This window comes from Chiloscyllium punctatum, unplaced genomic scaffold (assembly GCF_047496795.1).
Source record: "Chiloscyllium punctatum isolate Juve2018m unplaced genomic scaffold, sChiPun1.3 scaffold_127, whole genome shotgun sequence".
NCBI lineage: Eukaryota > Metazoa > Chordata > Chondrichthyes > Orectolobiformes > Hemiscylliidae > Chiloscyllium > Chiloscyllium punctatum.
This window is the reverse complement of record NW_027309861.1, coordinates 207025-350134: the sequence shown is the minus strand read 5'-3', so window position 1 is coordinate 350134 and position 143110 is coordinate 207025. Positions and strand designations below refer to the sequence as shown.

Sequence of the window (143110 nt, the reverse complement as noted above, 5' to 3'; positions counted from 1 at the left end):
TGGAGGGTTGGCATTGCATGGGGTTGGGGGAATGGCGTTGCACGGGGTTGGGGGGGAATGGCGTTGCACGGGGTTGGGGGGAATGGCATTGCGGGAACTGCGTTGGACGGGGTTGATGGGAACGGCGTTGCACAGGGTTGTGGGGAACGGCATTGCACTGGGTTGGGGGAATGGCATTGGGGGAACGGCGTTGGACAGGGTTGACGGGAACAGCGTTGCACACAGTTGGGGGTAACAGTGTTGCACAGGGTTGGTGGGACAGGGTTGGGGGGGACAGTGTTGCATGGGGTTAGGGGAACGGCGTTGTGGGGGGAACAGCATTGCACGGGGTTGGGGGGGGAACGGCGTTGCACAGGGTTGGGGGGATGTGGTTGGAGGGTACGGCGTTGCACGGGGTTGGAGGAACCGCTTTGCATGGGGTTGGGGGGACGGTGCTGCATGGGGTTGTGGGGAACGGGGTTGGGGGGAACGGCGTTGCACAGGGTTGTGGGGACGGTGTTGAATGGGTTTGGGAAATGGTTTTGAGAGGGAACGGTGTTGCACTGGGTTGGGGGAATGGCTTGGGACTGGTTTGGGGGGGGATCGGCATTGCACTGGGTGGGGGGGACGCGGTTGGGGGGACAGCTTTACCCTGGGTTAGGGGGAACGGCGTTGCACAGGGTTGGGGGGACGGGGTTCAGGGGGAACGGGGTTGGGGGGACAGCTTTACCCTGGGTTAGGGGGAATGGCATTGCACAGCGCTGGGGGACGGGGTTGGGGAGGGAACGGCATTGCACGGGTTGGGGGACGGGGTTGCACGAGATTGAGGGAACGGGATTGGGGGAGGGGCATTGCACAGGGTTGGGGACGGGGTTGGGTGGGGTTGCATGGGATTGGGCGGGGACGGGGTTGTGGGAATGGGTTTGCACAGGGTTGGGGGAAATGGCGTTGCACAGTGTTGGGGAACTGGTTTGGGTGGTACGGAGTTGGGGGAACAGGGTTGTGGCGAACGGCGTTGCACAGGGTTGTGCGAATGGGGTTGGGGGAACAGGGGTGGGGGAATGGGGTTGCACGGGTTTGGGCAGGGATGGGGCTGCATGGGGTTGGGCGGGGATGTCGTTGCACGGGGTTGGGGGTACGGCGTTGTGGGGGCGGGGTTGGGGGGATGGTGTCAGACGTGGTTGATGGGAGCAGCGTTGGACGCGGTTGGGGGTGGGTGGGGGGACAGGAGCCCCCTGTAAATTGATGTACATCCCACCCAGCCCCTCAGAGCCCCCTGTACACATTGACACATTCCCCCCACCTCAACCCCGCCAACCTCGGAGCCCCCTGGAAACACTGACACATTCCTCTGGTGTATTAATCCGTTCCTGAAAGTTTGTATAAACATCCCCACAACCATGCTAAATCAGCTTCTCTCAAGCTCCCACTCACAATGAAAGCTCTAGCCCCCCCTGCAAATGGGTGAAATGAACAATCCAAATGATACCCTTCCATTCCCTACATCAAAGCAGTGACTACTCTTCAAGCTGACAATCTGGGCCTCCAATCAATCTCTCTGTTCTAGGAATTCACTGAGCAAATATTAAAGAAATATCCATTATGAACCTGACAGACCACCTTTCAGGGATTCCCCCTGAGGGAGAATGTGTATAGTGGGTATCTCCTGAATTGTCCCAATGGCTGGAAGTGTTTCTCCATCGAGATCCTCTGATTCAGAGTCCAGAAACTGGGGTGTGTGGAAGGACAGGACTGTGTGAGCACATCTGACTGTGTCAGTCACAAAAATAAATGTCTCGGTTTGAGTCCTGTCATGGTCAGTGAGGATCAGTAATGGACGTCCGATTCCCTGTCTGGGAGAAAATCTTCCTGTTTTGCAAGATCAACATTTTAAATTGAATATTCCCACGTATCAGAACTACCTCCAGAGTCAGCGATGAACAACAGACCCTAATTTACACCCTGACATCAATGAGACATAGAAAAATAGTCTTTGCTGTTTCAATAGCACAATCACAGTACCACAGTCAAGCAAATGAGGGGATTGTTTCTCCCAAAAAAAAAACTTTAGCAACACAGACAGAACGATGCCATTTAGCCCCAGGAGCCTGACTGCAGCTTAATAACATTTTTTGTTCTGATTAAAAGTTTGTAGGCAGCACGGTGGCACAGTGGTTAGAACTGCTGCCTCTCAGCGCCAGAGACCAGGGTTCATTTCCCACCTCAGGCGACTGACTGGGTGGAGTTTGCACATTCTCCCTGTGTCTGCATGGGTTTCCTCCGGGTGCTCAGGTTTCTTCCCACAGTCACAAAGATGTGCAGGTTAGCTGAATTGGCCATGCTAAATTGGCTGTAGTGTTAGATGTAGGAGAATGGGTCTGGGTGGGTTGCGCTTCGACGGATCGGTGTGGACTTGTTGGGACGAAGGGCCTGTTTCCATACTGTAAATAATCTAATCTAATCAAATGGAAAACATTAACTCTGCTTGTCTCTCTCTACATTACCTGCCAGTCTGTTTCAAATTTCCAGCAGCCACAGCATTTGTGTTCATTTTAGTAGCATCATCGTTAACTTTTCAGCACTCACCCAGTTTCTGCAACATCTTTTGATCCACTTTGTATTGCAAACATTGCAAATTATTCTCTAAAATGTAGTCAGTGATTCCGTTCTTGAAGTGGAAATGATTCATTTCTCCTTATCTCAGTCACTCAGGCTGCTCTCCATTTCTGAGACTGTGACCCATTGTTCTAAATTCCTATCAGCAGAGACAGCTGCCAACATCAATCCTGCCAATCTCTTTGGTCATAATATCCAGTTCAATGAAAACACCTCTTATCACATGCAGTACAGGATCTCTGAATCTCACCCACTTAGTCAACAATCTCCAGAACCAGGAATAAGCCGGTGCCCCTCTGTTACAAACACTCTGATGGCAATGTGTGCTTCCTTCAGTGAGGAAAACAAATTTGCAACCATCTGTGACCGTCTGTGTGCCTGAGGTTCCAATAAGTGCATTGATGGAAATCACATTGGAAAACCAAATCCCTTTCCAGGTGTTCAAATCACTTCATGCAGAATTTACAGACAAAGGAAATCTGTGTTATCGGGAGCATAATCTTATTAGTGATAGTCTGTTGCACACAGCAACATGATCTTCTCACAAATACAAGCCATTGTTCTATGTTGAAATTGAAATGTGAAGCCAAAAAGGTCATGTAAACAATCTGCTGCTTGTCACTTTAATAAATGAACTTGCTGATAAGATAATGCTCAAAGTGTTATAAAGTTGAAGGTGTGTACTGTATCTTTAAGAGGGAGAGAACACTCTTCTGAACTGAGAGCTTATAACTACCTGTGTACCGTATATGACTGGCCAACAATCCCAGAGTGTACTGGGAAAGCAAACAAATGTAACATTTCGCTGTGAAATATAGACCTGAGTTGGTTGCTGTTTTGACAATAATTCAAATTTAATCTACCAGTTTAAATTATACCCCAAGATTCCAAAACCCAATCGAATTTGTATTTATTGTTTTGCCAGCATCAAGCCAATGAGATGATCTGTTGGGGGCAAATAAAATGCAGACATTTTAAAAATTGGTCAGAGAGTAACTGCTGTCTGGGAGAGGTAACATCTTGCTCGCCAATAAATTAGGAAAGTCTCTCAATCAAAGGGTACCTTTTCATATGAAACATACTCAGAATAAAAGAAGACGACATCCAGGGAGATCCTCAGACAGACGAAGAAAGACACAAAAGACAAGAGCCGCTATGTACTTTTGAAATTAAGTTGATGTAATTTTAATAAGTGTCTTATTGAAATAACATATTGTTATATAGCTGGAGGCAGATAATAAACAGTGAAGAGAAAGAGGGAGCTTAGATTTATAATTAGTTGTTTAATATTCACTTTTCAAGTTAAAAATAATTTGATGCTATTTTCTTTAAATAGTGGAATTTGTGAGTTTTCTGTCACTCAGACTTTAACAGATTACGTGGTGAGGTGAACTTTTCTGGGTGTTTGGTTTAATTAACAGAGGGGTTCACCGTCATGTTGTAACAAAAGAAACACAACAAAGTACAGCATAGGAACGGGCCATTCAGCCCATAATGTTGTGCTGAATGTGACACCAAATTAAACTCATCCTTTCTGCCTATCTTTGTTCCACATCCTTGCATATCCACATGCTTACCCAAAAATCCCTTCAACACCCCTCTCATATCTGCCTCCTATACCATCCCTGGCAGCATGTTCCAGATTCCTACCACTCTCTGAGGAAAACATATTAACCCTCACATCTCCTTTGAGCTCTCCCTCTTTCACCTTAAATGCATGTTCCATAGTAAAGATATTTCAGCTCTGGGTAGAATATTTTGACCGTTAACCCTGTGCATCTCATGACGCTGCGCTGACTGTCCCTAATTAGGTCATTCTTTCCCAAATGCGCATAAATCCTATCCATAAGAATTCTGTCCAAAGCTTCCCAACCACTGAGATGAGACTCACTGGGCTATAATTTCCTGGATTGTCCCTATTTCCCTTCTTGAAGAGAGGAACACCAGTCCTCTACGACCTTTCCAGTGGCTAGCGAGGACTCAAAAATCTTGGCCAGGGCCCCAAAAATCTCCTGTCTTGCCTCTCTCAATAACCTGGGGTAGCTACCATCGGGCCCTCGGGATTAATCCACTTTAATGCTCTTCAAGAAATCCAACGCTTTTTTCTCGACCTCAAAATTGCCCGAGCACATTAGCCTGCTCCACACAAATCTCAGTATCCTCTATATCTTTTTCCTGGGTGAATGCCGATGCAAAGTAATTATTTAGGATCTCGCCCACTTCCAGTGACTTCAAGCACAAGTTCCTTCCTTTAGACTTGACTGGCCTGACCTTCTTCCTGGTTCTGTGGAAGCTGTGGGAAGGGTTCAGAGGAGATTTACTGGGATATGGCCTGGTATGAAAGGAAGGTCTTACAAGGAAAGGCTGAGGGAATGGAGGCTGTTTTAGTTGGAGAGAAGGTGGTCGAGAGGTGACTTAATTGAGATGTATAAGATAATCAGAGGGTTAGATCGGGTAGCTATTTTTTCCGCGAATGGTGAAGGCTAACATGAGAGGACATTGTTTAAATTGAGGGCGGATAGATTAAGGACAGATATTAGGGGTACTTTCTTCACTCAGAGTGCAGTAGGCACGTGGAACGCCTGCCTGCAACAGTAGTAGAATCGCCGACGCAAAGGGCATTTAAATGGGCATTGGACATCCATATGGGTAATATTGGAAGGGTTTAGGTTAGATAGGCATCAGATTATTTTCACAGGTCGGTCCCACACTGAGGGTCAAAAGGCCTGTACTGTGCTGTAACGATCCATGTTCATATCCTCTTGTGGGTAATTATCTCCAGAACGATTTGGGATTCACTTTAACCCTACTTGTGAAGGACATGGCTCCTCCTTGCTCTGCTCATTCCCTGTTTGTGTTCCTTTGAGCTTTTGTTTTAAACATTTCTCACATGCCATGCCAATTCTAGCTTCCCAAAATTTGCATAGGCTTGTTTTTTTCTCCCTTCTGACTAAATTCCCAGCCTCCCTCGTTATCCAAGGCGCCCTTACATTGCCAGCCTTGTTTCTCCTCCCTCCTGAAACATGCTGGTCATGAACTCCGATCAGAAAGCCTTTAACTAACTCCCACGTGCCCAATGTGGCATTGTCTGATGACAGCTGCTCCCAATTAACACTGCCTAGCTCCTGTCTAATACTGACATCATTTTCAATCCCATAATTTAGAAACATCCCTCAGGGTCCTGTCCGTATCCTTATTCGTAGCTACCTTAAAAAAAACTTAAGTTGTGATCACTGTTTCCAAAATGGTCTCCCTCTAAAAGGTCAGTCACCTGGCCAGGCTCATTCTGAAAAATGAAACCCTGAAGTGTTGAGCAGCCAGTTCTGTGCTTCTCCCAACCAAATTTCTGGAATGGCCACAATATCGGATCTGAGTTTATCTACCTTAGCTACGTTGCTCCTTGTGTTGAAATTAACACACTTCAGCCCATTCGTACTATGGTGTTCATTTCTCTGTATTCCCTTTCTGATTGACTCGTTTACATCTTCCTTCCTTCCTTCTTCATCCCCGCCACCCCCCCCCCCCCCCCCCAACGTGCTGCCCTGCTACTGTGGTTCTCATGCCCTTGCCATTCTAGTTTAAACCCTCACGTGTAGCAGGAGCGATCTTCCCTGTGAGGATATCGTTTCCCCTCTAGTTCAGGTCACCCCTGCTCCAGAAGAGGATCCAAGATCCTGAAACTCTCCCCCTCTACCAGCTCTTCAGCCATGCATTCATCTCTGCTATCTTTCAATTCCTTATCTCACAAGCACACGGGACTGGTGGTAACGCAGTGATTACTACCCTCAAGGTCCTGCTTTTCAGTCGTTCCCTACTTCCTGTGCTTACTGCTCAGGATCTCATCCCTCTTTCTACCCGTGTCGTTGGTAGCAATGTGCACCATGACCTCTGGTCTCCCATTCTCCCAATTCAGAATTTCATGCAAATGCTCAGAGATGTCCTTGACCCAGGCACCAGGGATACAACACCCCATCCTGGAGTCTCGGACGCAGCCACAGTACCACCTGTATATGCCCCCAACTAGCGGCTCTCCTATTTTCGCTCCCTTGGATTTTGCCCGACCTTGTTCTACAGCAGAGTCAGTTATAGAGTCATAGAATCCTACAGCACAGAGAGAGGCCCCAGGAGCCAGACTGATCCCTGGCAACCATAATGTCCATCCGTGGCAACCCCATTTCCCTGCCCATGCCCCATATCCTTCTAATCCTTTCCTACCCATGTATTTGTCCAAATGCCTTTTAGATGTTGTTAATGTACCTGCCTCAGCCACTTCCACTGACAGCTCATTCCGTATGAGAATTAGCATCTGTGTAAGAAAGTTGCTGCTAACGTTCCCTTTTATTCTTTCCCCTCTAACCTTAAACTGATGCCCTCTAGTCCTCAATTCTTCAACCCTGGGAAAAAGACTGAATGCATTCACCCTATCCATGCTTCTCATGATCATATACATTTCTATAAGATCTTCCTTATGTCTCCTATGCTCTGAAGAAAAATGTCCAAGCTTGTCCAACCTCTCCCGATAACTCAGGCCATTGAGTTGTGGTGTTATAGACCTGGCTACCGCTGTGCTACTCCCCTGAGAAGCTATCCCCAACAATACACCAGCTCTCTCTTCTTAAACATCCGCATCCAACCCCATCTTTATCCCCTGTATGATCCTCAGTGTGTCCTGCTGTTGCTCCGACACGACCACGCAGACACCCAGCTATCTGATGGAACCTGGATGTTTGGACTGGACAAGATCAGGGGTGTATTTAAACGCAATGAATGGAATTCTGAAATAACATTTGTACTGAATGTAATGTAGAGCAGTGTGAAATGGAGGTGGATGACTTACGTGACTTGCTGTAAGGACACAGACAGGAGAATCTGAGGTGATCATAAGGATGTGGAGGTAGAATGTGGGAGACAAGCTGGGACTGTATTGGAGTAGTCACGGTGAGAGGGAAAAAATGCTGGATGCAGGGTTTCAGCAGCTGATGGACTGACACTGAGGTGAGCCATCGGAAACTGAGCAAGTGACCACCATCTAATAGGACAGAGAAACTGATCCATCAGCCTGAAACTGACTGACCACGTGGCTGACAGTGACTCCAACACAAGGGAATGGAAACATTGCTCAGAGCCTGTTTCTGTAACATTCAACACAACCAGGAAATGGAAAGTGAATAATGAGCTGAAAACAAGGCCACTGCTCTGTTAGAGTCAAAATCATTCAACGTTCAGTCACTGAATATTCTAACCTGCCGAAAGGATACTCCCAGAATCACAGCAGAAGGAGAAAACAAGCTTGGCAGAGACAGAATGAAGCCACCGCCTGCATCACAACAGCTCAGACCAAAGAGGCTGAATTCTCATCCAACTGACAAGCAATACAGATACTGTCAGAGTTACAGATCGAGTTCAGAATTATTCAGGAAACAGACTTACCAGATACACTGGTCGGTGGGGTGTGCCAGAAATCCATGAAATAGCTTTGTGATGTGCCATTTTTTCGTTGAGAAATGATTCTTTGTTTTCGCTAAGAAGAGCGGATGTGTAGTTCACTGATCACTAGATTTACAGACAAAGGAAACCTGACCAAGGACTCACAGGTCAATTACACTGTTAGTGACAGTCCATTGCATACAACAACAGCCTGTTACACAGAGAACAGAACAGATTCTAGTTTAACAGAGACACTCTCACAATGAACATCTGCTGCTTTAATAAAAATGTTACCTGTTTGAAGAAAAGGAACATATCACCAATACAGAGAGACTTTTAAACTGCCCAATGTAACTGAGGAGATTTTAACCAATTCAGTGATCACTTTTTCTATGTACTTTGAAGCTATTTTGAGCAGGGTATGTATCAGGGGTCGGTGTGGACTTGCTGGACCAAGGGCCTGTTTCCACACTGGAGGGATTCTATTCAATACAATTGTCAACCTGTCCCACAGCAGGATGGGTAAGGTCCAAGGGGACTCTGTACCGGACAGGGGTTGTGTCCCAAGCAGGATGGGTAAGGACCGAGCGGACTCTGTACCGGGAAATGGTCATGTCCCACAGCAGGATGGGCAAGGTCTTGGACAAGTCTGGACCGGGGATGGGTAATGTACGAGGGAAATCTGTACCGGGGAGGCATTGTGTCCCACGTTAGGGTGGGTGAGGCCGGACGGGAATCTGTACAGGGGAGCGTGTCCCCCACAGCAGGATGGGTAAGGCCCGAGGGGAGTCTGTACTGGGGAGGGGTTGTGTCCCATGGCAGGATGGGTAAGACCAGAGGGGAGTTTGTACCAGGGAGGGGTTGTGTCCCTCAGCAGGATGGGTAAGGCCCAAGGGGAGTCTGTACTGGGGAGGGGTTGTGTCCCACAGCAGGATGGGTAAGACCAGAGGGGAGTCCAACCCGTAGAGGGGTTGTGTCTCACAACAGGATGGGTAAGGCTCGAGGGGAGTCTGTACCGGGGAGTGGCTGTATCCCGCAGCAGGATAGGTAAGACCCAAGGGGGGTCTGTACTGGGGAGGGGTTGTGTCCCATGGCAGGATAGTTAAGGCCTGAGGGGAGTCTGTACCGGGGAGGGATTGTGTCCCTCAGCAGGATGTGTAAGGCCCGAGGGGAGTCTGTACCGGGGAGGGATTAAGGATGAGTAAGACCCAAGGGGACTCTGTACACATGTGGTTGTGTCCCTCAGCAGGATGGGTAAGGGGTCTGTGTCCCTCAGCAGAATGGTTAAGGGGTCTGTGTCCCACAGCAGGATGGGTAAGGGGTCTGTGTCCCACAGCAGGATGGGTAAGGGGTCTGTGTCCCACAGCAGGATTGGTAAGGCCTGAGGTGAGTTGTACCGTGGAGGGGTTGTATCCCAAGCAGGATGGGTAAGGCCCGAGGGCAGATTGCACCAGGGAGGGGTTGTACCCCACAGCAGGATGGTTAAGGCCAGTCAAGAGTCTGTACTGGGGAGGGGTTGTGCCTCACAGCAGGAAGGGTGAGGCCCGAGGGTACTCTGTACCAGGGAGGGTATGCGACCCAAAGCAGGACAGGTAAGGCTCAAGGGTAGACTGTACCGGGGAGGGGTTGTATCCCCCAGCCAGACGGTTAAGGCCCGAGAGGAGTCTGTACCTCAGACGGGATGTGACCCACAGCAGGATGGGCAAGGCCCGAAGGGAGTCTGTACCGGGGAGGGGTTCGGTCCCACAGCAGGATGGGTAAGGCTCGAGGGGAATCTGAACTGAGGAGGGGTGTCCCACAGAAGGGGGTAATGTCCGAGGGGAGTCTATGTTGGGGAAGGGTTGTGTCCCACAGCAGAATGGGTAAGGGCTGAGGAGTGACTGAGAGCAAAGATTTACTTAGAGAGCTGAGGGGCAACATTTTCCACAGAGGACGGTTCTGTGGCACATGGGAGAACCAAGAACAATTACAACATGGAAAAGACATTTGGGCAGGAACATGGAGGAGTGAAGGTTTGAAGGGCCATGGGCCAAACACGGAAATGCAACTCATTCAGTTCTGGAAACCTGGTAAGGTTTCAAATGTGTGAAGTGATTGGTGAGAGGGGAGGAAAGTACAGAGATAGGAACTGTTTTTGGCATTAGAATGATTGAAGACACTGATCCACAAGACAAGCCATAGATACAGTGTGGGAGAGGGAACACAGAATGGAACATTCCCAGACAGCATTCCCACCCGCTCGTGGAAAGCCTGCTTTCCCCTCTTTTGTACTGATGCTCACTAAGACAGCACAGGCTTGGATTGAAAACTGTGACACTCCCGATGTTGTCTTAGTACAACAAAACTTGAAGTAAAGGCGGTGACTGGACCTGGGGTGTGTCTGTATTGTGCTCCCCCTCCAGCACGGCAGCTATGTCATGTCCTGTTAGCTGATGTTTGGAGCCCTCTCATTGCTCTCTGTTCTGTGCACTGAGTGTGATCTTACCTCACTGCAGGATTTATTGAAGGCTCCAGATCTCACTGCCCTGTGTCTCTCTGGCTGACAAACCATCTTCAATGAGGGATGTATGAGACACCCAGCAGCTGGGATGTCTATTAGGTCAGGACCTTCCTGAGTACCTACAGACAGATAGACAGAATGGGAAATTAGACTGATGCAGTGAGGGCTACAAATGTCAAATGGCACTGACTCCCACAGAAATCTGGAACATCCCAGTCTCCATCGTCTATCTGGAGTGGAGAATTCTGTTTGCTCAGGATCTGGAGTAGCTGCAAGAGCGAGGGACATTGACAGATGCAGCAATTAGACCCACACAGTGAGGGATACCACATGGAGAGATACTAAGTGATATCACCAGAGTGCAAGATCAAACAATTGTGCAGGAAGAAAGGGTTTTGATTCATGTTGCACTGGGATGGGCAACCTGTGAGCAGGCAAAGTGATGGTCCAGTGGCATTAAGTGAGACAATTTATCCAGAAACTCAGCAAATGTTCACTGGACACAGGTACAAATCCCACCATTGCAAATCAGAAAATGAGAATTAAATGCTTCAAAGAAGATGTAATTAAAAACCTGTGAGTATTAAACAATTGTTGATGTTAAGAAAAATCCACCGTGTGCATTCATGTCTTTAGTGAAGTGATCTCAGGTGGGTCTATCCTCCGATTGTCCTGGACCCCGATAGCCCCGCCCTCCTGCTCATTGACCTTCTCAAGATGGCGGCTCTGAAGCCCGCGCTCCCTCTTCCCTCAAACAAATGGCGGCCTTGACCCTGGGCCGCTTTCCCGACAGAGACCATCATCTCCTTATCCGGGTCTGCAGGGTCTTTTTCGGATTTTTTTCACCTATATCCGCGTCTTGTGAATTCTCTCCGCTCCTTTCTCCCAGTGAATCTCCCACACGCCGCTCTCTGAAGCCGATCGTAACCGCACCCAGAGAAAGCTGTTCCATGACTCGCCGTGTCCTGGTTAATGTGACACTGCGCATGCCCTTCATAGAAACCAAACTGCGCGTGCGTCGGAGGTTGTCAGTGAGTTCATAGAGAATATTCATATCTGCACAGAATCACGGGGGAAATATTCGACATTAACAATTGCTCTGTCGAGTTACAGTCATTGAGATGGTTAATATGTAAATAGATTGTTCGGTCTAACTTTACCATACCGGCCAGGTATCTAAATTACCAATCGTTCTGGGAGTTTGCAAATAAGTTTGTTAGTCGAGTTGTGTAAATCGAATGGAAATATGTCCATTGTCAGATTTTCATCTTAATTATTTCTTTAAAAAAACACATTGGTTTATGAGAGGTGTTTAATGCTCTGCTATGCCGTGACAATGATCAATCCTGCAAAGCAGTTTGCCTTCTGACCAATCCTGAAGCGTTCACTCCCGAGAATGCATTGGCCCCGCTCCGTCAGGTAAGGGGTAGATGTAGGGGCATGGGTGGGATGCGCTTCGGCGGGGCGGTGTGGACTTGTTGGGCCGAAGGGCCTGTTTCCACACTGTAAGTAATCTAATCTAATCTAATCTCACTCACTCTGCTCGGTCCTCCAGTTCCGCCCCTTCCTTCCAAAAGCAGAGGTGATTCAGGTGCGACTCAGCAGTTAAGCAACAGAAACATTAAGGGACAAGGGAAGTTGGAGTCGATGCCTTGTGATGCAGGGAAAATATCCCGAATCTTGGACCGAGAGACCGGCGTTCAATTCACAGGTAGTGCAGGTGTGTGTAAAAACAACTTTGAACAGGTTCGTGAGGGAAAATAAGGGAAGTCAGGAACCGAGTAAAAACAATAGAAAACCCATACAATGTGGTGGTGTTCTCAATAGTCAGATGATTTTAGTCTTTACCAACTGTTTCAGAGTCCCAATACAGTCTGTACCACTCCTCCTTGTGCACATATACCACGATTGTGGGGTAAAGTGTTGTAGTGGGATATAAAGGTGCTTTTCTAGAACTCACTCGGTTTTGGAGTTTAAAATGGGTGAGAAAGAGTAGGGTTCTGTATGGAGTTACCTGTTCCCCTCCTGCTGCAGCATCTCATTACTGCCCTAACTCTACCTCGTACGTGTTTGGTAGAGATCACTGTCATTTCATAAACTCACAACACAAGATCCGTCACTCTGTTTAAGACAGCAGAAATCTCTTTTAACACTATAGTCATGACATACATGAACCTGTTGCAGTGCTTCAAACTCCATGACAGACTCGGTCTGGAACCTCCTCTATCCTTAAGACTTTATGCACTGCTTGCACTTATCCATTTCCCCTTTGCACGTTCCCTTTCCAACCCACCCCACCTGTATCATTCCACAGTTGGAGCTGTCAAGGGCAGAAGTCTGTGGAATAGCCTCCCTAACCTTCTCTATCTTCCTTTTAAGATGTATTTTAAAAACATTCTCTTTAATCAATGTTTTGATCATCCATGAAGCACCTTAGGAGATTTGCCATTGTGAAAGTTCCATACAATGCAAGTAGTTGTTGGTATTGCCATACATTAGGAGAAACAGGAATGATGCAGTCAAAATTCTAACAAGAAAGTCACCGATAGGTGCAATGTATAGGCCACCAAATAATTACATCACATTGGCATGGGCAATAAACAAATAAATAACTAATGCCTGTACAAATGGTACAGCTATTATCATAGGTGATTTTAATCTACATGTAGATTGGTCAAACCAGCTCAGTCAAGGTAGCCTTGAGGAGTTCACTAAGTGTATTCATGATAGTTTTATTGAACAGTATGAAATGGAACTGACAAGGGAGCAAGCTATCCAAGATCTGGCCCCTGTGCAATGAGGCAGGAATAATTAATGGATCCCCTGGGAAGAAGCGATCACCGTATGGTTGAATTAGAATACCGATGGAGAGTGTGAAGATAAAATCTAATAACTGAGTCCTGTGCTTGAACACCTGGAACTACAATTGAATGAGAGAGAATCTGGATAAAGTAGACTGTAAACAAAAAATTTATGGTGGGAAGTTGATGAGCAGTGGAAGATTTTCAAAGACATTTTACAAAGTGCTCAGCAAAGATATATTCCAGTGAAACGGAAGGACTGGATGAAAAGGTATACTCGGCAATGGGTATCTAAGGAAAGTGATCAAATTAGACCCGAAGAACATCAGACATAGGAGTGGAAGTAAGGCCATTTGGCCCATCAAGTCCACTCCGCCATTTAATCATGGCTGATGGGCATTTCAACTCCACTCACCCGCATTCTCCCCGTAGCCCTTAATTCCTTGTGACATCAAGAATATATCAATCTCTGCCTTGAAGACATTTAGCATCCCAGCATCCACTGCACTCCATGTCAATGAATTCCACAGGCCCACAACTCTCTGGCTGAAGAAATGTCTCCGCATTTCTGTTCTGAATTTACCCCCGCTAATTGTAAGGCTGTGCCCACCAGTCCTAATCTCCTCACCTAACGGAAACAATTTCCTAGCATCCACCCTTTCCAAAACATGTATTATCTTGAAAGTTTCTATTAGATCTCCCCTTAACCTTCTAAACTCCAATGAATATAATCCCAGGATCCTCAGCCTTTCCTCGTATGTTAGACCTCCCATTCCAGGGATCATCCATGTGAATCTCCGCTGGACATGCTCCAGTGCCAGTATGTCCTTCCTGAGGTATGGGGACCAAAACTGGACACAGTACGCCAAATGGCGCCTAACCAGAGCTTTGTAAAGTCTCAGTAGCGCATCGCTGCTTTTGTATTCCAACCCTCTTGAGATAAATGACAACATTGCATTCGCTTTCTTAATCATGGACTCAACCTGCATGTTTACCTTTAGAGAAGCCTCGACTAGCACTCCCAGATCCCTTTGTACTTTGGCTTTATGAATTTTCTCACCGTTTACAAGGTAGTCCATGCTTGTATTCTTTTTTCCAAAGTGCAAGACCTCGCATTTGCTCACATTGAATTTCATCAGCCATTTCCTGGACCACTCTCCCAAACTGTCTAGATCATTCTGCAGACTCCCCACTTCCTCAGTACTACCTGCCTGTCCACCTAACTTCGTATCATTGGCAAACTTCGCTAGAATGCCCCAAGTCCCTTCATCCGAATAATTATTATATAACATGACCACGCAGGTAACCATGCCTGGGATCCAATCAACGACATGTCCAGCAGTAACTTCAGTGCATTTGCTGAATGGGCAGACTGTTAAAGTGCAAGGAGTTATCGAAGCAGCTCAGTCCTCAGTCATACAGTCCCCTCAAGTTCAGACTGTTCAGATCTCTACTATATCTGAATGTGAGGACTCCCAGGAATCTGTGGATAGCATGACTGACTCTCAGAAACATAGAGAAATTCTATCGAGACGGCCTTCATTCAGGAAAATCCTGAATGAACTTTCTTCTGATCCCCCGGTATGCCAAGAAATTGATGAGGAAAAATCAGAAGAAGAGTCTGTCTCAACTGTTACTACAATGACGATGCAGACACCCATCTATCAGACTATCAGCAGTCAATACATTGCTATCACACAGCGGGGGAGTAATTCAGCTGGCCAACAATGGTTCAGATGGAGTGCAAGGACTGCAGACACTAACAATGACCAACGCAGCTACAGCCAAGGTTGGAGCAGCCATTGTACTGTATGCACAAGCCCTGATGGACAGCAAATCTTTGTTGAAAATGTGTTGCTGGAAAAGCGCAGCAGGTCAGGTAGCATCCAAGGAACAGGAGAATCGGCGTTTCGGGCATAAGCCCTTCTGTGCCAGGCAGCCAAGTGCTTGTACGAGGAGCTGCTGAAGATGTCCAAAACTATAAGATCCGTACAACTCCTAACTCCACTGCTGGCCAGGGAATGGTTATGGCATCTTCACCAGTCCTGCAAAGCCAGTCCCAGAATGCTGAAGAAACCACTCATAAATGTGAAATCTGCCTCATGAAAAACAGGGAAGCAGCTCGAGAGTGCCGTCGCAAGAAGAAAGAGTATGTGAAATGCTTGGAGAATCGGGTTGCTATTCTGGAAAATCAAATTGAAAGAGAAGGTGTACAAAGTGGCCAAAAACAGCGTGAAACTAGAACTGGGAAAACGTTAAAGGTCAACTGAAAGCCACAAAAGAGCTATAAAGAAAACTAATATAGAACATGAGAAAAATAAACTAGCACATACTATAAAGACAGAGAGCAAAAGTTTATATAAATATATATAATGAGAAAAGAGTGGCTAAATTAAATGTTGGTCCTTTGGAAAATGAGAAGAAGCATTTAGTTATGGGATATCACAGTGGAGGATGCTAATATCTTTCCAGTAACTAGCAAAGGGACAAAGGTCGGTGAGGATTTGGAAACTATCATTATTACGGAACAGCTAGTTTTAGACTGTTTGGAGGTAATTGAGCTAATGATAGAAAAGTCTTCTGACCCTGATGGAATGCCTCCCAGGGTACGAAAAGAGATGCCAGGAAAAATAGCAAATGCACTGGCAGTAATCTTCTAAAATTCACTGGACTCTGTGGCAGTCCCAGCAGATTGGAAAACAGCAAAAGTTACACCACTGTTTTAAAAAGGAGGTGGACAAAAAGTGGGGAATTATATACCAGTTAGTTTATTCTCTGTAGTGGGAAAGATGCTTGGGTCTATTATCAAGGAAGAAATAACAGAGAATTTCAATAGAAATTGTCCCATTGTACAGATGCAGTATGGGTTCATGAAGGGCAGGTCATGCTTGACCAATCTTTTGGAATTCTATGAAGACATTTCAAGCAAGGTGGACAACGGGGACCCAGTGGATGTGGTGTACCTGGATTTCCAAAAGACCATCAACAAGGTGCTGTGCAAGAAGCTGTTGCACAATATAAGGGTGCATGGCATTAGCGGTAGAGTATTAGCATGGATAGAAGATTGGTAAACTAATAGGAAGCAAACCGTTGGGGACAAATGAGTATTATTCTGGCTGACAATCATTGACAAGTCGTGTGCCTCAGGGATCAGTGTTGGGACTGCAATTATTTACAACTGATACAGATGATTTAGAGTTGGTACTACATGTAGGGTGTCAAAGTTTGCATGTGACACTAAGATGATTAGCAGGACAAAGTGAGCGGAGGACTGTGAAACTTTGCAGAGCAACGTAGATACATTGAGTGGGTAATGGTCTGTCAAATTAAGTAGAATGATTGTAAATATAAAATTTATACTCTTTTTTGTAGTAACATTTAAAAATAAAATAACTTGAATGTTTAAAAAGTTGCATCATTTGCTTTGCAGAGTGACCTGAGCATCCTTCTGCATGAAGGTTGGTCACCAGGTACAACAATCAGTTCAGAAAGCAAATGAAATTTTGTCCTTCGTTGCTGAAAGGAATGTGTTTAAAGGCAGAGGTTATGTTCCAGCTGTATTTGAGTGTTGGTGAGGCCACCCCTGGAGTACTGCATGTAGTTTTTGTCTTCTTACTTGAGAAAGGATGTACCGGCACTAGAAGTGGTGCAGAGGAGGTTAACTAGGTTGATTCCGGAGTTGAGGGGTTTAGTTTAAGAGAGACTGAGTAGATTGGGATTATATTCATCAGAATTCAGAAGAATGGAAAACATATAAAATAATGAATGGAATGGATAAAACAGAAGTAGAGAGATGTTTCGATTGGCAGGTAAAGCCAGGACAAGAGGGCATCACCTCAAAATTAGAGGCAGCAAATTTAAGACTGAATTGAGCTGGAACTTCTTGACCTCTATGGAATTCATTGCCCAGGGAAGTAGTTGATGCTAGTTCAGAAAACGTTTTTAAAGCTACGTTAGATTTTTAAAAACGTAATTAATTAATGAACACGGTGAGAACGTGGGTAAATGGTTCTGTGTCCACGAAATGATCAGCCATGATCTTATTGAATGGCAGAGCAGGCTCGAAGGGCAGGACGGCCTTCTACTGTTCCTACTTCTTACGTTATCTCTCCCTCATTCGTGACTTGGAGGTGTTGGATTGGGATGGACAAAAGTAAAATTCACAGAACACCAGGTTATTGGTCAACAATATTCTTTGGAAGCACTAGATTTGCTGGTTCTTCATCAGGTGGTTTTGAGATGGTGTTGTGTCATTTTTAACTCTTGTAATTCATGAACAGCAACAAAAGCCACGAAGCAATCCGCATGTTCCAGCCAACAATGGGCCCCGGGTGATTGATGTCAGAGGCGGACCAATGGAAAGGCAGAGACAGCGCTGGAGGACCTGCGAGGCAGTTGGTCCTCCGATCAATCAGGATGAATGAGGGGGCGGGACTAGACTATACCACGTGATCATCCTCGCAATCGGTTCGGGATGTGTGGACGGAGAGCCGTTGGTAAAGATAGAAATAAACAGCAGCAAGCGGGAGGGAAATAGTGTTGGTATGGGTTGAGAGGGTTCATAGTCATTTGGTGCACATCGGAAAATACAAATTTGAAACTTAGTCCCGTTTTTGCAGTAAACGGGACAATGCCTCATCTCGCGATTGACTCGAGTAAGCGCCACCATCTTTATTCGGGGCAACGATTAACTGGACTTGTGCAGCCGCCAGCTTTGTAGGGGGCAAAGTTCAGTGGGAGGCATGTGCAGCCTTCTCTGGTAGAGAGACAAAGGAAAGGATTTACACAGAGCATATTCACACACAGAGAAATGGATCTTTTTCTGGATTTGTTTTGTCATTCGTTGAAATGATTTGGATGTGAACAGAGGCGGTATAGTTAGTAAGTTTGCAGGTGACACCAAAATTGGAGGTATTGTGGACAGTGATAACGGGTATTTCAGAGTACAATGGGATATTGATCGGATGGAACAATGGGCTAGGAGTGGCAGATAGGGTTTAATTTAGATAAATGTGAGGTGCTGCATTTTAGAAAAGCAAATCAGAGCGGGACTCACACATTGAATTGTAAGGTCATGGAGAGTCTTGCTGAACAAAGAGACCTTGGAATGCAGGTTCATAGTTCCTTGAAAGTAGCGTCGCAGGTCGATAGGATAGCGAAAAAGGCATTTCGTATGCTTCCCATTATTGGTCAGAGCATTGAGTAAAGGAGCTGGACAGGACATTGGTTAGGTCACTTTTGGAATATTGTGTGCGGTTCTGGTCTCCCTCCTTTCAGAAGGAGGCACTGAAACTTGAAAGGTTTGAGAATTGATTTTCAAGGATGTTGCCAGCGTTGGAGGATTTGAGTTGCAGGGAGAGGCATGATAGGCTGGGGCCATTTTCGCTGCAGTGTTATAGGCTGAGGTGTGATGTTTTAGAGGCTTACAAAAATCGTGAGGGACATGGATACCGTAACTAGACAAGGGTTGGTGGAGCATAGAACTAGAGGATAGAGGTTTAGGGTGGGGGGTGGGGGGGAATTTAAAAGGAGCCTAAAGGGCAACTAAAATTGTAACATTTCAAAGGCATTTGAATAGGAAGTGTTCAGAGGGATGTTGGCCAAGTGCTGGCAAATGCGAATACGTTAGGTTAGAATACTTGGTTGGCACAGATGGGTTGGACTGAAGAGTCTGTTTCTGTGCTAGACATCTCTGACTTTGGGATCATAAAAGTGAACATTGCTCTGATTCATCTCTGGGCTCTTTGATGTCCACTTGTTTGTTAGCTTCCTTAGTCTCTCGTGTGTATTTTTGTTCTCTGTAGTATTTTACTATTACGTTCACAGACCTCTTTGTAAATGAATTGTCCACTGCTGCCCGACTCCTGACCATATGCTGCTCCATTATCAGGTTATTGTTTCCACAATATCTTAGACAGTCAAGAATTCTTTTTTCCAATAAGTGAGTGGATTTTCCTTCCATTTCTGACAGTCAAATTCTGCACCATTTTCATTCCCTATAATTCATATTGCTCTCCCTGAAACATCATGTGTATTTCACCTTCCACAGATACCAGTGATCAAGGCCAAAGCTCTCTTGCCTGTTGAGAAGGTGATGTTTGACTTATTTGTACTGCTGCAGTTTGTATGGTGAAGGTGCTCCCACAACGTGGTTGGGTAGGAGATATTACAGATTATTCACTCAGAGATAGTGAAGAGTAGAAGATATCTGTACAAATCAACACATTTTTAATTTCACAAAAATATTGAGAACTTTTGACATAAGACCACAGATGGAGAATATTATATCCGGTGACCAAAACCATTACCAAATAAGCAATTTTTCAGGAATGACTTCAAGGAAGAAAGCAGATCTTAGAGGGTAGGAATTCCAGACCATTTTGCCTTGGAATCTATAGAAACAGTCACACAGCTGAACCCAAAAATAAACACATCATTGAGAGTCTGAACTAAAATGAGTTGTTGAGATGTGAAAGGGTGTGTGGTGCAGGAAGATAGGAATGATTACAGCCAGGAATTAAGTCAAGGGTGTGAAAGTAAATTGCTGTTGCTTATAAATGGGAGCATTTTGATGGATCAGCAAGTACAAGTGAATACTTGGGCGGTAGAGTTCTCAATATTCTGAAGATTATAGGGAGGGTGATTGTGGGATGCTGGTCAGGAGTGGGTTTAGATAATGAAAGAGAGTTTCAGTAAATGAGCTGAGACTGTGGTGAGGTCAGGTGATATCAATGAAGTCGAAATAGTGGTCTTGGAGTGGGACTGTGCTGTTGCCCTCAGCTGTGGTATTCAGCTGTTTGTCAGTTTGTGAATCAAGTCTGTTACAAGCTCAGAAGCTGACTGGCCCTGGCAGAACCCAAACTGGGTGTCACTGAGCAGGTTATTGTGAGCATGTGCTTGACAGCACTATCGATGACAACTTCCAACACTTCACTGCTGAGGGAGTGTGGACTGATGGAGGGAAATTGGCTGGGTTGAATGTGTCCTGCGTTTTTGTGTTGAACAACACTACTGACATTTGGAAATGTTTCCCAGATGCCAGTGCTGGAGCACAACTTGTCTTGGTGGGCAGCAAGTTCTGGAGGAGAAAGTGAGGACTGCAGGTGCTGGAGATCAGAGCTGAAAATGTGTTGCTGGAAAAGAGCAGCAGGTCAGGAGGCATTCAGGAACTCATTCCTGAAGAAGGGCTCATGCCCAAAACATCGATTCTCCTCCTCCTTGGATGCTGCCTGACCTGCTGTGCTTTTCCAGCAACACATTTACAGCAAGTTCTGGAGCACAGCCATCAGTATTATTGCCACAATGCGGCAGGGCCCATAGCCTTTACACTACTTGTCAATTTCTTGATCTGATTTGAAATGAGTTTTCAACCAATTCAATTCACATCTGTGAAGTCAGGGACCAATAGAGAAGGCTCATCCACTTGGCACTGCTGGCTGAAGATTGCTGCAAATGCTGTTGTCTTATCTGTTGCATGAATGTGTGAGGCTCCTCCATTAGTAAGGGTAGGGATATTGTGATGCTTCCTGCAGTGAGTTGTTTAATTGTCCATCACCATTCCTGACTAGGTGTGGCAGAACTCAGATCTGATCCATTGGTTGTTTGATCACATAGTTCTATTTGGTGTTGCTTGCACTGTAGCTTCACCAGGTTGGCACCACATTTTTAGGTATGCCTGGTATTGCTCCTGGCATGCCCTGCGGAACTCTCCATTGAACCAGGGTTGATTCCCCTGACTTGATGTTAATGGTTGAGTGGGGGATATACCAGGCCATGAGATTTCAGATTGGGCTGGAGTACAGTTCTGCTGCTGCTGTTGGACCACAGTGAGACAGAAGTTGCAGGGTCAGGAGGGCTGATTGTGTGGTTGTATTTTCCAGTGCACGAGAAAATACAATGTGGTCCATCCAGTTTCATTTCTTTGTTGAGTCTGTGCAGTGACTAATACAATGAGTGATTTGGTGGGCCACTGTCAGGAATGCAACTTTAAAAAAAAAAGGATTTGTAATTTACACATGAAAGAAGTGAAACTATCATGGTATTCGAACAAATGAAAGACTGAACAGACAATCAAGGTATTTTTCAATGGATAATTTCAGTTACATCACACTGTAAATGTTTGCTACAAATTCCGTGCCTTAGAATTGTGCCCTCCACAATCACCTGATGAAGGAGCGGTGCTCTGAAAGCTAGTGTGCTTCCAAATAAACCTGATGGACTATAACCTGGTGTTGTGTGATTATTAATTGAGAATATTACAGCACTACTAACAGGGCTGCATGTAAACAAGCTCAGCCCAGTTAATCAATACATTCAGAAGGATTTCCTCCAAGTTTGATTACACAATATTAGGCAAAACCGTCAACTTCAACCTGCAATGTTGCTCTTAACAAAAACTTCAGGCTGACACAAAGCTCCCCAACCCACTGCAATGTGGTAACCGGGCCCGGCCCAGGAATTGGAACTGGGACATTTGTGGACTGTGATCTCAAAGGAAGGGAGCAAACACAATTCTGACAGGTTAGTCCTCAAAGATGAGTAGCAAGTTTGAGACAAGGCAGGTGGTATGCCTTCTTACACTTAGTAAAGTTGCATTTCTTATTTACAGTCGTGTTTTGCAAAGTATAAAAAACCAGTTTGTTTTCCGTGGTTAGGGAGTTTTATCCTCGTTGGTCACAGTTGCAGCCCCTCGCTCCCCAAGTCAAATCACAGGATCTATAACAAAAAAATAAACTGTACGTGCTGGAGATCTCAACCACAGAAACAAAGTGCTGGAGAAACTCAGCAGTTCTGAGGGTATCTGTGAAGTGAAAAAAAATGTTACATTTGAAGTTCACTGACTCTTCATCTGAACGGACAAAAGGTCATGAGACTTGGAGCTTACAATGTTTTATTCCCCTCAGAGATGCTGCTGGACCTGATGTTCTCCAGCACTGTGCTTTCTATAGTGAACTTTATTTACAAAACAGATTGGAAAAATACTAATCTCCAAAAGTGAAAGGTTCATTGTAAACATGAGCATAGTTTCTACACTTGAGTTACACAAGCACGTCTCGGTTTAAAAACAAGATTTAACTCACAATAATATTCCATCTCAAAATTAGCCAAGTTACACCAGTAATAAAGCTCCTCCACCCAATGAGGCACTTCAGCACAACATCCTGCAGTGTTACACACAGCCACCTTTACCAAAGAATGATCACATGTCACAAAATTGAAGGCCAAGAGCATGTCTCTTTAAAGGAGCTGAAGTCAAACTCAATTTTTGGAAGGATTTTTATTAAACCTGATCGAACATTTAAATCTCAGAGCATAATCTTTGCTTTTTTAAACAAAGTGTGTGGGAAACATCCCACATCTTGCTAAAGGTTCAGATCAGTCTGATACATAGAGCCAACGTTCAAGCAAACATCACACTTTCCATTCACTTCTACAAAGGGCTGACATCACATTTCTTCAGGATTTAAAGTATTTTATAAATTGTTTGTAAGCTCATTTGTCACGTGAAAGAACTGGATAATGAATGCCATTGTATTCAATAAGAGTGAAGCCTGTGACAGCAGATTTATCTTTGGAGGGTAGTGTATGTGCTTTCTAAGTTCTGGGAGCACTTTGGGAGACTGCTCCCAGATGGTGTTAGTGAGCATATCTGGAATGCACTGTTTAGATTTGGGAATCCTTGGGAGACAATCTGTGGTCTCACTAATACTTGGCTTGTGTTGTTGGTGTACAGTAAGCAATTCATAAAGTTACTTATGTATTGTTGTTGACTACCTGAATGGTATTCAAATCTGCCAGGTTGCCTTCAATAGTGTAAATGCATCTATTGTAAATGTTTTACAATATTCCAGACTGCCCAGTGCTTGGCAAATTCAGGGGGGACAAAAAATCACATTGAGTAATTTGAAATTAAGAATCCAAGAGGATGTAACCACTGAAGTATTCAATTCAAATAGTTAAATGGAGTGCTCACATTTAAAATACCTGTTATCCATTGGAATGGATGGACTGACAGAATTGGGACCAAATTCCTGGCTGGGGAGTGTGAAATGTGCTTTGATAAAGTCACCTGCATTTACCAACAATAATTTGGCAAGCTCGGAAATTTAAAAAACAATACGAGCTTCATTGCTGCTCCAGTCGGGTCACAAACTCTGTGAAAAAAATAACAATGTTCAGGTTTATTGCATACACTCTGAAACACGTGTTCCTTCTACAGATCCTGCAAGTTTCCCCAATGAGCATAGTCCATCCAAATGATGTTCCTAACTTTGGCCAACTCATTCATTTCCTCGCCTCTATAACCTGAAGAGTGACCAGAAGCAATTACTCCACAAATGTGGGAACATTACCGACGAGGATTTTTTCCTTCAGAATTGACTTCCATATATTCAGTGCCCAGAACAGATAAAAAGCTTGTTACCTTTTATAGAGCAATGATTCAGTGGGAGTAAAACGCCAACCTTTTCTTGCTTAACAATCACGCTACCTGAATTTTAAACGTGAACACTTCTTAATAGTTCACCAGATCCTAATATTTTGTGCGAACAAATCACATGATACATATTTATTCAGATAACAAAACAAGTTTGTTCATTGAAGAACCCAGAGGAAAAGGTCATGAAATAATGTGAGTTTGATATACCTCAATCATCATTTCAAGTGCATTCTCTGCATAAATTCTCCTTTTCCTCCTCGAAGTATTCAACTTCTTGAATAATTGTGAGAATGAAGTCGCAGTTGTACAACACAAAATCTGACCCTTCAGTCCAACTTGGCCATGCTGACCAGATATCCAAAATTAATCTCGTCCCATTTGTCAGCATTTGTTCCATATCCATCTTAAACCCTTTCTACTGATTATCAGTTTATTTTACTTTATCAGCACTTGAAATACTGACATTTTTTTCTCCCAACATTGGTTAAAGAAATCATAAGTTCATTCATCCAAGTTAATTTTGTAATCTTTCACAAAGAAACAAGTGAGAACATCATATAGCTGAGTGCAAAACAAAATACTGCAGCTGCGTGATATCTGGGAACACTGTAAAGGTGAGGCACTGATACTGCACAAGTTTGTCAGCACGGTTTCAATTACAAGAATAATTTAGACTTCACATAGTTAAGGTAAATGTGCGATATCTGAATTTCATGAATTGGTTCCTATTGCACTTTTGAGAAGATTAAACCAAGAATAATTTTTGTTGATCAAAGGAGAAAGTGATGACCAAAGAAGCTGGACATTAGAGTCGGAAAGTGTCATGCTGGAAAAGCACAGCAAGTCAGGCAGCATCCGAGAAGCAGGAGAGTTGATGTTTCGGTCATAAGCCCTTCATCAGGAATCATAGGCTTCAGAAAAATAACTGGCATAGACTTATGCCAATACATTTGTAGAAGGGTCAGATTAGAGACTAATTTCAGATTTGGTACCATTCAGTGCAACATTTCAGTATGATACTTACATATGTTCCTAAAAGAGAAGTTGTCTAAAATTACAAGCTCTAGAATGATTACTCGATTAAACCTGGAAATAAAGCTGGTGAACAAGAATGGCAAAGTGAAGTCCCATCAGTATCGCCTCGGGCAGTGTCAAGTAAGAATTTGACAACAGAGTTGCCACTTTGGTGAAACCTGCAGTCTGGCCAAAATGCAGCAAAAATCTGTTCAATTTCATCTGCAAACTATTGAATGCAAATCCTCCTTGCACACTAATGAGGCAGCATTTTGGGATGTCATTTTTAAAATATATTATTTTCAAAGTTCCTCACAATTAAGAGTGATCACTTGGTGCTGTCTGCATAACACAGTATGAAAAGGAACTAACAAAAAAAATTATAACCCCAATTCAGAGTCACTAATTCATTGATATTGCATGGGTCCAGCATTTGTAAGTAATCAGTTTTTAAAAATAAATACAGATACATTTACTAACTATATTGGAGAACAGTCAAATTTCTTACTGAACAGAGACAGGATTGGACAGAGTCTGCATGGATTTAAGAGAGGGGAATCGTACTTAGCACATTTACTGAAATAATCTACAGAGTCAAATATTAAAGAAAGAAATTGCAGGATATTTAGAAAAGCTTATCATTAAACATGGTAGACTGGGTTTTGTGAAAGAGAAACTATATTTGACAAATTTATGACAGTTCATTGAGGAGAGAACAAGCAGGACTGATAAAGGGCAATCCAATGATGCTCTGTATTTGGATTTTAAAAATGTAAATGATAAGGTGCTACATAAAAGTTAATTGCACAATTTAGGAGCTCATGGTATCAGCGTAATGTATTAGTATGGACTGAGGATTGGTTAACCACATTGGCTGTTGCTGAGTCCTCACTTGGAGTACTGTATACAATGTTAGCTCCCATATTTAATAATGAATAAACTAACATCGGAGACCATTCAAAAAAGATTCACTTAGCTGCTTTGAGGACGAAAGGGTTGGCCTATCAAGAATAGATAAGCAGAAGTGATCTGATGGAAACAAGATTCTGAGGAGCTTGACAAGGTAGATGTTGACTAGATCTTTTAGCACCAGTGAAGTCTCAAACCAGGGGACATTACATAAGGGAACATTCATTTTAGGAAAAGTAAAGATTTTTTTTCTCAGATAATGGCTAGAATTTTCTCGCCCAAAAACTTGTGAAAGTTAAATGTGGGAGGGGAATGGTTGGGTTACTCTTTGGAGGGTTGTTCTGGCTTGTTGGGCTGAAGGGCCTGTTTCCACATAGTAGGGAATCTGTGATTCTATCTCAAATTATTTTAAAAGAGGGCAGATATACTTTTGAAATATTGAGCAGTTGAGGGCTATGCGGATCAAGTATAAAAGAAGTGTTGAGGTCTGGGTTGGCCAAGCCATGATCTGATAGAATGGGGGAACAAGCTGAAGGGAATGAATGCCCTACGCCTGCTCCTTGAGGCTCCGTTTCATGTTTTTTTTGTTTTCAAAGAAGAGTGTGATACAATGTGCTAAAGAAGATGTTGTGAAAAGCAGTGAAAATGAGGTGTTTATGTACTGATTCAGATGGCATTGATTCATCAATCACAGCTATACAGTCATGAGTAGGAAAGCGATTCCCTCCATGAATAAAGGAAATCTACTGCAGAGCTTACACAAAGGGAATTCTGACCCTCAGTAAACTCTCCCATCACATTACCCAACATATCAGTTAAGCAGGACGCACTGCGCATGCTCTAGCCAACAAATGACCCGCGGGTGATTGATGTCAGTACTGGACCAATGAAAGGTCGGTGGGCGGATCTGGAGGACCTAGGGGAGGTTGGTCCTCCAACCAATCAAAGTGAATGAAGGGCGGAGCTAAACTAAACCATGTGATCACCCTCGCGCGCAGCGCAGAGTCGCTGTAATGAATGTTCGGGAAGTTATGGATACGGTAAGGATACGGTAAGGAAAGAAATAAACAGGGAAATGGGATAAAAACTGTGCTGCTATGAGCAGAGAGGTTTCACAAACAAATTGTGCACGACGGAAAACATAAATTTGAACGTCCCAGTCCCGTGTTTGCAGTAAATGGGGAATTGCCTCAGCGCGGCTGCAGGCCTGAGTGAGCGCCGCCATCTTTATTCGGGACAAAGATTCACTGGACACGCCATCTTTGTAGGGGGCAAGGTGCAGCCAGGCGCATGTGCAGCCTTTCTCTAGTACAGAGTCATTGGGATCATAGCAGCCAATACTGCTCTGATTCACCTCTGGGCTCCCTCATAACCACTTTGTCAATATCTAACTTCCTCCGTCTCGAACCATGGGTGTAGTTTTGATCTGTTTACTACTGTATTATTACTTTTATAGACCCTTTGTAAATGAGTTTTTCACTGCGGCCCAGCCCCTGACCATGGACTGCTCTATTATCAGATTACTTTTTTCTTGAATATATTTGACAGTCAAGAATTATTTTTTCCAAGAAGCAAGTGTATTTTCCTTCCATTTCTGAATATCAAATTCTGCACCATTTTCATTCCCTGTAATCCATTTTGCTCTCCCTGAAACATCAACTGTGTTTCTCCTTCCACAGATACCAGTGATTAATGCCAAAGCCCTGTTGCTTGTGGAGAGGGTGATGTTTGACTTTCTTGTACAGCTGCAGTTTGTGTGGTGAAGGTGCTCCTTACAATGTGGTTGGGTAAGTGGCATTATCGATTATTCACTCAGCAACAGTGATGATTTGAAAATAATGTCCAAATCAACAACAGTTTGTATTTTTATTATCATGCTTATAATTTCACAAAAATGCTATTGAGAACTTTAGACATTACGCCAGAGATGGAGATATTAGGTCAGGTGACCAAAAGCACTGCCAAAAAGCAGGTTTGAGGGATGTCTTAAAGGTGGAAAGCAGACCTGAGAGGTTTTGGCTGCGAATTTCAGACCATGCTGCTTCAGCAACTGTAGAAACAGCCACACAGGTGAAGTAATAAATTAACAAATGGTTGGGAGTCTCGAAGAAAATAGGTTGTCGAGGTCTCAAAGTGTGTGTGGTGCAGGGAGCTAGGGATTATCGCAGCCAGAAATTAAATCAAGTGTGAGAATTTTAAATTGAGGGATATTGGCCAGGTGAGACTAGATTGGGTTGGGGTATCTGGTCAGCATGGATGGGTTGGACCGAAGGGTCTGTTTCCATGCTGTACATCTCTATGGCTGTACGCTGTTGATTATAATTAGGAGCCTTTTGATAAATCAACAAGCAGAGATTTAGACTTTCTTGATATTACAGTGAGGTTGAATGTGGGAAGCTGGCCCTGAGTGTGTTTGGAAAATGAAGTCTGGAGATAACACACGATGGATGAGAGTTTTAGTAAATGAGCTGAGATGAGGGTGGAATCAGCTAGAATTAGTGATCTTGGAGTGGGACTGAGTTGTCACACTCACCTCGCCTCTGGGATTCAGCTGGTGGCCAGATTGTGAATCAGGGCGGTAACACAATCGGGAGCTGAGTGGCCCTGGTGGAGCCTAAAATGAGTGTCACTCAGCTGGCTGTTGCTGAGCAGCTGCTGCTTGGTAGCCCAGTTGATGACATCTTCCATCACTTTACTGCTGATCGAGTGTGGACTGATGGACGGAAATTGGCTGGGTTGGATTGCCCTGTGTTTTTGTGTTGAACATCCCTGGGCAATGTTCCACATTGTCGGTAGATGCCAGTGCTGGAGCGGTACTTGGCTTGGTGGGTGGTAAGTTCTGGAGCACAAGATATCAGTATTATTGCCAGAATATTTGCAGGGCCCGTAACCTTTGCACTACTTAACCATTTCTTGATGTTATTCAAACTGAATCGAACTGGCTGAAAACTCACATCTGTGATGTTAGAAACCACTGGAGAAGGCTGAGATGGATCATCCCACTTTGCACTTCTGGCTGAAGATTGCTGTAAATGCTGTCATCTTATCTGGTGCATGGGTGTGTGAGGCCCCTCCATCAGTAAGGGTGGGGATTTCTGTGATGCTTCCTCCAGTGAGTTGTTTAATTGTCCATCACCGTTCACAACTGGGTGTGGCAGAACTGCAGAGCTCCGATCTGTTCCACTGGATGTAGGATCACTTAGCTCTGTTGCTTGCTGCTGATGCTGTTTGAAATGCAGATAGTCCTGTTTGATAGCTTCAACAGGTTGGCACTTCATTTTTAGGTCTGCCTGGTGCTGCTCATGGCATGCCCTCCTTTCCTGTACATTGTGATGGGTGAGTGCAGGATTTACAAACCCATGAGATTACAGATTACAGCTCTGCTGCTGTTGATGTCCCACAGTGTCTCCGAGATACCCAGTTTGAGATCGTCCATCTCTTCGAAGTCTGTCCCATTTAGAACGGTGATAGTGCCACTCTACGCAATGGAGGTTTTTCTCAACTTTAAGGCAAGACTTTGTCTCCAAAAGGAATGTGTGATGGTCGCTCGTACTGATACTGTCATGGCTAGATGTATCTGCAGCTCGTCAATTCATAACAATGAGATCAAGTATGTTTTACGCTCTTGTTGGTTCCCTCACCACCCGCTGCAGACTCAGTTGAGCAGCTATACCCTTTAGGACCTGCAGCTCAGTCAGTAATTCTGTTGCAGAGCTAGTCTCGATTGTGGACATTAAAATCCTGTACCCAGAGTAAGTTTGACTGCATTTTATTGCCTCAGTGCTTCCTCCAAATGTTGTTCAACATGAAGCAGAAGTGATTCATCAGCCAAGGGAGGACGGGACGTGGTAATCAACAGGAGCCGTGAGACTTCCTGGTCTCTGGAGTCAATGCTGAGTGCTCCGAGGGCAAATCCTCCCTGTCTGTACACCACTGTGCCACCACCTCTGCCTGGTCTGTCCTGCCAGTGGGACAGGACATATCCAGAGATTTCAGGAGAAAGTAAAGACTGCAGATGCTGGAGATCAGAGTCAAGGGTCTGGTGCTGGAAAAGCGCAACAGGTCAGGCTGATGAAGGGCTTAGGCTCGAAACGTCGATTCTCCTTCTCCTCGGATGCTGCCTGACTGTTGTGCTTTTCCAGCACCACACTCTCGATATCTAGGGATAGTGATGGTGGTGTCTGGTCATTGTTTGTAAGGGATGATTCCGTGAGTATGACTATGTCAGGCTGTTCCTTGACTAGTCTGTGAGACAGCTCTCCACATTTTGGCACCAAAAACCTTATGTTCGTGAGTAGGATGTTGCACCATCGAGAGGGCTGATTCTGTGGTTGTAATTTCTGGTGCCTTGTTAGTTGCCAACTGGTCCATCCAGTTTCATTCCGGTGTTGAGACTTTGCAGTGATTATTTCAGTGAGTAGCTGGCTGGGCCGCTGTCAGGTTGGCAGGATTTGTTTCGCCATTGACAATGGTTTCATGGAGATCAGCAGATTCCTAATACGTTCTTTTTTTTTTCTTGAATTCAGATTCCACCGTCTGCCAATATGGGATTCGAACCAGGACTTCAGTCGTTTGTTTTAATATTCTGGATAAAACCGAAATACATCAGGTTTGATCACTCATTTTAAATATCACTAACCCTGGTTTTGTTTCTTTGTAAAACACTGTCCATCACCCTGTCTCCTCCATCCTCCCCTCCAACAATGAGTGAGGAGCACATGGAGTTTCTCTGTCACTAAGACTGAGATAATCCGATCTGCTGTTTCTCTCCCTCCCACTAGCCCACTGAGCCAAACTGCCTCACGTGGTGTTCCTGGTTTTTGTCCTAAACCTACATCTTTCTCCAGTGTCTTGTCAAGCCTTATCAGAGCTCACCTTGACCCTTTACCCTAATCTCACTAAACTCCCTTTCCAACTCTTTCCTCCGCTGCCGCCTCATCACTCCCCCTCGCCAATTCATAGATATTGTTCCTTGTTCTGTCTGTTGGTCTTTTCTGGTTATGTCCTTCTCTCCCATTCTGTGAAAAACTGATATTTGACCTCACTGTTGTTGGAAAATCCTGCTCCATCTCCATTCTCCCTTTCCTTTCTGAATTCCTTGCATTTGGTGTCCCTCAACGATCTATCTTTGGTCTCTCCTGTATCTCACGTACATAGTGCCGGGAGGTGATATCATCCAAAAACAGTGTTAGGTTTGACATGTACACTGACGATGCCCAGCTCTCCCTCCCCATCATCCCTCTCCATTTCTCCACTGTTACTCAGTTATCAAACTGCTTATCACATTCCCACTACTCAATTAGCTGCAATTTCCTCCAATGAAACATTGTCATGGTTAAACCCATTGCCTTACCTTTACCTTTCTGCTGAGCCCCTCCCTCCCACTGGGAACTCTCTGAGGCAGAACGACACTCTTCACAATATTGCTGTTATATCTGACCCCAAGATGACCTTCTGATCAGACATCCACACAATCGCAACACCAGGAAATCCAATCTCTTCAACGTTGCTTCTCTCCACCTCACCCCAGCTCCATTGCTACTGAAAACCCGTACCTGCGTCTGTGTCGCCTTAAACTTGAATCCAAAACAGAAGCCTTGATTCAGTGACTCAGAATCTGGTTTCAGACCCCCCTCTCAGTATTTACCCTCAGACACATTCCCTCTGTATTTATCCTGCCAAACCCCTTAAGAATCCCATCTGTCTCAATGAGATCACCTGTCTTTCTCCAAAATCCAGTGAGTAGAGTCCCAACCTTTTCAGCCTTTATTTAAATGATAATCCCTCCAAACCAGGGATCATCTCATTGAATCTTCCCTGAAATGCCTCCAATAAAGTGACACATTTCCTTATCTGAACGGACCAAAACTGCTCTCATTCCTGCAGATATGGTGGTCTCACCAGCACTTCCACACATTACTCTCAGGTAGAGACTCCAAACTCTAATACTGAAAAACTTTGAAACAAAACATTCAATTCCCCTTCCTGATTCCCTGGTGTAACTGTGTGGTAGCTTTCTGTGTTTCCTGAACAATTACCCCGGTCCCTTTGTGGTGCAGCTTTCTACAGTTTCCACCATTTAAATAGTACTTTGTTCTTTATTAACTCCTCCAAAATGAGCAACTTCCCATTTTCCCAAGTTACACCCCATCTGGCAACTTATTGCCCCCTTCTCCTGTGCATCTCTCTCTTTTTTCATAATCCTCTTAGACCTTTCCGGTTATGCCTTTTCTAGGAGATATCCCCCTTTCCCATTCTTCCAAACATTTACTGGGAACACTGGGCAGTGGGAAGGCAGTGGAAAGCAGGCAGAGTTGCTATCTTTCTAGGGATACGCTTTGGAGTGTTTGGGAGGATCTTCCTACCCATTGGTCAGGATGGAGATAACTTGCACATCTTTAGGCATTAGCCTTTCACCCCCATGTCTTATTGATGAGGCAGAGCGGCAGCACGGAATGAAAGAAAAGAAAGTAATTCTTGTTCCCCATATCTCACTGACGCTTGGATCATTTTCTCCAATGTGTCAAAGATTAGGGGGTTAGATAGGGTTGACAGTGAGAACCTTTTTCCACGTATGGAGTCAGCGATTACAAGGGGGCATAGCTTTAAATTAAGGGGGGGTAGATATAGGACTGATGTTAGGGGTAGGTTCTTCACTCAGCGAGTCGTAAGTTCATGGAATGCCCTGCCAGTAGCAGTAGTGGACTCTCCCTCTTTATGGGTATTTAAGCGGGCATTGGATAGGTATATGGAGGATAGTGGGTTAGTGTAGGTTAGGTGGGCTTTGATCGGCGCAACATCGAGGGCCGAAGGGCCTGTACTGCGCTGTATTCTTCTATGTTCTATGTTCTAACTGCTGTGTTCAGTCACATGAGCTCTCCAGTTGGAATCTCCTAGAAACCCACAGATGTCCCTCTGAGTTGACTGTTGATGCCCTCAAGGGTAATATGTACAGTAATCCTGGGCCATGAGGAGGGGATGGTGTGGGTTTCTAACTTGAACTGAGAGTGACAGCTTTTATAAACTTGTATTACAGGATATTACAGGTGGACATTCAGATGGTAATCTCAGTAAATATTCTGCTAAACTCTGATTGAATTACTCAGTATATCAGGATCTGGATATTCACATTGTGTGTGTTAGTATTGTGTTCCAGATCAATCCCATTTGCTGCTTAAAAATTCTCCTTTGAATCATCGCATTCTGTCAAAAGGTTTCCCCAAACCTTCAGTGAATCATGTAATCCTTTTATGATGACCTGATGTCTGTAAGGTTTATTATTCGAATGTGTAATTTTTGTATAAGGATTTCTCAGAGAGGGAGCAGAATATTCTTAAAGGGGAGAATAACCATTTTGAGGGGAGGCTGTTGTTTATTGGTATCAATGACATAGGAATAGAAGAGTTCACATTATTGGATCATTGGAATCTCTTGTGGGGTAGAATTGACGTCCATCAGAAGGATGGATTGTACTGGCACTGGAAGGGAACAGTTGCTAGTGCTATTCAGGAGGCATTAAACCAGTGAAGGAATGTGGGTAAACCTAGAGAGAGAGTGAGGGAAGAGCTCAGTCTGACACTGGTACAGTTCAGACGTCAAATAGTCAAGGCAGACAAGGGCAAGGCACAGAATGAGCAGTTACACTGCATTTATTTCAATGGAGGAGGCCCGATAGGTCGGGCAGAGGAGCTCAGGGTATGGTTTTGAACATCGCACTGGGATATTATAGCAATTACAGAGGCATGACTTAATGATGGATAGGACCAGCAGCTTAATGTTCCAGTGTATAGATGCTATAGCAAAGATAGAAAGGGTGCAACAGAGCAGGGGGAGAGGTATTTTTGATTAGGGATAGCATTACAACTCGGCTTCAAGAGGGTATTCCTGGGAGTACATCCAGGCAGGTTATACAGGTGGAACTGAGAAATAAGAAAGGGATGATCTCCTTATTGGGATGGTAATGTTGACCCCCTTCCCCAATAGTCAGCAGGGAGTTGAGAAGCAAATTTATTAAGAGATCACTTATCTGTAAGAACAGTATAGTTGTGTACAAGACTTGACCTTCTTTGTTATTCATTCACAGGATGAGGGTGTCACTGGCTGGGCCCAAAGGGCAGTAAAGAGTCAACTACATTGCTGTGGGTCTGGAGTCACATGTAGGCCAGACCAGGTAAGGATGGCAGATTCCTTCCCTGAAGGATATTAGCGAATCTGATGGGGGTTTTTTTTGCAATAATCAACAATGGATTCGTGGTCTTTAATAGATTCTTAATTCCAAATTTTTATTGAATTCACAGTCCACTGTCTGCCATGACGGGATCCAAACCCTGGGCCCCAGAACGTTATCTGGGTGTCTGGATTATCCATCTAGTGATAATCTCACTTGGCCATTTGGCAGGGTGAGTGACTGAGGTATCCGTGGGGCAGCACATCAGCACCAAAGATCCCATGGTCTCTGCGGAAGATAGAAAGGGCTGGGGAGGGAGATATATCCTTAGTGGTGGGGTCTGGCTGTAGGTAGCGGTCATAGCAGAGGTTACTGAAGATTAGTGGGTGGCAGGTGAGGAGTGGGGGATTATATTCTTATTGTGGTTGGAGGGGTGGGGGGAGAAGTCGGAGGTACAGGAAGTGGAGGATATGCGTTGGAGTGCATTGTTGATCAAGTGGGAGGGAAATGCGGTCTTTGAAAGAGGAAACCTTTCTGGGTTGTCCTGGAGTGGAATTGCTTCTTCTGGGAGCAGATATGGCAGAGGCAGCGGAATTGGGAGTACAGGATCACGTTTTTACAGGAATATACTCGAGGGTAATCAGGAGAGCAAAAAGGGGACTTGAAATATCTCTAGGAAATAGTTTAAGGAGAATCCAAAGAGATTCTACAAATATATTAAGGATAAAATAATAACCAGATAGAGAATAGGACCCCTTAAAGATCAACAAGGCCATCTATGAACAACAGGAGGTGGGAGAAATACTATGCTCTTCTATTCTGGAGAGTTTGGAGAAATAAATAGTGATAACTTGAAAAGTGTCTATATTACAGAGGAGGAAGTACTGGATGTCTTAAACAGTAGCAAGGTGGATAAATCCCTGGGACCTGATCAGGTGTATCCCAGAAATTTGTGGAAAGCTAGGAAGGTGATGGCAGTGTCCCTCCCTGAGGTATTTATATCATTGTTTGTGACAGGTGAGGTGCTGGAAGATGGGTGCCATTATTTGAAAAAGGTGGTAAGGAAAGGCCAGGGAACAAGAGAACAGTCAACCTGACGTCAGTGGTAGGTAAGTTGTTGGAAGGGATTCTGAGGAACAGGATTTACATGTATTTGGAAAGACGAGGATTGATTAGGGATAGTCAACATGGCTTTGTGTGTGGGAAATTCTCTCTCTCTAACTTGATTGAGTTTTTTTGAAGATGTGACAAAGATGATTGATGAAGGCAGACTGTGGGCGTTGTCTTTATGGACACTGAACGATGTTCCACAGAGCAGACTGGTTAGCAAGGTTAGATAACATGAAATGTTGGGGGAACGAGTCATTTTGGTACAAAACTGGCTTGTAGGTAGGAGGCAGAGGGTGGTGATGGAGGGTTGCTTTGCGGACTGGAGGCCTGTGAGCAGCATTGTCCTGCTGGAATGGATATTGGGTCCTTAAATAAATGACTTGGATGTGAATATATGAGATATGGTCAGTGGGTATACAGGAGACACCAAAATTGGAGGTGTAGTGGACAATGAAGAAGGTTAGTTCAGAATGCAACAGGCTCTTGACCAGATGGGCCATTGGAGCGAGGAATGGCAAACTGGGTTCAATTTAGACAAATGTAAGCTGTTGGATTTTGGAAAGGCAAATCAGAACAGGACTTGTACACTTAATGGTAAAGTCCTTGGGAATGTTGCTGAACATAGAGACCATGGAGTTCAGGTTCATTGTTCCTTGAAAGTAGAGTCGCAGGTAGGCAGACTAGTGAAGGTGGTGTTTGGTATGCTTATATTTATTGGTCAATGCATTGACTACAGAAGCTGGGACATCAAATTGTGGCTGGACAGGACATTGATTAAGCCATTTCAGGAATTATGTTTTAAGTTCGAAATTCCCTGTTCTGGAAAGGATGTTGTGAATCTTGAAAGAGTTCAGACAAGATTTACAAAGACTTTGCTAGGGTTGGAGGATGTGGGCTACAGGGAGAGGGTGAGTAGGCTAGGGGTAATTTCCCTGGAGAGTCAAAGACTGAGAGGTGACTTCATGGAGATTTATAAAATCATAAGGGGCATGGATAAGGTGAACAGCCAGGGTCTTTTCCCCCAGTTATGTGGGTTCAAAACAAGATCACATGGACTAAAGTTGAGAGGGCAAGGATTTAAAATGGATCTAAGGGGCAAAGTTTTCAAGCTGTGTGTGGTGTATGTGTGGAATGAGCTGCCAGATGAAGTAGTGGAGGCTGATACAATTACAACATTTGAAAGGCATCCGATTGGGTACGTGAATAGGAGGAGTTTCCAATGATACGGACCAATAGCTGGCAAATGGGGCTCCGTTTATTGAGGATTCCTCATTGTCATGGACAAATTGGACCAAAGGTTTGTTTCTGTGCTGTACATCTCTATGACACTAATAAATGAAAATAAGATATGTTCCTCTTTTGTGGAGAGCTAGCAGAAGCACAGATAATTGTCCTTGGAGCTGAGAAGGTTAAGCAGTGATTTTGACCAGGTGCAAATTTGTTTCTAGGATATCTAATCTGCAGAGAGAGGGGAATTGTTAACAATGTCACAATTTTAGTAACTATTTTCAGGTAATTGGCAAATAATGTGAATATGTGAACATTATTTTATTCAGAAAGTTCTGAGTATCTGGAAAAGTCTGAATGGCAGCTGGACACAGACTCAGCAGTTATTCATAAACAGATTTGGAATTTTGCTTTTTAAGGGAAGATTTGGGGGCTATGGGCAAATGGGAAGGGAATTGGGACAGATTTGCAGCATCTCCAGAGGGAGAGGGTACATCCCAAATGGGCTGAATAGCCCCAGCCCCTGTGCTCTGTGATATTGCCCCATTGACTGTGAATGTTGAAGCTCATCCCAGGGCAGAGAGAGGGAGGATCCCACCACCCACCTCGCAATGGGCCTCGATGATTGATGTCAGCGCAGGCCAATAGGGGGCAGAGAGCAGTACTGGAGGACCAGGTTGTACCAGTTTGTCCTCCAACCAATCGGAGTGAATGAGGGCATCCTCAAGGCTGGAACTAAAGAAAGGCACATATCACAGAGATCTGAGAAACTGGAGGACATGAGATAGGGAGCGTTCTGTGGCTGGTGAGGAATTATATAAATAAGGAAGAGTTGTGAGGCTAGATGAAGTGACAGTGATCGGGAGAGTTGAGGATGGAGGAATTTAGAGTTAATGAGGATTAGAGTCCTAATGTTATACAGCAAGGAAACAGGCCCTGTGGTCCAACCAGTCCATGCCGACCATAATTCCAAACTGAACTAATTGTACCTGCCTCCGCTTGGTCCACATCCATCCAAATATTTCCTATTTACGTACTTATCTGAATGTCTTTTAAATATTGTAATTGTATTCACAGCTACCACTTCCTCTGGAAGTTCATTCCACGTGTGTAATTTTTTTTTTAAAAAGCCCTAATGTCTTTCCCCTCAAATCTTTCTCATTTCTTCTCAAAATGAATGCACCCGAGTTTTGAATCCCCCTCTCTCCTGGCTATTCACCTTATCTACACTCTTTCTGATTTTGTAAACCTCTAATAAGGTCACCCCTCAACCTCGTGCACGCCAGTGAAAAAAATTCCCAGCCTATCCAGCCTCTCCTGAGAACACAATCCCTCCATTCATGGCAACATGCTGGTAAATCTCTTCTGAACCTGCTCCAATTTAATAACATCCTTCCTATAACAGCACAACCTGAAATGGACAGAGTATTCCAGAAGTGGCCTGCCCAACGTCCTGTACATCCTCAACATATAGTCCCAACTCCTGGACTCAAAGGTCTGAACGATGAAGGTAAGTGTGCTCAGCACCTTCTTAACCACCCTGTCCACATGGAACACACACTTCAAAGACGTGAAGCCCTCGGTCGCTTTGTTCCCATATCACTACTCAAGGCCCTACTTTTATTGAGTGTAAGTCCTACCCTCGTTTGTTTTGTCAGGATGTTATATTTTTTATTTATTCCAATCCAAAAAATTTTTGAGTATAAAGGCAGTAGGAGTATAATTAAGAGGGAAATCAGGAGGCAAAAAAGGGGTGTAAGATAGCTTTGGCAAATAGGGTTAAGGATAATCCAAAGGGCTTTTGTAAATACATGAGGAACAAAAGGCTAACTAGGGAGAAAATAGAGACCCTCAAAGATCAGCAAGGCAGCCATTGTGTGGAGCTGCAGGCGAAGGGCGAGATAGGAAACAAGTATTTTGCATTAGTGTTTACTGTGAAGAAGTACATGGGAGATATAGAATGTGGGGAAATAAATGGTGACATCTTGAAAAATGTCCATATTACAGAGGAGGAGGAGGAGGTGCTCAATGAGTGGCTAAGGAGCTGGTGCAGGGGAAAAGGATTCACGTTTGTTGGATCATTGTGATCTCCTCTGGAGTAGAGTTGACCTGCATAAGAAGGATGGATTGTACCTGAATTGGAAGGTGTCTAACATCGAGGCAGGGAGACTTGCTGGTGATACTCGGGAGGCATTAAACCAGTGAGGGAGTGGGTGTAAACCCAAGAAGATAGTGAGAATAGAGGTATGTCTGAGGCTGGTACAGTTCAGAAGTCAAATAGTCAAGGCAGGCAAGGGCAAGGCACAGAATGAAGTCGGACTGAGCAGTTGCACTGCATTTACTTCAATAGAAGAAGCCTGACAGGGAAGGCAGATGAGCTCAGGGTGTGGTTTTGAACATGGCACTGGGATATTATAGCAATTACAGAGGCATCACTCAGGGATGGATAGGACTGGCAGCTTAATGTTCCAGGGTATAGATGCTATAGGAAAAATAGAAAGGGGGAGAAGGAAGGAGGGGGAGTGGCATTTGTGATTCGGGACAGCATTATGTTTTTGCTTAGGGAAGATATTCCTGGGAGTACGCCAGTGAAGTTATTTAGGTGGAACTGGGAAATAAGAAAGGGATGATCACCTTATTGGGATTTTCTGCAAGGATTTCGTCCGGGTGCTCTGGTTTCCTCCCACAGTCCAAAGATGTACAGGTTGGGTGGATTATCCAGGTTGAATTACCCACAGTGTTCAGGGATGTGAAGGTTGGGTGGATTGTCCAGGCTGAATTGCCCACAGTGTTCAGGGATGTGTAGGTTGGCTGGCCCTGGGAAATGCAATGTTACAGGGGGAGGTTAGGAGGCTCTCCAGGTCAGTATCAATGTGATGGGCTGAATGACCTGCTTCCACACTGTTGGGAGTCTCTAATAATTCTACTAGTTTTAAAATAGATACAGAAAACAATACACCAGATCTAAAAGTTAAGGTTCTGAATTGGACAAAGGCCAATTTTGATGGCACAAGGCAAGAACTTTCATCTAGCCCCTCAAGCCTGCTCTTCCATTCAATAAGGTCAGGGCTGATCTTTTCATGGCCTCAGCTCCACATTCCTGCTCTCTCACCATAACCCTTAATTCCTTTCCTGTTCACAAATCTACATTTTGCCTTAAAGGCATTCAAGTTGAGAATGTCAAATGCTGCACTCGGCAGGGAATTCCACAGATTCACAACCCTTTAGCTGAAGAAGCTCCTCCTGAACTCCGTCCTAAATCTGCTCCCCATTATTTTGAAGTAATGCTCTGTAGTTTGACCCACCCCCAGTGGAAATAGCCTCCCTGCTTCTGTCTTATCTACTCCCTTCATAATTTTATTGTTTCCTCTCCAACCTCCCATTCTTCTAAATTACAATGATTATAGAACCAGTTTTCTCAATCTCTCCACATACACCAACCCTCAACTCCCAACTCAAACTAGTGAACCTCCTCTGTACTCCCTCCAGTGTTAGTACATCCTTCCTGAAGTAAGGAGACCAAACCAGTACACAGTACTCCAGGTGTGGCCTCCCCAACACCCTGTACAGCTGCAGCATAACCATCCCTCTAGCAATGAAGGACAATATTCCCTTCACTGCCATAATTACCTGCTGCACCTGCAAACCAACTTCCTGTGATTCATGCACAAGGACACCCAGCTCCCTCTGCACAGCAGCATGCTGCACGTTTTCACCATTTCATCATCAGTTAGCTGTTAGTCCAGCCAAAATGGATGACCTCACATATCCCAACATTGAACTCCATCTGCCAGATCCTTACCCACTCACTTAACCGATCTGTATCCCTGTGCAGACTGACAGTGGCCTCTGCAGACATTGCTCTACCTCATCTTTGTATCAAATATGAACTCTGACACCGTACACTTGGTCCTCAACTCCAAAACATTTGTGTAAGTTGCAAACAGTTGTAGTGCCAACATTAATCCAAACACCCGTTTATTCCCATTCTTTATTTTTTGTTGGTTAACCAATCCAGTATCAATGATAATACATTACCCACAATGCCATGCATTTTTACCTTATTCAGCAGCCTTTTGTGTGGCAACTTGTTGAATACCTTCTGGAAATCCATGTACACCACATCCACCGAGTCCGCCTTGTCCAACGCACTCGTCGTATCCTCAAATAATTCCAGTAAATGCGTTAAACGTGACCTGCCTTTCATGAATCAATGCTGTGTCTGCTCAATGAGACAATTTCTACCCAGATATCTCACCACTACTTCCTTGAGAGATTCAAGCATTTTCCCCACTACAGAAGTTAAGCTAACGGGTCCTTTTTGAAAAATAGTGGCACCATATTTGCAGCTTCCAGTCTGTCAAAACCATCCCAGAATCCAACAAATGGTAGTGAATTATCACGAGGTCTATTTGTTATCTCTTCCCCCCCCCCCCCCCCCCCCCCACCCATCTCTTTTGGTCCCTGCGATGCATTCCATCAGAGCCTGGATACCCATCTACCTTTAGGCTGTTATCTTTCCCAACATTACCTCTTTACTGAGAATGATTGTTTCTCTGTCCTCATCTGCCATTGCCTCCATAGGCCTGCGACAATGAGAGTACACAGACAGTATGTTCCTGTTAATGCCAAGGCTGGTAGGTGTAAAGAATGCTGCCTGACGAAAGATATTGTGGGTCTGGTCAAGAAAATGAAGGAGGCAAATGGCAGGTACAGAGAGCTGTTTTTGTGTGAATCCCTAGAGGAGTATAGGGGCAGTAGGAGTATACTCGAGGTAAACCAGGAGGGCAAAAAGGGGACATGAGATAGCTTCAGGAAATAGGTTTAAGGAGAATCCAGAGTGATTGTACAAATACACTAAGGACAAACGAGTAACCAGGCAGAGAATAGGTACCCACAAAAATCATCAAGGTTGTCTGTGGAACCGCAGGAGGTGAGAGCGATTCTGTATGAGCGGAGAGGTTTTACAAACAAAATGTGCACGTCGGAAAACACAAATTTGAACGTCCCAGTCTCGTGTTTTCAGTAAACGGGGAATTGCCTCAGTGTGGCAGCAGGCATGAGTGTGTGCCGCCATCTTTATTCGGGGCAAGAATTCTCTGGACACATGTGGAGCCACCAGCTTTGTAGGGGGCAAGGTGCAGCCAGGCGCATGTGCAGCCTTTCTCTGGTACAGAGTCATTGGGCAGGATTTACACAGAGCACATTCAAACTCTGAGAAATGGATGTCTATTTCTGGATTTGTTTCGTCATTCATTTAAATAATTTGGTATCGTAAATGAGTTTACAGGTCATACAAAATTGGAGGGGTGTGGATAATGAAGAAGGTTACCTCAGATTACAATAAGATATTGATCAGATGGGGTTTAATTTAGGTAAATGTGATGTGCTGCATTTTGGAAAAGCAAATCAGGGCAGGACTTGTACACTGAATGGCAAGGCCCTGAAGACGTTTGCGCAACAAAGAGAGCTTGGACGGCAGGTTCATAGTCCTTGCAAGTCAAGTTGCAGGCAGATAGGATGATGAAGGTGTTCACTATGTTTTCCTTTATTGGTTTGAGCATTGAGTATCGGATGTGGGAGGTCATGTTACTGTACAGGACATTCGTTAGGCCACTTTTGGAATCGTGTGTGCAGTTCTGGCCTGCCTCCTATCAGAAGGGTGCTGTGAAACATGAAAGGTTTCAAAAAAGACTTACAAGGATGTTGTTAGGGTTGGAGGATTTGAGTTGTAGGGTGAGCCATAAAAGGCAAAGATGCTCCGGTGTTAGAATCATGAAAGTGTTGGCCCCTTAACAGCGCATCAATGAATATTCATGGGCTATGCATATATCTACATGAACACAGGCCACTCACAATATGAACACCTATCTCCCTCTCTGTGCCTACATTCCTTGTCTATGTGCCCTTTCCTGCTTCCCTTGTAACATTGTGGGTCTCATTACCCTCCCTGTACTGCAGCTATTCCCCTGTGTTTCTGTGTTTGCCTCAGCTCTCATGGCCCAATTCAGAGAGTGGTTAGAATTATCTCCCACTGGGAGTCCCATGTTTATAATTACAGTTAAATAGGGTCCCATGTCATCTTTTAAATGCATCAAACCGATTTCATCATCACATGTTGTGGTTTGGTAATCCCCCGTGGTCCGTACATACATCAGGCTTCCTCTCTGTATGATCCTCGATATTACCCTTGGTTCCCTGAGACACCAAGGTTATTTCAGCCCATTCAGCCTGTCCCCTCCCCAGTGTGTCCCTGTAATATCTGTAAATGCCTGGAGCCACTGATCGGCTGTGCATTGGGGGAACCGACTCTCACCCTCACCCTCTCATTGCAGGGACAGATTCTGCTGTACACGTCAGGGCATCTTGGCTCGAGGGAGGGTCCGTACATCATCTTCGGTGAGACTGTGTACCTCTACTAATTCATCCATATTGTCCCAATAAGGCCCATTGTTACCATTTCTCTATCAGGCTGGGTGTTCATTCACCAACATCTGTTATTCAGCGGGTAAACGGTTCAGGTTTCGTTTCTGTCAGTTCCCCTTGTTGCTCCCTACTGTCTGTCCAAGTTTGAGCTTTGATGCCCAGTGGAGCCATAGACAGGGCCTTCTGGGCCTTACAGGGTGGTGGGTGATCCCACCCATTGCCGTCCCTCTGTCCATTCGTGTGCGCTTTGTCATCATCCTCACTGCCTTCTGAGGAGAGCGGGGCACTAGGTACCTCCCCCCACTGTTACTACCACCTGGCCCTTGGCTTTAAGGCCTCACGTCTGAGAGCCACCACCTTCACTTGTTCCTGTTTCCCATAATAATTCAACACATCCTGTCATTCCTGGAATAAAACAGAGCAAAATGTGAATTTGGTTTTACTTGAAATAATTTGACATTCACTTTGACATATCTATAGAGGTGAGATTGTACTGTGATTATTTAAGTGAATTTAACGTGATCATACAATGAAAATAACTCTGATAATCAACGACAATGAATGAACAGAATAATATGTGATTATTTGTACCACTTCTTGCATTGAAAATTCAATTTTATTTTAATGCTTGTCACCCATATCACCGTGGGCATTGTTATTAGGGAATAAAGTAATGGAAGGATATCAGAGAAAATAAATAGACTTTAATTTTAGCTTCACTGCAATAATGAACCAAAACAATATTTGGAAATATGGTTAAACTACATAACAAAGTTTCCAGTGTCATTATTGACATGAAAACTATTTTAGTTTGCAAGTTGCTTTGCTCTAAAAATAATTGGAAATGAATTGTGATTATGAATTGACCATTTAAAATATATTTTGAAGAGAATAGTCAGATATATAGTTTTGGAGGCAACTTAGGAAAGGAAATAAATATGTATACATTGGTATTAATAGTTTTAAAATGTTTGGAAGTTGACTAGAATTATTTGATTGAGAGAGGCTGCATGATTATAAAGACTAACTCACCTTTTTCATCGCATTGTTGGTTTCACTAGAATCTGTTATGGTCTAAGCTCTTGTTGTGTGCAATGGACTGTCACTAACAGCTTAATTAACCGTCGAGTCCCTGATCAGGTTTCCTTTGTCTGTAAGTCAGTCTGTAAGTGAGCAACACACCTCCTTTTCTGAGGGGAAACAGAGATTCTTTTCAAAGGAAATAAGTGGCAGTTCTCACTGAGAATGGTTACTACCACACACCATAAACAGGGAAGGGTTTTTCTGAAGAATTTCATTGTCTATCTATAAATCTAATGGTATCTGTGTTTGTCAGTTTATGGAGGATTCCGCCCCTTTGTTCTGAGCTGTTTTTATACAAGCAGTTGGTTCATTCTGTCTTTGCCAAGAATGTTGTTTACTTTCCCCTTTTACTGTGATTCTGCAGGTTAGAATATTCTGAGAGTCAGTAATATTCAATAACTGAACGTTGAATGATTTTGACTCTAACAGAGCAGTGGCATCTCTCCCTACCTTCCCACTCTCTGTGGGTTAATTTTAAGCCTGGCCTGCCTGTTTAATATCTGAGGTCATGAGGTGTTGGAAAGATCAATGTGACTAACTCCATCAGCCATATATCGGTGGGATATAGTGGAATATTGTGGGATCCCTGAGGTAACTGGATCCAGGAGTACTGTTTTCCTCAGCCAGTAAATGCCAGCCTATTCTGGGATTCCAGGTCCACAGGTATGGACCAGAACCCATTCACAACATCAAGGACTTAGACTATATCCTGTTGCGATTTCAATCCATTAAATACAGTGGTGTGGTTCGCTAATGTAGGATACTCTTTAGTGGCGGATTCACTGAGGGACGTATACTCAATAGTGAGGTGGGATGAGCTGTCCGGCTTCTGTGAGTTAGTCTGGGATACTGCTGGTCTGACTATTCACTGCTTTTGTCAATCTGATACTGTCACAATTACTGCCTCCTCAGCTTTAATGGGATCCGGTTTGTGTGGGGAGTGAGAGGGCCCTTGATCTTTACAGGATCTACAAATAATAACCCACATTCCTGTTTGAGTTACCCAAACTGCTGCTTGGGTCCTAGCTATAACTCCCCAGATTCCCTGACTGTTCCAGTCTCCCTGCAAGGTAACTACTCTGGAGATGTCGACTCTCCTTTGCTTCCTGTCCCAGGCCTGTTCAGGTTGTTCCCATATTACAGTTTGTGTCTCTACATCAATAGTTGGTCCTAACTGTTCGAAATGGACAACTCCCAGAGTGGTCCCTTCCTCAGTTTCCCACAGCCCACATCTGAATATATTTTGCCATATGAATGATCTGCGTCGGGAGAAGTTTATTTCATCCAGCTTCCTTGATTCCTTCTTCGACTGCTCTCATTTTAGTAATTGAGGTGGTAAGGGACAAATCCATATCAGTCATTGATATAGATGCTCCTGTATTAATATTTGTTCTGCTGGTTCGCAAACACAGCATCAAAGAATATTCATGTGCCTACGTGAACACATGCACACACACAATGTGAACATCTATCTCCCTCTCTCTGCCTACATTCCTTGGCTATGTGCCCTTTCCTTCTTCACTTGTAACATTGCCAGTCTGGTTACCCTCCCTGTACTGCAGCTATTCCCCTGTGTTTCTGAGTTTGCCTCAGCTCTCATGGTCCAATTCAGAAAGTGGTTAGAATGATCTTCCACTGGGAGTCCCATGTTTATAATCACAGTTAAATAGGGTCCCAGTTTAAAAACAAAAAAAATGATATCATCATCACAGATTGGGGTTTGGTAATCCCCCGTGGTCCTTACACACCTCAGGCTTCCTCTCTGTATGATCCTCGATATTACCCTTGGTTCCCTGAGACACCAAGGTTATTTTAGCCCATTCAGCCTGTCCCCTCCCCAGTGTGTCCCTGTAATATCTGTAAATTCCTGGAGACACTGATCGGCTGTGCACTGGGGGGGACCAGCTCACACCCTCACCCTCTCATTGCAGGGACAGGTTCTGATGTACACGTCAGGGTATCTTGGCCTGAGAGATTTTGGCCTGACACCATCATCGGTGAGACTGTACCTCAACTAATTCATCCATATTGTCCCAATAAGGCCCATTATTACCATTTCTCTATCAGGCTGGGTGTTAACTCACCAACATCTGTCATTCAGCGGGTGAACTGTTCATGTTTGGTTTCTGACAGTTCCCTTTGTTGCTCCCTACTGTCTGTCCAAGTTGAGCTTTGATGCCCAGTGGTGCCATGGACATAGCCTTCTGGGCCTTACAGGGTGGTGGGTGATCCCACCCATTGCCGTCCCTCTGTCCATTCGTGTGCACTTTGTCATCATCCTCTCTGCCTTCTGAGGAGAGCGGGGCACTAGGTACCTCCCCCCACTGTTACTACCACCTGGCCCTTTGGCTTTAAGGCCTCACGTCTGAGAGCCACCACCCTCACTTGTTCCTGTTTCCCATAATAATTCAACACATCCTGTCATTCCTGGAATAAAACAGAGCAAAACGTGAATTTATTTTTACTTGAAATAAGAATAATTTGGCATTCATTCGACATATCTATAAAGGTGAGAATTGTACTGTGATTATTTAAGTAAATTTAACTTGATCATACAGTGAAAATAACTGATAATCAACGACAATGAATGAACTAAATAATATGTGATTATTTGTACAAGTTCTTGCAATGAAAATTCAATTTTATTTAATGTTTGTCACCCATTGCACCATGGGCATTGTTATTAGGGAATAAAGTAATGAAAGGATATCAGAGAAAATAAATACAGTTTAATTTTAGCTGCACTGCAATAATGTACCAAAACAATATTTGGAAATATGGTTAAACTACAGATCAAATTTTCTAGTGTCATTATTGACGTGAAAACAATTTTAGTTTGCAATTTGTTCTGCTCTAAGAATAATTGGAAATGAATTGTGATTATGAATTGACCATTTAAAATATATTTTGAAGAGAATTATCAGATATATTTTTGGAGGAAATTAGGAAAGTAAATAAATATGTACACATTGTATTAATAGTTTTAAAATGTTTGGAAGTTGACTGGGATTATTTGATTGAGAGAGACTGCATGATTATAAAGACTAATTCACCTTTTTCATCACATTGTTGGTTTCATTAGAATCTGTTGTGGTCTAAGCTCTTGTTGTGTGCAATGGACTGTCACTAACAGCTTAATTAACCGTCGAGTCCCTGATCAGGTTTCCTTTGTCTGTAAGTCAGTCTGTAAGTGAGCAACACACCTGCTTTTCTGAGGGGAAACAGAGACTCTTTTCAAAGGAAATAAGTGGCAGTTCTCACTGAGAATGGTTACTACCACACACCATAAACAGGGAAGTGTTTTTCGAAAGAATTCCAATCACTATCTATAAATCTAATGGTATCTGTGTTTGTCAGTTTGTAGAGGATTCCGCCCCTTTGTTCTGAGCTGTTTTTATACAAGCAGTTGGTTCGTTCTGTCTTTGCCAAGAATGTTGTTTACTTTCCCCTTTTACTGTGATTCTGCAGGTTAGAATATTCTGAGAGTCAGTAATATTCAATAACTGAACATTGAATGATTTTGACTCTAACAGAGCAGTGGCCTTGTTTTCAGCTCATTATTCACTTTCCATTTCCTGGTTGTGTTGAATGTTACAGAAACAGGCTCTGAGCAATGTTTCCATTCCCTTGTGTTGGAGTCACTGACAGCCATGTGGTCAGTCAGTTTCAGGCTGATGGATCAGTTTCTCTGTCCTATTAGATGGTGGTCACTTGCTCAGTTTCCGATGGCTCACCTCAGTGTCAGTCCATCAGCTGCTGAAACCCTGCATCCAGCATTTGTTCCCTCTCACCGTGACTACTCCAATACAGTCCCAGCTTGTCTCCCACATTCTACCTCCACATACTCATGATCACCTCAGATTCTACTGTCTGTGTCCTTGTAGCAAGTTGTGTAAAACACCTACTTCAGTTTTAACCTGATCTATATTATGTTTGGAAAGATCATTTCAAAATTTGGTTCACTGCTTCTTCAGGACCTTCCTGAAGCAGGGCTCATGCCCGAAATGTCGATTCTCCTGCTCCTTTGATGCTGCCTGACCTGCTGCGCTTTTCTAGCAACACATTTTCAGTTGTAATTGTATTAACCAGTTTATTACAAGTTACTGACAAAATATTTTAAGAGGAGCTGCTATTGGTGTTGGAAATGCTGCTGGATGGTATAATAGAGGGCTGGAGGAGAAAGTGAGGACTGCAGATGCTGGAGATCAGAGCTGAAAATGTGTTGCTGGAAAAGCGCAGCAGGTCAGGCAGCATCCAAGGAACAGGAGAATCGACGTTTCGGGCATGAGCCCTTCTTCAGGAATGAGGAACGTGTGTCCAGCAGGCTAAGATAAAAGGTAGGGAGGAGGGACTTGGGGGAGGGGCGTTGGGAATGCGATAGGTGGAGGGAGGTCAAGGTGAGGGTGATAGGATTCGAATGGAGTGGGGGCGGAGAGGTCAGGAAGAAGATTGTAGGTTAGGAAGGTGGTGCTGAGTTCGAGGGATTTGATTGAGACAAGGTAGGTGGAGGAGAAATGAGGAAACTGGAGAAATCTGAGTTCATCCCTTGTGGTTGGAGGGTTGAGGTGAATACAGTACTCGGTTTTGATGAGAAAGTTGAGCAATGTAAGATTCTTTTATCTTTGTTAATAAGAAGAGGCAGAGATTGCAGGTAGGACATCCACAAGCATCCACCCTCACCACCACTGATGCTCAGTAGCAGCAGTGCCAATCAAGCGGGCTGCTTTATTCCGGATGGTATCAAGTTTCTTAAGTGTTGTTAGGGCTGCACTCATCCAGGCAAGTGGGGAGTATTCCATCACACTCCTGACTTGTACTTGGTAGCGTTTGGACAGGATTTCAGGAGCCAGGAGTTGAATTACTCTTGTAGCCACTGTGTTTATGTGGTGAGACCAGTTCAGTTCCTGATCAATGATAATCCACAGGATAATGTTGATAGTGGATGTTCAGTCATGGTAACACCATCGAATGTCAAGGGATGGTGGTTAGGTTATTTCTTATACGTGATAACCTGCATTTATGTGGCATGTATGTTACTTGCCTCCTGTAAGCCCAAGCCTGGATACTGTCCAGGTCTTGTTGTACTTGGACTTGGACTGCTTCAGTACCTGAGGAGTTATATTTTATTAACATTAAATACTCATAAGATTATGCGAATTCCTTTTTCTATCCAATATCACGGACTGTATCTTGTGGTCACTCTCATATTCATTTTCATTATCTTTTTATTTACTTCCTAATTCAGACACAAATGTTTGAACATCGATCACAATAAAATTTCATAAATTAAGAACACATGTTTCTACAAGTAAACTCATTGAATGAAATGCATTACTTCTGTATTGTCTGCATTTTGACAAAAATATAAATTCTTTTCAATAACTATTGAATGGCTCATTTATTGTCCTCAATCCATCAATCTAGGTATTATAATTCAGTCTTCAGTTTACCGATCTTAGTGTATGTCTAATCAACATCAGAGCAAAGTGTTTTTAAAATATTGAGTCAATTTATTTGTTCAGAATACAACTTTTATTATGAATTCATTATCCTTATAATACTTGCAGAATAATTTGTTTGTCTTCCTAACATGTATCGTCAGATCCATATATTATTTTAATCCATATTTTAATTTAATCCATTGCAACAATGCTATTGTTTTCAGGTCAACTATCCCACAATGGAACCAATCATTTTGCATCCAACACGCTTTGTAAACTGACTTTTGCTCATTTGAATAATCACAGTAATTTCAGCCTTATGAATTCAGAGAACTGTAACTACTTTTCACTGCAAAAATTCCTGTTCATGTCTGCGCATTGCACAGTCATGTAGTGAAATTGAATCTCTCCTTCTTCTAAGTGTACTGATAGATTTTCGAAAATCTGAGTGTTGCTAATATCTAATTATTGTTCAGTTCAGTAGGGGGTATAAATGTGTAATAATGGCTCAGTACATGAAGTAATGTGAAGATATTGCAATGTACAAACTCACAATGATTGTGAATATCAATTTTTATGTTAACCATGGAAACACAGTTGAATTGATTTAATTTTATTTCACTTCAATGCTCACAATCATTGTATTTCTTATCACAATAAGAGCGAACTATTTCATGTGACAAAATTATTTAAAATGCATTTCACTTTTTTATGGACACTAAATAGAATTAACATCCGTTTGTTCTTTCCTTTACCAATCACAGTGAAGTTTGAGTTGTCGAATGCTAGACTGATACAGCATGGAAACAGGACATTCAGCCTAACTTGGCATTCCGGCCAGGTTTCCTAAACTAAACTAGTCCCATTTCCCTGTGTTTGTCCCATACCCCTTTGGACGTTTTCTATACAATAAACAGTCCAAAAGTCTTTTAGATGTTGTATTTGTGCCAGCCTCTGCCCTTCCTCTCACAGCTCATCCTAAAATGTGAAACACACTGTGTGGAAACGTTGCCCCTCAGACCCCTTTTAAATCTTTCCCCCTCACCTTAAATCGTAGAATCTTTAAGACTGCAAAGTTACTAAAAGTTGAGAGGTATTTAGAAGCAGCGTAATAACATTCATACTTTAATCAGTGATGTGAAGCAAATAAATTCAAGATGTTGTGATCATTATAATGACAACAGTTACAAGTTGAGACAATGTTGGTTGAAAAGCAGTTCAATCGACACTTAGATATTTTCTAATCAACTCTGAGGTGATTTGACACACCTCTGTTGAAGGTGGGAATTGAACCCATGCCACCTGGTCTACTAGTACAGACATTACCGGAGTCCTCCATAATATTCCCTTGCAGGAAGGGCAGGACTATAATCACATACTTACTGTGTTTATTCACAGGGAAAACTACTGAGATATTTATTGTTATAATTGGTCTAGGCTTGTATTAGACAGTTCCAGAGTGTAATGGATCGATAAAAAGAATTAGTTATTTCTAATAATGAAGGAACGAAGCAACAATGATCTTAAATAAACATAGATCTCATGATAATCAAGTAAGTCAATATGTTTGAAGCAGTTACTCATCTGCATAAATAAAAATTAACACGCTTTGTAATGCACATGAAATGGAAATAAAGCATTAGTCTTTCAATGTGACTATTCAGCGAAAGATAACTTTCCTCATTTTCAAAAAATTGTGATTGCTAAGAATTCAAGATTTATTGTTATAGCATAGAGCAAACATTTGTTAATTCTGGTTTATTTAAACAAGAAACTCGGAAAATTTAAATCATGTTTAACATGAAAAATATTTAGCTCTTATTGTCATAATCAGATATATAGAAATGTTAGAATTGAAGTGAAATATAATCAATACAAGAATGTAAACAAAACTGTGGATGCTGGAAATCACAAGCAAAATCAGTAATTGCTGGAAAATAACTCAGCAGGTCTGGCAGCATCTGTGGGGAGAAATCAGTGTGAAAACTTTGGGCCAGTGACCTTTCTTCAGTCTGCATTTTTGCTCACAACCAATTCAATCCATCTAAGCGTAAACACTTAAAATTATTTTTGCTAAGATTAAGAGATTGCAGAGTGCAATATTGTTTACGTCAGTTGATGTATTGAGCCATAGCTCCACATCGACAGCTGGAGATATTGGATTTCAACAATGTTTGCCGGTTAGATATTGTCCATAATTAGTTTTAAAATGGCTGATAACAAATTTAATAATGATAAGAAAACTCTTTTTGCAATGTAATTGTGCAATATGTTGGAAAAAAATGAAATATTTATATGAAAAATAGTTAGCCATCTCTTAATTGATAAGACTGTTTAATGATCCTTCCATTAATATGAGAACTCAAATGAAAGAGAATGAGATAGTTAGATGTTGGATGAGAAAACTTTGGTTGATTGCAGGTGAGTTGACCTGAAAAGAATGTTAATATTTCATTATGATACTGGCACTAAGAAATAATGGATTCAACTAAAATGTGAATCTCCTGATGGTGTGAGAATTGAAATAACAATTAAACAATAATTAACGTTAGAACTCAACACTTAAAATGATTAAATATTAACAAAGCAGTTTGTACTGGATATTCATTAAGATCAGTAAACTGAGAATTAAAACATTGGGTTAATTTAAAAACAAAAATCACACCTTAGAAGATTATTCATCAGAATTGTTCTGTCATTGAAAAAAAACCTCATTTCGTCAAGAATTCTGCATTTCCCTCATTACCTGTCTTTTTTCCACAGGTACCTGTACTGGAACCCTTCTGTTTGTGATACAATTATATAGAAGTGAAATGGATTATAATCGAATTGGGGGAGTTAATAAGTTCAGTGCAGTTGGGGACAATGTAGAGGGTTGTCATATAATGCAGCAGGAAAAAGATAAATTGCAGATATGGGCAGAGTAATTAAAGGTGAAGTTTAATCCATACAAGTGTGAGGTGTTTCACTTTGGAAGCTCAAATGTTAAGGAAAAGTAGATAGTTAATAGCAGGACCCTAACAGCTTTATTATTGAAAGGGATCTTGGTGTTCAAGACCATGGCTCCCTGAAAGTGGTTAGGAAGGCAAATGGTATGCTTGCCTGTATTGGTCAGAGAACTGGTTACAAGTGTCAGGAAGCCATGTTGTAAATTTATAAGACTGGTTAAGGCATACTTGAAGTATTTTATTCACTTTTGTTCTCCACATTACAGGACAGGGATGGAGGATTTGGAGAGGGTACAGAGGGCGTTTACCAGGATGCTGCCTGGATTCAGAGAGGCGAGAAAAAACTCAGATTGCTTTTTTGTGGAGTGGCGGAGACTGGGGGAAGACTTGATGGAAGTCTCTACAATCATGAGATACGTAGATAGGGTTGACGGTCAGAAAGTTTTTCCCATAGTTGAAGCATCAAAAACTATGTGACATGCATTTAAGGTTAGGGGGAAAGTTCAAGGGGCATGTAACGGGCAATTTGTTTTTACACAGGGAGTGGTAGGTGTCTGGAATGAACTTCCATGGTTGGTGGTGGAAGCAGATACATTAAGGCTCTTTAATGTTCATTTCGATAATTTGGAAGGATATGGACCAAGAGTTGGCAGAAGGGATGAGTTTCTTTAGCATTATGTTCAGCACAACGTTATGGGCCAAATAACCAATTCCTGTGCTGCACGGATCTGTGAGAGAAAACGAACGTCTAACTCATATGACATTTAATCTAATCCATATTTAGCCAATGGTGTCAGAAATAGGAAGGAAATAAGTAGAGAACGAACTTGACTACAATCTAAAAATATAGTCAACTAAATTTACAGAGGTAAGTTTTTGATATTTGTTCTGAATTATCAGATTAATAACTTTGATGGAGATGTGTCGAAATTGTTTGCAGTTACTGATGTTCTGACCCAAACTTCCCCTTGTTAAACTGAAGATTGGACCAGAAGCCTTTTAGAAAACTTGAAAATATTCAGTAAGGTGATATGCACATCATAATTTAATCCATTATTTCTTACTGCCAATACTACAATAACAAAATCTTTCAGCTCTGCACCAAAAAGCAGTGATTTCCATCCAATGCTCTTTATAAGTAACTGAATGCTACTCGTTTCAACAATCAAAGTATACATAGCCTCATTGATTAAGAGATGTCTAAGGCATTTCACTAAGAATTACTGTTTATATCGACACATTGCTCTTTCAAACAGCAATATGAGATTTCTCATTAATATTCAGTTCACTGACAGCATATTAATAATTTAGTTATTGCTAATATCTAATAATTGATCATTCCAGTAAGGGGTATAAAAGTGGAATTATGGCTCAGTACATGGAAAGATATTGTTGTGTCTACTCTCCCAATTGTTGTGAATATCGATATTTATTTTGATTTGAATTGATTTGATCATATTTTTCTTCAACATGAAGATTTATTGTATTTCTGATCACAGGAATAGTTAAATACTTTAAAGCTAAAAAAAATTCAAATTTGTGACTTTTTTGTCAACAAGAAAAAAGAATTTACATGCGTATGTTCTTTTCTTTATCAGAGTAAATTTTGAATTGTTGGAAGTTATACATATGTGTAAGGAAGGGGAGCTGCCTGCAGCTGAATAGTCACATTGAATGTTTTTTTTGCGATTACATCCTGCTGCTAAGCATTCTAGCTATCGTTTCATTATAAGAAAAACGGCTTTAAACACATTCCGCAGTCATATTTTTCATGAATTTACAATAAGCGCATGATATGTGCATTTATCTTTCTTTCAATTGTCATGATTTTAATTTTTAAGTAAGTGCATTTCTGCTTAGTACCATCATTATTGGGAATTATTATTTCATTCTCAGTCCATTACACACAGAAACAGTCTAATTAATTCCCAGCCCAATTATCGGAATGAATATTGATTAGTTTTCATTTGAGTCATCACAATTGATTATAATCCCACCCTTCCTTGTTAGGAACATAATGAAAGACACTTGTGGATCTCTAGTAGTGTCACTCTTATGAGACTAGGAGGTGTGGGTTCGGTTCCCTTCTCCAACAGAGATATGCCAGAGCAGCTTGGAATGGTGATTAGAATATATCTAAGCAGAGTTTGAATTGATTTTCAATCCAGTTTTGGATCTGCTTCTGTCTGTTGTTCATTCCAATAATCTCTTAATCTGCAATTTATTATTTTCAGGTCATTAATAACATTATGTATCATATTACATTATATCCAAATTTTAGATTTGAGGACACTGCAGTTTTTAAAATTTTAAAGTATCTAAGTAATGAAATTCATTTTATTAAATCAAAATACATTCGGGTATTATTCATATGGTGGGCAACAGGATTTTACTTCTAGTCAGCTCAAGAATGTTCAAATATTGTTTATTCTGTGAACTTAATTCTGCAGAAGAGTTTCAATAAACATTTAACACATCATTATGGTGCAGTTCAACTCCTCACGTACACCAATCCTTATTCTCTAGTCCGAGCGGATGAAGAGATGAAGGTCGCCCGATGAAGAGGCATCACCTTGAAAGTTAGGGCTTCCCAATAAACCTGTTGGACTATAACATAGTGTCACGTGATTTTTAACTTTCCTCACCCCAGTCCAACTCCGGCATCTCTAAATCACTGTTTCACAAAGGAATTCTCATAATTTTAAAAAAGAAAATATGACTTTAATTACGAACTTTACGCGATTATGAATCCCTTCCTGTATAAGCAAAATATCTCAATGTCAATGAAATCAATGGCACACAACATGGCATGGGTTTAGAGAGTTTGAGGCCAAATACTGGGGAACCGGACTTGTTTATATTTGGCTATGTGCTGAGCATGGACGAGATACACCGAAGTATCTGTTTCCACGCGGTGTCCCCCAAAAACGTTGTGTTGCTCACACCTGCTTTAAATGATTACTTTTTAGCGGAGCTTGCCGTCGCAGTCTGTGGCACAATCCTTTACTGTGTTCGATGCTCACGGGAAAGGTAGTATTGCGAAACACTGCAGAAAGGAACGACTTCCTTACTTTTGCTCCGACTGACCATACTCTGTGAAATTTTCCCAGATCCTCAGTTAAGGACTTTTGCAGCTGGAAGTTTCCTCAGAAACGCTGTTAACTCGTAAAGTATTGAGCGAATCGCAAAACAGAAAGCATTTGACACGGAACACAAACAAAGCTGGCATACCTAATGCATTTTCAGACACAGAGATGCATGAATGCTAAATGTGAGACAGTCCGAGGGCATGATTTATAAAGTAATCTCACAACTAACAACAGGACAATTCCAAACTACTCTTTCACACATACTGCAGCCTTAGGGAACCACCACTTCCCAGACAATACTGAAAAGAGAGAAAGAAAGAACCTAATAAGAATGGGCCATAAAAAGTGAATTTCACCAATCACAGTCTCGATTAGATTACCTTTCCCTTCCGATGTCTCCAGGACGGAAACGAAGGAAATGGGAGAAATTCAACAACATATCACATCGAAATTCGTTGGAACGATTTTCCCATTGGCCGAAAAACCAAATAACGACGAGTCGAGTCACCCCAGGACTTTGTTTCACAACAGCGATGAAATACCGGTCTCCATTCGGTTCCAGGACAAGCTCAACTTGCCTGGAAGAGCACAGCTGCTTGCGATTTTCTGCGCGGGAGGCGAACACGATCATGACAGACAGAGACACTTTGAAATATTCGGCACTATCCCACACCACAGTTAATTCCCCGGGAAGCAAAGCCATTTTACTTTTGTTTTCAACATCAATACAGTGGGGACAGAAACAGCATTTTAACAAAAAAGCTGCAGCGTTGGAGTTGATCTGCAGAAATGGCAGTGGTGGGATTCGAACCCACGCCCCTTTCGAGTCTGGAACCTGGATCCAGCGCCTTAGACCGCTCGGCCACACTACCAGCCGGCCGCGCGCACCATTTTCTTGCGTTTCCAACTGTGCTCTCCTGCATAACAACAGATGCCAAGTCACATGAAAATGGTTCCATGATCCCTCTCCGACTCGCACAGCTGCTGGGATGTGCCCGTCTACAATATCAATTTCGCAGCAGATAATGAGAGCCCATCAATCCAGACAAAAATCAATGGTAAGCTGAGTCTATCTTCTCAGACTCCTTTCAGCTCCAAATGTATCTGTGAGAATATATGTTCGGTTATGATTTGGTCAAATAACCACGAGCTGCTTGACATTACTGCAATTTCGATTCTTGCTTTGCTAAATGATTTCACCCATTGCTTGAAACAGGGCAAGTTTCACGTTTACGCGGAACATGAAGCACACCGGACTACAGGGAAAATGCACAAAGCCGTGTTCCACATCATACCGTGCAGCGTAATTTCAGTCACTGTGTCTGTTTTGCAGAAAAAGAGTCCCAAACAATGTACTCCACCCTAAAACCGGAGGTCGCATTCCTATTCGAGAGCGACAGATCACATCGTGAGGATGCTCTGACCTCGGAGCCAGTTCGAGATGACACTTTCCTTGCCTTTTACCCTAACCGTGCAATTTGCTGCAGAGATGTTCACTCCTGGACATCAGCCACATGGATAGCAACTGAGTCGGAAACCTGTGTGGGAATCGACGAGAAGCGACTCAATAAATTTTGCTCAATTCCATGGTGCTTATTAGAAATGCATTTTCTGTTCACCTCAATCTAAAAGGCAGTTTCTCAACATAGTAACAAAGTCAAAAGGTAATTACCTCACCCCACCCCCACTCCGGAAGAGGTGCTAACTGCCCTTGATTGCTTTTTGTTCTCGATGTGAAGAGCTCTCACGCCTCTGAGTCACCTTCACGTGTCTGGTTGCTGAGTGAGTCACAAAGAAGGAGTTTCTCCAGAGCTGCAACTGCCTGACTTCCCCACTCGACTTCGCCGTTTACATTTTCCTGCTCCTCAGTGATTTCAAGAAAACCAAATGGATGCGATGTCATTCTGTAACCTCTCTGTCGATTCCTCCGTTTCAGTTCCAACGTGGCTTAGGTCTCGGGGCGCACCTTAATACTAGCGACACCATGAAAGCACAGGTCCAGAGGTTCCTCTGAGAGTGTAATTTCTTTCATTGCTGTTGCTGATTGAAAGAGCCACTCAAGTGCGAACTGCTCCAAAACATGATTCAGGACCTCTGGTGCCAATTCTCGTACGTTGAATAACGACTGACAGCTTCCAAACGAGGCCTTTCAGAGACGCCTTTGGGGTACATTTAACAGACAGACAAGTTCAGGAATCCGTGGTGCACTGTGACACCAGCGCATCAGCTTCTTCCCTGTCTTTGAACCGGGCCGCCTGCGCAAGGAATGCAAATGCGGTACTGCTTTTCGTAGAAGAATCAGAAGGGGGTAACTACACTCTCAAACAGAATGGCATATGATCAGAACCAGTTTGGATAAAAACTTTACAATTCTTTGCACAGTCATTAAATGGAATTGCATTACATTTCACGACGCGAGCAGATTTGTTCAAGCAACTTCGAAGGCAGGTTTGCAGATGGGAAAGCAAGCAAGAAAGCACCGTTCTTGTCCATGTAAAAGGCTGCCGATGAACAACAAAGCAGTTTCTGATCGGTTTCGAACTGGGGACCTTTCGCGTGTGAGAAGAACGTGATGACCACTACACTACAGAAACAAGCCGCTGCCGCCCGTCCGGCAGCTCAGGGGCATCCAGCACTGAAAGTTGAAGCCATTCTTGGTTTCACCTTTCTGTTTCCAATAGCTCGTTGTTGTCCAGCGTAATTGACATCTTCAAAACATAAAAAAAAGACACGTGAAATTGATGATAAAATATAGACAAGGATGTGGTCAATGTTTGGACCGTAGGGCGAGGTGGACTAGGCTGGGACGACTTTCCCTGCAGCGTAACGACTGCGACATGATCTAATGGAAGGGTTGGAAACTGAGTATTTACGTGTTTTACCCAAGTTGGGGTGAGTTGAAAACTCGAGAGCATAGGTTTAAGGTGAGTGGGCTGAAATTGACAAAGGACCTGAGGCACATTTCCCACACAGAAGGTTGTGCGTGTATGGAATGAGCTCCCAGAGGAAGCGGAGGAGGCTCAGAAAATTGCATGAGTTTCTGGATAGGATGGGTTGAGAGGGTTTGGGGCCAAATACTGGGGAACCGGACTTGTTTATATTTGGCTATGTGCTGAGCATGGACGAGATACACCGAAGTATCTGTTTCCACGCGGTGTCCCCCAAAAACGTTGTGTTGCTTACACCTGCTTTAAAGGATTACTTTTTAGCGGAGCTTGCCGTCGCAGTCTGTGGCACAATCCTTTACTGTGTTCGATGCTCACGGGAAAGGTAGTAATGCGAAACACTGCAGAAAGGAACGACTTCCTTACTTTTGCTCCGACTGACCATACTATGTGAAATTTTCCGAGATCCTCAGTTAAGGACTTTTGCAGCTGGAAGTTTCCTCAGAAACGCTGTTAACTCGTAAAGTATTGAGCGAATCGCAAAACAGAAAGCATTTAACAAGGAACACAAACAAAGCTGGCATACCTAATGCATTTTCAGACACAGAGATGCATGAATGCTAAATGTGAGACAGTCCGAGGGCATGATTTATAAAGTAATCTCACAACTAACAACAGGACAATTCCAAACTACTCTTTCACACATACTGCAGCCTTAGGGAACCACCACTTCCCAGACAATACTGAAAAGAGAGAAAGAAAGAACCTAATAAGAATGGGCCATAAAAAGTGAATTTCACCAATCACAGTCTCGATTAGATTACCTTTCCCTTCCGATGTCTCCAGGACGGAAACGAAGGAAATGGGAGAAATTCAACAACATATCACATCGAAATTCGTTGGAACGATTTTCCCATTGGCCGAAAAACCAAATAACGACGAGTCGAGTCACCCCAGGACTTTGTTTCACAACAGCGATGAAATACCGGTCTCCATTCGGTTCCAGTACAAGCTCAACTTGCCTGGAACAGCACAGCTGCTTGCGATTTTCTGCGCGGGAGGCGAACACGATCATGACAGACAGAGACACTTTGAAATATTCGGCACTATCCCACACCACAGTTAATTCCCCGGGAAGCCAAGCCATTTTACTTTTGTTTTCAACATCAATACAGTGGGGACAGAAACAGCATTTTAACAAAAAAGCTGCAGCGTTGGAGTTGATCTGCAGAAATGGCAGTGGTGGGATTCGAACCCACGCCCCTTTCGAGACTGGAACCTGGATCCAGCGCCTTAGACCGCTCGGCCACACTACCAGCCGGCCGCGCGCACCATTTTCTTGCGTTTCCAACTGTGCTCTCCTGCATAACAACAGATGCCAAGTCACATGAAAATGGTTCCATGATCCCTCTCCGACTCGCACAGCTGCTGGGATGTGCCCGTCTACAATATCAATTTCGCAGCAGATAATGAGAGCCCATCAATCCAGACAAAAATCAATGGTAAGCTGAGTCTATCTTCTCAGACTCCTTTCAGCTCCAAATGTATCTGTGAGAATATATGTTCGGTTATGATTTGGTCAAATAACCACGAGCTGCTTGACATTACTGCAATTTCGATTCTTGCTTTGCTAAATTATTTCACCCATTGCTTGAAACAGGGCAAGTTTCACGTTTACGCGGAACATGAAGCACACCGGACTACAGGGAAAATGCACAAAGCCGTGTTCCACATCATACCGTGCAGCGTAATTTCAGTCACTGTGTCTGTTTTGCAGAAAAAGAGTCCCAAACAATGTACTCCACCCTAAAACCGGAGGTCGCATTCCTATTCGAGAACGACAGATCACATTGTGAGAATGCTCTGACCTCGGAGCCAGTTCGAGATGCCACTTTCCTTGCCTTTTACCCTAACCGTGCAATTTGCTGCAGAGATGTTCACTCCTGGACATCAGCCACATGGATAGCAACTGAGTTGGAAACCTGTGTGGGAATCGACGAGAAGCGACTCAATAAATTTTGCTCAATTCCATGGTGCTTATTAGAAATGCATTTTCTGTTCACCTCAATCTAAAAGGCAGTTTCTCAACATAGTAACAAAGTCAAAAGGTAATTACCTCACCCCACCCCCACTCCGGAAGAGGTGCTAACTGCCCTTGATTGCTTTTTGTTCTCGATGTGAAGAGCTCTCACGCCTCTGAGTCACCTTCACGTGTCTGGTTGCTGAGTGAGTCACAAAGAAGGAGTTTCTCCAGAGCTGCAACTGCCTGACTTCCCCACTCGACTTCGCCGTTTACATTTTCCTGCTCCTCAGTGATTTCAAGAAAACCAAATGGATGCGATGTCATTCTGTAACCTCTCTGTCGATTCCTCCGTTTCAGTTCCAACGTGGCTTAGGTCTCGGGGCGCACCTTAATACTAGCGACACCATGAAAGCACAGGTCCAGAGGTTCCTCTGAGAGTGTAATTTCTTTCATTGCTGTTGCTGATTGAAAGAGCCACTCAAGTGCGAACTGCTCCAAAACATGATTCAGGACCTCTGGTGCCAATTCTCGTACGTTGAATAACGACAGACAGCTTCCAAACGAGGCCTTTCAGAGACGCCTTTGGGGTACATTTAACAGACAGACAAGTTCAGGAATCCGTGGTGCACTGTGACACCAGCGCATCAGCTTCTTCCCTGTCTTTGAACCGAGCCGCCTGCGCAAGGAATGCAAATGCGGTACTGCTTTTCGTAGAAGAATCAGAAGGGGGTAACTACACTCTCAAACAGAATTGCATATGATCAGAACCAGTTTGGATAAAAACTTTACAATTCTTTGCACAGTCATTAAATGGAATTGCATTACATTTCACTACGCGAGCAGATTTGTTCAAGCAACTTCGGAGGCAGGTTTGCAGATGGGCAAGCAAGCAAGAAAGCACCGTTCTTGTCCATGTAAAAGGCTGCCGATGAAGAACAAAGCAGTTTCTGCCCAGTTTCGAACTGGGGACCTTTCGCGTGTGAGGCGAACGTGATGACCACTACACTACAGAAACAAGCCGCAGCCGCCCGTCCGGCAGCTCAGGCGCAACCAGCACTGAAAGTTGAAGCCATTCTTCGTTTCACCTTTCTGTTTCCAATAGCTCGTTGTTGTCCAGCGTAATTGACATCTTCAAAACATAAAAAAAAGACACGTGAAATTGATGATAAAATATAGACAAGGATGTGGTCAATGTTTGGACCGTAGGGCGAGGTCGACTAGGCTGGGACGACTTTCCCTGCAGCGTAACGACTGCGACATGATCTAATGGAAGGGTTGGAAACTGAGTATTTACGTGTTTTACCCAAGTTGGGGTGAGTTGAAAACTCGAGAGCATAGGTTTAAGGTGAGTGGGCTGAAATTGACAAAGGACCTGAGGCACATTTCCCACACAGAAGGTTGTGCGTGTATGGAATGAGCTCCCAGAGGAAGCGGAGGAGGCTCAGAAAATTGCATGAGTTTCTGGATAGGATGGGTTGAGAGGGTTTGGGGCCAAATACTGGGGAACCGGACTTGTTTATATTTGGCTATGTGCTGAGCATGGACGAGATACACCGAAGTATCTGTTTCCACGCGGTGTCCCCCAAAAACGTTGTGTTGCTTACACCTGCTTTAAAGGATTACTTTTTAGCGGAGCTTGCCGTCGCAGTCTGTGGCACAATCCTTTACTGTGTTCGATGCTCACGGGAAAGGTAGTATTGCGAAACACTGCAGAAAGGAACGACTTCCTTACTTTTGCTCCGACTGACCATACTCTGTGAAATTTTCCCAGATCCTCAGTTAAGGACTTTTGCAGCTGGAAGTTTCCTCAGAAACGCTGTTAACTCGTAAAGTATTGAGCGAATCGCAAAACAGAAAGCATTTAACACGGAACACAAACAAAGCTGGCATACCTAATGCATTTTCAGACACAGAGATGCATGAATGCTAAATGTGAGACAGTCCGAGGGCATGATTTATAAAGTAATCTCACAACTAACAACAGGACAATTCCAAACTACTCTTTCACACATACTGCAGCCTTAGGGAACCACCACTTCCCAGACAATACTGAAAAGAGAGAAAGAAAGAACCTAATAAGAATGGGCCATAAAAAGTGAATTTCACCAATCACAGTCTCGATTAGATTACCTTTCCCTTCCGATGTCTCCAGGACGGAAACGAAGGAAATGGGAGAAATTCAACAACATATCACATCGAAATTCGTTGGAACGATTTTCCCATTGGCCGAAAAACCAAATAACGACGAGTCGAGTCACCCCAGGACTTTGTTTCACAACAGCGATGAAATACCGGTCTCCATTCGGTTCCAGTACAAGCTCAACTTGCCTGGAACAGCACAGCTGCTTGCGATTTTCTGCGCGGGAGGCGAACACGATCATGACAGACAGAGACACTTTGAAATATTCGGCACTATCCCACACCACAGTTAATTCCCCGGGAAGCCAAGCCATTTTACTTTTGTTTTCAACATCAATACAGTGGGGACAGAAACAGCATTTTAACAATAAAGCTGCAGCGTTGGAGTTGATCTGCAGAAATGGCAGTGGTGGGATTCGAACCCACGCACCTTTCGAGACTGGAACCTGGATCCAGTGCCTTAGACCGCTCGGCCACACTACCAGCCGGCCGCGCGCACCATTTTCTTGCGTTTCCAACTGTGCTCTCCTGCATAACAACAGATGCCAAGTCACATGAAAATGGTTCCATGATCCCTCTCCGACTCGCACAGCTGCTGGGATGTGCCCGTCTACAATATCAATTTCGCAGCAGATAATGAGAGCCCATCAATCCAGACAAAAATCAATGGTAAGCTGAGTCTATCTTCTCAGACTCCTTTCAGCTCCAAATGTATCTGTGAGAATATATGTTCGGTTATGATTTGGTCAAATAACCACGAGCTGCTTGACATTACTGCAATTTCGATTCTTGCTTTGCTAAATTATTTCACCCATTGCTTGAAACAGGGCAAGTTTCACGTTTACGCGGAACATGAAGCACACCGGACTACAGGGAAAATGCACAAAGCCGTGTTCCACATCATACCGTGCAGCGTAATTTCAGTCACTGTGTCTGTTTTGCAGAAAAAGAGTCCCAAACAATGTACTCCACCCTAAAACCGGAGGTCGCATTCCTATTCGAGAACGACAGATCACATTGTGAGAATGCTCTGACCTCGGAGCCAGTTCGAGATGCCACTTTCCTTGCCTTTTACCCTAACCGTGCAATTTGCTGCAGAGATGTTCACTCCTGGACATCAGCCACATGGATAGCAACTGAGTTGGAAACCTGTGTGGGAATCGACGAGAAGCGACTCAATAAATTTTGCTCAATTCCATGGTGCTTATTAGAAATGCAGATTCTGTTCACCTCAATCTAAAAGGCAGTTTCTCAACATAGTAACAAAGTCAAAAGGTAATTACCTCACCCCACCCCCACTCCGGAAGAGGTGCTAACAGCCCTTGATTGCTTTTTGTTCTCGATGTGAAGAGCTCTCACGCCTCTGAGTCACCTTCACGTGTCTGGTTGCTGAGTGAGTCACAAAGAAGGAGTTTCTCCAGAGCTGCAACTGCCTGACTTCCCCACTCGACTTCCCCGTTTACATTTTCCTGCTCCTCAGTGATTTCAAGAAAACCAAATGGATGCGATGTCATTCTGTAACCTCTCTGTCGATTCCTCCGTTTCAGTTTCAACGTGGCTTAGGTCTCGGGGCGCACCTTAATACTAGCGACACCATGAAAGCACAGGTCCAGAGGTTCCTCTGAGAGTGTAATTTCTTTCATTGCTGTTGCTGATTGAAAGAGCCACTCAAGTGCGAACTGCTCCAAAACATGATTCAGGACCTCTGGTACTAATTCTCGTACGTTGAATAACGACAGACAGCTTCCAAACGAGGCCTTTCAGAGACGCCTTTGGGGTACATTTAACAGACAGACAAGTTCAGGAATCCGTGGTGCACTGTGACACCAGCGCATCAGCTTCTTCCCTGTCTTTGAACCGAGCCGCCTGCGCAAGGAAAGCAAATGCGGTACTGCTTTTCGTAGAAGAATCAGAAGGGGGTAACTACACTCTCAAACAGAATTGCATATGATCAGAACCAGTTTGGATAAAATCTTTACATTTCTTTGCACAGTCATTAAATGGAATTGCATTACATTTCACTACGCGAGCAGATTTGTTCATCAACTTCGAAGGCAGGTTTGCAGATGGGAAAGCAAGCAAGAAAGCACCGTTCTTGCCCATGTAAAAGGCTGCCGATGAAGAACAAAGCAGTTTCTGCCCAGTTTCGAACTGGGGACCTTTCGCGTGTGAGGCGAATGTGATGACCACTACACTACAGAAACAAGCCGCAGCCGGCCGTCCGGCAGCTCAGGGGCATCCAGCACTGAAAGTTGAAGCCATTCTTCGTTTCACCTTTCTGTTTCCAATAGCCCGTTGTTGTCCAGCGTAATTGACATCTTCAAAATATAAAAAAAAGACACGTGAAATTGATGATAAAATATAGACAAGGATGTGGTCAATGTTTGGTCCGTAGGGCGAGGTCGACTAGGCTGGGACGACTTTCCCTGCAGCGTAACGACTGCGACATGATCTAATGGAAGGGTTGGAAACTGAGTATTTACGTGTTTTACCCAAGTTGGGGTGAGTTGAAAACTCGAGAGCATAGGTTTAAGGTGAGTGGGCTGAAATTGACAAAGGACCTGAGGCACATTTCCCACACAGAAGGTTGTGCGTGTATGGAATGAGCTACCAGAGGAAGCGGAGGAGGCTCAGAAAATTGCATGAGTTTCTGGATAGGATGGGTTGAGAGGGTTTGGGGCCAAATACTGGGGAACCGGACTTGTTTATATTTGGCTATGTGCTGAGCATGGACGAGATACACCGAAGTATCTGTTTCCACGCGGTGTCCCCCAAAAACGTTGTGTTGCTTACACCTGCTTTAAAGGATTACTTTTTAGCGGAGCTTGCCGTCGCAGTCTGTGGCACAATCCTTTACTGTGTTCGATGCTCACGGGAAAGGTAGTATTGCGAAACACTGCAGAAAGGAACGACTTCCTTACTTTTGCTCCGACTGACCATACTCTGTGAAATTTTCCCAGATCCTCAGTTAAGGACTTTTGCAGCTGGAAGTTTCCTCTGAAACGCTGTTAACTCGTAAAGGATTGAGCGAATCGCAAAACAGAAAGCATTTAACACGGAACACAAACAAAGCTGGCATACCTAATGCATTTTCAGACACAGAGATGCATGAATGCTAAATGTGAGACAGTCCGAGGGCATGATTTATAAAGTAATCTCACAAATGGGAGAAATTCAACAACATATCACATCGAAATTCGTTGGAACGATTTTCCCATTGGCCGAAAAACCAAATAACGACGAGTCGAGTCACCCAGGGACTTTGTTTCACAACAGCGATGAAATACCGGTCTCCATTCGGTTCCAGTACAAGCTCAACTTGCCTGGAACAGCACAGCTGCTTGCGATTTTCTGCGCGGGAGGCGAACACGATCATGACAGACAGAGACACTTTGAAATATTCGGCACTATCCCACACCACAGTTATTTCCCCGGGAAGCAAAGCCATTTTACTTTTGTTTTCAACATCAATACAGTGGGGACAGAAACAGCATTTTAACAAGCTGCAGCGTTGGAGTTGATCTGCAGAAATGGCAGTGGTGGGATCCGAACCCACGCCCCTTTCGAGACTGGAACCTGGATCCAGCGCCTTAGACCGCTCGGCCACACCACCAGCCGGCCGCGCGCACCATTTTCTTGCGTTTCCAACTGTGCTCTCCTGCATAACAACAGATGCCAAGTCACATGAAAATGGTTCCATGATCCCTCTCCGACTCGCACAGCTGCTGGGATGTGCCCGTCTACAATATCAATTTCGCAGCAGATAATGAGAGCCCATCAATCCAGACAAAAATCAATGGTAAGCTGAGTCTATCTTCTCAGACTCCTTTCAGCTCCAAATGTATCTGTGAGAATATATGTTCGGTTATGATTTGGTCAAATAACCACGAGCTGCTTGACATTACTGCAATTTCGATTCTTGCTTTGCTAAATGATTTCACCCATTGCTTGAAACAGGGCAAGTTTCACGTTTACACGGAACATAAAGCACACCGGACTACAGGGAAAATGCACAAAGCCGTGTTCCACATCATACCGTGCAGCGTAATTTCAGTCACTGTGTCTGTTTTGCAGAAAAAGAGTCCCAAACAATGTACTCCACCCTAAAACCGGAGGTCGCATTCCTATTCGAGAACGACAGATCCCATTGTGACGATGCTCTGACCTCGGAGCCAGTTCGAGATGACACTTTCCTTGCCTTTTACCCTAACCGTGCAATTTGCTGCAGAGATGTTCACTCCTGGACATCAGAAACATGGATAGCAACTGAGTTGGAAACCTGTGTGGGAATCGACGAGAAGCGACTCAATAAATTTTGCTCAATTCCATGGTGCTTATTAGAAATGCAGATTCTGTTCACCTCAATCTAAAAGGCAGTTTCTCAACATAGTAACAAAGTCAAAAGGTAATTACCTCATCCCACCCCCACTCCGGAAGAGGTGCTAACTGCCCTTGATTGCTTTTTGTTCTCGATGTGAAGAGCTCTCACGCCTCTGAGTCACCTTCACGTGTCTGGTTGCTGAGTGAGTCACAAAGAAGGAGTTTCTCCAGAGCTGCAACTGCCTGACTTCCCCACTCGACTTCCCCGTTTACATTTTCCTGCTCCTCAGTGATTTCAAGAAAACCAAATGGATGCGATGTCATTCTGTAACCTCTCTGTCGATTCCTCCGTTTCAGTTTCAACGTGGCTTAGGTCTCGGGGCGCACCTTAATACTAGCGACACCATGAAAGCACAGGTCCAGAGGTTCCTCTGAGAGTGTAATTTCTTTCATTGCTGTTGCTGATTGAAAGAGCCACTCCAGTGCGAACTGCTCCAAAACATGATTCAGGACCTCTGGTACTAATTCTCGTACGTTGAATAACGACAGACAGCTTCCAAACGAGGCCTTTCAGAGACGCCTTTGGGGTACATTTGACAGACAGACAAGTTCAGGAATCCGTGGTGCACTGTGACACCAGCACATCAGCTTCTTCCCTGTCTTTGAACCGGGCCGCCTGCGCAAGGAAAGCAAATGCGGTACTGCTTTTCGTAGAAGAATCAGAAGGGGGTAACTACACTCTCAAACAGAATTGCATATGATCAGAACCAGTTTGGATAAAATCTTTACATTTCTTTGCACAGTCATTAAATGGAATTGCATTACATTTCACTACGCGAGCAGATTTGTTCATCAACTTCGAAGGCAGGTTTGCAGATGGGAAAGCAAGCAAGAAAGCACCGTTCTTGCCCATGTAAAAGGCTGCCTTTGAAGAACAAAGCAGTTTCTGCCCAGTTTCGAACTGGGGACCTTTCGCGTGTGAGGCGAATGTGATGACCACTACACTACAGAAACAAGCCGCAGCCGGCCGTCCGGCAGCTCAGGGGCATCCAGCACTGAAAGTTGAAGCCATTCTTCGTTTCACCTTTCTGTTTCCAATAGCCCGTTGTTGTCCAGCGTAATTGACATCTTCAAAATATAAAAAAAAGACACGTGAAATTGATGATAAAATATAGACAAGGATGTGGTCAATGTTTGGTCCGTAGGGCGAGGTCGACTAGGCTGGGACGACTTTCCCTGCAGCGTAACGACTGCGACATGATCTAATGGAAGGGTTGGAAACTGAGTATTTACGTGTTTTACCCAAGTTGGGGTGAGTTGAAAACTCGAGAGCATAGGTTTAAGGTGAGTGGGCTGAAATTGACAAAGGACCTGAGGCACATTTCCCACACAGAAGGTTGTGCGTGTATGGAATGAGCTACCAGAGGAAGCGGAGGAGGCTCAGAAAATTGCATGAGTTTCTGGATAGGATGGGTTGAGAGGGTTTGGGGCCAAATACTGGGGAACCGGACTTGTTTATATTTGGCTATGTGCTGAGCATGGACGAGATACACCGAAGTATCTGTTTCCACGCGGTGTCCCCCAAAAACGTTGTGTTGCTTACACCTGCTTTAAAGGATTACTTTTTAGCGGAGCTTGCCGTCGCAGTCTGTGGCACAATCCTTTACTGTGTTCGATGCTCACGGGAAAGGTAGTATTGCGAAACACTGCAGAAAGGAACGACTTCCTTACTTTTGCTCCGACTGACCATACTCTGTGAAATTTTCCCAGATCCTCAGTTAAGGACTTTTGCAGCTGGAAGTTTCCTCTGAAACGCTGTTAACTCGTAAAGGATTGAGCGAATCGCAAAACAGAAAGCATTTAACACGGAACACAAACAAAGCTGGCATACCTAATGCATTTTCAGACACAGAGATGCATGAATGCTAAATGTGAGACAGTCCGAGGGCATGATTTATAAAGTAATCTCACAAATGGGAGAAATTCAACAACATATCACATCGAAATTCGTTGGAACGATTTTCCCATTGGCCGAAAAACCAAATAACGACGAGTCGAGTCACCCAGGGACTTTGTTTCACAACAGCGATGAAATACCGGTCTCCATTCGGTTCCAGTACAAGCTCAACTTGCCTGGAACAGCACAGCTGCTTGCGATTTTCTGCGCGGGAGGCGAACACGATCATGACAGACAGAGACACTTTGAAATATTCGGCACTATCCCACACCACAGTTATTTCCCCGGGAAGCAAAGCCATTTTACTTTTGTTTTCAACATCAATACAGTGGGGACAGAAACAGCATTTTAACAAGCTGCAGCGTTGGAGTTGATCTGCAGAAATGGCAGTGGTGGGATCCGAACCCACGCCCCTTTCGAGACTGGAACCTGGATCCAGCGCCTTAGACCGCTCGGCCACACCACCAGCCGGCCGCGCGCACCATTTTCTTGCGTTTCCAACTGTGCTCTCCTGCATAACAACAGATGCCAAGTCACATGAAAATGGTTCCATGATCCCTCTCCGACTCGCACAGCTGCTGGGATGTGCCCGTCTACAATATCAATTTCGCAGCAGATAATGAGAGCCCATCAATCCAGACAAAAATCAATGGTAAGCTGAGTCTATCTTCTCAGACTCCTTTCAGCTCCAAATGTATCTGTGAGAATATATGTTCGGTTATGATTTGGTCAAATAACCACGAGCTGCTTGACATTACTGCAATTTCGATTCTTGCTTTGCTAAATGATTTCACCCATTGCTTGAAACAGGGCAAGTTTCACGTTTACACGGAACATAAAGCACACCGGACTACAGGGAAAATGCACAAAGCCGTGTTCCACATCATACCGTGCAGCGTAATTTCAGTCACTGTGTCTGTTTTGCAGAAAAAGAGTCCCAAACAATGTACTCCACCCTAAAACCGGAGGTCGCATTCCTATTCGAGAACGACAGATCCCATTGTGACGATGCTCTGACCTCGGAGCCAGTTCGAGATGACACTTTCCTTGCCTTTTACCCTAACCGTGCAATTTGCTGCAGAGATGTTCACTCCTGGACATCAGCCACATGGATAGCAACTGAGTTGGAAACCTGTGTGGGAATCGACGAGAAGCGACTCAATAAATTTTGCTCAATTCCATGGTGCTTATTAGAAATGCAGATTCTGTTCACCTCAATCTAAAAGGCAGTTTCTCAACATAGTAACAAAGTCAAAAGGTAATTACCTCATCCCACCCCCACTCCGGAAGAGGTGCTAACTGCCCTTGATTGCTTTTTGTTCTCGATGTGAAGAGCTCTCACGCCTCTGAGTCACCTTCACGTGTCTGGTTGCTGAGTGAGTCACAAAGAAGGAGTTTCTCCAGAGCTGCAACTGCCTGACTTCCCCACTCGACTTCCCCGTTTACATTTTCCTGCTCCTCAGTGATTTCAAGAAAACCAAATGGATGCGATGTCATTCTGTAACCTCTCTGTCGATTCCTCCGTTTCAGTTTCAACGTGGCTTAGGTCTCGGGGCGCACCTTAATACTAGCGACACCATGAAAGCACAGGTCCAGAGGTTCCTCTGAGAGTGTAATTTCTTTCATTGCTGTTGCTGATTGAAAGAGCCACTCAAGTGCGAACTGCTCCAAAACATGATTCAGGACCTCTGGTCCCAATTCTCGTACGTTGAATAACGACAGACAGCTTCCAAACGAGGCCTTTCAGAGACGCCTTTGGGGTACATTTAACAGACAGACAAGTTCAGGAATCCGTGGTGCACTGTGACACCAGCGCATCAGCTTCTTCCCTGTCTTTGAACCGAGCCGCCTGCGCAAGGAAAGCAAATGCGGTACTGCTTTTCGTAGAAGAATCAGAAGGGGGTAACTACACTCTCAAACAGAATTGCATATGATCAGAACCAGTTTGGATAAAATCTTTACATTTCTTTGCACAGTCATTAAATGGAATTGCATTACATTTCACTACGCGAGCAGATTTGTTCATCAACTTCGAAGGCAGGTTTGCAGATGGGAAAGCAAGCAAGAAAGCACCGTTCTTGCCCATGTAAAAGGCTGCCTTTGAAGAACAAAGCAGTTTCTGCCCAGTTTCGAACTGGGGACCTTTCGCGTGTGAGGCGAATGTGATGACCACTACACTACAGAAACAAGCCGCAGCCGGCCGTCCGGCAGCTCAGGGGCATCCAGCACTGAAAGTTGAAGCCATTCTTCGTTTCACCTTTCTGTTTCCAATAGCCCGTTGTTGTCCAGCGTAATTGACATCTTCAAAACATAAAAAAAAGACACGTGAAATTGATGATAAAATATAGACAAGGATGTGGTCAATGTTTGGTCCGTAGGGCGAGGTCGACTAGGCTGGGACGACTTTCCCTGCAGCGTAACGACTGCGACATGATCTAATGGAAGGGTTGGAAACTGAGTATTTACGTGTTTTACCCAAGTTGGGGTGAGTTGAAAACTCGAGAGCAGAGGTTTAAGGTGAGTGGGCTGAAATTGACAAAGGACCTGAGGCACATTTCCCACACAGAAGGTTGTGCGTGTATGGAATGAGCTACCAGAGGAAGCGGAGGAGGCTCAGAAAATTGCATGAGTTTCTGGATAGGATGGGTTGAGAGGGTTTGGGGCCAAATACTGGGGAACCGGACTTGTTTATATTTGGCTATGTGCTGAGCATGGACGAGATACACCGAAGTATCTGTTTCCACGCGGTGTCCCCCAAAAACGTTGTGTTGCTTACACCTGCTTTAAAGGATTACTTTTTAGCGGAGCTTGCCGTCGCAGTCTGTGGCACAATCCTTTACTGTGTTCGATGCTCACGGGAAAGGTAGTATTGCGAAACACTGCAGAAAGGAACGACTTCCTTACTTTTGCTCCGACTGACCATACTCTGTGAAATTTTCCCAGATCCTCAGTTAAGGACTTTTGCAGCTGGAAGTTTCCTCTGAAACGCTGTTAACTCGTAAAGGATTGAGCGAATCGCAAAACAGAAAGCATTTAACACGGAACACAAACAAAGCTGGCATACCTAATGCATTTTCAGACACAGAGATGCATGAATGCTAAATGTGAGACAGTCCGAGGGCATGATTTATAAAGTAATCTCACAAATGGGAGAAATTCAACAACATATCACATCGAAATTCGTTGGAACGATTTTCCCATTGGCCGAAAAACCAAATAACGACGAGTCGAGTCACCCAGGGACTTTGTTTCACAACAGCGATGAAATACCGGTCTCCATTCGGTTCCAGTACAAGCTCAACTTGCCTGGAACAGCACAGCTGCTTGCGATTTTCTGCGCGGGAGGCGAACACGATCATGACAGACAGAGACACTTTGAAATATTCGGCACTATCCCACACCACAGTTATTTCCCCGGGAAGCAAAGCCATTTTACTTTTGTTTTCAACATCAATACAGTGGGGACAGAAACAGCATTTTAACAAGCTGCAGCGTTGGAGTTGATCTGCAGAAATGGCAGTGGTGGGATCCGAACCCACGCCCCTTTCGAGACTGGAACCTGGATCCAGCGCCTTAGACCGCTCGGCCACACCACCAGCCGGCCGCGCGCACCATTTTCTTGCGTTTCCAACTGTGCTCTCCTGCATAACAACAGATGCCAAGTCACATGAAAATGGTTCCATGATCCCTCTCCGACTCGCACAGCTGCTGGGATGTGCCCGTCTACAATATCAATTTCGCAGCAGATAATGAGAGCCCATCAATCCAGACAAAAATCAATGGTAAGCTGAGTCTATCTTCTCAGACTCCTTTCAGCTCCAAATGTATCTGTGAGAATATATGTTCGGTTATGATTTGGTCAAATAACCACGAGCTGCTTGACATTACTGCAATTTCGATTCTTGCTTTGCTAAATGATTTCACCCATTGCTTGAAACAGGGCAAGTTTCACGTTTACACGGAACATAAAGCACACCGGACTACAGGGAAAATGCACAAAGCCGTGTTCCACATCATACCGTGCAGCGTAATTTCAGTCACTGTGTCTGTTTTGCAGAAAAAGAGTCCCAAACAATGTACTCCACCCTAAAACCGGAGGTCGCATTCCTATTCGAGAACGACAGATTACATTGTGAGGATGCTCTGACCTCGGGGCCAGTTCGAGATGACACTTTCCTTGCCTTTTACCCTAACCGTGCAATTTGCTGCAGAGATGTTCACTCCTGGACATCAGCCACATGGATAGCAACTGAGTTGGAAACCTGTGTGGGAATCGACGAGAAGCGACTCAATAAATTTTGCTCAATTCCATGGTGCTTATTAGAAATGCAGATTCTGTTCACCTCAATCTAAAAGGCAGTTTCTCAACATAGTAACAAAGTCAAAAGGTAATTACCTCATCCCACCCCCACTCCGGAAGAGGTGCTAACAGCCCTTGATTGCTTTTTGTTCTCGATGTGAAGAGCTCTCACGCCTCTGAGTCACCTTCACGTGTCTGGTTGCTGAGTGAGTCACAAAGAAGGAGTTTCTCCAGAGCTGCAACTGCCTGACTTCCCCACTCGACTTCCCCGTTTACATTTTCCTGCTCCTCAGTGATTTCAAGAAAACCAAATGGATGCGATGTCATTCTGTAACCTCTCTGTCGATTCCTCCGTTTCAGTTTCAACGTGGCTTAGGTCTCGGGGCGCACCTTAATACTAGCGACACCATGAAAGCACAGGTCCAGAGGTTCCTCTGAGAGTGTAATTTCTTTCATTGCTGTTGCTGATTGAAAGAGCCACTCAAGTGCGAACTGCTCCAAAACATGATTCAGGACCTCTGGTACTAATTCTCGTACGTTGAATAACGACAGACAGCTTCCAAACGAGGCCTTTCAGAGACGCCTTTGGGGGACATTTAACAGACAGACAAGTTCAGGAATCCGTGGTGCATTGTGACACCAGCGCATCAGCTTCTTCCCTGTCTTTGAACCGAGCCGCCTGCGCAAGGAATGCAAATGCGGTACTGCTTTTCGTAGAAGAATCAGAAGGGGGTAACTACACTCTCAAACAGAATTGCATATGATCAGAACCAGTTTGGATAAAATCTTTACATTTCTTTGCACAGTCATTAAATGGAATTGCATTACATTTCACTACGCGAGCAGATTTGTTCAAGCAACTTCGAAGGCAGGTTTGCAGAATGGAAAGCAAGCAAGAAAGCACCGTTCTTGCCTATGTAAAAGGCTGCCGTTGAAGAACAAAGCAGTTTCTGCCCAGTTTCGAACTGGGGACCTTTCGCGTGTGAGGCGAACGTGATGACCACTACACTACAGAAACAAGCCGCAGCCGCCCGCCCGGCAGCTCAGGGGCATCCAGCACTGAAAGTTGAAGCCATTCTTCGTTTCACCTTTCTGTTTCCAATAGCTCGTTGTTGTCCAGCGTAATTGACATCTTCAAAACATAAAAAAAAGACACGTGAAATTGATGATAAAACATAGACAAGGATGTGGTCAATGTTTGGACCGTAGGGCGAGGTGGACTAGGCTGGGACGACTTTCCCTGCAGCGTAACGACTGCGACATGATCTAATGGAAGGGTTGGAAACTGAGTATTTACGTGTTTTACCCAAGTTGGGGTGAGTTGAAAACTCGAGAGCATAGGTTTAAGGTGAGTGGGCTGAAATTGACAAAGGACCTGAGGCACATTTCCCACACAGAAGGTTGTGCGTGTATGGAATGAGCTACCAGAGGAAGCGGAGGAGGCTCAGAAAATTGCATGAGTTTCTGGATAGGATGGGTTGAGAGGGTTTGGGGCCAAATACTGGGGAACCGGACTTGTTTATATTTGGCTATGTGCTGAGCATGGACGAGATACACCGAAGTATCTGTTTCCACGCGGTGTCCCCCAAAAACGTTGTGTTGCTTACACCTGCTTTAAAGGATTACTTTTTAGCGGAGCTTGCCGTCGCAGTCTGTGGCACAATCCTTTACTGTGTTCGATGCTCACGGGAAAGGTAGTATTGCGAAACACTGCAGAAAGGAACGACTTCCTTACTTTTGCTCCGACTGACCATACTCTGTGAAATTTTCCCAGATCCTCAGTTAAGGACTTTTGCAGCTGGAAGTTTCCTCTGAAACGCTGTTAACTCGTAAAGGATTGAGCGAATCGCAAAACAGAAAGCATTTAACACGGAACACAAACAAAGCTGGCATACCTAATGCATTTTCAGACACAGAGATGCATGAATGCTAAATGTGAGACAGTCCGAGGGCATGATTTATAAAGTAATCTCACAACTAACAACAGGACAATTCCAAACTACTCTTTCACACATACTGCAGCCTTAGGGAACCACCACTTCCCAGACAATACTGAAAAGAGAGAAAGAAAGAACCTAATAAGAATGGGCCATAAAAAGTGAATTTCACCAATCACAGTCTCGATTAGATTACCTTTCCCTTCCGATGTCTCCAGGACGGAAACGAAGGAAATGGGAGAAATTCAACAACATATCACATCGAAATTCGTTGGAACGATTTTCCCATTGGCCGAAAAACCAAATAACGACGAGTCGAGTCACCCCAGGACTTTGTTTCACAACAGCGATGAAATACCGGTCTCCATTCGGTTCCAGTACAAGCTCAACTTGCCTGGAACAGCACAGCTGCTTGCGATTTTCTGCGCGGGAGGCGAACACGATCATGACAGACAGAGACACTTTGAAATATTCGGCACTATCCCACACCACAGTTAATTCCCCGGGAAGCAAAGCCATTTTACTTTTGTTTTCAACGTCAATACAGTGGGGACAGAAACAGCATTTTAACAAAAAAGCTGCAGCGTTGGAGTTGATCTGCAGAAATGGCAGTGGTGGGATTCGAACCCACGCCCCTTTCGAGACTGGAACCTGGATCCAGCGCCTTAGACCGCTCGGCCACACTACCAGCCGGCCGCGCGCACCATTTTCTTGCGTTTCCAACTGTGCTCTCCTGCATAACAACAGATGCCAAGTCACATGAAAATGGTTCCATGATCCCTCTCCGACTCGCACAGCTGCTGGGATGTGCCCGTCTACAATATCAATTTCGCAGCAGATAATGAGAGCCCATCAATCCAGACAAAAATCAATGGTAAGCTGAGTCTATCTTCTCAGACTCCTTTCAGCTCCAAATGTATCTGTGAGAATATATGTTCGGTTATGATTTGGTCAAATAACCACGAGCTGCTTGACATTACTGCAATTTCGATTCTTGCTTTGCTAAATGATTTCACCCATTGCTTGAAACAGGGCAAGTTTCACGTTTACGCGGAACATGAAGCACACCGGACTACAGGGAAAATGCACAAAGCCGTGTTCCACATCATACCGTGCAGCGTAATTTCAGTCACTCTGTCTGTTTTGCAGAAAAAGAGTCCCAAACAATGTACTCCACCCTAAAACCGGAGGTCGCATTCCTATTCGAGAACGACAGATCCCATTGTGACGATGCTCTGACCTCGGAGCCAGTTCGAGATGACACTTTCCTTGCCTTTTACCCTAACCGTGCAATTTGCTGCAGAGATGTTCACTCCTGGACATCAGCCACATGGATAGCAACTGAGTTGGAAACCTGTGTGGGAATCGACGAGAAGCGACTCAATAAATTTTGCTCAATTCCATGGTGCTTATTAGAAATGCATTTTCTGTTCACCTCAATCTAAAAGGCAGTTTCTCAACATAGTAACAAAGTCAAAAGGTAATTACCTCACCCCACCCCCACTCCGGAAGAGGTGCTAACTGCCCTTGATTGCTTTTTGTTCTCGATGTGAAGAGCTCTCACGCCTCTGAGTCACCTTCACGTGTCTGGTTGCTGAGTGAGTCACAAAGAAGGAGTTTCTCCAGAGCTGCAACTGCCTGACTTCCCCACTCGACTTCCCCGTTTACATTTTCCTGCTCCTCAGTGATTTCAAGAAAACCAAATGGATGCGATGTCATTCTGTAACCTCTCTGTCGATTCCTCCGTTTCAGTTCCAACGTGGCTTAGGTCTCGGGGCGCACCTTAATACTAGCGACACCATGAAAGCACAGGTCCAGAGGTTCCTCTGAGAGTGTAATTTCTTTCATTGCTGTTGCTGATTGAAAGAGCCACTCAAGTGCGAACTGCTCCAAAACATGATTCAGGACCTCTGGTGCCAATTCTCGTACGTTGAATAACGACAGACAGCTTCCAAACGAGGCCTTTCACAGACGCCTTTGGGGTACATTTAACAGACAGACAAGTTCAGGAATCCGTGGTGCACTGTGACACCAGCGCATCAGCTTCTTCCCTGTCTTTGAACCGAGCCGCCTGCGCAAGGAATGCAAATGCGGTACTGCTTTTCGTAGAAGAATCAGAAGGGGGTAACTACACTCTCAAACAGAATTGCATATGATCAGAACCAGTTTGGATAAAAACTTTACAATTCTTTGCACAGTCATTAAATGGAATTGCATTACATTTCACTACGCGAGCAGATTTGTTCAAGCAACTTCGAAGGCAGGTTTGCAGATGGGCAAGCAAGCAAGAAAGCCCGTTCTTGTCCATGTAAAAGGCTGCCGATGAAGAACAAAGCAGTTTCTGCCCAGTTTCGAACTGGGGACCTTTCGCGTGTGAAGCGAACGTGATGACCACTACACTACAGAAACAAGCCGCAGCCGCCCGTCCGGCAGCTCAGGGGCATCCAGCACTGAAAGTTGAAGCCATTCTTCGTTTCACCTTTCTGTTTCCAATAGCTCGTTGTTGTCCAGCGTAATTGACATCTTCAAAACATAAAAAAAAGACACGTGAAATTGATGATAAAATATAGACAAGGATGTGGTCAATGTTTGGACCGTAGGGCGAGGTCGACTAGGCTGGGACGACTTTCCCTGCAGCGTAACGACTGCGACATGATCTAATGGAAGGGTTGGAAACTGAGTATTTACGTGTTTTACCCAAGTTGGGGTGAGTTGAAAACTCGAGAGCATAGGTTTAAGGTGAGTGGGCTGAAATTGACAAAGGACCTGAGGCACATTTCCCACACAGAAGGTTGTGCGTGTATGGAATGAGCTCCCAGAGGAAGCGGAGGAGGCTCAGAAAATTGCATGAGTTTCTGGATAGGATGGGTTGAGAGGGTTTGGGGCCAAATACTGGGGAACCGGACTTGTTTATATTTGGCTATGTGCTGAGCATGGACGAGATACACCGAAGTATCTGTTTCCACGCGGTGTCCCCCAATAACGTTGTGTTGCTTACACCTGCTTTAAAGGATTACTTTTTAGCGGAGCTTGCCGTCGCAGTCTGTGGCACAATCCTTTACTGTGTTCGATGCTCACGGGAAAGGTAGTATTGCGAAACACTGCAGAAAGGAACGACTTCCTTACTTTTGCTCCGACTGACCATACTCTGTGAAATTTTCCCAGATCCTCAGTTAAGGACTTTTGCAGCTGGAAGTTTCCTCAGAAACGCTGTTAACTCGTAAAGTATTGAGCGAATCGCAAAACAGAAAGCATTTAACACGGAACACAAACAAAGCTGGCATACCTAATGCATTTTCAGACACAGAGATGCATGAATGCTAAATGTGAGACAGTCCGAGGGCATGATTTATAAAGTAATCTCACAACTAACAACAGGACAATTCCAAACTACTCTTTCACACATACTGCAGCCTTAGGGAACCACCACTTCCCAGACAATACTGAAAAGAGAGAAAGAAAGAACCTAATAAGAATGGGCCATAAAAAGTGAATTTCACCAATCACAGTCTCGATTAGATTACCTTTCCCTTCCGATGTCTCCAGGACGGAAACAAAGGAAATGGGAGAAATTCAACAACATATCACATCGAAATTCGTTGGAACGATTTTCCCATTGGCCGAAAAACCAAATAACGACGATTCGAGTCACCCCAGGACTTTGTTTCACAACAGCGATGAAATACCGGTCTCCATTCGGTTCCAGTACAAGCTCAACTTGCCTGGAACAGCACAGCTGCTTGCGATTTTCTGCGCGGGAGGCGAACACGATCATGACAGACAGAGACACTTTGAAATATTCGGCACTATCCCACACCACAGTTAATTCCCCGGGAAGCAAAGCCATTTTACTTTTGTTTTCAACATCAATACAGTGGGGACAGAAACAGCATTTTAACAAAAAGGCTGCAGCGTTGGAGTTGATCTGCAGAAATGGCAGTGGTGGGATTCGAACCCACGCCCCTTTCGAGACTGGAACCTGGATCCAGCGCCTTAGACCGCTCGGCCACACTACCAGCCGGCCGCGCGCACCATTTTCTTGCGTTTCCAACTGTGCTCTCCTGCATAACAACAGATGCCAAGTCACATGAAAATGGTTCCATGATCCCTCTCCGACTCGCACAGCTGCTGGGATGTGCCCGTCTACAATATCAATTTCGCAGCAGATAATGAGAGCCCATCAATCCAGACAAAAATCAATGGTAAGCTGAGTCTATCTTCTCAGACTCCTTTCAGCTCCAAATGTATCTGTGAGAATATATGTTCGGTTATGATTTGGTCAAATAACCACGAGCTGCTTGACATTACTGCAATTTCGATTCTTGCTTTGCTAAATGATTTCACCCATTGCTTGAAACAGGGCAAGTTTCACGTTTACGCGGAACATGAAGCACACCGGACTACAGGGAAAATGCACAAAGCCGTGTTCCACATCATACCGTGCAGCGTAATTTCAGTTACTCTGTCTGTTTTGCAGAAAAAGAGTCCCAAACAATGTACTCCACCCTAAAACCGGAGGTCGCATTCCTATTCGAGAACGACAGATCCCATTGTGACGATGCTCTGACCTCGGAGCCAGTTCGAGATGACACTTTCCTTGCCTTTTACCCTAACCGTGCAATTTGCTGCAGAGATGTTCACTCCTGGACATCAGCCACATGGATAGCAACTGAGTTGGAAACCTGTGTGGGAATCGACGAGAAGCGACTCAATAAATTTTGCTCAATTCCATGGTGCTTATTAGAAATGCATTTTCTGTTCACCTCAATCTAAAAGGCAGTTTCTCAACATAGTAACAAAGTCAAAAGGTAATTACCTCACCCCACCCCCACTCCGGAAGAGGTGCTAACTGCCCTTGATTGCTTTTTGTTCTCGATGTGAAGAGCTCTCACGCCTCTGAGTCACCTTCACGTGTCTGGTTGCTGAGTGAGTCACAAAGAAGGAGTTTCTCCAGAGCTGCAACTGCCTGACTTCCCCACTCGACTTCCCATTTTACATTTTCCTGCTCCTCAGTGATTTCAAGAAAACCAAATGGATGCGATGTCATTCTGTAACCTCTCTGTCGATTCCTCCGTTTCAGTTCCAACGTGGCTTAGGTCTCGGGGCGCACCTTAATACTAGCGACACCATGAAAGCACAGGTCCAGAGGTTCCTCTGAGAGTGTAATTTCTTTCATTGCTGTTGCTGATTGAAAGAGCCACTCAAGTGCGAACTGCTCCAAAACATGATTCAGGACCTCTGGTGCCAATTCTCGTACGTTGAATAACGACAGACAGCTTCCAAACGAGGCCTTTCAGAGACGCCTTTGGGGTACATTTAACAGACAGACAAGTTCAGGAATCCGTGGTGCACTGTGACACCAGCGCATCAGCTTCTTCCCTGTCTTTGAACCGAGCCGCCTGCGCAAGGAATGCAAATGCGGTACTGCTTTTCGTAGAAGAATCAGAAGGGGGTAACTACACTCTCAAACAGAATTGCATATGATCAGAACCAGTTTGGATAAAAACTTTACAATTCTTTGCACAGTCATTAAATGGAATTGCATTACATTTCACTACGCGAGCAGATTTGTTCAAGCAACTTCGAAGGCAGGTTTGCAGATGGGAAAGCAAGCAAGAAAGCACCGTTCTTGTCCATGTAAAAGGCTGCCGATGAAGAACAAAGCAGTTTCTGCCCAGTTTCGAACTGGGGACCTTTCGCGTGTGAGGCGAACGTGATGACCACTACACTACAGAAACAAGCCGCAGCCGCCCGTCCGGCAGCTGAGGGGCATCCAGCACTGAAAGTTGAAGCCATTCTTCGTTTCACCTTTCTGTTTCCAATAGCTCGTTGTTGTCCAGCGTAATTGACATCTTCAAAACATAAAAAAAAGACACGTGAAATTGATGATAAAATATAGACAAGGATGTGGTCAATGTTTGGACCGTAGGGCGAGGTCGACTAGGCTGGGACGACTTTCCCTGCAGCGTAACGACTGCGACATGATCTAATGGAAGGGTTGGAAACTGAGTATTTACGTGTTTTACCCAAGTTGGGGTGAGTTGAAAACTCGAGAGCATAGGTTTAAGGTGAGTGGGCTGAAATTGACAAAGGACCTGAGGCACATTTCCCACACAGAAGGTTGTGCGTGTATGGAATGAGCTCCCAGAGGAAGCGGAGGAGGCTCAGAAAATTGCATGAGTTTCTGGATAGGATGGGTTGAGAGGGTTTGGGGCCAAATACTGGGGAACCGGACTTGTTTATATTTGGCTATGTGCTGAGCATGGACGAGATACACCGAAGTATCTGTTTCCACGCGGTGTCCCCCAATAACGTTGTGTTGCTTACACCTGCTTTAAAGGATTACTTTTTAGCGGAGCTTGCCGTCGCAGTCTGTGGCACAATCCTTTACTGTGTTCGATGCTCACGGGAAAGGTAGTATTGCGAAACACTGCAGAAAGGAACGACTTCCTTACTTTTGCTCCGACTGACCATACTCTGTGAAATTTTCCCAGATCCTCAGTTAAGGACTTTTGCAGCTGGAAGTTTCCTCAGAAACGCTGTTAACTCGTAAAGTATTGAGCGAATCGCAAAACAGAAAGCATTTAACACGGAACACAAACAAAGCTGGCATACCTAATGCATTTTCAGACACAGAGATGCATGAATGCTAAATGTGAGACAGTCCGAGGGCATGATTTATAAAGTAATCTCACAACTAACAACAGGACAATTCCAAACTACTCTTTCACACATACTGCAGCCTTAGGGAACCACCACTTCCCAGACAATACTGAAAAGAGAGAAAGAAAGAACCTAATAAGAATGGGCCATAAAAAGTGAATTTCACCAATCACAGTCTCGATTAGATTACCTTTCCCTTCCGATGTCTCCAGGACGGAAACAAAGGAAATGGGAGAAATTCAACAACATATCACATCGAAATTCGTTGGAACGATTTTCCCATTGGCCGAAAAACCAAATAACGACGAGTCGAGTCACCCCAGGACTTTGTTTCACAACAGCGATGAAATACCGGTCTCCATTCGGTTCCAGTACAAGCTCAACTTGCCTGGAACAGCACAGCTGCTTGCGATTTTCTGCGCGGGAGGCGAACACGATCATGACAGACAGAGACACTTTGAAATATTCGGCACTATCCCACACCACAGTTAATTCCCCGGGAAGCAAAGCCATTTTACTTTTGTTTTCAACATCAATACAGTGGGGACAGAAACAGCATTTTAACAAAAAGGCTGCAGCGTTGGAGTTGATCTGCAGAAATGGCAGTGGTGGGATTCGAACCCACGCCCCTTTCGAGACTGGAACCTGGATCCAGCGCCTTAGACCGCTCGGCCACACTACCAGCCGGCCGCGCGCACCATTTTCTTGCGTTTCCAACTGTGCTCTCCTGCATAACAACAGATGCCAAGTCACATGAAAATGGTTCCATGATCCCTCTCCGACTCGCACAGCTGCTGGGATGTGCCCGTCTACAATATCAATTTCGCAGCAGATAATGAGAGCCCATCAATCCAGACAAAAATCAATGGTAAGCTGAGTCTATCTTCTCAGACTCCTTTCAGCTCCAAATGTATCTGTGAGAATATATGTTCGGTTATGATTTGGTCAAATAACCACGAGCTGCTTGACATTACTGCAATTTCGATTCTTGCTTTGCTAAATGATTTCACCCATTGCTTGAAACAGGGCAAGTTTCACGTTTACGCGGAACATGAAGCACACCGGACTACAGGGAAAATGCACAAAGCCGTGTTCCACATCATACCGTGCAGCGTAATTTCAGTCACTGTGTCTGTTTTGCAGAAAAAGAGTCCCAAACAATGTACTCCACCCTAAAACCGGAGGTCTCATTCCTATTCGAGAACGACAGATTACATTGTGAGGATGCTCTGACCTCGGAGCCAGTTCGAGATGACACTTTCCTTGCCTTTTACCCTAACCGTGCAATTTGCTGCAGAGATGTTCACTCCTGGACATCAGCCACATGGATAGCAACTGAGTTGGAAACCTGTGTGGGAATCGACGAGAAGCGACTCAATAAATTTTGCTCAATTCCATGGTGCTTATTAGAAATGCATTTTCTGTTCACCTCAATCTAAAAGGCAGTTTCTCAACATAGTAACAAAGTCAAAAGGTAATTACCTCACCCCACCCCCACTCCGGAAGAGGTGCTAACTGCCCTTGATTGCTTTTTGTTCTCGATGTGAAGAGCTCTCACGCCTCTGAGTCACCTTCACGTGTCTGGTTGCTGAGTGAGTCACAAAGAAGGAGTTTCTCCAGAGCTGCAACTGCCTGACTTCCCCACTCGACTTCGCCGTTTACATTTTCCTGCTCCTCAGTGATTTCAAGAAAACCAAATGGATGCGATGTCATTCTGTAACCTCTCTGTCGATTCCTCCGTTTCAGTTCCAACGTGGCTTAGGTCTCGGGGCGCACCTTAATACTAGCGACACCATGAAAGCACAGGTCCAGAGGTTCCTCTGAGAGTGTAATTTCTTTCATTGCTGTTGCTGATTGAAAGAGCCACTCAAGTGCGAACTGCTCCAAAACATGATTCAGGACCTCTGGTGCCAATTCTCGTACGTTGAATAACGACAGACAGCTTCCAAACGAGGCCTTTCAGAGACGCCTTTGGGGTACATTTAACAGACAGACAAGTTCAGGAATCCGTGGTGCACTGTGACACCAGCGCATCAGCTTCTTCCCTGTCTTTGAACCGAGCCGCCTGCGCAAGGAATGCAAATGCGGTACTGCTTTTCGTAGAAGAATCAGAAGGGGGTAACTACACTCTCAAACAGAATTGCATATGATCAGAACCAGTTTGGATAAAAACTTTACAATTCTTTGCACAGTCATTAAATGGAATTGCATTACATTTCACTACGCGAGCAGATTTGTTCAAGCAACTTCGAAGGCAGGTTTGCAGATGGGAAAGCAAGCAAGAAAGCACCGTTCTTGTCCATGTAAAAGGCTGCCGATGAACAACAAAGCAGTTTCTGCCCAGTTTCGAACTGGGGACCTTTCGCGTGTGAGGCGAACGTGATGACCACTACACTACAGAAACAAGCCGCAGCCGCCCATCCGGCAGCTCAGGGGCATCCAGCACTGAAAGTTGAAGCCATTCTTCGTTTCACCTTTCTGTTTCCAATAGCTCGTTGTTGTCCAGCGTAATTGACATCTTCAAAACATAAAAAAAAGACACGTGAAATTGATGATAAAATATAGACAAGGATGTGGTCAATGTTTGGACCGTAGGGCGAGGTCGACTAGGCTGGGACGACTTTCCCTGCAGCGTAACGACTGCGACATGATCTAATGGAAGGGTTGGAAACTGAGTATTTACGTGTTTTACCCAAGTTGGGGTGAGTTGAAAACTCGAGAGCAGAGGTTTAAGGTGAGTGGGCTGAAATTGACAAAGGACCTGAGGCACATTTCCCACACAGAAGGTTGTGCGTGTATGGAATGAGCTCCCAGAGGAAGCGGAGGAGGCTCAGAAAATTGCATGAGTTTCTGGATAGGATGGGTTGAGAGGGTTTGGGGCCAAATACTGGGGAACCGGACTTGTTTATATTTGGCTATGTGCTGAGCATGGACGAGATACACCGAAGTATCTGTTTCCACGCGGTGTCCCCCAAAAACGTTGTGTTGCTTACACCTGCTTTAAAGGATTACTTTTTAGCGGAGCTTGCCGTCGCAGTCTGTGGCACAATCCTTTACTGTGTTCGATGCTCACGGGAAAGGTAGTGTTGCGAAACACTGCAGAAAGGAACGACTTCCTTACTTTTGCTCCGACTGACCATACTCTGTGAAATTTTCCCAGATCCTCAGTTAAGGAATTTTGCAGCTGGAAGTTTCCTCAGAAACGCTGTTAACTCGTAAAGTATTGAGCGAATCGCAAAACAGAAAGCATTTAACACGGAACACAAACAAAGCTGGCATACCTAATGCATTTTCAGACACAGAGATGCATGAATGCTAAATGTGAGACAGTCCGAGGGCATGATTTATAAAGTAATCTCACAACTAACAACAGGACAATTCCAAACTACTCTTTCACACATACTGCAGCCTTAGGGAACCACCACTTCCCAGACAATACTGAAAAGAGAGAAAGAAAGAACCTAATAAGAATGGGCCATAAAAAGTGAATTTCACCAATCACAGTCTCGATTAGATTACCTTTCCCTTCCGATGTCTCCAGGACGGAAACGAAGGAAATGGGAGAAATTCAACAACATATCACATCGAAATTCGTTGGAACGATTTTCCCATTGGCCGAAAAACCAAATAACGACGATTCGAGTCACCCCAGGACTTTGTTTCACAACAGCGATGAAATACCGGTCTCCATTCGGTTCCAGTACAAGCTCAACTTGCCTGGAACAGAAAGCAACAGTAGAGCTGCTTGCGATTTTCTGCGCGGGAGGCGAACACGATCATGACAGACAGAGACACTTTGAAATATTCGGCACTATCCCACACCACAGTTAATTCCCCGGGAAGCAAAGCCATTTTACTTTTGTTTTCAACGTCAATACAGTGGGGACAGAAACAGCATTTTAACAAAAAAGCTGCAGCGTTGGAGTTGATCTGCAGAAATGGCAGTGGTGGGATTCGAACCCACGCCCCTTTCGAGACTGGAACCTGGATCCAGCGCATTAGACCGCTCGGCCACACTACCAGCCGGCCGCGCGCACCATTTTCTTGCGTTTCCAACTGTGCTCTCCTGCATAACAACAGATGCCAAGTCACATGAAAATGGTTCCATGATCCCTCTCCGACTCGCACAGCTGCTGGGATGTGCCCGTCTACAATATCAATTTCGCAGCAGATAATGAGAGCCCATCAATCCAGACAAAAATCAATGGTAAGCTGAGTCTATCTTCTCAGACTCCTTTCAGCTCCAAATGTATCTGTGAGAATATATGTTCGGTTATGATTTGGTCAAATAACCACGAGCTGCTTGACATTACTGCAATTTCGATTCTTGCTTTGCTAAATGATTTCACCCATTGCTTGAAACAGGGCAAGTTTCACGTTTACGCGGAACATGAAGCACACCGGACTACAGGGAAAATGCACAAAGCCGTGTTCCACATCATACCGTGCAGCGTAATTTCAGTCACTCTGTCTGTTTTGCAGAAAAAGAGTCCCAAACAATGTACTCCACCCTAAAACCGGAGGTCGCATTCCTATTCGAGAACGACAGATTACATTGTGAGGATGCTCTGACCTCGGAGCCAGTTCGAGATGACACTTTCCTTGCCTTTTACCCTAACCGTGCAATTTGCTGCAGAGATGTTCACTCCTGGACATCAGCCACATGGATAGCAACTGAGTTGGAAACCTGTGTGGGAATCGACGAGAAGCGACTCAATAAATTTTGCTCAATTCCATGGTGCTTATTAGAAATGCATTTTCTGTTCACCTCAATCTAAAAGGCAGTTTCTCAACATAGTAACAAAGTCAAAAGGTAATTACCTCACCCCACCCCCACGCCGGAAGAAGTGCTAACTGCCCTTGATTGCTTTTTGTTCTCGATGTGAAGAGCTCTCACGCCTCTGAGTCACCTTCACGTGTCTGGTTGCTGAGTGAGTCACAAAGAAGGAGTTTCTCCAGAGCTGCAACTGCCTGACTTCCCCACTCGACTTCGCCGTTTACATTTTCCTGCTCCCCAGTGATTTCAAGAAAACCAAATGGATGCGATGTCATTCTGTAACCTCTCTGTCGATTCCTCCGTTTCAGTTCCAACGTGGCTTAGGTCTCGGGGCGCACCTTAATACTAGCGACACCATGAAAGCACAGGTCCAGAGGTTCCTCTGAGAGTGTAATTTCTTTCATTGCTGTTGCTGATTGAAAGAGCCACTCAAGTGCGAACTGCTCCAAAACATGATTCAGGACCTCTGGTGCCAATTCTCGTACGTTGAATAACGACAGACAGCTTCCAAACGAGGCCTTTCACAGACGCCTTTGGGGTACATTTAACAGACAGACAAGTTCAGGAATCCGTGGTGCACTGTGACACCAGCGCATCAGCTTCTTCCCTGTCTTTGAACCGGGCCGCCTGCGCAAGGAATGCAAATGCGGTACTGCTTTTCGTAGAAGAATCAGAAGGGGGTAACTACACTCTCAAACAGAATTGCATATGATCAGAACCAGTTTGGATAAAAACTTTACAATTCTTTGCACAGTCATTAAATGGAATTGCATTACATTTCACTACGCGAGCAGATTTGTTCAAGCAACTTCGAAGGCAGGTTTGCAGATGGGAAAGCAAGCAAGAAAGCACCGTTCTTGTCCATGTAAAAGGCTGCCGATGAAGAACAAAGCAGTTTCTGCCCAGTTTCGAACTGGGGACCTTTCGCGTGTGAGGCGAACGTGATGACCACTACACTACAGAAACAAGCCGCAGCCGCCCATCCGGCAGCTCAGGGGCATCCAGCACTGAAAGTTGAAGCCATTCTTCGTTTCACCTTTCTGTTTCCAATAGCTCGTTGTTGTCCAGCGTAATTGACATCTTCAAAACATAAAAAAAAGACACGTGAAATTGATGATAAAATATAGACAAGGATGTGGTCAATGTTTGGACCGTAGGGCGAGGTCGACTAGGCTGGGACGACTTTCCCTGCAGCGTAACGACTGCGACATGATCTAATGGAAGGGTTGGAAACTGAGTATTTACGTGTTTTACCCAAGTTGGGGTGAGTTGAAAACTCGAGAGCATAGGTTTAAGGTGAGTGGGCTGAAATTGACAAAGGACCTGAGGCACATTTCCCACACAGAAGGTTGTGCGTGGATGGAATGAGCTCCCAGAGGAAGCGGAGGAGGCTCAGAAAATTGCATGAGTTTCTGGATAGGATGGGTTGAGAGGGTTTGGGGCCAAATACTGGGGAACCGGACTTGTTTATATTTGGCTATGTGCTGAGCATGGACGAGATACACCGAAGTATCTGTTTCCACGTGGTGTCCCCCAATAACGTTGTGTTGCTTACACCTGCTTTAAAGGATTACTTTTTAGCGGAGCTTTCCGTCGCAGTCTGTGGCACAATCCTTTACTGTGTTCGATGCTCACGGGAAAGGTAGTATTGCGAAACACTGCAGAAAGGAACGACTTCCTTACTTTTGCTCCGACTGACCATACTCTGTGAAATTTTCCCAGATCCTCAGTTAAGGACTTTTGCAGCTGGAAGTTTCCTCAGAAACGCTGTTAACTCGTAAAGTATTGAGCGAATCGCAAAACAGAAAGCATTTAACACGGAACACAAACAAAGCTGGCATACCTAATGCATTTTCAGACACAGAGATGCATGAATGCTAAATGTGAGACAGTCCGAGGGCATGATTTATAAAGTAATCTCACAACTAACAACAGGACAATTCCAAACTACTCTTTCACACATACTGCAGCCTTAGGGAACCACCACTTCCCAGACAATACTGAAAAGAGAGAAAGAAAGAACCTAATAAGAATGGGCCATAAAAAGTGAATTTCACCAATCACAGTCTCGATTAGATTACCTTTCCCTTCCGATGTCTCCAGGACGGAAACGAAGGAAATGGGAGAAATTCAACAACATATCACATCGAAATTCGTTGGAACGATTTTCCCATTGGCCGAAAAACCAAATAACGACGAGTCGAGTCACCCCAGGACTTTGTTTCACAACAGCGATGAAATACCGGTCTCCATTCGGTTCCAGTACAAGCTCAACTTGCCTGGAACAGCACAGCTGCTTGCGATTTTCTGCGCGGGAGGCGAACACGATCATGACAGACAGAGACACTTTGAAATATTCGGCACTATCCCACACCACAGTTAATTCCCCGGGAAGCAAAGCCATTTTACTTTTGTTTTCAACATCAATACAGTGGGGACAGAAACAGCATTTTAACAAAAAGGCTGCAGCGTTGGAGTTGATCTGCAGAAATGGCAGTGGTGGGATTCGAACCCACGCCCCTTTCGAGACTGGAACCTGGATCCAGCGCCTTAGACCGCTCGGCCACACTACCAGCCGGCCGCGCGCACCATTTTCTTGCGTTTCCAACTGTGCTCTCCTGCATAACAACAGATGCCAAGTCACATGAAAATGGTTCCATGATCCCTCTCCGACTCGCACAGCTGCTGGGATGTGCCCGTCTACAATATCAATTTCGCAGCAGATAATGAGAGCCCATCAATCCAGACAAAAATCAATGGTAAGCTGAGTCTATCTTCTCAGACTCCTTTCAGCTCCAAATGTATCTGTGAGAATATATGTTCGGTTATGATTTGGTCAAATAACCACGAGCTGCTTGACATTACTGCAATTTCGATTCTTGCTTTGCTAAATTATTTCACCCATTGCTTGAAACAGGGCAAGTTTCACGTTTACGCGGAACATGAAGCACACCGGACTACAGGGAAAATGCACAAAGCCGTGTTCCACATCATACCGTGCAGCGTAATTTCAGTCACTCTGTCTGTTTTGCAGAAAAAGAGTCCCAAACAATGTACTCCACCCTAAAACCGGAGGTCGCATTCCTATTCGAGAACGACAGATTACATTGTGAGGATGCTCTGACCTCGGAGCCAGTTCGAGATGACACTTTCCTTGCCTTTTACCCTAACCGTGCAATTTGCTGCAGAGATGTTCACTCCTGGACATCAGCCACATGGATAGCAACTGAGTTGGAAACCTGTGTGGGAATCGACGAGAAGCGACTCAATAAATTTTGCTCAATTCCATGGTGCTTATTAGAAATGCATTTTCTGTTCACCTCAATCTAAAAGGCAGTTTCTCAACATAGTAACAAAGTCAAAAGGTAATTACCTCACCCCACCCCCACTCCGGAAGAAGTGCTAACTGCCCTTGATTGCTTTTTGTTCTCGATGTGAAGAGCTCTCACGCCTCTGAGTCACCTTCACGTGTCTGGTTGCTGAGTGAGTCACAAAGAAGGAGTTTCTCCAGAGCTGCAACTGCCTGACTTCCCCACTCGACTTCGCCGTTTACATTTTCCTGCTCCCCAGTGATTTCAAGAAAACCAAATGGATGCGATGTCATTCTGTAACCTCTCTGTCGATTCCTCCGTTTCAGTTCCAACGTGGCTTAGGTCTCGGGGCGCACCTTAATACTAGCGACACCATGAAAGCACAGGTCCAGAGGTTCCTCTGAGAGTGTAATTTCTTTCATTGCTGTTGCTGATTGAAAGAGCCACTCAAGTGCGAACTGCTCCAAAACATGATTCAGGACCTCTGGTGCCAATTCTCGTACGTTGAATAACGACAGACAGCTTCCAAACGAGGCCTTTCACAGACGCCTTTGGGGTACATTTGACAGACAGACAAGTTCAGGAATCCGTGGTGCACTGTGACACCAGCGCATCAGCTTCTTCCCTGTCTTTGAACCGGGCCGCCTGCGCAAGGAATGCAAATGCGGTACTGCTTTTCGTAGAAGAATCAGAAGGGGGTAACTACACTCTCAAACAGAATTGCATATGATCAGAACCAGTTTGGATAAAAACTTTACAATTCTTTGCACAGTCATTAAATGGAATTGCATTACATTTCACTACGCGAGCAGATTTGTTCAAGCAACTTCGAAGGCAGGTTTGCAGATGGGAAAGCAAGCAAGAAAGCACCGTTCTTGTCCATGTAAAAGGCTGCCGATGAAGAACAAAGCAGTTTCTGCCCAGTTTCGAACTGGGGACCTTTCGCGTGTGAGGCGAACGTGATGACCACTACACTACAGAAACAAGCCGCAGCCGCCCATCCGGCAGCTCAGGGGCATCCAGCACTGAAAGTTGAAGCCATTCTTCGTTTCACCTTTCTGTTTCCAATAGCTCGTTGTTGTCCAGCGTAATTGACATCTTCAAAACATAAAAAAAAGACACGTGAAATTGATGATAAAATATAGACAAGGATGTGGTCAATGTTTGGACCGTAGGGCGAGGTCGACTAGGCTGGGACGACTTTCCCTGCAGCGTAACGACTGCGACATGATCTAATGGAAGGGTTGGAAACTGAGTATTTACGTGTTTTACCCAAGTTGGGGTGAGTTGAAAACTCGAGAGCATAGGTTTAAGGTGAGTGGGCTGAAATTGACAAAGGACCTGAGGCACATTTCCCACACAGAAGGTTGTGCGTGGATGGAATGAGCTCCCAGAGGAAGCGGAGGAGGCTCAGAAAATTGCATGAGTTTCTGGATAGGATGGGTTGAGAGGGTTTGGGGCCAAATACTGGGGAACCGGACTTGTTTATATTTGGCTATGTGCTGAGCATGGACGAGATACACCGAAGTATCTGTTTCCACGCGGTGTCCCCCAATAACGTTGTGTTGCTTACACCTGCTTTAAAGGATTACTTTTTAGCGGAGCTTTCCGTCGCAGTCTGTGGCACAATCCTTTACTGTGTTCGATGCTCACGGGAAAGGTAGTATTGCGAAACACTGCAGAAAGGAACGACTTCCTTACTTTTGCTCCGACTGACCATACTCTGTGAAATTTTCCCAGATCCTCAGTTAAGGACTTTTGCAGCTGGAAGTTTCCTCAGAAACGCTGTTAACTCGTAAAGTATTGAGCGAATCGCAAAACAGAAAGCATTTAACACGGAACACAAACAAAGCTGGCATACCTAATGCATTTTCAGACACAGAGATGCATGAATGCTAAATGTGAGACAGTCCGAGGGCATGATTTATAAAGTAATCTCACAACTAACAACAGGACAATTCCAAACTACTCTTTCACACATACTGCAGCCTTAGGGAACCACCACTTCCCAGACAATACTGAAAAGAGAGAAAGAAAGAACCTAATAAGAATGGGCCATAAAAAGTGAATTTCACCAATCACAGTCTCGATTAGATTACCTTTCCCTTCCGATGTCTCCAGGACGGAAACGAAGGAAATGGGAGAAATTCAACAACATATCACATCGAAATTCGTTGGAACGATTTTCCCATTGGCCGAAAAACCAAATAACGACGAGTCGAGTCACCCCAGGACTTTGTTTCACAACAGCGATGAAATACCGGTCTCCATTCGGTTCCAGTACAAGCTCAACTTGCCTGGAACAGCACAGCTGCTTGCGATTTTCTGCGCGGGAGGCGAACACGATCATGACAGACAGAGACACTTTGAAATATTCGGCACTATCCCACACCACAGTTAATTCCCCGGGAAGCAAAGCCATTTTACTTTTGTTTTCAACATCAATACAGTGGGGACAGAAACAGCATTTTAACAAAAAGGCTGCAGCGTTGGAGTTGATCTGCAGAAATGGCAGTGGTGGGATTCGAACCCACGCCCCTTTCGAGACTGGAACCTGGATCCAGCGCCTTAGACCGCTCGGCCACACTACCAGCCGGCCGCGCGCACCATTTTCTTGCCTTTCCAACTGTGCTCTCCTGCATAACAACAGATGCCAAGTCACATGAAAATGGTTCCATGATCCCTCTCCGACTCGCACAGCTGCTGGGATGTGCCCGTCTACAATATCAATTTCGCAGCAGATAATGAGAGCCCATCAATCCAGACAAAAATCAATGGTAAGCTGAGTCTATCTTCTCAGACTCCTTTCAGCTCCAAATGTATCTGTGAGAATATATGTTCGGTTATGATTTGGTCAAATAACCACGAGCTGCTTGACATTACTGCAATTTCGATTCTTGCTTTGCTAAATGATTTCACCCATTGCTTGAAACAGGGCAAGTTTCACGTTTACACGGAACATAAAGCACACCGGACTACAGGGAAAATGCACAAAGCCGTGTTCCACATCATACCGTGCAGCGTAATTTCAGTCACTGTGTCTGTTTTGCAGAAAAAGAGTCCCAAACAATGTACTCCACCCTAAAACCGGAGGTCTCATTCCTATTCGAGAACGACAGATTACATTGTGAGGATGCTCTGACCTCGGGGCCAGTTCGAGATGACACTTTCCTTGCCTTTTACCCTAACCGTGCAATTTGCTGCAGAGATGTTCACTCCTGGACATCAGCCACATGGATAGCAACTGAGTTGGAAACCTGTGTGGGAATCGACAAGAAGCGACTCAATAAATTTTGCTCAATTCCATGGTGCTTATTAGAAATGCATTTTCTGTTCACCTCAATCTAAAAGGCAGTTTCTCAACATAGTAACAAAGTCAAAAGGTAATTACCTCACCCCACCCCCACTCCGGAAGAGGTGCTAACTGCCCTTGATTGCTTTTTGTTCTCGATGTGAAGAGCTCTCACGCCTCTGAGTCACCTTCACGTGTCTGGTTGCTGAGTGAGTCACAAAGAAGGAGTTTCTCCAGAGCTGCAACTGCCTGACTTCCCCACTCGACTTCCCCGTTTACATTTTCCTGCTCCTCAGTGATTTCAAGAAAACCAAATGGATGCGATGTCATTCTGTAACCTCTCTGTCGATTCCTCCGTTTCAGTTCCAACGTGGCTTAGGTCTCGGGGCGCACCTTAATACTAGCGACACCATGAAAGCACAGGTCCAGAGGTTCCTCTGAGAGTGTAATTTCTTTCATTGCTGTTGCTGATTGAAAGAGCCACTCAAGTGCGAACTGCTCCAAAACATGATTCAGGACCTCTGGTGCCAATTCTCGTACATTGAATAACGACAGACAGCTTCCAAACGAGGCCTTTCAGAGACGCCTTTGGGGTACATTTAACAGACAGACAAGTTCAGGAATCCGTGGTGCACTGTGACACCAGCGCATCAGCTTCTTCCCTGTCTTTGAACCGAGCCGCCTGCGCAAGGAATGCAAATGCGGTACTGCTTTTCGTAGAAGAATCAGAAGGGTGTAACTACACTCTCAAACAGAATTGCATATGATCAGAACCAGTTTGGATAAAAACTTTACAATTCTTTGCACAGTCATTAAATGGAATTGCATTACATTTCACTACGCGAGCAGATTTGTTCAAGCAACTTCGAAGGCAGGTTTGCAGATGGGAAAGCAAGCAAGAAAGCACCGTTCTTGTCCATGTAAAAGGCTGCCGATGAAGAACAAAGCAGTTTCTGCCCAGTTTCGAACTGGGGACCTTTCGCGTGTGAGGCGAACGTGATGACCACTACACTACAGAAACAAGCCGCAGCCGCCCATCCGGCAGCTCAGGGGCATCCAGCACTGAAAGTTGAAGCCATTCTTCGTTTCACCTTTCTGTTTCCAATAGCTCGTTGTTGTCCAGCGTAATTGACATCTTCAAAACATAAAAAAAAGACACGTGAAATTGATGATAAAATATAGACAAGGATGTGGTCAATGTTTGGACCGTAGGGCGAGGTCGACTAGGCTGGGACGACTTTCCCTGCAGCGTAACGACTGCGACATGATCTAATGGAAGGGTTGGAAACTGAGTATTTACGTGTTTTACCCAAGTTGGGGTGAGTTGAAAACTCGAGAGCATAGGTTTAAGGTGAGTGGGCTGAAATTGACAAAGGACCTGAGGCACATTTCCCACACAGAAGGTTGTGCGTGTATGGAATGAGCTACCAGAGGAAGCGGAGGAGGCTCAGAAAATTGCATGAGTTTCTGGATAGGATGGGTTGAGAGGGTTTGGGGCCAAATACTGGGGAACCGGACTTGTTTATATTTGGCTATGTGCTGAGCATGGACGAGATACACCGAAGTATCTGTTTCCACGCGGTGTCCCCCAAAAACGTTGTGTTGCTTACACCTGCTTTAAAGGATTACTTTTTAGCGGAGCTTGCCGTCGCAGTCTGTGGCACAATCCTTTACTGTGTTCGATGCTCACGGGAAAGGTAGTGTTGCGAAACACTGCAGAAAGGAACGACTTCCTTACTTTTGCTCCGACTGACCATACTCTGTGAAATTTTCCCAGATCCTCAGTTAGGGAATTTTGCAGCTGGAAGGTTCCTCAGAAACGCGGTTAACTCGTAAAGTATTGAGCGAATCGCAAAACAGAAAGCATTTAACACGGAACACAAACAAAGCTGGCATACCTAATGCATTTTCAGACACAGAGATGCATGAATGCTAAATGTGAGACAGTCCGAGGGCATGATTTATAAAGTAATCTCACAACTAACAACAGGACAATTCCAAACTACTCTTTCACACATACTGCAGCCTTAGGGAACCACCACTTCCCAGACAATACTGAAAAGAGAGAAAGAAAGAACCTAATAAGAATGGGCCATAAAAAGTGAATTTCACCAATCACAGTCTCGATTAGATTACCTTTCCCTTCCGATGTCTCCAGGACGGAAACGAAGGAAATGGGAGAAATTCAACAACATATCACATCGAAATTCGTTGGAACGATTTTCCCATTGGCCGAAAAACCAAATAACGACGAGTCGAGTCACCCCAGGACTTTGTTTCACAACAGCGATGAAATACCGGTCTCCATTCGGTTCCAGTACAAGCTCAACTTGCCTGGAACAGCACAGCTGCTTGCGATTTTCTGCGCGGGAGGCGAACACGATCATGACAGACAGAGACACTTTGAAATATTCGGCACTATCCCACACCACAGTTAATTCCCCGGGAAGCAAAGCCATTTTACTTTTGTTTTCAACGTCAATACAGTGGGGACAGAAACAGCATTTTAACAAAAAAGCTGCAGCGTTGGAGTTGATCTGCAGAAATGGCAGTGGTGGGATTCGAACCCACGCCCCTTTCGAGACTGGAACCTGGATCCAGCGCCTTAGACCGCTCGGCCACACTACCAGCCGGCCGCGCGCACCATTTTCTTGCGTTTCCAACTGTGCTCTCCTGCATAACAACAGATGCCAAGTCACATGAAAATGGTTCCATGATCCCTCTCCGACTCGCACAGCTGCTGGGATGTGCCCGTCTACAATATCAATTTCGCAGCAGATAATGAGAGCCCATCAATCCAGACAAAAATCAATGGTAAGCTGAGTCTATCTTCTCAGACTCCTTTCAGCTCCAAATGTATCTGTGAGAATATATGTTCGGTTATGATTTGGTCAAATAACCACGAGCTGCTTGACATTACTGCAATTTCGATTCTTGCTTTGCTAAATTATTTCACCCATTGCTTGAAACAGGGCAAGTTTCACGTTTACGCGGAACATGAAGCACACCGGACTACAGGGAAAATGCACAAAGCCGTGTTCCACATCATACCGTGCAGCGTAATTTCAGTCACTCTGTCTGTTTTGCAGAAAAAGAGTCCCAAACAATGTACTCCACCCTAAAACCGGAGGTCGCATTCCTATTCGAGAACGACAGATCACATTGTGACGATGCTCTGACCTCGGAGCCAGTTCGAGATGCCACTTTCCTTGCCTTTTACCCTAACCGTGCAATTTGCTGCAGAGATGTTCACTCCTGGACATCAGCCACATGGATAGCAACTGAGTTGGAAACCTGTGTGGGAATCGACAAGAAGCGACTCAATAAATTTTGCTCAATTCCATGGTGCTTATTAGAAATGCATTTTCTGTTCACCTCAATCTAAAAGGCAGTTTCTCAACATAGTAACAAAGTCAAAAGGTAATTACCTCACCCCACCCCCACTCCGGAAGAGGTGCTAACTGCCCTTGATTGCTTTTTGTTCTCGATGTGAAGAGCTCTCACGCCTCTGAGTCACCTTCACGTGTCTGGTTGCTGAGTGAGTCACAAAGAAGGAGTTTCTCCAGAGCTGCAACTGCCTGACTTCCCCACTCGACTTCGCCGTTTACATTTTCCTGCTCCTCAGTGATTTCAAGAAAACCAAATGGATGCGATGTCATTCTGTAACCTCTCTGTCGATTCCTCCGTTTCAGTTCCAACGTGGCTTAGGTCTCGGGGCGCACCTTAATACTAGCGACACCATGAAAGCACAGGTCCAGAGGTTCCTCTGAGAGTGTAATTTCTTTCATTGCTGTTGCTGATTGAAAGAGCCACTCAAGTGCGAACTGCTCCAAAACATGATTCAGGACCTCTGGTGCCAATTCTCGTACATTGAATAACGACAGACAGCTTCCAAACGAGGCCTTTCAGAGACGCCTTTGGGGTACATTTAACAGACAGACAAGTTCAGGAATCCGTGGTGCGCTGTGACACCAGCGCATCAGCTTCTTCCCTGTCTTTGAACCGAGCCGCCTGCGCAAGGAATGCAAATGCGGTACTGCTTTTCGTAGAAGAATCAGAAGGGGGTAACTACACTCTCAAACAGAATTGCATATGATCAGAACCAGTTTGGATAAAAACTTTACAATTCTTTGCACAGTCATTAAATGGAATTGCATTACATTTCACTACGCGAGCAGATTTGTTCAAGCAACTTCGAAGGCAGGTTTGCAGATGGGAAAGCAAGCAAGAAAGCACCGTTCTTGTCCATGTAAAAGGCTGCCGATGAAGAACAAAGCAGTTTCTGCCCAGTTTCGAACTGGGGACCTTTCGCGTGTGAGGCGAACGTGATGACCACTACACTACAGAAACAAGCCGCAGCCGCCCATCCGGCAGCTCAGGGGCATCCAGCACTGAAAGTTGAAGCCATTCTTCGTTTCACCTTTCTGTTTCCAATAGCTCGTTGTTGTCCAGCGTAATTGACATCTTCAAAACATAAAAAAAAGACACGTGAAATTGATGATAAAATATAGACAAGGATGTGGTCAATGTTTGGACCGTAGGGCGAGGTCGACTAGGCTGGGACGACTTTCCCTGCAGCGTAACGACTGCGACATGATCTAATGGAAGGGTTGGAAACTGAGTATTTACGTGTTTTACCCAAGTTGGGGTGAGTTGAAAACTCGAGAGCATAGGTTTAAGGTGAGTGGGCTGAAATTGACAAAGGACCTGAGGCACATTTCCCACACAGAAGGTTGTGCGTGTATGGAATGAGCTCCCAGAGGAAGCGGAGGAGGCTCAGAAAATTGCATGAGTTTCTGGATAGGATGGGTTGAGAGGGTTTGGGGCCAAATACTGGGGAACCGGACTTGTTTATATTTGGCTATGTGCTGAGCATGGACGAGATACACCGAAGTATCTGTTTCCACGCGGTGTCCCCCAAAAACGTTGTGTTGCTTACACCTGCTTTAAAGGATTACTTTTTAGCGGAGCTTGCCGTCGCAGTCTGTGGCACAATCCTTTACTGTGTTCGATGCTCACGGGAAAGGTAGTGTTGCGAAACACTGCAGAAAGGAACGACTTCCTTACTTTTGCTCCGACTGACCATACTCTGTGAAATTTTCCCAGATCCTCAGTTAGGGAATTTTGCAGCTGGAAGGTTCCTCAGAAACGCTGTTAACTCGTAAAGTATTGAGCGAATCGCAAAACAGAAAGCATTTAACACGGAACACAAACAAAGCTGGCATACCTAATGCATTTTCAGACACAGAGATGCATGAATGCTAAATGTGAGACAGTCCGAGGGCATGATTTATAAAGTAATCTCACAACTAACAACAGGACAATTCCAAACTACTCTTTCACACATACTGCAGCCTTAGGGAACCACCACTTCCCAGACAATACTGAAAAGAGAGAAAGAAAGAACCTAATAAGAATGGGCCATAAAAAGTGAATTTCACCAATCACAGTCTCGATTAGATTACCTTTCCCTTCCGATGTCTCCAGGACGGAAACGAAGGAAATGGGAGAAATTCAACAACATATCACATCGAAATTCGTTGGAACGATTTTCCCATTGGCCGAAAAACCAAATAACGACGAGTCGAGTCACCCCAGGACTTTGTTTCACAACAGCGATGAAATACCGGTCTCCATTCGGTTCCAGTACAAGCTCAACTTGCCTGGAACAGAAAGCAACAGTAGAGCTGCTTGCGATTTTCTGCGCGGGAGGCGAACACGATCATGACAGACAGAGACACTTTGAAATATTCGGCACTATCCCACACCACAGTTAATTCCCCGGGAAGCAAAGCCATTTTACTTTTGTTTTCAACGTCAATACAGTGGGGACAGAAACAGCATTTTAACAAAAAAGCTGCAGCGTTGGAGTTGATCTGCAGAAATGGCAGTGGTGGGATTCGAACCCACGCCCCTTTCGAGACTGGAACCTGGATCCAGCGCATTAGACCGCTCGGCCACACTACCAGCCGGCCGCGCGCACCATTTTCTTGCGTTTCCAACTGTGCTCTCCTGCATAACAACAGATGCCAAGTCACATGAAAATGGTTCCATGATCCCTCTCCGACTCGCACAGCTGCTGGGATGTGCCCGTCTACAATATCAATTTCGCAGCAGATAATGAGAGCCCATCAATCCAGACAAAAATCAATGGTAAGCTGAGTCTATCTTCTCAGACTCCTTTCAGCTCCAAATGTATCTGTGAGAATATATGTTCGGTTATGATTTGGTCAAATAACCACGAGCTGCTTGACATTACTGCAATTTCGATTCTTGCTTTGCTAAATGATTTCACCCATTGCTTGAAACAGGGCAAGTTTCACGTTTACGCGGAACATGAAGCACACCGGACTACAGGGAAAATGCACAAAGCCGTGTTCCACATCATACCGTGCAGCGTAATTTCAGTCACTCTGTCTGTTTTGCAGAAAAAGAGTCCCAAACAATGTACTCCACCCTAAAACCGGAGGTCGCATTCCTATTCGAGAACGACAGATTACATTGTGAGGATGCTCTGACCTCGGAGCCAGTTCGAGATGACACTTTCCTTGCCTTTTACCCTAACCGTGCAATTTGCTGCAGAGATGTTCACTCCTGGACATCAGCCACATGGATAGCAACTGAGTTGGAAACCTGTGTGGGAATCGACGAGAAGCGACTCAATAAATTTTGCTCAATTCCATGGTGCTTATTAGAAATGCATTTTCTGTTCACCTCAATCTAAAAGGCAGTTTCTCAACATAGTAACAAAGTCAAAAGGTAATTACCTCACCCCACCCCCACTCCGGAAGAAGTGCTAACTGCCCTTGATTGCTTTTTGTTCTCGATGTGAAGAGCTCTCACGCCTCTGAGTCACCTTCACGTGTCTGGTTGCTGAGTGAGTCACAAAGAAGGAGTTTCTCCAGAGCTGCAACTGCCTGACTTCCCCACTCGACTTCGCCGTTTACATTTTCCTGCTCCCCAGTGATTTCAAGAAAACCAAATGGATGCGATGTCATTCTGTAACCTCTCTGTCGATTCCTCCGTTTCAGTTCCAACGTGGCTTAGGTCTCGGGGCGCACCTTAATACTAGCGACACCATGAAAGCACAGGTCCAGAGGTTCCTCTGAGAGTGTAATTTCTTTCATTGCTGTTGCTGATTGAAAGAGCCACTCAAGTGCGAACTGCTCCAAAACATGATTCAGGACCTCTGGTGCCAATTCTCGTACGTTGAATAACGACAGACAGCTTCCAAACGAGGCCTTTCAGAGACGCCTTTGGGGTACATTTAACAGACAGACAAGTTCAGGAATCCGTGGTGCATTGTGACACCAGCACATCAGCTTCTTCCCTGTCTTTGAACCGGGCCGCCTGCGCAAGGAATGCAAATGCGGTACTGCTTTTCGTAGAAGAATCAGAAGGGGGTAACTACACTCTCAAACAGAATGGCATATGATCAGAACCAGTTTGGATAAAAACTTTACAATTCTTTGCACAGTCATTAAATGGAATTGCATTACATTTCACTACGCGAGCAGATTTGTTCAAGCAACTTCGAAGGCAGGTTTGCAGATGGGAAAGCAAGCAAGAAAGCACCGTTCTTGTCCATGTAAAAGGCTGCCGATGAAGAACAAAGCAGTTTCTGCCCAGTTTCGAACTGGGGACCTTTCGCGTGTGAGGCGAACGTGATGACCACTACACTACAGAAACAAGCCGCAGCCGCCCATCCGGCAGCTCAGGGGCATCCAGCACTGAAAGTTGAAGCCATTCTTCGTTTCACCTTTCTGTTTCCAATAGCTCGTTGTTGTCCAGCGTAATTGACATCTTCAAAACATAAAAAAAAGACACGTGAAATTGATGATAAAATATAGACAAGGATGTGGTCAATGTTTGGACCGTAGGGCGAGGTCGACTAGGCTGGGACGACTTTCCCTGCAGCGTAACGACTGCGACATGATCTAATGGAAGGGTTGGAAACTGAGTATTTACGTGTTTTACCCAAGTTGGGGTGAGTTGAAAACTCGAGAGCATAGGTTTAAGGTGAGTGGGCTGAAATTGACAAAGGACCTGAGGCACATTTCCCACACAGAAGGTTGTGCGTGTATGGAATGAGCTCCCAGAGGAAGCGGAGGAGGCTCAGAAAATTGCATGAGTTTCTGGATAGGATGGGTTGAGAGGGTTTGGGGCCAAATACTGGGGAACCGGACTTGTTTATATTTGGCTATGTGCTGAGCATGGACGAGATACACCGAAGTATCTGTTTCCACGCGGTGTCCCCCAAAAACGTTGTGTTGCTTACACCTGCTTTAAAGGATTACTTTTTAGCGGAGCTTGCCGTCGCAGTCTGTGGCACAATCCTTTACTGTGTTCGATGCTCACGGGAAAGGTAGTGTTGCGAAACACTGCAGAAAGGAACGACTTCCTTACTTTTGCTCCGACTGACCATACTCTGTGAAATTTTCCCAGATCCTCAGTTAGGGAATTTTGCAGCTGGAAGGTTCCTCAGAAACGCTGTTAACTCGTAAAGTATTGAGCGAATCGCAAAACAGAAAGCATTTAACACGGAACACAAACAAAGCTGGCATACCTAATGCATTTTCAGACACAGAGATGCATGAATGCTAAATGTGAGACAGTCCGAGGGCATGATTTATAAAGTAATCTCACAACTAACAACAGGACAATTCCAAACTACTCTTTCACACATACTGCAGCCTTAGGGAACCACCACTTCCCAGACAATACTGAAAAGAGAGAAAGAAAGAACCTAATAAGAATGGGCCATAAAAAGTGAATTTCACCAATCACAGTCTCGATTAGATTACCTTTCCCTTCCGATGTCTCCAGGACGGAAACGAAGGAAATGGGAGAAATTCAACAACATATCACATCGAAATTCGTTGGAACGATTTTCCCATTGGCCGAAAAACCAAATAACGACGAGTCGAGTCACCCCAGGACTTTGTTTCACAACAGCGATGAAATACCGGTCTCCATTCGGTTCCAGTACAAGCTCAACTTGCCTGGAACAGCACAGCTGCTTGCGATTTTCTGCGCGGGAGGCGAACACGATCATGACAGACAGAGACACTTTGAAACATTCGGCACTATCCCACACCACAGTTAATTCCCCGGGAAGCAAAGCCATTTTACTTTTGTTTTCAACATCAATACAGTGGGGACAGAAACAGCATTTTAACAAAAAGGCTGCAGCGTTGGAGTTGATCTGCAGAAATGGCAGTGGTGGGATTCGAACCCACGCCCCTTTCGAGACTGGAACCTGGATCCAGCGCCTTAGACCGCTCGGCCACACTACCAGCCGGCCGCGCGCACCATTTTCTTGCCTTTCCAACTGTGCTCTCCTGCATAACAACAGATGCCAAGTCACATGAAAATGGTTCCATGATCCCTCTCCGACTCGCACAGCTGCTGGGATGTGCCCGTCTACAATATCAATTTCGCAGCAGATAATGAGAGCCCATCAATCCAGACAAAAATCAATGGTAAGCTGAGTCTATCTTCTCAGACTCCTTTCAGCTCCAAATGTATCTGTGAGAATATATGTTCGGTTATGATTTGGTCAAATAACCACGAGCTGCTTGACATTACTGCAATTTCGATTCTTGCTTTGCTAAATGATTTCACCCATTGCTTGAAACAGGGCAAGTTTCACGTTTACACGGAACATAAAGCACACCGGACTACAGGGAAAATGCACAAAGCCGTGTTCCACATCATACCGTGCAGCGTAATTTCAGTCACTGTGTCTGTTTTGCAGAAAAAGAGTCCCAAACAATGTACTCCACCCTAAAACCGGAGGTCTCATTCCTATTCGAGAACGACAGATTACATTGTGAGGATGCTCTGACCTCGGGGCCAGTTCGAGATGACACTTTCCTTGCCTTTTACCCTAACCGTGCAATTTGCTGCAGAGATGTTCACTCCTGGACATCAGCCACATGGATAGCAACTGAGTTGGAAACCTGTGTGGGAATCGACAAGAAGCGACTCAATAAATTTTGCTCAATTCCATGGTGCTTATTAGAAATGCATTTTCTGTTCACCTCAATCTAAAAGGCAGTTTCTCAACATAGTAACAAAGTCAAAAGGTAATTACCTCACCCCACCCCCACTCCGGAAGAGGTGCTAACTGCCCTTGATTGCTTTTTGTTCTCGATGTGAAGAGCTCTCACGCCTCTGAGTCACCTTCACGTGTCTGGTTGCTGAGTGAGTCACAAAGAAGGAGTTTCTCCAGAGCTGCAACTGCCTGACTTCCCCACTCGACTTCCCCGTTTACATTTTCCTGCTCCTCAGTGATTTCAAGAAAACCAAATGGATGCGATGTCATTCTGTAACCTCTCTGTCGATTCCTCCGTTTCAGTTCCAACGTGGCTTAGGTCTCGGGGCGCACCTTAATACTAGCGACACCATGAAAGCACAGGTCCAGAGGTTCCTCTGAGAGTGTAATTTCTTTCATTGCTGTTGCTGATTGAAAGAGCCACTCAAGTGCGAACTGCTCCAAAACATGATTCAGGACCTCTGGTGCCAATTCTCGTACATTGAATAACGACAGACAGCTTCCAAACGAGGCCTTTCAGAGACGCCTTTGGGGTACATTTAACAGACAGACAAGTTCAGGAATCCGTGGTGCACTGTGACACCAGCGCATCAGCTTCTTCCCTGTCTTTGAACCGAGCCGCCTGCGCAAGGAATGCAAATGCGGTACTGCTTTTCGTAGAAGAATCAGAAGGGTGTAACTACACTCTCAAACAGAATTGCATATGATCAGAACCAGTTTGGATAAAAACTTTACAATTCTTTGCACAGTCATTAAATGGAATTGCATTACATTTCACTACGCGAGCAGATTTGTTCAAGCAACTTCGAAGGCAGGTTTGCAGATGGGAAAGCAAGCAAGAAAGCACCGTTCTTGTCCATGTAAAAGGCTGCCGATGAAGAACAAAGCAGTTTCTGCCCAGTTTCGAACTGGGGACCTTTCGCGTGTGAGGCGAACGTGATGACCACTACACTACAGAAACAAGCCGCAGCCGCCCATCCGGCAGCTCAGGGGCATCCAGCACTGAAAGTTGAAGCCATTCTTCGTTTCACCTTTCTGTTTCCAATAGCTCGTTGTTGTCCAGCGTAATTGACATCTTCAAAACATAAAAAAAAGACACGTGAAATTGATGATAAAATATAGACAAGGATGTGGTCAATGTTTGGACCGTAGGGCGAGGTCGACTAGGCTGGGACGACTTTCCCTGCAGCGTAACGACTGCGACATGATCTAATGGAAGGGTTGGAAACTGAGTATTTACGTGTTTTACCCAAGTTGGGGTGAGTTGAAAACTCGAGAGCATAGGTTTAAGGTGAGTGGGCTGAAATTGACAAAGGACCTGAGGCACATTTCCCACACAGAAGGTTGTGCGTGTATGGAATGAGCTACCAGAGGAAGCGGAGGAGGCTCAGAAAATTGCATGAGTTTCTGGATAGGATGGGTTGAGAGGGTTTGGGGCCAAATACTGGGGAACCGGACTTGTTTATATTTGGCTATGTGCTGAGCATGGACGAGATACACCGAAGTATCTGTTTCCACGCGGTGTCCCCCAAAAACGTTGTGTTGCTTACACCTGCTTTAAAGGATTACTTTTTAGCGGAGCTTGCCGTCGCAGTCTGTGGCACAATCCTTTACTGTGTTCGATGCTCACGGGAAAGGTAGTGTTGCGAAACACTGCAGAAAGGAACGACTTCCTTACTTTTGCTCCGACTGACCATACTCTGTGAAATTTTCCCAGATCCTCAGTTAGGGAATTTTGCAGCTGGAAGGTTCCTCAGAAACGCTGTTAACTCGTAAAGTATTGAGCGAATCGCAAAACAGAAAGCATTTAACACGGAACACAAACAAAGCTGGCATACCTAATGCATTTTCAGACACAGAGATGCATGAATGCTAAATGTGAGACAGTCCGAGGGCATGATTTATAAAGTAATCTCACAACTAACAACAGGACAATTCCAAACTACTCTTTCACACATACTGCAGCCTTAGGGAACCACCACTTCCCAGACAATACTGAAAAGAGAGAAAGAAAGAACCTAATAAGAATGGGCCATAAAAAGTGAATTTCACCAATCACAGTCTCGATTAGATTACCTTTCCCTTCCGATGTCTCCAGGACGGAAACGAAGGAAATGGGAGAAATTCAACAACATATCACATCGAAATTCGTTGGAACGATTTTCCCATTGGCCGAAAAACCAAATAACGACGAGTCGAGTCACCCCAGGACTTTGTTTCACAACAGCGATGAAATACCGGTCTCCATTCGGTTCCAGTACAAGCTCAACTTGCCTGGAACAGCACAGCTGCTTGCGATTTTCTGCGCGGGAGGCGAACACGATCATGACAGACAGAGACACTTTGAAATATTCGGCACTATCCCACACCACAGTTAATTCCCCGGGAAGCAAAGCCATTTTACTTTTGTTTTCAACGTCAATACAGTGGGGACAGAAACAGCATTTTAACAAAAAAGCTGCAGCGTTGGAGTTGATCTGCAGAAATGGCAGTGGTGGGATTCGAACCCACGCCCCTTTCGAGACTGGAACCTGGATCCAGCGCCTTAGACCGCTCGGCCACACTACCAGCCGGCCGCGCGCACCATTTTCTTGCGTTTCCAACTGTGCTCTCCTGCATAACAACAGATGCCAAGTCACATGAAAATGGTTCCATGATCCCTCTCCGACTCGCACAGCTGCTGGGATGTGCCCGTCTACAATATCAATTTCGCAGCAGATAATGAGAGCCCATCAATCCAGACAAAAATCAATGGTAAGCTGAGTCTATCTTCTCAGACTCCTTTCAGCTCCAAATGTATCTGTGAGAATATATGTTCGGTTATGATTTGGTCAAATAACCACGAGCTGCTTGACATTACTGCAATTTCGATTCTTGCTTTGCTAAATGATTTCACCCATTGCTTGAAACAGGGCAAGTTTCACGTTTACGCGGAACATGAAGCACACCGGACTACAGGGAAAATGCACAAAGCCGTGTTCCACATCATACCGTGCAGCGTAATTTCAGTCACTCTGTCTGTTTTGCAGAAAAAGAGTCCCAAACAATGTACTCCACCCTAAAACCGGAGGTCGCATTCCTATTCGAGAACGACAGATCACATTGTGACGATGCTCTGACCTCGGAGCCAGTTCGAGATGCCACTTTCCTTGCCTTTTACCCTAACCGTGCAATTTGCTGCAGAGATGTTCACTCCTGGACATCAGCCACATGGATAGCAACTGAGTTGGAAACCTGTGTGGGAATCGACAAGAAGCGACTCAATAAATTTTGCTCAATTCCATGGTGCTTATTAGAAATGCATTTTCTGTTCACCTCAATCTAAAAGGCAGTTTCTCAACATAGTAACAAAGTCAAAAGGTAATTACCTCACCCCACCCCCACTCCGGAAGAGGTGCTAACTGCCCTTGATTGCTTTTTGTTCTCGATGTGAAGAGCTCTCACGCCTCTGAGTCACCTTCACGTGTCTGGTTGCTGAGTGAGTCACAAAGAAGGAGTTTCTCCAGAGCTGCAACTGCCTGACTTCCCCACTCGACTTCGCCGTTTACATTTTCCTGCTCCTCAGTGATTTCAAGAAAACCAAATGGATGCGATGTCATTCTGTAACCTCTCTGTCGATTCCTCCGTTTCAGTTCCAACGTGGCTTAGGTCTCGGGGCGCACCTTAATACTAGCGACACCATGAAAGCACAGGTCCAGAGGTTCCTCTGAGAGTGTAATTTCTTTCATTGCTGTTGCTGATTGAAAGAGCCACTCAAGTGCGAACTGCTCCAAAACATGATTCAGGACCTCTGGTGCCAATTCTCGTACATTGAATAACGACAGACAGCTTCCAAACGAGGCCTTTCAGAGACGCCTTTGGGGTACATTTAACAGACAGACAAGTTCAGGAATCCGTGGTGCACTGTGACACCAGCGCATCAGCTTCTTCCCTGTCTTTGAACCGAGCCGCCTGCGCAAGGAATGCAAATGCGGTACTGCTTTTCGTAGAAGAATCAGAAGGGTGTAACTACACTCTCAAACAGAATTGCATATGATCAGAACCAGTTTGGATAAAAACTTTACAATTCTTTGCACAGTCATTAAATGGAATTGCATTACATTTCACTACGCGAGCAGATTTGTTCAAGCAACTTCGAAGGCAGGTTTGCAGATGGGAAAGCAAGCAAGAAAGCACCGTTCTTGTCCATGTAAAAGGCTGCCGATGAAGAACAAAGCAGTTTCTGCCCAGTTTCGAACTGGGGACCTTTCGCGTGTGAGGCGAACGTGATGACCACTACACTACAGAAACAAGCCGCAGCCGCCCATCCGGCAGCTCAGGGGCATCCAGCACTGAAAGTTGAAGCCATTCTTCGTTTCACCTTTCTGTTTCCAATAGCTCGTTGTTGTCCAGCGTAATTGACATCTTCAAAACATAAAAAAAAGACACGTGAAATTGATGATAAAATATAGACAAGGATGTGGTCAATGTTTGGACCGTAGGGCGAGGTCGACTAGGCTGGGACGACTTTCCCTGCAGCGTAACGACTGCGACATGATCTAATGGAAGGGTTGGAAACTGAGTATTTATGTGTTTTACCCAAGTTGGGGTGAGTTGAAAACTCGAGAGCATAGGTTTAAGGTGAGTGGGCTGAAATTGACAAAGGACCTGAGGCACATTTCCCACACAGAAGGTTGTGCGTGTATGGAATGAGCTCCCAGAGGAAGCGGAGGAGGCTCAGAAAATTGCATGAGTTTCTGGATAGGATGGGTTGAGAGGGTTTGGGGCCAAATACTGGGGAACCGGACTTGTTTATATTTGGCTATGTGCTGAGCATGGACGAGATACACCGAAGTATCTGTTTCCACGCGGTGTCCCCCAAAAACGTTGTGTTGCTTACACCTGCTTTAAAGGATTACTTTTTAGCGGAGCTTGCCGTCGCAGTCTGTGGCACAATCCTTTACTGTGTTCGATGCTCACGGGAAAGGTAGTGTTGCGAAACACTGCAGAAAGGAACGACTTCCTTACTTTTGCTCCGACTGACCATACTCTGTGAAATTTTCCCAGATCCTCAGTTAGGGAATTTTGCAGCTGGAAGGTTCCTCAGAAACGCTGTTAACTCGTAAAGTATTGAGCGAATCGCAAAACAGAAAGCATTTAACACGGAACACAAACAAAGCTGGCATACCTAATGCATTTTCAGACACAGAGATGCATGAATGCTAAATGTGAGACAGTCCGAGGGCATGATTTATAAAGTAATCTCACAACTAACAACAGGACAATTCCAAACTACTCTTTCACACATACTGCAGCCTTAGGGAACCACCACTTCCCAGACAATACTGAAAAGAGAGAAAGAAAGAACCTAATAAGAATGGGCCATAAAAAGTGAATTTCACCAATCACAGTCTCGATTAGATTACCTTTCCCTTCCGATGTCTCCAGGACGGAAACGAAGGAAATGGGAGAAATTCAACAACATATCACATCGAAATTCGTTGGAACGATTTTCCCATTGGCCGAAAAACCAAATAACGACGAGTCGAGTCACCCCAGGACTTTGTTTCACAACAGCGATGAAATACCGGTCTCCATTCGGTTCCAGTACAAGCTCAACTTGCCTGGAACAGCACAGCTGCTTGCGATTTTCTGCGCGGGAGGCGAACACGATCATGACAGACAGAGACACTTTGAAATATTCGGCACTATCCCACACCACAGTTAATTCCCCGGGAAGCAAAGCCATTTTACTTTTGTTTTCAACGTCAATACAGTGGGGACAGAAACAGCATTTTAACAAAAAAGCTGCAGCGTTGGAGTTGATCTGCAGAAATGGCAGTGGTGGGATTCGAACCCACGCCCCTTTCGAGACTGGAACCTGGATCCAGCGCCTTAGACCGCTCGGCCACACTACCAGCCGGCCGCGCGCACCATTTTCTTGCGTTTCCAACTGTGCTCTCCTGCATAACAACAGATGCCAAGTCACATGAAAATGGTTCCATGATCCCTCTCCGACTCGCACAGCTGCTGGGATGTGCCCGTCTACAATATCAATTTCGCAGCAGATAATGAGAGCCCATCAATCCAGACAAAAATCAATGGTAAGCTGAGTCTATCTTCTCAGACTCCTTTCAGCTCCAAATGTATCTGTGAGAATATATGTTCGGTTATGATTTGGTCAAATAACCACGAGCTGCTTGACATTACTGCAATTTCGATTCTTGCTTTGCTAAATGATTTCACCCATTGCTTGAAACAGGGCAAGTTTCACGTTTACGCGGAACATGAAGCACACCGGACTACAGGGAAAATGCACAAAGCCGTGTTCCACATCATACCGTGCAGCGTAATTTCAGTCACTCTGTCTGTTTTGCAGAAAAAGAGTCCCAAACAATGTACTCCACCCTAAAACCGGAGGTCGCATTCCTATTCGAGAACGACAGATCACATTGTTACGATGCTCTGACCTCGGAGCCAGTTCGAGATGCCACTTTCCTTGCCTTTTACCCTAACCGTGCAATTTGCTGCAGAGATGTTCACTCCTGGACATCAGCCACATGGATAGCAACTGAGTTGGAAACCTGTGTGGGAATCGACAAGAAGCGACTCAATAAATTTTGCTCAATTCCATGGTGCTTATTAGAAATGCATTTTCTGTTCACCTCAATCTAAAAGGCAGTTTCTCAACATAGTAACAAAGTCAAAAGGTAATTACCTCACCCCACCCCCACTCCGGAAGAGGTGCTAACTGCCCTTGATTGCTTTTTGTTCTCGATGTGAAGAGCTCTCACGCCTCTGAGTCACCTTCACGTGTCTGGTTGCTGAGTGAGTCACAAAGAAGGAGTTTCTCCAGAGCTGCAACTGCCTGACTTCCCCACTCGACTTCGCCGTTTACATTTTCCTGCTCCTCAGTGATTTCAAGAAAACCAAATGGATGCGATGTCATTCTGTAACCTCTCTGTCGATTCCTCCGTTTCAGTTCCAACGTGGCTTAGGTCTCGGGGCGCACCTTAATACTAGCGACACCATGAAAGCACAGGTCCAGAGGTTCCTCTGAGAGTGTAATTTCTTTCATTGCTGTTGCTGATTGAAAGAGCCACTCAAGTGCGAACTGCTCCAAAACATGATTCAGGACCTCTGGTGCCAATTCTCGTACGTTGAATAACGACAGACAGCTTCCAAACGAGGCCTTTCAGAGACGCCTTTGGGGTACATTTAACAGACAGACTAGTTCAGGAATCCGTGGTGCACTGTGACACCAGCGCATCAGCTTCTTCCCTGTCTTTGAACCGGGCCGCCTGCGCAAGGAATGCAAATGCGGTACTGCTTTTCGTAGAAGAATCAGAAGGGGGTAACTACACTCTCAAACAGAATGGCATATGATCAGAACCAGTTTGGATAAAAACTTTACAATTCTTTGCACAGTCATTAAATGGAATTGCATTACATTTCACTACGCGAGCAGATTTGTTCAAGCAACTTCGAAGGCAGGTTTGCAGATGGGAAAGCAAGCAAGAAAGCACCGTTCTTGTCCATGTAAAAGGCTGCCGATGAAGAACAAAGCAGTTTCTGCCCAGTTTCGAACTGGGGACCTTTCGCGTGTGAGGCGAACGTGATGACCACTACACTACAGAAACAAGCCGCAGCCGCCCATCCGGCAGCTCAGGGGCATCCAGCACTGAAAGTTGAAGCCATTCTTCGTTTCACCTTTCTGTTTCCAATAGCTCGTTGTTGTCCAGCGTAATTGACATCTTCAAAACATAAAAAAAAGACACGTGAAATTGATGATAAAATATAGACAAGGATGTGGTCAATGTTTGGACCGTAGGGCGAGGTCGACTAGGCTGGGACGACTTTCCCTGCAGCGTAACGACTGCGACATGATCTAATGGAAGGGTTGGAAACTGAGTATTTACGTGTTTTACCCAAGTTGGGGTGAGTTGAAAACTCGAGAGCATAGGTTTAAGGTGAGTGGGCTGAAATTGACAAAGGACCTGAGGCACATTTCCCACACAGAAGGTTGTGCGTGTATGGAATGAGCTCCCAGAGGAAGCGGAGGAGGCTCAGAAAATTGCATGAGTTTCTGGATAGGATGGGTTGAGAGGGTTTGGGGCCAAATACTGGGGAACCGGACTTGTTTATATTTGGCTATGTGCTGAGCATGGACGAGATACACCGAAGTATCTGTTTCCACGCGGTGTCCCCCAAAAACGTTGTGTTGCTTACACCTGCTTTAAAGGATTACTTTTTAGCGGAGCTTGCCGTCGCAGTCTGTGGCACAATCCTTTACTGTGTTCGATGCTCACGGGAAAGGTAGTGTTGCGAAACACTGCAGAAAGGAACGACTTCCTTACTTTTGCTCCGACTGACCATACTCTGTGAAATTTTCCCAGATCCTCAGTTAGGGAATTTTGCAGCTGGAAGGTTCCTCAGAAACGCTGTTAACTCGTAAAGTATTGAGCGAATCGCAAAACAGAAAGCATTTAACACGGAACACAAACAAAGCTGGCATACCTAATGCATTTTCAGACACAGAGATGCATGAATGCTAAATGTGAGACAGTCCGAGGGCATGATTTATAAAGTAATCTCACAACTAACAACAGGACAATTCCAAACTACTCTTTCACACATACTGCAGCCTTAGGGAACCACCACTTCCCAGACAATACTGAAAAGAGAGAAAGAAAGAACCTAATAAGAATGGGCCATAAAAAGTGAATTTCACCAATCACAGTCTCGATTAGATTACCTTTCCCTTCCGATGTCTCCAGGACGGAAACGAAGGAAATGGGAGAAATTCAACAACATATCACATCGAAATTCGTTGGAACGATTTTCCCATTGGCCGAAAAAACAAATAACGACGAGTCGAGTCACCCCAGGACTTTGTTTCACAACAGCGATGAAATACCGGTCTCCATTCGGTTCCAGTACAAGCTCAACTTGCCTGGAACAGCACAGCTGCTTGCGATTTTCTGCGCGGGAGGCGAACACGATCATGACAGACAGAGACACTTTGAAATATTCGGCACTATCCCACACCACAGTTAATTCCCCGGGAAGCAAAGCCATTTTACTTTTGTTTTCAACATCAATACAGTGGGGACAGAAACAGCATTTTAACAAAAAGGCTGCAGCGTTGGAGTTGATCTGCAGAAATGGCAGTGGTGGGATTCGAACCCACGCCCCTTTCGAGACTGGAACCTGGATCCAGCGCCTTAGACCGCTCGGCCACACTACCAGCCGGCCGCGCGCATCATTTTCTTGCGTTTCCAACTGTGCTCTCCTGCATAACAACAGATGCCAAGTCACATGAAAATGGTTCCATGATCCCTCTCCGACTCGCACAGCTGCTGGGATGTGCCCGTCTACAATATCAATTTCGCAGCAGATAATGAGAGCCCATCAATCCAGACAAAAATCAATGGTAAGCTGAGTCTATCTTCTCAGACTCCTTTCAGCTCCAAATGTATCTGTGAGAATATATGTTCGGTTATGATTTGGTCAAATAACCACGAGCTGCTTGACATTACTGCAATTTCGATTCTTGCTTTGCTAAATGATTTCACCCATTGCTTGAAACAGGGCAAGTTTCACGTTTACGCGGAACATGAAGCACACCGGACTACAGGGAAAATGCACAAAGCCGTGTTCCACATCATACCGTGCAGCGTAATTTCAGTCACTCTGTCTGTTTTGCAGAAAAAGAGTCCCAAACAATGTACTCCACCCTAAAACCGGAGGTCGCATTCCTATTCGAGAACGACAGATTACATTGTGACGATGCTCTGACCTCGGAGCCAGTTCGAGATGACACTTTCCTTGCCTTTTACCCTAACCGTGCAATTTGCTGCAGAGATGTTCACTCCTGGACATCAGCCACATGGATAGCAACTGAGTTGGAAACCTGTGTGGGAATCGACGAGAAGCGACTCAATAAATTTTGCTCAATTCCATGGTGCTTATTAGAAATGCATTTTCTGTTCACCTCAATTTAAAAGGCAGTTTCTCAACATAGTAACAAAGTCAAAAGGTAATTACCTCACCCCACCCCCACTCCGGAAGAGGTGCTAACTGCCCTTGATTGCTTTTTGTTCTCGATGTGAAGAGCTCTCACGCCTCTGAGTCACCTTCACGTGTCTGGTTGCTGAGTGAGTCACAAAGAAGGAGTTTCTCCAGAGCTGCAACTGCCTGACTTCCCCACTCGACTTCGCCGTTTACATTTTCCTGCTCCTCAGTGATTTCAAGAAAACCAAATGGATGCGATGTCATTCTGTAACCTCTCTGTCGATTCCTCCGTTTCAGTTCCAACGTGGCTTAGGTCTCGGGGCGCACCTTAATACTAGCGACACCATGAAAGCACAGGTCCAGAGGTTCCTCTGAGAGTGTAATTTCTTTCATTGCTGTTGCTGATTGAAAGAGCCACTCAAGTGCGAACTGCTCCAAAACATGATTCAGGACCTCTGGTGCCAATTCTCGTACGTTGAATAACGACAGACAGCTTCCAAACGAGGCCTTTCAGAGACGCCTTTGGGGTACATTTAACAGACAGACAAGTTCAGGAATCCGTGGTGCACTGTGACACCAGCGCATCAGCTTCTTCCCTGTCTTTGAACCGAGCCGCCTGCGCAAGGAATGCAAATGCGGTACTGCTTTTCGTAGAAGAATCAGAAGGGGGTAACTACACTCTCAAACAGAATTGCATATGATCAGAACCAGTTTGGATAAAAACTTTACAATTCTTTGCACAGTCATTAAATGGAATTGCATTACATTTCACTACGCGAGCAGATTTGTTCAAGCAACTTCGAAGGCAGGTTTGCAGATGGGAAAGCAAGCAAGAAAGCACCGTTCTTGTCCATGTAAAAGGCTGCCGATGAAGAACAAAGCAGTTTCTGCCCAGTTTCGAACTGGGGACTTTTCGCGTGTGAGGCGAACGTGATGACCACTACACTACAGAAACAAGCCGCAGCCGCCCATCCGGCAGCTCAGGGGCATCCAGCACTGAAAGTTGAAGCCATTCTTCGTTTCACCTTTCTGTTTCCAATAGCTCGTTGTTGTCCAGCGTAATTGACATCTTCAAAACATAAAAAAAAGACACGTGAAATTGATGATAAAATATAGACAAGGATGTGGTCAATGTTTGGACCGTAGGGCGAGGTCGACTAGGCTGGGACGACTTTCCCTGCAGCGTAACGACTGCGACATGATCTAATGGAAGGGTTGGAAACTGAGTATTTACGTGTTTTACCCAAGTTGGGGTGAGTTGAAAACTCGAGAGCATAGGTTTAAGGTGAGTGGGCTGAAATTGACAAAGGACCTGAGGCACATTTCCCACACAGAAGGTTGTGCGTGTATGGAATGAGCTCCCAGAGGAAGCGGAGGAGGCTCAGAAAATTGCATGAGTTTCTGGATAGGATGGGTTGAGAGGGTTTGGGGCCAAATACTGGGGAACCGGACTTGTTTATATTTGGCTATGTGCTGAGCATGGACGAGATACACCGAAGTATCTGTTTCCACGCGGTGTCCCCCAATAACGTTGTGTTGCTTACACCTGCTTTAAAGGATTACTTTTTAGCGGAGCTTGCCGTCGCAGTCTGTGGCACAATCCTTTACTGTGTTCGATGCTCACGGGAAAGGTAGTATTGCGAAACACTGCAGAAAGGAACGACTTCCTTACTTTTGCTCCGACTGACCATACTCTGTGAAATTTTCCCAGATCCTCATTTAAGGACTTTTGCAGCTGGAAGTTTCCTCAGAAACGCTGTTAACTCGTAAAGTATTGAGCGAATCGCAAAACAGAAAGCATTTAACACGGAACACAAACAAAGCTGGCATACCTAATGCATTTTCAGACACAGAGATGCATGAATGCTAAATGTGAGACAGTCCGAGGGCATGATTTATAAAGTAATCTCACAACTAACAACAGGACAATTCCAAACTACTCTTTCACACATACTGCAGCCTTAGGGAACCACCACTTCCCAGACAATACTGAAAAGAGAGAAAGAAAGAACCTAATAAGAATGGGCCATAAAAAGTGAATTTCACCAATCACAGTCTCGATTAGATTACCTTTCCCTTCCGATGTCTCCAGGACGGAAACGAAGGAAATGGGAGAAATTCAACAACATATCACATCGAAATTCGTTGGAACGATTTTCCCATTGGCCGAAAAACCAAATAACGACGAGTCGAGTCACCCCAGGACTTTGTTTCACAACAGCGATGAAATACCGGTCTCCATTCGGTTCCAGTACAAGCTCAACTTGCCTGGAACAGCACAGCTGCTTGCGATTTTCTGCGCGGGAGGCGAACACGATCATGACAGACAGAGACACTTTGAAATATTCGGCACTATCCCACACCACAGTTAATTCCCCGGGAAGCAAAGCCATTTTACTTTTGTTTTCAACATCAATACAGTGGGGACAGAAACAGCATTTTAACAAAAAGGCTGCAGCGTTGGAGTTGATCTGCAGAAATGGCAGTGGTGGGATTCGAACCCACGCCCCTTTCGAGGCGAACACGATCATGACAGACAGAGACACTTTGAAATATTCGGCACTATCCCACACCACAGTTAATTCCCCGGGAAGCAAAGCCATTTTACTTTTGTTTTCAACATCAATACAGTGGGGACAGAAACAGCATTTTAACAAAAAGGCTGCAGCGTTGGAGTTGATCTGCAGAAATGGCAGTGGTGGGATTCGAACCCACGCCCCTTTCGAGACTGGAACCTGGATCCAGCGCCTTAGACCGCTCGGCCACACTACCAGCCGGCCGCGCGCACCATTTTCTTCCGTTTCCAACTGTGCTCTCCTGCATAACAACAGATGCCAAGTCACATGAAAATGGTTCCATGATCCCTCTCCGACTCGCACAGCTGCTGGGATGTGCCCGTCTACAATATCAATTTCGCAGCAGATAATGAGAGCCCATCAATCCAGACAAAAATCAATGGTAAGCTGAGTCTATCTTCTCAGACTCCTTTCAGCTCCAAATGTATCTGTGAGAATTAACCATACAACCAGAAAGACACTCGTATACCTGCACCATGGGAAACACTATGAAAACGGGATTGTTGTCAAGGAGTTCATTCTCGATCATGGATTGTAATCGATTTGCATTGTCATGTCGGTTCCAGCACCGTGGGGAAATAGTGAGAATATGATGAATGTAATGTATTTTCCTGTATGAAACAGTAAAAAGTGCAGAACATTTTAAAAGGATGTTGCCAGCGCTTAGGGGTCTGTGTTATAGGGAGAGGTTGTACAAGTGAGGATTTTACGTTTAGTGCAGAGGAAACTGAGTGGGTTATTTTCTAGAAGTGTATAAGACCATGAGGGTCATGGATAAGGTGAATGCACTCATCCTTTTCCCAGGAACTCAAGGATTGGACGGCTTGATTAGATCAGTTTAAGGTTAGAGGAGAAAGAATAAAAGGGAAGCTGAGGGGCAACTGTTTTAGACAGAGGGTGGTATGTATATGGAATGACCTGCCAGTGGAAGTGGGTCAGGCAGGAACACTCACAACAGGGAAAAGGCATTTGGACAAATACATGGATAGGAAAGGGTCAGAAGCAAATGGGCAAGTGCAGCGAAATGGGGTTAGTGTGGATAGACATTCTGGTCGGCATGGGCCAGTTTGGGCCAAAGGGCCTATCTCTGCTGTAAGATTCTACAATTCTAAGTGCATTTCCTATTTCTCCCACTAACTCTGGTATCCTGGGATGTATTCCATCAGGGCAATGAGACTTGTGTACCTTTCGCTCCATTAACTTGCCCAGCTCTAACTCTTTCACGATAATTGTTATTATCTAGGTCCTCACCTTCCTCAGTCTCCTTATCAATTCCTGTCCTGTTCTTCGTATCCTCCACTGTGAAGGCTGACTGCTGTGTACTCATATTCCTGAACCCTGCTGGATAGGAATAACTCGGCACAGAACTGTGAGAGGTCTTCTTTGAATCTTCATTTATGAGACATGGCAGATACCTAGATAGTGTACATACAAAATACCTCCAGACAGCATCAGGTAACTCCCTGCCTGTCGGATGTACAGCTCCCATTCGTATACCGTTGTGGTTTGGGACTTTGAATAGAGACTGTCTCTCAGTATTATCTCCATGGCAACGGCAGTTAGAAAGTCTAGTTCAGTTCAGCACTTTGTGGTTAAACCACATACCCTTCCCCCACACCCCTGTGACTCCCTCAAGTATCTGACAGGCGCTTCAGTTTCAGTGGGGTATCTCTCAGGATTCTGATGTCGAGGAGCCGGTGGTGGGGTGGACAAAGTTAAAAACCACACATCACCAAGTTGCAATCCAACAGGATTATTTTGAGGTACAAGCCTTTGGAGTGTGCTGTGATTTTTAACTTGATCAAGATTATCCTGGCGGATAGGATCAAGGATAACCCCAAGGCATTCTATGCGTACGTGAGAAACCTGAGAATGACGAGAACGAGGGTAGGTCCGATCAAGGACAGTGGTGGGAGACTGTGTATTGAGTCGGAAGAGATAGGAGAGGTCTTGAACAAGTACTTCTCTTCAGTATTTACGAACGAGAGGGACCGTATTGTTGAAGAGGAGAGTGTGAAACGGACTGATAAGCTAGAAGAGATACCTGTTAGGAAGGAAGATGTGTTGGACATTTTGAACAACTTGAGGATAGACAAGTCCCCCGGGCCTGACGGGATATATCCGAGGATTATGTGGGAAGCAAGAGAGGAAATTGCAGTACCGTTGGCAATGATCTTCTCGTCTTCACTGGCCACTGAGGTGGTACCAGGGGACTGGAGAGTAGCGAATGTTGTGCCCCTGTTCAAAAAAGGGAATAGGGATAACCCCGGGAATTACAGGCCAGTTAGTCTTACTTCTGTGGTAGGCAAAGTAATGGAAAGGGTACTGAGGGATAGGATTTACGAGTATCTGGAAAGACACTGCTTGATTCGGGACAGCCAGCACGGATTTGTGAAGGGTAGGTCTTGCCTTACAAGTCTTATTGAATTCTTCGAGGAGGTGACCAAGCATGTGGATGAGGGTAGAGCAGTGGATGTAGTGTACATGGATTTTAGTAAGGCATTTGATAAGGTTCCCCATGGTAGGCTTATGCGGAAAGTCAGGAGGCATGGGATAGAGGGAAATTTGGCCAATTGGATAGAAAACTGGCTAACCGGTCGAAGTCAGAGAGTGGTGGTAGATGGTAAATATTCAGCATGGAGTCCAGTTACAAGTGGAGTTCCGCAGGGATCAGTTCTGGGTCCTCTGCTGTTTGTAATTTTTATTAATGACTTAGATGAGGGAGTCGAAGGGTGGGTCAGTAAATTTGCAGATGATACAAAGATAGGTGGAGTTGTGGACAGTGAGGAGGGCTGTTGTCGGCTGCAGAGGGACTTAGATATGATGCAGAGCTGGGCTGAGGAGTGGCAGATGGAGTTCAACCCTGCCAAGTGTGAGGTTGTCCATTTTGGAAGAACAAATAAGAATGCGGAATACAGGGTTAATGGTAGGGTTCTTGGTCAGGTGGAGGAACAGAGGGATCTTGGGGTCTATGTACATAGATCTTTGAAGGTTGCCACTCAGGTGGATAGAGTTTGTAAGAAGGCCCATGGAGTATTATCGTTCATTAGCAGAGGGATTGAATTCAAGAGTCGTGAGGTGATGTTGCAGCTGTACAGGACTTTGGTTAGGCCACATTTGGAGTACTGTGTGCAGTTATGGTCGCCTCACTTTAGGAAAGATGTGGAAGCTTTGGAGACGGTGCAGAGAAGATTTACCAGGATGTTGCCTGGAATGGAGAGTAGGTCGTACGAGGATAGGTTGAGAGTTCTCGGCCTTTTCTCGTTGGAACGGCGAAGGATGAGGGGTGACTTGATAGAGGTTGAAAGATGATCAGGGGAATAGATAGAGTAGACAGTCAGAAACTTTTTCCCCGGGTACAACAGAGTGTTACAAGGGGACATAAATTTAAGGTGAAGGGTGGAAGGTATAGGGGAGATGTCAGGGGTGGGTTCTTTACCCAGAGAGTGGTGGGGGCATGGAATGCACTGCCCGTGGGAGTGGTAGAGTCAGATTCATTTGCGACCTTTAAGCGGCATTTGGATATGTCCATGGATGGGTGCTTAATCTAGGATAGAAGTTCGGCACAACATCGTGGGCCGAATGGCCTGTTCTGTGCTGTATTGTTCTATGTTCTATGTTCTAAGATTATCTCAATGGTAACAGTTAAGTACTTCAGCAATTACAGAGGCCATATATTCCCCACACAATATGTTCCCCTCAGCAGGGTAAACTGCTATTCCAGCCCAAGGGACAGGTATTAATCACTTTTCTCCGCCAATTCCATCTCGCTTTCTGTTGATCTTTAAAGTTTTTCTAATCTCCTTGGTCTTTGCCAATATTTATGTATTTTATTTCATTTTGATAGACTACCTTATTTCCTGAGCCACCCTTGCCAGATGACTCCTCTTCCTACAGTCCTTCCTTTTCCCTGCTATATACTTTTGCTGAGCACTTCGAAAAATGGCTTTGATATTCCTGCACTGTCCGCCAACTTTCCCACCATAAAGTCTTTGTTTCCAGTCCACATTAGCCAACTCCTGCCTCATTCTATTGTAGTCTCCTTTTGTTTAAGCACTGGATCTTGGGAGTGGATCTAATCTTCCAGCTTTCCATCTGTGTTCTAAGTTCAACCAGACTTCTCAGAATTCTTTTATCAGATTAAGAGGGGAGGCGATGTTTCCTGGGTGTTTTGGTTTTCATTGTCAGAGACCTTGGCTGTGTAATAAAGTACAGGATAGGTAATCACAACAGAGTATTCTGGACGGTGTGAATGTACCACACAGTCTAAAACCATAAATCACTCTCTCCCCTGAGTTTAAAATTGCAAAATCATTATCTCCTACACACTTCCTCACTATCTAAGCTTGGTATGCTAATGCACTTGACTATCTGTCATTTTCCGAAAATCTCCTTTGGTGAAGTTGGTGATTTTTGGATTCAGCTTTCCAGTTATTACCGTTAGAAGATAAGCACTGGGCACTGGAGAACCAGCCCCACCATTTAATACGGTGATGATTGAGCTCACATCGGTCTCAGCTGGATTTTCCAGCCTGCTCTCTCACCCTTCATCTCATTGCAAATTAAACATCTGTATCTCTTCATTAAATTGGCTCATTGTCCTGGCATCCACCGCATTTTGAATAGGGAATTCCACAGATTGAGATAAGTACCTTCTTCCTCATGAGAAGAGAATAGAGCCCCTGTTGTGGTTCTGTTGTGGAGCTGGGAATTTGTCTTGCAAACGTTTCGTCGAGTTGACATCCTCAGTGTTTGGGAACCTCCTGTGACGCGCTTCTGTGCTGTTTCTTCCGGCATTTATCGTGGCCTGTCTCTGCCGCTTCCGGTTGTCAGTTCGAATGGCCGGTATATTGCAGTGATCACAGTGTGTCTGAGTTTTGCGTTTATTTTGGGTGAGGGTAGTCTGTGTCTGAGACGAGCGCTTAACACCCAGACAACGGGAATGGTATCAGATAGCGAAGTTAGGACGGGCTGAAGTGAAGTGGAAAATTCTGTCAGAAGGTGGGTCAATACAAATGCATCACATCACCCAGACTGTAAAAGATTCGCAGAAGGAGCAAAGCAACTTCAATGCAGGCACAATAACAGGTAAATTAGAAAGAAGACAATTGAACACACTGAGATGGAGTGGAATTATTTATGAGAAAGGATTAAATTTAGAAGCTATTTTACTTACAGACTGTCGTCACATTGGAAAAAGGAATTTCCTGCAAAGTAACGGTGATATTTGCCTGCGACATCACAATTGCGAGAGACACTGACATATTATCTTCTGCAACAGCGTGGCCTAGTGAAAGCATGATCGGCCCATCAATCAGAATTCAATACTTCAAAGTTCTCCTATGCGCTATACAACCTATTTGCTGCTCCTGTAGTCAGATCCTAATCACTGCTTCCTGCCTCACGTAAATACTTGAAACATGATCCAATCCCCAGTGTTTCTGCTTTAACCCATATTTTGTAACTCCCGAGCTGACACAGGTACGAGTGACCAATTGGCCTTTTCGAGCGCTCTCACTCTGTATGATCTGAATGATAAAATGTACTGCATCTGATCCGCAGGAGACACTGCAGAAATTAACCCATCCCAGCGGACTGAGCTGCCTCTATTGATCGAGCTGTTTCCATTGGTATAGTATCACACAGTAACAGCCAACGTCTTTTGATGTCATCCGCGAAGGTACTTGCAACAAAAAAGCGGAAGACGGCTGGAAACAGCTGTCGTCAGTGCGATATACAGAAGCCCAGCGGGATCCTAGCTAGATTACTGTGTGCAGTTCTGCAATTCAGACTACTTTATCTTTTATGATTTTTAACCCATGAGAAGTTTGTTACCACCTTCGATGACAGCCATAATGCTCTGACCACTTTGACGGAGCCAGTACAAGTCAGTTCTAATAGTTATCAATAGATTGAATCTAAACAGGATGCCCCACAACAGGAAGTGCTCTGACACTCAATGCCGGTAAGCCAAGGTAATTTTCCTAAAACCACTCCCGTCTGGTAATACCATTGAAGATATTTTATACAGTAACCTTTCATTCTCAATTGCCAGTTCCAGTCCATGAAGCAGCCAGTAACATGCAGCAGTGAATTTAAATCTAACAGCAGCATTGCCCTGGCAGGAGAGATTAAGGAGCTTGAAGCTGTCTTCTCTGGAGTATCTAAACATGAAACACTTCAAAGGAACAAAAATCTTCAAGAGCTCGAGAGGATACATACAGGAAGGATGTGCTCCTAGGCTGGTGTGCCTGGAATAAAATAAACGCGAACTACAGTATCTTTACCCAGCATCCCCTTTAGCTGCGTAACTGTTTAAGATTTATTTGCTGCTCTAATTAGACTCCCAGTTTTAACTGCTGTCATGTTGATGACTATGCAAATGTATAAAATTTAATTTAATCTATCCCAAAACCTCTCTGTACTTGTGTCTCACTTGTGCTCACTGAGACCCTCATTCAATCTGACCTCTTTACAAACCCTGCCCAGATATTTCCTCATAAGGCTCAGAATGAAATATTCACAGAATTGTTACTGTGCAAAAGGAGGCTGATTGGCTCATCAGCTCTCCAAAGGATCACCTCACTGAATGCCAGTCTTCTGCCTTTACCCCATAAACCTTCCCATTCATCCTCTTCCAATAACACCGGCGAGTTCACAAGTAACCACAGCGATCAGATTTGTTTTGTTTGTTCGTGGGATCATGGCATCACGTGCTGGGGCAGCATTTATCATCCATTCTAACTGCCCAAGAGATGGTTCAGAGTCAACCACGTTATTCAATGTCTGGATTCACTTGTAGGCTGGACCAGGTCAGAATTAACAGTTTCTCAGACCCAATGACATGAAGAGTTGATTTCTGGCCTATTATCTTATTTCTGAAATGATAATGAATAATTTTTGCAGTTGAATTAAAAGTGAAAGACCAAAATGTGTTTTATTCTGATTGAGCACATCCTCCTATTTTCTAAATTGTTATTGACTGTCTCATTCCACTCGCACCAGAACCTATTCCAGAGAGTGTTGCAGAATGGTCAGCTGCAGGTGATCACTTGACCGGTCGCTGGACCCAAAGGTTCACTCTCCACAGATGCTACCAGATCTGGTTTTTTCCAGCAGTTTCTGGTATTGTTCCTGATTTCCCAGCATTTGCAGATGTTTAGTTTTTGAATATTGATCTTGTCTGGTGCAGAGTAGTTAATTGATGTGTTTGAATGGTTTTGAAAATTCCAACTTAGGCCACAAATCAGCCATGATCTATTGAATGGCAGAGCAGGGTTGAAGGGCTGAATGACTTCCTCCTGTTCCAATGAAAGTGATCCATCGTCAGCTTGTGGTAACATTTCCCCTCACTGCTCACTTCCCCTCCATGTCTAACACACTGTTACCGACTGAACAAACCTCCTGTGTTTGAACTAAACCTGCTCATGTTCAGTGACTCCCTCTCCTGCCACCCGGATTTAACTCTCATCATGGAATGCTGTCTCGTGTTACTGCGGGAATGCCCACAGGGAATAATCCTGGAGTCTGTATCCCCTGGGATCCAAAAATACTGTTTATTTCCTTCTTCCTATTTCATTCCGGCATTGAACTCTCGGTTTCAATCCATTCTCCTGTCATGCTCTTCAACATGCCCATGTGGGTGGACTCGAGGCAGCTGGCACCTGAAATTGTGGGAGGAGGCAGATTCAATCAGGGATTTGGGAAAACACTCAGACAATGACATATCCGTCTGATTGTTGACTCAGACAGATAGGCAGTAAGAAAGATGCACATTTAGATCGTACCTTTGATGACCTGGAGCAATGAAACATGCTTCAAACGCAATGATTTCAACCTCAAATCTCTTAAAACACAGATACAAAGCTTTCTACTTGTACCAGGTTGTCTCTCAGCCTCCTGTTTTCTTAAGAAAAGATTTTTAAGCTGTTATGCCTTTCCTGGTGATTATACCCACTGTTTCTCTGTCAGATTTATGACTGAACCTTTATTTTCCTGTTGTGAGTGATGCTCGTACCAGAAACAGTTCCTGACTTGTGAGGGGGTTCGGTTGGAGTATTTATATTTACATAAATTCCCACCCTCACACACAGTGTGAATTTGATGTAAAACAGAAGGAAAGGATTGATTGAGCACCCACAAAAACACAAAAGGCAGCATGTGTACCTGAGTTGAATGAACCTGGACTTAGGAAAATGTGACAACAATCACAACTAGTTAGAATTACAGAATCCCTTAGGCGCACAAAGAGACTATTTGGTCCATCCAGTATGCAATGACTTGCTGTCCTACCCTACCTTCATAACCCCACATTTAGCCTGGCTAACTCAACCCACCTAACCTACACACTATTGGCCATGTTAGCATGGCCAATCCACCAAACCTGCACATCTGTGGGAGGGTCACATATTATGTCTAAGTGCTCAGGATTGTGGGATGAAGGCTCAGAAATACTTGACTTTGACGCAAATCCTCTTTTTTTTCAAAATAAAATCTGGGAGAAACTGCAGCCAGAAAGATTTCCGATTATCTCATGAGAAATAGAATTCAAAACTCGTGCCACTGACCCAGGGGGCGCAGTGAAGTCACAGAGGTCTGGGAACAATCAGAACTGAAACAAGATGTGAGCAAGGTGGGAGGGAGACAAGGACAAAAAGACACTCTGTCACACGGGGGAAGACAGGAGAGATTAAATTACAGAAATGGTAGTCCCTCAAGGCCATGGGGAATGGAGTTAGAGCTGGGAAAGAAACCAGGAAACAAGGTGAGCAGCTGTCAAAGAAATACATTGAAAAAGCAGATTATAACAACATTGAGGGCAGAGTACACAGTCTGAAATTGTTGCTCTCATTGGTGAGTACAGAACGCTGTAAAGCCTGGGTCATTCTATTTCAGCCAACATATGCAGGATAGGCCAAGTGGCCTCTATCTGTGCTGTAACTTTCTGATAAATTTATTCTGACATTTGGAATTTAGGTCGAATGATGTTCATAAATTCTCAAATTGGACTTGAGTTTAATATTCTGGAGAAATGTTAAATAAATCACAATGATGCCATTCTGCAGACTTTAGTCCACAGCCCTTAATGTTCCAGCATCGCAGTTACATCCATGTCCTTTTATTCTAATGTGATGCTGGTTACTGCCTCTGCCACCCCATCAATGATTTCCTGCTCCCCACCATCTCTGAGTGAAATGAATTCTCCTCTCCCCTTCTTTCTGGGAATTTGTTTCAATCTAAATCGTCCAGTTTCTGACCTCTCAGTTAATGCATAGCTCCTTCCTAGACACTCGATCTGGATTCCTCAGCATTTTATCACTTCAATTAAATCTCAGGTCATCCTCCTCGGAAATCATCCCCAGCCTATCCAACCTTTCCTCAGAGCAGGAATTTTCCAATTGTAGAAACATTCTGATCAATCTCCTCTGTATCCTCTCTGGTGTGATCACATTAACCCTGGAATAAGGGGATCAGAAGTGTGTGCAGTACATTAACTGCAGTCAAATGAGTGTTGCTGATATTTCCCATGTCACCTCCGTGTTCTTGTGGTTGTCGATCACACAAGACGTGTCCTGGTTTCCCACTTGGAACTGGATTTGCACTCCATGGGGCTGGGATTCCCTACCATGTGTTTATTTGTTAACACATCCTAAATTAACTTCAGATTAAAAGAACATTATCAGCTACCTACCAATCAACTGCTTCCATTATACTCAAGTCACCTTACTTTTTAAAATCTCTTTAAAAATATTACTATCTAAACACAATAGGCTTTAAGTTGCTGACCAAGTATTCAGATGTCTCCATCGTGACAATTACTTGAAGATTATCTTTACCTTCAGCTACATTTGGTGAATTGAACACTGATTGTAAATATATGAATATCAAACGGACTTGAGTTTTACGATAATTAATCCAGTCTGACATTCTTGTTGGTTAATATCTTGAAGAGAACTGTCCTCAGAACTCCAGCTGTGCTCTGACTTCCTTCACAACTGGATTTGGTTGGACTGCAAATCTTAGATCTGTTCTGTTGTTTCCCGGATTGCTTCACTCTGTCTATCACTTGCTGCTTATGCTGTTAGGCACACAAGTAGTCCTCTTTGGGAACTTCATCAGGTTAACACCTCATTTTTAGGTATTCATGCTGCTTTTACTGATATGCCCTCCTGAATTCTCACAGTTGAATGAGGACTGATACTCTGGTTTGATGGTAAGAGGCAAGTTGGGTAATATGCGGGGCCCTGATTGTATATGATTTGTTGGAGTACAATTCTACTGCAGTTCTTGGAAGGAATGAGCTAAACTCTTACACTGTTGGCCCCATATAATACATGCAGTATCATGAACACTGATAGGCCAAGTCATGAAATACAAGAAACACTGTACAATGATGCAGGACCACAACTGCAGCAAGGGGAGTTTAAGATCCAACTTGACATAGGAGCTGGGGAAGAAGCAGCTGATCAGATTATCTCATTCATAGTCACAAAGAGACTGTGAGATTATTGTATTGCTGGAGGTGAGGATGAAGGAGGTTGGGGAGACGGAGAGCACTTCAAAAGAAACTAATGTGCCTGTGAGTTGTGAGATAGAATTGATTGCCATGCATTTAGCAGAAAGCTAATTGAAACTGTTTTTACCCCCAAAAGATAACAAGACTGATGATGCTTCCAATCATCATCAGAAAAAAACCCCAGAATACATGGTTCGGAGATGGATGTCAATAGCCAATCAACATCCAACTCCTGCAATCATTGAGCAAACATATGTGTGATTACCAAGTTCTGATGAACCAGAAAATCACTGTTCACTCTGTGCAGATGGACAGCGATGTGGGGAAGTATTGGTCTCGTGGTATTGTCGCGAGGCAGTTAATCTAAAACCCCAGATCGTGTTCTGGAGACCTGGGTTCAAAGCCTATTGCAGCAGATGGGGGAATTTGAATTCAATAAAAAAACTTGTGAAATTAGAGTCTAATGATGACCATTAATCGATTGTCAGAAAAACCCATCTGGATCACTAATGCCCTTTCAGGAATGAAGCTGCCATCCTTACCTGGTCTGGCCAACATTGTGACCTCAGATCCACAGTAATGTGGTTGACTCTTACCTTCCCTCTGGGCAATGAGGTATGGGCAGTAAATGCTGCCGGGCCAGCGGCACCCTCATCCTGTGAATGAATAAAGGAAAATAAAAATCTGTACCCAGTGTGAATCTGTGCATGTTCAACAATGTTGTGAACATTTCCAAAGCTAATTTCTGTGTGCACAACTTTATGAGCTGTCAAAACCATTGTTCATTACTTGGCGTGAAAAAGAGGAAAAAGTCCTTCAACTGTGGTTATCAGTAAATTGACTGGTGTCTCAGCAGGATGGATGCCTGAGTGAATCCCTTCCCCCTCACACACACAGAGCAGGTGAACGGCCCCCCAGTCTGACTGGTTTGGCCAGTTTCCAGGTGGGATGGGTAAAGAATTCCCTTCTGGCATTCCCCACATTTCCAGAGTCGATCCCTGGTGTGGCTGCACTGGTGTTGAGCCATTTCAGATAAATGTTGACAGACTGTTACACACACCGATAGCCCGTCCCCATCACCCCCCCCCCCCCCCAAGAACCCAGTATAAAGCAGTAAACATTATCTCCTGTTGTGGAGGGACAGCCTGTATTGGTCTGAGTAGGAACACTGAGAAGATGTACCTCAATGACAACTTAATCGGTGACCAGAGCAAGTTGAGCAAGTCCAAATAAAATGCATTATAGCACAGAAAGAGGCCCATCAAATCCAAGCTGTCTCTCTGTAGCAGAATCCCATATTCTCATTCCCCATACGTACCCCAAACTCTGCAAGTTTATTTCCCTCAGAACTGATCTAATTGTTTTTATCAATCATTGATCTTCTCTCCTTGCACCAACATAGTAGGCAGCATGTTCTGCATATTTCCAGCCAATACAGTCAGCAGAAACACTTACTCATCTCCCGCTGTCTCAAAACCTTACATCTGACCTTAACTCTTGTGCCATCACCTATCGAATGCAGATATTTTTGTCTGCTGTATCTAGGTGTGTTATAACCTTATACAGCTTTATCAAAAATATATCCAACTTCTTCACTTCAAAGAAAATCGCAATTTTTTCAAATCAATCCAGTGACTGCATTTTCTTCATCAGTGAGCCACTCCAGTAAGCCTATATGCCACAGTCTGAAGATCACTCATATCCTTCATTGTTGATGCCTATTTTGTTCCACAAATCCAGACGATGCAAGTTTTCTGCACAACAGCAGTAACTTTATTATTGGACAGCCGGCGAGAGTTTCAAAATGTCTCTAAAGTAGCTGAGTGTCTACTTGTAGACACTCTTCTTCACGAATCTCTGCCTTACCCACAGAGACAGTATATTTAATAGGAATTAGACAAAGGCATATCAATCACATGGACGATTGTCTTTGCATAGTTTAAAGTAGGTAATTATGACCTTACAAAGCGATGTCTGTGATAACGTGTGATGGATTACAGAAACTGATGATCGTATTGTTCATGATTATGTGTTGATTATGTGTTGATGGGAGGAGATTAAGGCAGAATGGTTCTTCCTTCAGTAAATAAGGGATTCACTTACCTATGCCAATATGGAGGGGAGGTAAGACAATGGGAGTGGGAGGCAGTTTAACAGAGTTGTGCCCAGGGCTACCAGTCTTGTCTGAAAAGGGCAAATTCCTCTGTCTGGGATTACGGGGCAATCCACATGTCTGGCTGCAAGAGGTTCTATTTTGAGATACTGTCAGCCTCCACCATTCTGAGGTGTTCTGTCTGTATTCTAAGAGTACAGGCCTTCAGTTGATGAAATAAGGCCTTTTGCAAGGTAATGTTTAACCCTTGAGACCCCACGGTGTCCTGAAAGAGAAGCAAAATGTATGGAACTGGTCCCTCTATGGTATTTTAACTTCCTCGTTCTGACCAGGAATATGTTGACCAGAATTGAATGCAATGATTGACTGTGACCTAACTCAAGCTTTGTCAAGGGTCAGAATCTTTTCCGTGAGTTTGTTATCATTCCTCCATTAATGGAGCCCAGCATCCCATTTGTTTTACCCAAAACACATAATGTTTTCTCTCCTTTAAGGATTGGTACACATTGTCCCCCATTCCTGCTGTCCTGCTCTCTGTGTCTGTGCCATGCAAATATATATTCCCTTTCTACATTGCTTCTCTCAAAATGTATTAACTTACTGTGTGTTCTAAAGAAGAGACATATTCCACTCAAAATATTATCTCTCGCTCCACACATTCTACCCCCTAGAAAACAGAACAGGACAGCACCGGAATAATTGGCCCACCATGTCTGTGCGGTCCATGATGCCATTCCAAACTAATTCCATCTGCCTGTACATGGTCCATATCCCTGCCAATCCATGCCTGCTTATCTGTCTGTCCAAATGCCTCTGAAACATTGTGATTGTTTCTGCTTTTCCCATCTCTCAGGAAAGTACATTCTTGGCACTTACCAGCTTCTGCATAAGAAACTTGTCTGACACAACTCCCTTTAAGCTTGCTCAGGTGTTGTTGGAAATGCTTAGCAGATCATGCAGCATCTGTGAAGAAAAATGAGTTAATATTTCGGGTCTGGTCACCCCTCCTCAGAAACGTTGACTTTAATTTATCTTCATAGAAGCTGCTAGACCTGCTGAACTTTTCCAGAAAAATTTTTTTGTTTCTGGTTTACAGCATCTGCAGTTGGTTCAGTTTTCATTTCCTTTAAACTTGCCCCCACTCCCCTTAAAACTCTGGCCTGTAGAATTTGCCGTTTTCACCTTGGGAAAAGATTCAGATTATTCACTCTGTCTGAGCCTTTCGGATCACCCACAGCCACTGACTTTCCCAACGCAAAAATCCAAGTCTTTCCAACCTCTCCCAATCCAGGCAACATCCTGGTAAACCTGTTTTCACGCTGTCCAAAGCCTCAACATCCTCCTTTTTATGTGGTGATCAAAACAGCACACAATACTCCAAAGGTTGCCTAATGACAGTTTTATATTCAGTCCCTGACACAAGAAGGCAAGTATGCCATCCACCTTCTTCACCACTTTCAGGGAGCTGTGAACTTGCCCCTAGAGAACCCTGTGTACATCAATGCTGCTGAGAGCCCTTCAGTTTAGTGAATACATTCCTCTTGCAATGAGCCTCACAAAATACATCACCTCACACTTGTCTGGATCAATATCTATCTCCGTACAGGTTTTCCTACTGATCTCTTTCTTGCTGTATCCTTGGACAATATTCTTCACGATTCACAACTTCATCAATTTCTTCCATCTAAAACCTGCTAATCAAATCGTTTACATTTCCATGCTAAGCATTGATGTATGTTGCAGACAATGATGTTCCAATTCTGATCCTTGTGGAACAACACTGACCACAGAACTCCAGCCAGCAACATGTTGTGGAAGGAACATATTTCATTTAGTCATTCAGTCGGAAAGTATTTCAGGTATTGGTGTGGCACTAGATGTTCCAAGATATTCACAATCCTGGTTAAAACACCCTGGAGCAGATTTTCAGTTCTGGGTACCCTACCTGGGGACTCCCCCAGAACCAATTATAAAGGAGTAAACATTATCTCCTGCTGTGGAAGGACAACCTGTGTTGGTCTGAGCATGAGCACAGAGCAGATTTACCTTAATGATAATTTAACCCCTGAAGACAAATAACCAGACCAAGTTAAGCAAGTACAAAAAAATGTGTTATAGCACAGAAAGGGGCCCATCAAATTCAAGCTGGTTCTCTGCAGCAGAATCCCTTATTCTCATTCTCCAACTGTCCTCAAAACCCTGAAAGTTTATTTCCCTCAGATCTGATATAATCGTATTTGTGAATCTTTGATCATCTCTACTTGCAACACCATAATAGGCAGCACGTTCTGCATATTTCCAGCCAATACAGTCAGCGGAACATTGCAATCTTCCACTTTCTCAAAACGTTATATTTGATCTTAAGTTTTGAGCCATCACCTATTGAGTGCAATTTATTTTATTGTCTGCTCTATCTAGGTAGTTATAATCTTATCCATTTTAATCTATTAAGATATATTCAACTTGATTTCTTCAAAGAAAATAACAATCTTTTTTCCAAATCAATCCAGTGACTGCATTTTCTTCATCAGTGCACCACACCAGTAAGTCTGTACTGCACACTCTGAAGATCACTCAGATCCTTCCTGAGCAGGAATTTGTTGACCTGAATTGGATACAATGATTGATTGTGACCTAATCAGTCACTGAAATTGTTTCCATGAATTTGTTCTCATTCCCTTTATTAATGAAACCCAGGTTCCCATATATTTTGATCAAAACACTCTGATTATGTTTTCTCTCCTTTAATGAATTATACACATTCCCCCGCCCTTCCCTCAGTCTCTACTCTTTGTGTCTGTGCTATCTAAATATATATTTCCTTTCTACATTGCTTCTCTCAAAATGTATCAACTCACTGTGTGTTAGAAAAAAATATTACCTCTCGCTCCATGCACAGTACCCCCTGGAAAACAGAAAAGTACAGCATCTGATTAATTGGCTCATTATGTCTGTGCAGACCATGATGCCATTCCAAACCATTTCCACCGGCCTGGACATGATCCATATCCCTGCCAACCCCTGTCCACTTATGTGCCTGCCCAAATGCCTCTAAAGCATTGTGATTGTTTCTGCATTTACCACCTCCCAGGAAAGTACATTTCCAGTCATCTATCACCTTTTGCATACGAGACTTGCCTGATATAACTCCCATTAAACTTTCACATGTTGTTGGAAATGCTCAGCAGGTCTTGCAGCATCTGTGAAAATAAAAATCCGTTAATGTTTCGGGTCCTTCTTCAGAAATGTGACCTCTGATTTCTCTTTACAGATGCTTCCAGACTTGTTGAGCATTTCTAGACACTTCTGTTTTTGTTTCTGATTTACAGCATCTACTGTTCTCCCGGTTTTTATTTTCTTTAACTTTCCCCCTGTCCCCTGAAAGCTATGGCCTCTAGAATTTGTCATTTCTACCTTGGAAAAAGATTGAGTTTATAGAACATAGAACATAGAACAATACAGTGCAGAACAGTCCCTTCGGCCCTCAATGTTGTGCCGACCTGTGGAATTTTCTCAACTCGTCCCCCTACACTATCCTAAAATCATCCATGAGCATTTCTGAGGATTGTTTAAATCTCCCTAATGTGGTTGAGTTGACTACCTTAGCAGGTAGGGCATTCCACACACTTACCATTCTCTTTGTGTAAAGAATTTGTCTCTGACTTAAATCTATCACCCCTCAATTTGTAGTTATGACCTCTCATACAAGCTGTCCTCATCATCCTAAGAAAAAGACTTTCACTGTCTACCATATCTAATCCTCTGATCATCTTGTATGTCTCTACCAAATCCCCCGTTAGCCGCCTTCCTTCCAATGAGAACAGATCCATGTCTCTCAGCCTTTCCTCTTCAGACATTCCCTCCACACCAGGCACCATCCTGATAAATCTCCTCTGCACCTTTTCCAATGCTTCCACATCCTTTTTGTAATGGGGCGACCAGAACTGTACACAATATTAAAACTGTGGCCGCACCAGCATTTTGTATAGTTGCAGCATGATATTGTGGTTTAAGAACTCAATCCCTCTCCCAATGAAACCTAACATGCCGTATGCCGCCTTAACAGTACTATCAATCTAGATGGCAACTTTCAGGGATCTATGTACATGGACACCAAGATCCCTCTGCACACCCACACTACCAAGAATTTTTCCAATGACCCAGTACTCTGCCTTCCTGTTATTCCTCCCAAAGTGCAACACCTCACATTTCGCTGCATTGAACTCCACTTGCACCTCTCAGCCCAATTCTGCAGTTTATCTAAATCCCCCTGAAACCTGTGACATTCTTCCAAACTGTCTACAACTTCACAGACTTTAGTGTCGTCTGCAAATTTACTAATCCATCCACCTATGCCTGCGTCTAAGTCATTTATAAAAATGACAAACAGCAGTGGTCCCAAAACAGATCCTTGTGGAACACCACAAGTAACTGGGCTCCAGACTGAATATTTTCCATCAACCACCATTCGCTGCCTTCTTTCAGAAAGCCAGTTTCTAATCCAAACTGCTAAATCACCCTCAACTCCATACCTCTGCATTTTCTCTAACAACCTACCATGTGGAACCTTATCAAAGGCTTTACTGAAGTCCATGTATACCACGTCAACTGTCCTAGTCTCATCTAAATGCTTGGTCACCTTCTCAAAAAAATCAACGAGGTTTGTGAGACACGACCTGCCCTTGACAAAACTATGTTGACTATCTGAAATCAAATTGTTGCTTGTTCGATGATTATAACTGTTATCTCTTATAATCCTTTCCAAAACATTTCCTACAATGGAAGTAAGGCTCACTGGTCTATAATTACCTGGGTCATCTCTGCTGCCCTTCTTGAACAAGGACACAACACTTGCAATCCTCCTGTCCTCGGGTACTAAACCCATTGACAATGATGACTCAAATACCAAAGCCAAAGGCTCTGCTATCTCTTCCCTAGCTTTGCAGAGAATCCACGGATAAACCCCATCCGGGCTGGGGACCTGTCTACTTTCACTCCTTCTAGAATTGATTGCACCTGTGCATAACTAACCTCAATCCTTTCTGGTCTAGTATCGCGTACCTCATTTTTGTCCTCTACAATATTCTCCTTTTACTGTGTAAGCACCAATGAGAAATGTTCATTTAGCACTTTTCTGATCTCTGCAGGGTCCACACTCAACTTTGAAATTAGATTGCTTACAGTGTGGAAACAGGCCCTTCGTCCCAACAAGCCCACACCGACCCCGCTGAAGTGCAACTCACCCAGAGTCATTCCCCTACATTTCACCCCTTCACCGACCGCTACGGGCAATTTAGCAGAGCCAATTCACCTAACCTGCACATTTTTGGACTGTGGGAGGAAACCGGAGCACCTGGAGGAAACCCACGCAGACACGGGGAGAATGTGCAAACTCCACACAGTCAGTCGCCTGAGGGGGGAATTGAACCCGGGTCTCTGGTGCTGTGAGGCAACAGTGCGAACCACTGTGCCACCGTGCCACCCATAAAAATAACAATACATGAAAAACATTAAAACTTCCCACTTCTGTCTTTGATTAGCCCTATTCCTACCCTAAACATCCTTTTATTCTTCACATACCTATTGAAAATCTCAGGGTTATCCTTTGTTCTATTTGCTGAAGACTGCTTGTGTCCTCCCTTTGCTGTCCCTAACTCTCTCCTTAAATCTTTCCTAGCTGATCTGTAATCTCTATTGCTTCATCTGTACCATTTTGCCTCATCAACACATAAGCCTCTTTCTTCTTCTTAACAAGGGATGCAATTTCTGTAGTAAACCATGGTTTACAAACTCTGTCTGTGCCAGTTGTGTCACCCCACAGCCATTGACTTTTCAAAGACAACAATTCAAGATTTTCCAACCTCTCCCAATCCAGGAAACCTCCTGGAAAACTTGCTTCCACCTTCCCAAACGCCTTCACATTTTACCTATAATGTGGTGATCAAAACGGCACACAATCCCCCAAAGGTGGCCTGATTATAGTTTTAAATTCACTCCCCTGACTGAAGAAGGCAAGCCTGCCATTCACCTCCTTCACCACTTTCAGGGATCTTTCAGCTTGCAACTGAAGATCGCTCTGTATATCAGTGCTGCTCAGGACCCTTCCGTTTATAGTATACATTCCTCTTGCTATGTGTCCTCCAAAACACATCACCTCACACTTGTCTGAATTAAAATATATCTGCAGTTTCTCCACAAAACTTTCCGACTCATCTTTTTCTTGCTGTATCCTTTGACATCATTCTTCACAATTCACAAGTTCAACAGTTTGCGCCATCTACAAACTTGCTAATTAAACCCCAGTCCAACACCGGCATCTCCAAATCATGCTAATTAAATCATTTACATTTTCAAACTTTTCATTTATATACATTACAAACAACAGATGTCCCAGTTCTGATCCTTGTGGAACAGCACTAGCCATAGACCTCCAGCCAGCAACATGCCCCTGCACAACTATTGCTGAGAGAAATATCAAAGAGGAGCCTTGAGTTCTGCGTTGAGCAGCACGACCAACGTTTATTCAGAGCTCCTTACTAATACATGATGGGAGATGTCCCTCTCCGGCTCCCCCAGATAAGTCCAGCATTTTGATGTGTTTACTTCATATGTTCCAGTAATATTTGCCCCCTGACCTGAACTCCAGGGTTTGGAATGTCAGCTCCGATATTTCCGCGTTCCCTTTCACAGTCTGATTCTCTCAATTCATGCAGCTGCTTTGTTAGCTCTTTCACAAATGGTTTAACCCTAACCTTATCATTGCACATCTCCAGCCCTCCCACTACCACACATCTCCGGTTCTCCCACTACTATACCCTGTGCCATCTGCATCTTCCATCCAGTTATTAAGTCAAAGGGGGACAGCCCCGTCCCCTTTTCTGGGCTTGTCCTCAGTTTCATTAGGCTGGTGGGGAGTACTCTAACCCATCGCTGTACTGTCTCTGAGAGAGCCTTAGTCAGACGAGCTTTAAGTGTCTGCGTCATTCCTTCTACTGTCACAGAGCTCTGGGGGTGGTATGGTGATGGGATTTCTGTTCAGTATTAAACAGGGCACATAGCTTTTTAGCTATGTTCCCTGTAACATGTGTCCCTTGGTCAGAATCTGCAGGGGAATGATTCCACCCACTGAGTTAACCTATTTATTAAAACCCAGCAGGACCTCCTTCCCTGGGATTGGGGTGGGTGTGGGTGTGTAAAACCCATCTGTACTTGTTCCCATGGGCCTCTGGGTCGCTGCTGCTGCCTCCATTTTATCCTGATTGCTTTCCCTGGCTCACACTGTGAACAGACTACACACCTTCGACAAAACCTTGCTGTATTTCTCCCTGTTCCAGGCAAGGATTGTAGTGGATCATCTGATATTGCATTTTATCCTCACCAGTATGGGCCAGCCCATGATATGTTTTAATAATGTTTGTCTTATACAGTGTAGTGGCACTGCTGGGTCATCGAGACTCTGTTGTGTCATATTACTGCCCCACCCTTTTCCCATTCCTCATTCTCCTGTTGTGGGGCTGTATCTGCGAAGGTCTTTAAACTTTCCTTACTCACTTCTGCAGTTACTGCCACTGCCACTTCCCCAAATGTCTGCACTGTTTCAGTCAGTATTTCACTCGCGTTCCCCACATACTTACTGCCCCGTTGGTGTGGGGTTTCTACTTCCCTGTGAGCTCTAATCTTTCATTATTGCTGCTTCACTGGGATAGTTAACTGCTCCCACTAACTATCTGACCTGTGCTTCGTGCTCTATGTGACCCCGAGACAGGGTGATGTACCCTCACCGAGCACAGGCCAGCACATGGTCATGAACAATACCAAAGGCATGCTGACTGTGTGTGTAGATGTTGACTCCCTGACCCCTGGCTAATGTCCGTGCTTCTGTCAGGGTTTGTGATGATTCTGCCAATTCTGGAGAATTCTCCACAAACTTTCCACAGTAATTAAACAATCCTAATGTTTGCCTTACCCCCTTCACGCTGTGGGGGTGGATAGTTTTAAAATCATGGTCTGTCGTTCCACTGGGATTGTCCCCTCCCCCTTCCTGATTTGATCTCCCTGATGTGATGTCCCAGGTCCCCTACCTTCCCACTCTCTGTGGGTTAATTTTAAGCCCGGCCTGCCTGACCTGGCACTATATTCTGTTTAATATCTGGATATGTTCTTTCTCACCAACTGAGGTAATGAGGTGTTGGAAAGATCAATGTGACTAATTCCATCAGCCATATATCGGTGGGATATAGTGGAATATTGTGGGATCCCTGAGGTAACTGGATCCAGGTGTGCTGTTTTCCTCAGCCAGTAAACGCCAGCTTATTCTGGGATTCCAGGTGCACAGGTATGGACCAGAACCCATTCACAATATCAAGGGTTGAGACAATGTACTGTTGCGATTTCAGTCCATTAAATACAGTGGTGTGGTTCGCTCATGTAGGATACTCTTTAGTGGCGGATTTACTGAGGGAGGTATACTAAATAGTGAGGTGGGATGAGCTGTCCGGCTTCTGTGAGTTAGTCTGGGATACTGTCCATCTGACTATTCCCTGCTTCTGTCAATCTGTTACTGTCGCAATTACTGCCTCCTCAGCTTTAATGAGATCCTGTTTGTGTGGGGTGTGAGAGGGCCCTCGATCTTTACAGTATCTACAGGTAATAACCCACATTCCTGTTTAAGTTATCCACACTGCTGTTTGGGTCCTAGCTATAACTCCTCAGATTCCCTGACTGTTCCAGTCTCCCTGCAAGGTAACTACTCTGCAGATGTCGCCTTTCCTTTGCTTCCTGTCCCAGGCCTGTTCAGGTTGTTCCCATATTACAGTTTGTGTCTCTACATCAATAGTTGGTCCTAACTGTTCTAAACTTGCAACTCCCAGAATGGTCCCTTCCCCAGTTTCCCACTCCCATATCTGAATATATTTTGCCACATCCGTGATCTGCGTCGGGAGAGGTTTATTTCGTCCAGCTTCCTCGATTCCCTCTCCGACTGCTCTCATTTTAGCAATTGAGGTGATATGTGGCAAATCCATATTGGTAATTGATATAGATGCTCCTGTATTAATATTATGCTCTGCTGGTTCCCAAACACAGCATCAAAGAATATTCATGTGCCTAGGTGAACACATGCACACATACAATGTGAATATCTATCTCCCTCTCTCTGCCTACGTTCGTTGGCAATATGTCCTTTACTGCTTTACTTGTAAAATTGCCAGTCTGGTTACCCTCCCTGTACTGCAGCTATTCCCCTGTGTTTCTGAGCTTGTCTCAGCACTCATGGTCCAATTCAGAAGGTGGTTAGAATGATCTCCCACTGGGAGTCACATGTTTATAATTATAGTTAAATGGGGTCCCAGTTGAAAAACAACAAACTGATATCATCATCACAGATTGGGATTTGGTAATCCCCCGTGGCCCTTACACACCTCAGGCTTCCTCTCTGTATGATCCTCGATATTACCCTTGGTTCCCTGAGACACCAAGGTTATTTTAGCCCATTCAGCCTGTACCCTCCCCAGTGTGTCCTTGTAATATATGTAAATGCCTGGAGACACTGATCAGCTGTGCACTGGGGGAATCGGCTCGCACCCGCACCCTCTCATTGCAGAGACAGGTTCTGATGTACATGTCGGGGCATCTTGGCCTGAGAGTTTTTGGCCTGACACCATCATCGGTGAGACTGTACCTCAATTAATTCATCTATATTCTCCCAATAAGGCCCATTATTACCATTTCTCTATCAGGCTGGGTGTTAACTCACCAACATCTGTCATTCAGCAGGTGAACGGTTCATGTTTGATTTCTGTCAGTTCCGTTTGTTGCTCCCTACTGTCTGTCCAAGTTGAGCTTAGATGCCCAGTGGTTCCATAGAGAGGGCCTTTTGGACCTTATAGGGCAATGGGTGATCCCACTCATTGCCGTCTCTCTGTCCATACGTGTGCGCTTTGTCATCTAACCCGTTCCAGTCAGTGTCACCATCCTCACTGCCTTCTGAGGAGAGCGGGGCACTAGGTACCTCCCCCACTGTAACTACCACCTGGTTCTTTGGCTTTAAGGCCTCACGTCTGAGAGCCACCACCTTCACCTGTTCCTGTTTGTCATAATAATGCAACATATTCCGTCATTCCTGGAATAAAACAGAGCAAAATGTAATTTGGTTTTACTTGAAATAAGAAAAATTTGACATTCACTCGACATATCTATCGAGGTGAGAATTGTACTGTGATTATTTAAGTGAATTTAATGTGATCATACAATGAAAATAAATGATAATCAACGACAACATGTGATTATTTGTACCAGTTCTTGCAATGAAAATTCAATTTTATTCAATGCTTGTAACCCATTACACCATGGGCATTGTTATTAGGGAATAAAGTAATGGAAGGATATCAAAGAAAATAAGTAGACTTCAATTTTAGCTCCACTGCAATAATGAACCAAAACAATATTTGGAAATATGGGTAAACTACATAACAAAGTTTCCAGTGTCATTATTGACATGAAAACTATTTTAGTTTGCAAGTTGTTTTGCTCTAAGAATACTTGGAAATGAATTGTGATTATGAATTAATCATTTAAAATATACTTTGAAGAGAATAATCAGATATTTTTTGGAGGAAATTAGGAAAGGAAATAAATATGTATACATTGGTATTAATAGTTTTAAAATGTTTGGAAGTTGACTGGGATTATTTGATTGAGAGAGGCTGCATGATTATAAAGACTAACTCACCTTTTTCATTGCATTGTTGGTTTCACTAGAATCTGTTGTGGTCTAAGCTCTTGTTGTGTGCAATGGACTGTCATTAATAGCTTAATTAACCTGCGAGTCCCTGATCAGGTTTCCTTTGTCTGTAAGTCAGTCTGTAAGTGAGCAACACACCTGCTTTTCTGAGGGGGACATGAGACTCTTTTCAAAGGAAATAAGTGGCAGTTCTCACTGAGAATGGTTTCTCCCACACACCATAAGCAGGGAAGTGATTTTCTGAAGAATTTCATTGTCTATCTATAAATCTGATGGTAACTGTGTTTGTCAGTTTGTGGAGGATTCAGCCCTTTTTGCTGAGCTGTTTTTATATAAGCAGTTGGTTCATTATGTCTTTGCCAAGAATGTTGTTTACTTTCCCCTTTTACTGTGATTCTGCAGGGTAGAATATTCTGAGAATCAATAATGTTCAATAACTGAACATTGAATGGTTTAGACTCTAACAGAGCAATGGCTTTGTTTTCAGCTAATTAATCACTTTCCATTTCCTGGTTGTGTTGAGTTGTACAGAAACAGGCTCTGAGCAATGTTTCCATTCACTTGTGTTGGAGTCACTGACAGCCACGTGGTCACTCAGTTTCAGGCTGATGGATCAGTTTCTCTGTCCTATTAGATGGTGGTCTCCTGCTCAGTTTCCGATGGCTCGCCTCAGCGTCAGTCCATCAGCTGCTGAAACCCTGCATCCAGCATTTGTTCCCTCTCACCATGACTAATCCAATACAGTCCCAGCTTGTCTCCCACATTCACCTCCACATACTCATGATCACCTCAGATTCTACTGTCTTTGTCCTTGCAGCAAGTTGTGTAAGACACCTACTTCAGTTTTAACCTGATCGATATTATGTTTAGAAAGATCATTTCAAAATTTGGTTCACTGCTTCTTCAGGACCTTCGTGAAGAAGGGCTCATGCCCGAAACGTCGATTCTCCTCCTCCGTAGATACTGACTGACCTGCTGCGCTTTTACAGTAACACGCTTTCAGTTTTAATTGGAGCAATCAGTTAATTACAAGTTACTGACAAAATATTTTAAGAGGAGCTGCTATTGGTGATGGAAATGCTGCTGGTTAGTATAAAAGAGGGCTGCGGTGAATACTGTACTCGGTTTTGATGAGAAAGTTGAACAATGTAAAATTCTTTTATCCTTGTTAATAAGAAGAGGTAGAGATTGCACCACTGATGCTCAGTAGCCGCAGTGCCAATCAAGTGGGCTGCTTTATTCCGGATGGTATCAAGTTTCTTGAGTGTTGTAAGGGCTGCACTCAACCAGGCAAGTGAGGAGTATTCCAACATACTCCTGACTTGTGCCTGGTAGCGTTTGGACAGGATTTCAGGAGCCAGGATTTGAATTACTCTTGTAGCCACTGTGTTTATGTGGTGAGACCAATTCAGTTCCTGATCAACGATTATCCCCAGGACAGTGTTGATAGTGGGTGTTCAGTCATGGTAACACCATCGAATGTCAAGGGATGGTGGTTAGGTTATTTCTTATACGTGATGGACATAGCCTGCATTTGTGTGGCATGTATGTTACTTACCCCTTGTCAGCCCAAGCCTGGATATTGTCCTGATCTTGTTGTCGTTGGACTTGGACTGCTTCAGTACCTGAGGAGTTAATTATTTATGAACATTAAATAGTCATGAGATTATGCAAATTCCTTTTTCTATCAAATGTCATGAACTGTATCTTGTGGTCACTATCATATTCACTTTCATTATCTTTTTATTTGCTTCCTAATTCAGACACAAATATTTGAACATCGATCGGAATAAAATTACATAAATTAAAAACACATGTTTCTAAAAGTAAACTAATTGAATGAAATACATTACTCCTGTATTGTCTGCATTTTGAGAAAAAAATAAATTCTTTTCATAAACTAATGAATGGCTGATTTATTGTCCTCAATCCATCAATCTAGATTTTATATTTCAGTCATCAGTTTACCGATCTTAATGTGCGTCTAATCAACACTAGAGCAAAGTGTTTTTAAAATATTGTGTCAATTTATTTGTTCAGAATACAACATTTATTAGGAATTCATTATCCTTATAATAATTGCTGAATAAGTTATTTGGCTTTCTAACGTGTATCGTCAGATCCATATATTGTTTTATTTCATATTTTAATTTAATCCATTGCAACAATGTTTTCAGGTCAACTATCCCACAATGGAATCAATCATTTTGCATCCAACACGCTTCGAAAACTGACTTTTGCTCATTTGAATAATCACAGTAATCTCAGCCTTATGAGTTCAGAGAACTGTAACTACTTTTCTCTGCAATACTTCCTGTTCATGTCTGCGCATTGCACAGTCATGCAGCAAAATTAGATTTCTCCTTCTAAATGTACTGATAGATTTTAGAAAATCTAAGTGTTGCTAATATCTAAGTATTGTTCAATTCAGTAGGGGGTATAAATGTGTAATAATGGCTCAGTGCATGAAGTAATGTGAAGATATTGCAATTTACAAACTCACAATGATTGTGAATATCAATTTTTATCTTAACCATGGAACCAGTTGAATTGATTTAATTATATTTCACTTTGATGCTCACGTTCATTGTACTTCTAATCACAATAAGAGCGAAATATTTCATGTGACAAAATTATTTAAAATTCATGACACTTTTTTATGGACACAAAATACAATTAACACCCGTTTGTTCTTTCCTTTACCAATCACAGTGAAGTTTGAATTGTAGAATGCTAGACTGACACAGCACAGAAACAGACCATTCAGCCCAACTTAGCATTCCGGCCAGGTTTCCTAAACTAAACTAGTCCCATTTCCCTGTGTTTGTCCCATACCCGTTTGTAAGTTTTCTATCCAATAAAGTGTCCAAAAGTCTTTTAGATGTTGTAATTGTACCAGCAACTGCCCTTCCTCTCACAGCTCATCCCAAAATGTGAAACACACTGTGTGGAAAAGTTTCCCCTCAGACCCCTTTTAAATCTTTCCCCCTCACCTTAAATATTATTTACACCGCAGAATCTTTAAAATTATTAAAGATAATTTTTAATATCTTTAAAATTTATTAAAATTATTAAAATAATTTAATAATTATTTTATTAAATAATAATAAACGCATGTCACATAGTTTTTGATGATTCTAACAGCCATTGGTCTTGATCTTATTTTTACTGAGTGCAATAACCACAGTAAACATTCTTGCCAATAGATACAAGAGCGATCACCTTATTTTTCAATTCAGTAATTACACATGATACTTTCTGCTGAAAGTGGTGTTTATTCTTTCTGAAAATTGGCCGAGGACACTGAGAGCAAGACATATTGATAGTCTTGATTTGTTCATGTTTTCAAACAGGTTTTCAGGCCATGTATTTCAAAAAGAAGTTATTTGACTTCATTCAAATTTGAATGTAAACATTTTCAGATATTTTCCATTCAAAATGTTTATTTGCTTATTCAGATAAATTTTGAATCTTGCCTCTGCAAAGTGAATTTATTGTGCTTTCCATTCATGGAAGTACTCATTAATTGATCCTCGTTTCATCTTAGATCTGACGGAAATTTGAAATACTGATTACAGTGAAAATTGTGTGAATTTTACATGAGAAAATCTAGAAGAAAATCAAGAAAGGCGCGATAGAGTTATTGAACAGCCTTTATATTTGAATAAAGAAAACATTCCTTCCAAAAAACAAAGTTAAAAATCGCACAACACCAGGCTATAGTCCAACATGTTTATTTGGAAGCACTGGCTTTCGGAGCGCTGTTCCTTCAAACAGCTGATGAACGCTGGTTCTTCTGAAAGCGAGTTCTTCAAAATAAACATATTGGTTAATAAACTGCTGGTGTTTGATTTTTAACTTTGTACAGCCCAGTCCAACACTGGCGCCTCCAAATCATTCCCAAAATAAAACCCTTAAGTCTGTGGTTGAACAATTCAACAATCCTGCAACTAGATTATAATTCTCAGTTTATCTATCTTAATAAATATCTAATCAATGTCAGTGGAAATTCCTGGAAAACAACAAATCGTTTTGTTTGTTAACACACAAACTTTAATTGAAAATTCGTTGTTATCACAATATGAGAATTATATTTTAAACCTCCAGTGATGTGAAGTGACCCATGGACAGAAATTGGACGTTGTAAATTCACCCACAGGCAGAGAAATCGGGACAAATACAAAATCAATCAACCTCAATCAAACAGCAGTTAGAATCAATCAGCTCCAGGGTGAATCAGATTTTCTTCCACCTTGACTTCCAGCCAGTGCCTGAGCATTATACACCTCGCTTGGAAATGTCAATAATGAAGGGTTTTCACACCAACACATTGGA

The 143110-nt window shown here is 44.2% G+C and overlaps 1 long non-coding RNA gene, 33 other non-coding genes and 1 pseudogene across 34 annotated transcripts; 1 reads left to right on the top strand and 34 right to left on the bottom strand.

Moving 5' to 3' along the window:
* Nucleotides 1–8030: 8030 nt before the first annotated feature.
* Nucleotides 8031–11440, bottom strand: LOC140471582 (uncharacterized). The gene is made up of 3 exons (XR_011957108.1): nt 11097–11440; nt 10508–10641; nt 8031–8148 (listed from the first exon to the last, which is right to left on the bottom strand). It is a non-coding gene; the product is annotated as an uncharacterized lncRNA (long non-coding RNA).
* A 3173-nt stretch (nt 11441–14613) lies between these two features.
* Nucleotides 14614–20143, top strand: LOC140471581 (cyclic AMP-responsive element-binding protein 1 pseudogene; annotated as a pseudogene).
* Nucleotides 20144–55965: 35822 nt separating this feature from the next.
* Nucleotides 55966–56047, bottom strand: trnal-cag (transfer RNA leucine (anticodon CAG)). The gene has a single exon. It is a non-coding gene; the product is annotated as a tRNA-Leu (tRNA).
* Nucleotides 56048–59294: 3247 nt separating this feature from the next.
* Nucleotides 59295–59376, bottom strand: trnal-cag (transfer RNA leucine (anticodon CAG)). The gene has a single exon. It is a non-coding gene; the product is annotated as a tRNA-Leu (tRNA).
* Nucleotides 59377–61025: 1649 nt separating this feature from the next.
* On the bottom strand, nt 61026–61098 carry trnav-cac (transfer RNA valine (anticodon CAC)). The gene has a single exon. It is a non-coding gene; the product is annotated as a tRNA-Val (tRNA).
* A 1525-nt stretch (nt 61099–62623) lies between these two features.
* trnal-cag (transfer RNA leucine (anticodon CAG)) lies at nt 62624–62705 on the bottom strand. Its single transcript has one exon. It is a non-coding gene; the product is annotated as a tRNA-Leu (tRNA).
* Nucleotides 62706–64353: 1648 nt separating this feature from the next.
* Nucleotides 64354–64426, bottom strand: trnav-cac (transfer RNA valine (anticodon CAC)). The gene has a single exon. It is a non-coding gene; the product is annotated as a tRNA-Val (tRNA).
* Nucleotides 64427–67483: 3057 nt separating this feature from the next.
* trnav-cac (transfer RNA valine (anticodon CAC)) lies at nt 67484–67556 on the bottom strand. Its single transcript has one exon. It is a non-coding gene; the product is annotated as a tRNA-Val (tRNA).
* Nucleotides 67557–70613: 3057 nt separating this feature from the next.
* trnav-cac (transfer RNA valine (anticodon CAC)) lies at nt 70614–70686 on the bottom strand. Its single transcript has one exon. It is a non-coding gene; the product is annotated as a tRNA-Val (tRNA).
* Nucleotides 70687–73744: 3058 nt separating this feature from the next.
* On the bottom strand, nt 73745–73817 carry trnav-cac (transfer RNA valine (anticodon CAC)). The gene has a single exon. It is a non-coding gene; the product is annotated as a tRNA-Val (tRNA).
* Nucleotides 73818–75342: 1525 nt separating this feature from the next.
* Nucleotides 75343–75424, bottom strand: trnal-cag (transfer RNA leucine (anticodon CAG)). The gene has a single exon. It is a non-coding gene; the product is annotated as a tRNA-Leu (tRNA).
* Nucleotides 75425–77072: 1648 nt separating this feature from the next.
* Nucleotides 77073–77145, bottom strand: trnav-cac (transfer RNA valine (anticodon CAC)). Its single transcript has one exon. It is a non-coding gene; the product is annotated as a tRNA-Val (tRNA).
* Nucleotides 77146–78670: 1525 nt separating this feature from the next.
* Nucleotides 78671–78752, bottom strand: trnal-cag (transfer RNA leucine (anticodon CAG)). Its single transcript has one exon. It is a non-coding gene; the product is annotated as a tRNA-Leu (tRNA).
* A 1649-nt stretch (nt 78753–80401) lies between these two features.
* On the bottom strand, nt 80402–80474 carry trnav-cac (transfer RNA valine (anticodon CAC)). Its single transcript has one exon. It is a non-coding gene; the product is annotated as a tRNA-Val (tRNA).
* Nucleotides 80475–81999: 1525 nt separating this feature from the next.
* trnal-cag (transfer RNA leucine (anticodon CAG)) lies at nt 82000–82081 on the bottom strand. Its single transcript has one exon. It is a non-coding gene; the product is annotated as a tRNA-Leu (tRNA).
* Nucleotides 82082–83730: 1649 nt separating this feature from the next.
* On the bottom strand, nt 83731–83803 carry trnav-cac (transfer RNA valine (anticodon CAC)). The gene has a single exon. It is a non-coding gene; the product is annotated as a tRNA-Val (tRNA).
* A 1535-nt stretch (nt 83804–85338) lies between these two features.
* On the bottom strand, nt 85339–85420 carry trnal-cag (transfer RNA leucine (anticodon CAG)). The gene has a single exon. It is a non-coding gene; the product is annotated as a tRNA-Leu (tRNA).
* Nucleotides 85421–87069: 1649 nt separating this feature from the next.
* Nucleotides 87070–87142, bottom strand: trnav-cac (transfer RNA valine (anticodon CAC)). Its single transcript has one exon. It is a non-coding gene; the product is annotated as a tRNA-Val (tRNA).
* A 1525-nt stretch (nt 87143–88667) lies between these two features.
* trnal-cag (transfer RNA leucine (anticodon CAG)) lies at nt 88668–88749 on the bottom strand. The gene has a single exon. It is a non-coding gene; the product is annotated as a tRNA-Leu (tRNA).
* A 1649-nt stretch (nt 88750–90398) lies between these two features.
* trnav-cac (transfer RNA valine (anticodon CAC)) lies at nt 90399–90471 on the bottom strand. The gene has a single exon. It is a non-coding gene; the product is annotated as a tRNA-Val (tRNA).
* Nucleotides 90472–91996: 1525 nt separating this feature from the next.
* On the bottom strand, nt 91997–92078 carry trnal-cag (transfer RNA leucine (anticodon CAG)). Its single transcript has one exon. It is a non-coding gene; the product is annotated as a tRNA-Leu (tRNA).
* A 1649-nt stretch (nt 92079–93727) lies between these two features.
* trnav-cac (transfer RNA valine (anticodon CAC)) lies at nt 93728–93800 on the bottom strand. The gene has a single exon. It is a non-coding gene; the product is annotated as a tRNA-Val (tRNA).
* A 1525-nt stretch (nt 93801–95325) lies between these two features.
* trnal-cag (transfer RNA leucine (anticodon CAG)) lies at nt 95326–95407 on the bottom strand. The gene has a single exon. It is a non-coding gene; the product is annotated as a tRNA-Leu (tRNA).
* Nucleotides 95408–97056: 1649 nt separating this feature from the next.
* Nucleotides 97057–97129, bottom strand: trnav-cac (transfer RNA valine (anticodon CAC)). The gene has a single exon. It is a non-coding gene; the product is annotated as a tRNA-Val (tRNA).
* A 1535-nt stretch (nt 97130–98664) lies between these two features.
* trnal-cag (transfer RNA leucine (anticodon CAG)) lies at nt 98665–98746 on the bottom strand. The gene has a single exon. It is a non-coding gene; the product is annotated as a tRNA-Leu (tRNA).
* A 1649-nt stretch (nt 98747–100395) lies between these two features.
* Nucleotides 100396–100468, bottom strand: trnav-cac (transfer RNA valine (anticodon CAC)). Its single transcript has one exon. It is a non-coding gene; the product is annotated as a tRNA-Val (tRNA).
* Nucleotides 100469–101993: 1525 nt separating this feature from the next.
* Nucleotides 101994–102075, bottom strand: trnal-cag (transfer RNA leucine (anticodon CAG)). The gene has a single exon. It is a non-coding gene; the product is annotated as a tRNA-Leu (tRNA).
* A 1649-nt stretch (nt 102076–103724) lies between these two features.
* trnav-cac (transfer RNA valine (anticodon CAC)) lies at nt 103725–103797 on the bottom strand. The gene has a single exon. It is a non-coding gene; the product is annotated as a tRNA-Val (tRNA).
* Nucleotides 103798–105322: 1525 nt separating this feature from the next.
* Nucleotides 105323–105404, bottom strand: trnal-cag (transfer RNA leucine (anticodon CAG)). Its single transcript has one exon. It is a non-coding gene; the product is annotated as a tRNA-Leu (tRNA).
* A 1649-nt stretch (nt 105405–107053) lies between these two features.
* On the bottom strand, nt 107054–107126 carry trnav-cac (transfer RNA valine (anticodon CAC)). Its single transcript has one exon. It is a non-coding gene; the product is annotated as a tRNA-Val (tRNA).
* Nucleotides 107127–108651: 1525 nt separating this feature from the next.
* On the bottom strand, nt 108652–108733 carry trnal-cag (transfer RNA leucine (anticodon CAG)). Its single transcript has one exon. It is a non-coding gene; the product is annotated as a tRNA-Leu (tRNA).
* A 1649-nt stretch (nt 108734–110382) lies between these two features.
* trnav-cac (transfer RNA valine (anticodon CAC)) lies at nt 110383–110455 on the bottom strand. Its single transcript has one exon. It is a non-coding gene; the product is annotated as a tRNA-Val (tRNA).
* Nucleotides 110456–111980: 1525 nt separating this feature from the next.
* trnal-cag (transfer RNA leucine (anticodon CAG)) lies at nt 111981–112062 on the bottom strand. Its single transcript has one exon. It is a non-coding gene; the product is annotated as a tRNA-Leu (tRNA).
* Nucleotides 112063–113711: 1649 nt separating this feature from the next.
* On the bottom strand, nt 113712–113784 carry trnav-cac (transfer RNA valine (anticodon CAC)). Its single transcript has one exon. It is a non-coding gene; the product is annotated as a tRNA-Val (tRNA).
* A 1735-nt stretch (nt 113785–115519) lies between these two features.
* trnal-cag (transfer RNA leucine (anticodon CAG)) lies at nt 115520–115601 on the bottom strand. The gene has a single exon. It is a non-coding gene; the product is annotated as a tRNA-Leu (tRNA).
* Nucleotides 115602–143110: the final 27509 nt, after the last annotated feature.